The sequence below is a fragment of the Lissotriton vulgaris genome, chromosome 5 (assembly GCF_964263255.1).
Source record: "Lissotriton vulgaris chromosome 5, aLisVul1.2, whole genome shotgun sequence".
Classification (NCBI taxonomy): Eukaryota; Metazoa; Chordata; class Amphibia; order Caudata; family Salamandridae; genus Lissotriton; species Lissotriton vulgaris.
Window position 1 is genome coordinate 1,048,303,337 of NC_141693.1, and position 144,179 is coordinate 1,048,447,515.

A 144,179-nucleotide genomic window follows, 5' to 3' on the forward strand; every position below is an offset into this window, starting at 1 on the left:
TGGCCATAACTCATCGCATTCAAACCCAGACCACGAGCGGGGCAGACACTAATCTTTAAAACAGGTCAAAAATCTTTTGACCACCGTAAGTTCTTCTGTACCACTAACTGTCTGTGCACAGCACCCTAGAAGTAATCAATAGGATGTTTACACCATAACCCACATCGCTGTGCTTTGTAATCGGCATCAGCACCTTTAAAGTCCCACAAGGCTGCTAAGTGGAGAAGACATTCTGTTGGCACCCAAAAATTAAAACTCAATTACCGCTCATGGCCAAATGCAGGAATAATGTCAGATGCTTGTTCTTCTACAGAGCCTCTTGTGACCTGATTTCCACCTTACCTCACTCCAGCTTCCTCCTCCCTTTTCGCCAAATTTTCTCTGGATGCCATTCAGCTGCCAGATTGCCTAGCACTGGCTTTCCTTTTCCGGTGACGGATTGGGAAAGGGTGGAGGGGGCTGGGTAGAGTCTCAGATGGGGAATTGTCACTTGGCCAACTGATTCACTTTGATAATTCTAGAGATTTTAAATGCAGACTAGTGAGGTTTCAGGATCTCTCCATCTCCATCCTACATTCCTCCTAGGCGCATGCTGGGATGTGTCGTCATGCACATGTTAACGGCCCCATTGACACAGCAGGGGTCACCTCCAGGGCTGGACCTGTCTTAGGATTCACCTGATTAACTTGGAATCCCTTCATTGCTCCCTCTGCTAGTGCAGTTGTTGGCTGGCTGTCTTCATCCCACCTCAGGGCCATGCACTGGGCTCCCCATACAGCATATCCGGCATAAAGTTCTGAAATACTGCAGTACTCCATGGAGTGAGATGTGGGTCACGAATTGTTGAGAGCCCCTTCGGCCACATGCAGCAGTCAAGCTTGCCGGGTTTAAATTACTGGGTTCAACTGGCTTTCCTCTGTCCACCCAGCACATGGAGAGTTATATGAAGACATAAAAATAAAAAGTAGTTTATTTACAAAAACTATGGCGGAGGAGCCTCGCCCCACTACTACTACCCAGCAGAGGCAACAATGAAGAAGAAAATAATACATTATTTTTTTTTATTCCACCCTTGCCTCTGCTAGGTAGGCGAGTCATGGGGCCTGGCCGGGCCATCCACCTGAGCTTCAGGAGGAGTAGTGAGCAGTACTAAGTGCGCCTAATGGTTTGGCTGGCCATTTTAGGCCGGCCAAACCGGCATGCACACTTAGCATTTCTCCGCCTAGCTGTGTTGCACAGCCGTGTAGAGAAATGCCACTGGCTCCTAGGTACTGTTAGAGTGGCAAACTAGGCCGCTCAGACCAATCCTAGCACTTCTCTCAGGCTAGGACTAGAATCCGCAGCCTGAGAGACGTGCTGGGATTTGCATATGGGAGCCTGCGCAGTGTGCACCAGTTGAGGATCGGCAGAGGAGGAAGATGGAGTGGTCAGGTAAGTTGTAATTTTGTTTATTTTTTATATATAGATTTTTTCATGTAATAATGTCCTTCCCCCTGCTGCCTTACCTAGTCGCATTGGGAGTAGCCGCCACTGTAGCATTGTCTTTCTGGGGTGACCAGGCAGCCATTGTATGGACTCCTAAACACCCCGAGGAGAGCGGGAGCATGTAAGGACCAACTCCCATGCTGCCTCAGAATTGTGAACACTCTACTGACATTAACACAGCAAAAATATTAACAGTGTTGATCAGCCACTCACAACCTTCCTGCCTTCAGTGCATACTTCACGTCGAACAGACCATTCTGTGTAGTAAGCTGGATATAGGATGCTGAATGGAGGGGACTGAAGCATAAACTGCCTGCAGCATGGCTGTTTCCCCATCTTGTCCAAGGCCCCAAAAGGCTCAATGGTTCCTCTCAATTCCTTCCTGCCTCCGGCCTCAAGTACATGTCCTGGTCTCAGCGTCAGCATCGCAGACAGCAAGCATCTGTGAGGCAGGCAGTGCGTGAGATGCACTGATCCCTTCCCTCTGCATGTGCGTGGACGGCTAATGAAATCTGCTACATGACGTTCAGCCTGAGGGCCCTTTTTAGGTCTCACCTACTACAGACTGATATTTTAGCTGTGTGTTGTCAATGACCTATTGTAGATAATACCCAGAGGCTCCATTAGAGTAGAGGAGCACCTCCCTGCCACCACCAGTAAATAAAACAGGTTTTAAACCCGTTTTATTTTAATCCCCAGGACCTTCCCCAGGATTTGGATGAGTCTTGGGGGCGGGTCCAGGGGAGGACACTGCTGGTGGGGGAGTGGTGGGTATTCCCTTCATTACGCATAAGGTGTTTGGCCAGCAGTCTCAGGCCGTCCAAGCCCTCATGCGCAATGAAGCTCTCTCCAGCCCCAGCTGCGTTGCTGGAGCTGGAGAGAACAGGCACAAGCAACATGCGCTAAGGCCAATCCTGACAGCTGCTTTCATGCAGTGTCATGATTGGCAGCAATGCATTCTGCAAGCCTGTGAGACAGCGGCGGTGTTAAGGTAAATTTATATTTGTTTTTTTCCCCCTGATCACCCCACTACCCCCTCTACCAGCCCGCCCGGCCACTTTGGTAGGGGACGGGCTGCTACTGATAATACCAGTACTTACAGTGGACATTGGTCCAACCCATTGTTTACCATTGGTTAGCTTTCTTGTTAATCTCATTGCATCTTCATATTTTGATGTATTTCCTTCCGCCTCCCATGTTTGTCCCTCTTCTGGACCACAGCTTGTGATTGAATGGCTTGTATGCAGTCACCGTTCATATTCTAAAAAATATTTGTTTACTTTTTATTTCAGCACTCCAAAGAAGTAGATATATGTTCTTGCTCTCTCCCTCGTGTAATGCTTCCCCAGTGATTAGATGACCACACGCATGTTCCATGTTGCTCGCTCCTTCCCATTCACAACTCATTCATTGCTTCCCTCACTCGTCCTTCGCTTTCCTTTCCTTTTTTTTTCTTTCTCCTCACCCTCCACCAAGGATCCCGCGCACCCCCACTCTCCTCTGCTCCCCCACATTGACTTCTTCCAACATCTGGTCCATCTATGATCCTGTGACCTTGCGGTCATGGTCTTTTTTTTAACATAATCATTTTTTGGAGTGCCAGGCAGCTGCCTGAAATTTGCTGCTGCGGTACAAAAGGGGGTGGTGATGGACGGAGCATCTGAGTCAATCAAACAATCACACCCAGTCAAAAGATCTGGGTTTAATCCATCACCGTTCTTTAGCCCACTCTGCCACCCCAGTTCAGACATGGCTATATGCAAATCAGTCTGACCCTGTGCCTCATGGGAACAGTCCAGCCCGAACTACCAAGCAATGTCTTCCCTGGACCGGAAACAAGCTTCCGAGGACCGGTTTCTGGCAATCCAGCCGTCTTCAGCCCGGCCTGCTTGAATCCAGTGGCAAAGTGAGCAAGGGACTCACGTCTGAGCATACCCTGCCACACTTATGGCGGCCAAAAGTGGTACAAAAGGGGGTGGTGATGGACGGAGCATCTGAGTCAATCAAACACTCACACCCAGTCAAAAGATCTGGGATTAATCCATCACCGTTCTTTAGCCCACTCTGCCACCCCAGTTCAGACATGGCTATATGCAAATCAGTCTGACCCTGTGCCTCATGGGAACAGTCCAGCCCGAACTACCAAGCAATGTCTTCCCTGGACCGGAAACAAGCTTCCGAGGACCGGTTTCTGGCATTCCAGCCATCTTCAGCCCGGCTTGCTTGAATCCAGTGGCAAAGTGAGCAAGGGACTCACGTCTGAGCATACCCTGCACACTTATGGCGGCCAAAAGCGGTACAAAAGGGGGTGGTGATGGACGGAGCATCTGAGTCAATCAAACACTCACACCCAGTCAAAAGATCTGGGTTTAATCCATTACCGTTCTTTAGCCCACTCTACCACCCCAGTTCAGACATGGCTATATGCAAATCAGTCTGACCCTGTGCCTAATGGGAACAGTCCAGCCCGAACTACCAAGCAATGTCGTCCCTGGACCGGAAACAAGCTTCAGAGGACCGGTTTCTGGCATTCCAGCCGTCTTCAGCCCGGCTTGCTTGAATCCAGTGGCAAAGTGAGCAAGGGACTCACGTCTGAGCATACCCTGCCACACTTATGGCGGCCAAAAGCGGTACAAAAGGGGGTGGTGATGGACGGAGCATCTGAGTCAATCAAACACTCACACCCAGTCAAAAGATCTGGGTTTAATCCATCACCGTTCTTTAGCCCACTCTGCCACCCCAGTTCAGACATGGCTATATGCAAATCAGTCTGACCCTGTGCCTCATGGGAACAGTCCAGCCCGAACTACCAAGCAATGTCGTCCCTGGACCGGAAACAAGCTTCAGAGGACCGGTTTCTGGCATTCCAGCCGTCTTCAGCCCGGCTTGCTTGAATCCAGTGGCAAAGTGAGCAAGGGACTCACGTCTGAGCATACCCTGCCACACTTATGGCGGCCAAAAGCGGTACAAAAGGGGGTGGTGGTGGACAGAGCATCTGAACCAATCAAACACTCACACCCAGTCAAAAGATCTGGGTTTAATCCATCACCGTTCTTTAGCCCACTCTGCCACCCCAGTTCAGACATGGCTATATGCAAATCAGTCTGACCCTTTGCTGCTGGGCTGCTACATTCTCTAAACATTCTTTTGTGTTTAAATTCAGTTTTTTATTTACTGCTTCATGGCTGGCGTCCCCCATCTTGAAACGGGCAAAAAAAATGGCATCCACGTGAAGCATGAGCATGCTTACATCATCACGCAGGCTGCCGGAGCTTAATAACGCATATTACCACATGTGTGCCTACCTCATCGCATTTATTTCCCCTTTATGCTGATGCTGAACAGAATAATAGGTTCGCATTAACAGCTAACAGACATGACCTCTTGGCTTTGCCAATACTTGTTATAGCAAGACTGTCACACTGGCCAGTCACCAAATGAAGCGTGCGCCTCCATCCTTCTGGAGTCCCTCTACTGTAAAGTTATTCAGCAGGGTCTTCTCTATGAGTTACTCAATTGGACCATCTCTAGGTGTTAGTCACTCAGTAAGTTCCTTTACGTTATCCAGTGGTTACCAAGCACATGCCTCTATCCATGAGGTTTAGCTGCTCTTGCCACAATTCGCCTGTTAGTTACATCGGATTTACGAAATCTGATCAAGAGGTGACATCCGAATTAGAACTCACTCCTCATGGTTTCATAGTCGACAATTTAGAGTTATGATCACATCTTCTCCCTTCTCATTTAATGGTTGCCCAGAAAATCAATAGACAAATGCACTCAATTAGTTTCTTAGTTTATTTTTTTCAGTCAGTGAAGATACGAGTATATATTTTGACATCAATAAATATTTTCCCACAAGGTTAAATACTTCCTTAGAATTAAATAGCAATGGTTATCACATTTTAATTTGTATACAAAGGGATACAAAGTAATCTTTTCTTTCATATACATTTAGATCAAATGCAGATTGAAATTCCTGTAAAGTTTTGCAGGACAGATTGCTCACAACTCTTCACTGGCAGGTTAAAAACATTCAAAATTGCAACCTTCTGGGTACAACTATGTGTCTCGAGAGAAATGGTGGACTATGTATAACGTTGGAAAATAGGTCGACTTACCCTGAGTGTGCTGCACAGTACAGTTCAATACAGAATAACGCTGAAAAATAGGTCGACTTATCCCGAGTGTGCTGAGCGGTACAGATCAATACAGAATAACACTGGAAAATAGGTCGACTTATCCTGAGTGTGCTGAGCGGTACAGATCAATACAGAATAACACTGGAGAATAGGTCGACTTATCCTGAGTGTGCTGAGCGGTACAGATCAATACAGAATAACACTGGAAAATAGGTCGACTTATCCCGAGTGTGCTGAGCGGTACAGATCAATACAGAATAACACTGGAAAATAGGTCGACTTATCCTGAGTGTGCTGAGCGGTACAGATCAATACAGAATAACACTGGAGAATAGGTCGACTTATCCTGAGTGTGCTGAGCGGTACAGATCAATACAGAATAACACTGGAGAATAGGTCGACTTATCCTGAGTGTGCTGAGCGGTACAGATCAATACAGAATAACACTGGAAAATAGGTCGACTTATCCTGAGTGTGCTGAGCGGTACAGATCAATACAGAATAACACTGGAAAATAGGTTGACTTATCCTGAGTGTGCTGCACGATACAGATCAATACAGAATAACACTGGAGAATAGGTCGACTTATCCTGAGTGTGCTGAGCGGTACAGATCAATACAGAATAACACTGGAAAATAGGTCGACTTATCCTGAGTGTGCTGAGCGGTACAGATCAATACAGAATAACACTGGAGAATAGGTCGACTTATCCTGAGTGTGCTGCCCGGTACAGATCAATACAGAATAACACTGGAAAATAGGTCGACTTATCCTGAGTGTGCTGAGCGGTACAGATCAATACAGAATAACACTGGAAAATAGGTCGACTTATCCTGAGTGTGCTGAGCGGTACAGATCAATACAGAATAACACTGGAAAATAGGTTGACTTATCCTGAGTGTGCTGCACGGTACAGATCAATACAGAATAACACTGGAGAATAGGTTGTCGTATCCTGAGTATGTTGCGCGGTGCAGATCAATACAGAATAATCCTGGAAAATAGGTAGTTCTAACATGGTCCTGCTGCGCGGAACAGAATGTTCTATCAATAGGATATACATTTAATTTACTGATCTTTGCTGATGTGACTCTGCTGTCAGTCTGTGAAGCTATATGCTATCAGTAAGTGCACATCTTTTTTTTCAGAAGATTACCCGTGTAAGCAGGATTGTAAACACAATCTGACACCATGCTTTCATTCCTTTATTTTTAATCAATGTAAATAGTTACATATTTTTAAAAAGTCTTTGAACATGCAAACACTTGAAAAGTGAGTGTTGTCTACTATTCCTGGTGGTGCTTTCCAACAAATGCAATAGAACACTGTCTTCTTTTCAGGCAGCATAGTTTTGGGGGGTATATTGCAAACAGCCTGAAGCAGTGCAACATTTTAATCGAATGCCGTCATTAACATCAAAGGCTATGATGTTTGGTACGGATGTATGACGTTACAACGCATACTTTTACCACGCATACCATTACAACGCGGTATTTACAACGCATACCGTTACAACGCATAGCGCTTAGAGGTGCTGGATAGTGGTAAGTATAATTTTATATTCCAACTCCAGTCCCCGTGGACACTAGGGAAGGTGTTGGATATAAAATTATACTTATTCCCTATCCTAGAGCGCCCCCCAGCGCAATGCGTTGTAATGGTATGCGTGGTAATGCCTGCGTTGTAGTGGTAGTGCGTGGTAAAAACTTTGTTGTAAACGTTGTATACCGTTTGGTACTAAAGAAAAGGTTTTCTAGAATCCTTCGGCAACACCATATTTGTAGGTGCAGTTCAGTTAACCACATTTTTGAGTTGGTCACCCCACATAGATATTTGTATATCACACTGTTGGCCACCAATAGAGTATCCAGGCACTAGAAGCTAGAACTTATATTTGGCTTGTTATTTGGGAAATAGGCAAGTTTTTTCAAAAACAACACATAGTTAGATAAGACTTCAAGGTTCTGTAGAACGAGGTCCAGCTGTTACAGCCAAAAAATAAATGATTGACCACCAAATTAGGACTTTTTGAGGTCAGGCGCAGTGCTTGATGGGTGTACACTGCCTAAAAAGAGTGAAGCAGATCTTAATTTTCCACCCTACCTTGGGGAGGGGCAAAGAGAGTTCCTGTTCATGGCGTAGACGGGGATTGGCTGGGTGGTCCACGTGAGGAGAGAAGCAATCTAGCAGGGCTACCAGCTATGCTCCCACCCACTGATGTAAAGACCCTGACGATGGTGGGCCCACCTTCTGACACCTTCTTGATGGGCGTGGGCACTTCCCTCCCCGCCTTCACAAACATGCCGGTGGCACCACTGCTCTGAGACGGTCTACTGGTCACTAATAGAAAATGAGTGCTGGCTTTGAACGTAAGAATAAGACGCAGATACAAGGCTAAGTCTTCCTAAAGACAAAGATACTCAATTATACATTTTAGAAAGATGATGGTCCGGTTTCCCCTGCTGGGAATGAATGAATCCCACAAACCTCGGATTACAGCTAAGCCATTTCAGCGGGTGGATTCACTCACTGATCTTTTTTACTGGTAATTAAGAACAGATAAGCTCTTGTGAAAGGCAGATCAGGTTGGCCCCTGAGCAAATGTTGTAGTTTGGCCCAGCCCGCTTTGCTCTTAAAAGTCCTCAGTGACATCAAATGGTAATACAGTTTTGCTTACTACGTCTACGCAAACACAGTGCTTTGTGAACATGTGCAAAGCCATGCGCAATCAATCAATGACATCTGTCAGAAAACAGCGGGACAAGATATTCGTGAAGAAATGTAAATATCTAATCAGCCTTCGCTGGCGGATGAATCTTCCGCTGTGAAAGAAACCTGTCACACCTGATTAGGTTGAAGGTTTGGGGCCAAGACTGTGGTGAAGTCCTCCCACGCCTTGAGATGGGTCTGTTTATAGTAACGGGGTTAGATGTTTTAAAAGGACCAGCACTCATTATAATAATCTCTATATAAACAGAACACCCCCCCTAATGGAATGCTGTAGGCGCTTTAGTAACTGGTGTTTCTTTATCCAGCTCAATAGTTCTATTTGTAATTGACATCAGGAGGGTGGGGACTTACTTGCCCTCACCCGATTTAAAAAAAAAAACTTTTAACATGTAGGTCTTTGGCCATGCCCCGGTTACCTGTCATAAGGTGCTGCAATCCAATAATACATCGTCTATTATATTCCACCAGGAATCTCCAAGCAGTTTGCACTGAGAGATCACATTGAATCATTATATTTCAAAATGGTTTCTTAAATTAGCTATTAGGAAATTGCAAACACCTAGATACTAATGTGTATTCAACACATTTCGCGATTCCTAATGGGGTCGCAATTGACCTGCTTTATTGATATTCATGAGACAGGTCGCATTTTGCACCAATTGAAAGTCGCTAAAATAAAGGGATGGAGGCCTTCTGGGGACAGCAGACAACCATGGCTGTGTTTGCTTTTAAATGAAACAGTTATTGTTAAAAAATGTAGCTCGTTTCACTTAAAGGAAAACATGATGCGTTTCAATAAAAAAAATTAACATTTCAGTTTCATTTTTTAAGAGTAGGCAGTGGTCCCTGGGACCACTTCCTGCTCTGAAAAACCCATTTTAGCAAGCATTCACAAAAGGAAAGGGGTCCCCTTGGGACCCCTTCTCATTTGCGAAAGGGTTACCACCAACTTGAAGTAGGCGGTAAAATGCAAATGTTTTGCGACTGCATTTCGGTCGCAAAACATTCGTACATAGCACTGCGATTCGCTATTAGGAAAGGACGCCCCTAACTAGCCCCCTTCCTAATACCGAATTGCTAACTCATTTTGTGATTCACTGATAGGTTATTAAAACGCAAAAGGGATTTGGTACATAGGAAAATACATTTTTATGGTCGTAAGCAGCCGATTCGCAGAATCAGGCGGTTTGTAACTGGAACAAGCATTGGCATAGCAATAAGGCTCGCCTTTGGGACCTTATAAGTGTTTAGTTATCCAGCACAATATCCTTGGTGCAACAACATCAAGTGTTGCATGACTAAACACTTATAAGGTCCCAAAGGCGAGACCTATTGGCTATGCCAATGCTTGTTTTTCTTTGAAATGGAAAAGATTTTAGAATATGCAATTAAAAGGTTGGTTCCTGGTTAGGAGGTTATAATGTTTACTTTGTAAAACAAGACTACACAACATTCACAGATGGATCGTCCATAAATTAGGTGGCATGCAGAAGTAAATGCCATATTGCCAAATAACCTCCAGTCCCATATTGCCGTATTTGGGTGTTTCCTTAAAAATACAAAAGTGCTGCTTGCAAACAAAAGAGGGCCAGGGCTAGCCAATCATTTCTCAAGCTGATGTATCACTTCAGCTTTGGTCACGGGTGACCACAACAACACTACTGCAAGGTGGAAACCAAGAGATAAAATGAAAGCCCCCCTCTACTTAAAATACATGGCCTGGTGGCCATGGCTCATCTCATTCACACCCAGACCACAAGCAGTTGCAGACACTAATCTTTAAAACAGGTAAGAAATCTTTTGTCCATCGTAAGTTCTTCCGTACCACTAACTGGCAGTGGTGGCTCCTCTGCTATGATGGAGGAGCATTGCCCCACTGCTTTTAAGCAGTGCGAAGAAGAAACATAAAATGATAATAACTTTTAGTTATTATCATTTTATGCTTCGTGCTGCTTTGTGGCTGGGCCGGGCTGCTCGGCTCCCAGAGCAGAGCAGGGGAGGAGTGGTTTACCCACTCCTAAGCTCGCAATGACTGTTTGGTCTGCCCTCGCGGGCCGCCCAAACCAGTCATGAGCACTCTCCCCGTTCTCCATACAGGCTGCATTATAGCCTATGAGGAGAACAAGCCCAGGCCCCCATTTCCCTGGTTGAGAAACAAACCAGGATGCTCAAAACCAATCACAACACTGAACTGCAACATTGTGATTGGCCAGTGGGGCCTGCTTCCTGGTCCTCGAGTTCCACAAGGAGAGCCGGAGCAGAGATGCGGGACCCGGTGCAAAGGTAAGTTTATTTATTTAAAAAAAGGATTGTATGCACGACCCCTACCCGTGACCAGCACCCACGACACCGACACCGCGCGACCCGCTTGACCCCTGGTAGCAATGCTTCCCGCCACTGCTGTTGGGCACAACACCCCAAAAGTTTTCAATAAGATGTTTACACAATAACCCATTTCACTGTGCTTTGCAATCTGGATCAGCATCCTTGAAGTCAATCAAGGCTGCTAAGTGGAGAAGTCATTCTGTTGATACCTAAAAATGAAAGCTCAACTAACAGACCTCTTCTTCCTCCAACAGCACGCTAAATTAAACACTAACTGAGCAGTTTTATTGAAACTGAAAATAGCCATGAATAATTCACAAATATAAAAAAGCATGAAGTACAATAAGATAGGGTTGGGATGTTAGTGTTAACCTTACAAGGTGAGTGGCGTGGTGCAGTGGCCAGGGCGGCTGACTTCAGACCACGAGGCTCTCACGGTTCAGTCCCTGTGCAGGTGGCAGCACAGCCCAGCACCATGTGACTCTGGGCAATAGCTCGCTTAATCTCCCCGACAGCCCCATCACCTTGAGACCCTTAGAGGTGATTAGTTTGTGCTTTACAAATACTGGGTTACAATGCTATGTTACAAAAGCACCACAGCTGTAGTTTATCTTGTACGAGAAAGTCTTAGGGTCATGTTTTGTCACAGCTTAGGGCAAAAGTTGCAGTGTATCAAAAGGTTCTGTAGCTTTGTTGTTGAATGTAGTACTGAATAAAACATTACTTACCATGTTAGTCAAAAAAACCCAGTCACTTGAAGATGAGCAGTAGAAGAGAGAGATTGAGTGGGCTATTCTTTGCGTCTTATACAATGGGGTTAAGAAGCACCGCAGGGTCAGATCTGTATGCCAGAATGCTGGGCGGGTCCCCTTCGGCCCCTCAACTCAATGGCGCACTTGAAGGTTCTTGTCCATGTGATGGTAACACATGGTAATTTCCCAGCATGCTATTTTCCAGTCTAGTGTTTCCTCAGAGGCTTTTCTCCACCCAGCGACTATCTCCTAGGGTAATCGTGCACAACTGTTATCAAGCAAAGCAGTAACATCTTAATTTAGATTTTTCAGCCACTTGGCCATTGTTTTTATCAGAGACGTAAGAAATTCATGCCGAGTTAAAAATATAAAATAATGCAAGCATTACTGCATTTGGTTACAGTGAGAGAAGGAGCTTGGAGCTCATCTTTCTGGCTGAGGGTTGTGTGCTCATGAGAGCTGCTGGTCACATAATTGGAGAAATAACTTGGGTCATCTGCAGTTCAAGGACTTTTATTAGCGTTTCTGGTGCACAATGGCTCCTCAAATAGAGTTTTGGAAGCTGCCACTCGTGGCCAAATGCACGGATAATGTCAGATGCTTGTTCTATTCTTCTGCAGAGCCTCTTGTAACCTGATTTCCACCATACCTTCCTCCAGCTTACTCGTCCCAGGAGAGTCGCCCCACTGCTTTTTAGCAGTGAAATAAAGGAAAAAATAAAATGATAATAACTGGACGTTATTATCATTTTACTTGTTCCTGCTGCAGCAGCTTGGTGGGGCAGGGCTGCTCTGACGACAGGAGCAGGGGGAGTGGTGAGAACAATTTGCAAGTGCACATTAATGTTTGGACAGCTGTCTAGGGCCGGCAAAACATTCATGCGCACTTTGCATGTTCGCCTGGGTGGAGAACATGCCCAGACTCCCACTGCCTGTCTGAGCCCCGAACCACGGTGCTCAGAGCAATCACAATGCTGCATTGCAGCGTTGTCATTGGCTATGGGGATCCTGGGTGGGCTTTCTGTTCCAGGTCGGACCGAGGGACCACGGAGGAGAGACACGGCGAGGAAGCGACAAGAAGGTACGTTTTTTTTGTTTTTCTGTACACTCGTTTCCCCTGTCTCCCCGTCTACCCCCCACCTCACCACCACCGAACTGTGGCGGTCACCACTGCCTCCTCCCTTTTTGCCTAATTTCCTCTGGATCAAATCAGCTGCTATGTTGCCTAGCACTGGCTTTCCTTTTCCGATGAAGGTTCGCGAAAAGGTGCAGGGGGTTGGGCGGAGTCTCAGATGGGGAATTGTCACTTGGCCATTTGGATCACTTTTACCATTCTGGAGATTTTAAAATCAGACTAGTTAGGTTTCAGGGTCTCTCCACCTCCATCCAACAGTCCCCGGAGGCACATGCCCGGGATGTTTCGTCATGCACCTGTCCTGGGATACATCTGATTAGCCTGGAATCTGTAGTAATCTCAATGTCATTCTCTGACCATAGAATGTTAATGTTTGAATGGTGGCTGTTCTGTTATTGCTGCAGTATCCTGGAAGCTGTGGAGGCTAATGGTCATTAAACTAAGGACCTATTTAACTTACTGTATCTGCCTGATTACTTCAATTTTGGCGACGAGGACTGACCACTGTACACCAAATACACATTTTTGTTTGTTTGCAACAATTCCCCGAGATTTTAATCTTTTATAGAACACAAATGAGATTGTTGTCATGAGATTCTTTGGTTTTACCTGCAACCAAAATGTCATCTTGAAATACAACTGTGTCGGCGACACCGTCTAGCACGTTTTCCATAATGCATTGAAAAACAGATGCTGCCGACGCGAGACCAAATGACATTCTTCTGAATTGAAACATGCCTATGGGAGACACGAAGGCAGTCAAATGTTTGGTTCTCGGATCTAGCTCAACTTGATGATATGCTGATGCCAAGTCGATTTTTGAAAAAAACATGGCACCAGCGAACTTGGACAAAATATCATCAATGCGAGGAAGAGGGTGAGAATCAACCCAAATTTCTCTATTTACACTACGCAAATCAATGCAGACCCTAAGTGTGCCATTTTATTTTCGCACTGCGACCAAGGGCGACAACCAAAGGGAAGATTCAATGGGTTCAATAACCCCAGATTCACACATCTTACGAAGCTCAACAGATAAATTATCCCTGACGCTAAAAGTTTCGCAACTTGTGTTTTATTGGGACCGCACCTTCTTTTATCTTAATGAAATGTTTAAATCCAGATATAAATCCTAAATTTTCACCGAAGACTTTAGGAAATTTTCCAAAAAGAGACGATGAAGTCTCATCAAGACCATGTTCTTCCACCACAGACACTTGTTCTTTAGTACCTGGTCTAAGTGTCATCCCAAATAAACCCTGATGGTACCATCCTAAAATGTTTAGCCCTTTCTTGGCTACGTACACTTTTCCTTGAATGCACCAACGCTTAAATACAAGAAATGATTAAAAAAAACAACAGACAATTCTATTTTCCTGCCTTCATAGGAAACAGGACTCCTGTCTGGTGGATTAAGTGTCTTGTCACTCCAGGTTTTCTCAAATAATTCATCAGTTATCATTGTCGTGCGTGCCCCAGAGTCAACTAGAAGATCAAGGGGTTTGTTATCCACTAATATTTCAACTACAGGATCAATGCAGTCTTCTGAATTGTCCTTGACAACAACTACTAAGTCAGTTAAGGTACTAATACCTTCACCAGCAGCTTCATTAGAATTGTCTTCTTCAATGTAAAGAGCATTTACATTTCCCCTAAAATTGCAAACCTTTGCATAATACACTTGTTTACCACATTTGTGACAGGAAGCCGCTCTAGCCGGGCAGATCCTAGAGTTGGGGAAATGTGCAGGAAAGCCACATTTACAACACAAATTCTTAGAAAAAACAACTTTTCTCTCATTCTTATTAAAAACAAACTTATTATTTTTCGATTCACTTAAGGGTTTTTTTGTAGAAACTTGCCCTTTAATACCTTTTTCCCATTGACTCTTACCGCACAGCGTGGAACAGTAATCAACTTTCACAGGAGGACTAAACTTTGACAACCCTTTAGGTACATTGTGTGGGGAGCTATGCAAAGTATGTTTGGGGCACATCGTACGACTCAAAGTACGATTACTGGTTCTAGCCCTTTGAAACTTCTTAGAGGCAGAGAAGCTTCTTTTCACTTGTGTCCTGCTTGGATGAAAAAATGGGGTACTCTCACCAAGAAGGGAAGGTCAGATGACGTAGCCTGCTCTCCCAAACAGTTGTCACGTTGTAATTTGAAATACTTTAAGTCTAAAATTTCGGTAGGTGATTGGATTACGATCAAGTCCCCTCACAATGTGCCCAAAGGGTTGTCAAAGTTTAGTCCTCCTGTGAAAGTTGATGCTGTTACACGCTGTGCGGTAAGAGTCAATGGGAAAAACTGGTGGAATCTAGCTAGAATCTACAAATTGCCTGAGAAAGTTGTATCCCAATTAGGTCTAATTCCACACACTCTAGGTAATCGTCCTTTTCTTCCTGTTTAAAGGGAAGGAAGAGAGATGTTGTAGTAATCTCATAGTTCTTATGATGTCATTCTCTGGACCATAGAATGTTAATGTTTGAATGCTGGCTGTTCTGTTATTGATGCAGTATCCTGGGAGCTGTGGAGGCTAACGGTCATTAAACTAAGGACCTATTCAACTTACTGTGTCTGCCTGATTACTTCAGAATCCCTTCAGCTAGTGCAGTTGTTGGCTGCCCATCTTCATCCCCCCTCGGTGCTATGCACTGGAATTTCCAAGGCAGCATTTCAGGCATACAGTTCTGAAATACTGCAGCACTCAATGGAGTGAGATGTGGTTCACAGATTTTTAGGCGCACCTTTCAGCCTTATGCAGCCGTCAAGTTTGCCGGGTTTAAATTTCTGTAGCCACCCAGCACTGGGAGAGTGCTATGAAGACATGGAAATAAAAAGGAGTTTATTTACTAAAGCATATGCACTGGTGCATTGTCTTTCTGGGGTGACTAGGCAGCCATTCTATGGGCTCCTAAACACTCTGAGGTGAGCGGAGGCATGTAAGAAGCAACTCCATTGCCGCTTTAGACTTGTGAACACTTTACAGATATTAACAGAGGAACAGTGTTGATCAGCCACTCACAACCTTTCTGGCTTCAGCACATACTTAACATGTAGTAAGCTGGATATAGGACGCTGAATGGAGGGGACTGAAGCATAGACTGCCTGCAACATGGCTGTTTCCCCATCTTGTCCAAGGCCCCAAAAGGCTCAATGGATCCTCTCAGATCCTTCCTGCTTCTGGACTGGTCTCCGGAGCATCAGCATCGCAGACAGCATGCATCTTTTGCATTTGTTACACGTAATGTGCCTGGTGAGCTGATCCCTTCCCTCTGCATTTACCCGAAGATGGCTATTGAAATCTGCTGCATGACATTCAGCCTCCCTTGCAGTGCCTTTTTAGGTCTTGCCTACAGACTGATTTTAGCTGTGCGTTGTCAATGACCTATTGTAGATAATAGCAGTACTTACAGCGGGCATTGGTCCAACCCATTGCTTATCATTGGTTAGTATTCTTGTTAATCTCATTGCTTCTACTTATTTTTATGTCTTTCCTTCCTCCTCTCGTGTTTGTCCTTCTCCTGAACCATATCTTGTGATTGAATAGCTTGAATCCAGTCACCGCTCATATTCTGAAAACTATTTTTTTTCTTTTTATTTCAGCACTTCATAGAAGTGGGTATATTTTCTTGCTGTCTCCCTCGTGTAATGCTTCTCCCTTGATTAGCTGACCACACGCATGTTTCATGTTGCTTGCTCCTTCCCTTTCACAGCTCACTTATTGCGTCCCTCATCCATTCCACACTTTCCTTTTTTATTATATTTTCTCCTCACCCTGCTCCAAAGATCCCTCGCACCCCCACTCTCCTCAGCTTCCCCCCACATTGACTTCTTTCCACGGCTACTCCGTCTATGATCCTGTGACCTTCAAGTCAGGGTCTCTATTTAAACATAATCACTTTTTGGAGTGCCAGGCAGCTGCCTGCAATTTGCTTCTGGGCTACTACATTCTCTAAACATACTTTTATGTTTAAATTCAGTTTTTTATTTACTGCTTCATGGTTGGATTCCCCATCTTGTAACGGTCAATAAAAAACAAATGGCATCCACGTGAAGCATGGGCATGCTTACATCATCGTGCTGGCTGCCGGAGCTTAAAAACTCATATTCCAACATGTGCACATACCTCATCGCATTTTTTTCCCTTTTTGCTGATGTTGAACAGCATTGGCAAAGGAAATAGGAAGGCATTAACAGCCAAAAGCTTTTATTTTTGTATACCTTTTCGCCCCATCGTTACCACTATTGGCAGTGTCACTGAACCAATATCCAAATATTTGGACGCAATTTTGCGTCCACATATTGTGAAAATACCAGGGTATATTCAGGACACAAGACATATTATCAATCAGTTAGAGGGTACACCTTACAATGCGCACAGGCAATGGATTGTCACATTGGATGTAGAAAGCCTTTACTCCAATATCCCCTGCGCAGGCGCCATCGATGCCACTCACTGGTTTATTGAGTCATATGACATCGACTGCAATATAAACTTCGTGCTCGATTGTCTTAAGATTATCCTAGAAGATAATATATTTGAATTCAGAGGTAGCCTCTATAGGCAAATAAAAGGGGTAAGTATGGGCGCTTCGTGTGCCCCAACTATTGCTAACATTTATGTAGCATATTTTGAAGAACGTCACATCTTTAACGAGGTAGCTCCATTTTTTGAATCGATCTTTTATTGGTCGAGATATATCGATGACATTATATTTATTTGGAATGACAATGAAGATATTCTACAAGAATTCATATCTTGGCTTAATGCCTGCAACCCCAATTTAAAATTTTCAGAAAAAATAAGCAATACTGAAATGGAGTTTCTGGATCTATTAATCAAACATGATCAGGGCCTAATTGTCATGGACCTGTTCGTTAAACCTTCCGCCCGCAATACTCTCCTTCATTACAGCAGTTTTCATCCGTCAACACAGAAAAACAGCATACCTTTTACCCAATTTCTCAGTTTACGGAGAAATTGTACTAGACTGATTGATTACGATGAGAGAGCGGCTGTAATGAAGGAGAAATTCAAAGAGCGTGGATACCCTCACAGACTAATACGCGAATCTTGCAAAAGAGCAAGGTACTATGATCGCCAACATCTCTTACAAAATACCAAAAGTAAACAAGATGCTAGTTTGGTATTTGTAACAAGACATTCTCTTCTGAATAATCAAGTACGCCAAATTATATACTCTAATTGGCATATACTTAATGTCAATAAAACCGGTCAGGAATTGATACCGAAGCCACTGTTTGCATTTCGCAAAAATAAAAATCTAAAAGATCTGGTTGTAAGATCACGTATGCCAGCAGTAAAAGATAGCATACAGAGTAATGTCATTACCGGGGATCCGGTAATTGGAACCTATGAATGTGGAATTTGTAAAATCTGTCCACAAGCCATTGAGACAAAGGAGTTCAGTCATAATGGGATTACAATACAACTGCACTATGTGACGAACTGCAAAACTAAAAACATTATCTATTTTTTGCTATGTCCTTGTAAATTAGGATATGCTGGAGAATCTTCTCGTTCTGTATGTACGAGACTAACAGAACATAAATCTGCAATCCGGACTAGAAAAATGAATGCCCCACTAGTACCCCATTACGTAGAATACAATCATAAGCCAGAAGATATTCAGTGGATAATTTTGGAGAAAATTATCCCAAAAGAAGGAATCTGTGTTGACAAAATCCGTAAAAAACGTGAAGTTTTTTGGATTTTCACTTTAGACACTGTAAAATCAGGATTGAATCTTGAGATTCCATGAGAACAAGCTATAATATAATCTGCCCATTCTGTATTTGTGATGTCATCCGAATATGGGATTTCTATACACCACACTGCTGTTGCATCTAGGGACTCTCACTGTTATTCCCTCCAGTTTGTTTTTAATCTTTTTGATCATTAAGGAACATATCTTTAATCACACCATTATAGTATACAGCTATTGAAAGTTAGCCCGTTTATTTTTTTTCAATTTGATAATATAAGGATACAAGATCCTACGATGTTATTGGAAAGGGGCGACCACTCGGTCCCCCCGAACGTATGGCAGAGTACCTCGATCCCCCCGGGAAGCCATTTTGGGGCGGGAGGCGCGTCTCGGCTGGTATGCCCGAAGCGGCGTAGCCGGGGCGCGCTTTTTCCCGCCCTAGAGTGGGCTGGCCTAGACACTGACGCGGCTGGCCACGCCCTTGGGGCAGGCCGGGGCGGGTTTACGCCCGCCCTGAAGACGGATAAAAAGGGACGCAAGACCAGAAGACATCCTCTTGTTCCTGTGCTCTGAAGCTGCACCTCCTCGCTGCACGTGAGCTCGAGACGGAACGAAGAGCCAATTTTGAGCGTTGTAATCTTTCTTTTTGTCTTTCAGATACTCTGTCGGAGAAATGCCTAAGAAAGGCGGGAAGAGAATGACGACTGAACAGATGGTTCGGGTCCTCATGAAGGAGATGTCCGAGCTAAAGAAGCGGGTGGCGGAGCGAGATGGGGAAGGGGAGCCGGGGCGTACACCGGCTGGAGCAGCCCCAGGAGGGAGACCTAAGAGGCCGAGAAGGGGACCAGCCGGGGGAGACGTCCCGGTTCCCTGTACCCCGCTCGAGGCGCCGACCCCAGTGCCGGCAGAGGGGAATCCGATTCCCGTAGTGGTCACCCCGGTGTCCAATGAGGATATGCCGCCCGAGCTGGCAGCACAACTTGCAGCGTGGTTGGGCGACAGTAGCGAGGGCGCCACGGCTGCCGAGGCCCAGGCGCTGATGAAACAATTGCGCGAGAAACGAGATACAGCCAAGGTGTCCGCGCCGGCTGCAGTAGCTGACAAGCCACCAGGGACGATTGCGACCGCAGAGGCAGCGTCCGGTGCAGGTAAGCGGCCATTGCCGATTGCGAGGGATGAGTCAGCACCCTCTCGTAGAGAAAGGTTGGGTCAACATGTTCCTTTGGCGATTAAGGAAAAAATTTGGGCGGGGGAATATGTGAACATCTTCTCGTTGCTTGTTGATCATTACGAGGTGGAGCATGTTAAGGGTCAGAAGGACCTCATGCACCCGAGTGTTTGGCGCGCAAAAATGGCCGCCTTTAAAGTGAATGAGAATATTGGCAATTGGGGCAAGGCGTGGGGAATTTTTACATCGATACTGGGGGAACGTAGGCCTGAGTTGCTTTCCGAGTTGCCAACCTATCAGTCGCGAATCATGGGGTATTCAACATCACACCAGGGTAACCATTGGTTCTGCTACGATAACCTGTTTAGAAAGGCGAAGGAGCATAACAAAAGCTTAACCTGGGATTGTTACGATTCTTTGACATGGGATAAAATGAAGGAGACGGGTATGTTGAAAATGCCATTAGTAGGAAGTAATGTTGGCGAATCCTCCCGCCATTATGGGGGGACGCCCTTTCGTTCAGGTACGAGTACCGAAGATTACTCGAGACCGGCCGGCAATACAGGAAAAAGGGGGTTCTGTTTTAATTACAACAGAGGTAAATGTACTAGGCCACAGGGATCGTGTAAATTTAAACATGAATGTAGTGGATGCGGGTCGTCCCATCCTGAGTCCATGTGCAGAGCCAAAACGGGTGATAATGGGGGGAGAGGAGGCGCCAAACAGGTCTAATATAGTCCGAGGGGCGCCTTTACCTACCCCGATTGATACCTTGGCGATGATTCCCTGGCTTAGTGAATACCCGGATCGTACTTCTGCTGGGGTGCTGCGGAACGGATTTTCGTATGGTTTCCGCATCCCAGTAGGGGACTTTCAGGGGGTCGAAAAGTGTAAAAACCAACTTTCCGTCCTGCAGCATACGACCATAGTACAGGATAAGATCCGGAAAGAGGTGACTCGAGGTCGGGTCGCCGGCCCGTTTAGTGTGCCCCCTGTCCAGAATTTTGTTTGTTCCCCTTTAGGGGTGGTCCCCAAGAGGGATCCAGGCGAGTTCCGACTGATTCATAATTTATCAGCTCCACGTGGTCTTTCTGTAAATGACGCAATAGATCCAGAAGTGTGTTCGGTGCGGTACGCATCCTTCGATGAGGCCGTAGCCATTTTGAATCGCCTGGGGCCCGGGGCGCTGATGGCGAAATCAGATATCGAGTCAGCGTTCCGTTTGCTCCCGGTACACCCAGACGACCAGCGTCTCCTGGGATTCATGTTTCAGGGTTGTTATTACATGGATAGGTGTATGCCGATGGGGTGCTCTATATCTTGTGCCTATTTCGAGAAATTCAGTAGTTTTCTACAATGGGTCTTCACAAAGAAGACGGGTTTCCAACATGTAATGCATTACCTTGATGATTTTTTGTTCCTTGGGGCAGCCGGGGATCCCGAATGTGGCCAGGCCTTGGCCGAATTTTGTGTGTTAATGAAACAATTTGGTGTGCCATTGGCACCAGGTAAGACGGTGGGTCCTACGACTTGCCTTGAGTTTCTGGGGATCGAGTTAGATTCCAGTGAGGGTTGTTTTCGTTTGCCAGCTGACAAAGTGGTGAAGTTCAGGGCAGCCCTGCAAGTATGTATAAATGCATCCAAAGTTACGCTGCATCAATTACAGCAGTTAGTGGGGCAGTTGAATTTTGCCCTGAGGGTGATACCGATGGCCCGCCCCTTTTCCCGCTCAGTTGCCCAAGCTATGGTCGGCCTAAAGGAGGGCCATCATCGCACGAGACTATCGGCCGAGGTCCGCCAGGACATGCGTATTTGGTTAGCATTTCTGGCGGATTTTAATGGTCGAGTGGTCTGGAACAAACCAGCCGTGTCCTCTGACGAACTGGGGCTATGGACAGATTCAGCAGGAAGCATAGGTTTTGGTGCCATATTTGGCACAAAATGGTCAGCACAGAAGTGGCCGACATGGTGGCATGACAGTGGTCTGACAACTAATATTGTTTTCCTGGAACTTTTTCCCATTTTAGTGGCTCTGCGAACCTGGCCCGAAGGGTTCAAGGATCACTCTGTCATATTTTGGTCAGACAATATGACCGTGGTTGAGTGCATCAATAGTCAGGCAGCACGTTGTAAACTGCTTTTAAGACTGCTCAAAGAAATTGTTTTACTGTGTATGCAACTGAATGTGCTATTCAGAGCAAAACATGTCCCGGGGGTAATGAATCAGGCGGCTGATGCCCTGTCTCGTTTTCAAATGCAGGCTTTCTCGGGTTTCCTTCCCTCAGCGGACCCAGAGCCGGCACCATTTCCCGAAGCTCTCTGGTCTCTCGGTGCCCCGAACTTCGTCACCTCGTGGGAGAGAGTCTAGCACCAAGGACGAGGAAGGCATACGAAGGGGCGTTTCAGTCCTATTTAGCCTTTTTGGGGACTGATAGTGAGCGGCTTTGGGGTCACGAGGAATGGGTAGTGAATTTTCTGATGTCCTTACGTAGGGCTGGGAAATCGGTGGCTACGGCCCAGAGGCATCGTGCTGCCATTTCCTTTGTTGCCAGAGCGCACGCTATCCAGGACCCGACAGCGTCTTTCGTCGTACAGAAAGCGCTGCGTGGGTGGCAACGCCTTGAGGGTCGCAGAGTTGATGAAAGGCGCCCGATAGGTTTGGATAGATTGTCCCAGTTGTTGGCCACACTCCCGGCCACATGTTCATCTCAGTTTGAGGCGGTGCTGTTCCGAGCCGCTTTTACGCTAGCATTTCACGGGGCGATGCGAGTAAGCGAACTAGTTGCAAGGAACAAACTGGATGTGGCGGGGGGTTTGTGCCGGGAACACGTTCAGATCAGGGGAGAGACGATGACTGTCTCCTTTGTAAGGTCCAAGACTGATCAAGATGGGATGGGTGACTGCGTAATCATACGCAGGATTCCCGGGTCCTCCATGTGTCCGGTAAAGTGTTTAGAAGATTACCTAGCACAAAGGGTGGCATCATGGGGGGGGACTTTGTTAAGACACGCTGACGCCACCCCACTGACGAAATTTCAGTTTCAGCGGGTGCTTGCGATGTCAATTGCCGCTGCGGGCTTGAACCCGGGCGAATTTGGGACCCATTCCTTTCGGATAGGGGCTGCTACGGAAGCTACAGCCAGGGGTCTTAATGTTGAACAAGTGAAACGAGTGGGGCGTTGGTCCTCCAATTGTTATAAGAGATATGTGCGGTTGCACATGTTGTGAAGCTGTAATAATGTACTCACGCTTCTTGTTTTTGTTTGGTTTTCAGTTACGCAAGCCTACGAGGCGGGGCGGACTATGCAGTCGACCCAACACCGGGCCAGCGGTCAGACATCACCGGCTGTGAAAAAGGAGGTGTGGGTCGTGGGCCACTCATACGTGAGGCGTGCCGCGGACGTATTCAAAGCAGGTGATATGATTCACGTAGCTGGGGAATACGGGTACAGGGTGTCCTTCCACGGAAGAGGCGGTCTCTGTATTGACCAGTTTCAGTCATTTTTCGAGGGTCTGTTAGGGCGGACGAGGTCACCGCCGTCTATAGTCATAGTGCATTTAGGGGGTAATGATTTGGTCACCACCGGTAGACGACTTCTCCTGGAGGCAATACTTTCCACTGTAAGTTGGTTGGCGAGGAGAGTTCCGGGGTGCACAATTGCGTGGTCCCATATGATCCCACGAAAGGTGTGGCGAGGGGCTATTTCTATTCCTGCTTTGAACCATTCTGTTAGAAAGCTTAATAACAAAGTGTGTAGGTTGTTCCGTTCCAGGACATTGCATTCTATCTCGCATGGTTGTATTAATGATGACAGTATGTATTTGGGGGATGGTGTGCATTTGTCTCGGGTGGGTAATGAGTTACTCATAGGAGACTTCTTAGCATGGTTAAAAACGTTGAAACATGACCTTTAGGTAGGAGTTTTGTGGGGGGTCCGGATAGCCGGTCAACTATCCGGCCTGTGGCGGTAAGGTCATGATCGGTGAGCACTAATTGGAAGATCCCTATGAGTGGGCGTCACCCAACACGGATGGGAGCGCTCGGGAGAGGTGGCCTTTGGCCCCTCAACGGGGAGGCGGTCCCTTCTAAGGATGGGTCGCCGAAAGTAAAGGAAAGGCGGTCAAGGCCCCTTCCTGTGTAGGAGGGGTTACAGCCCCCTCCTGGGGAATTTCCCGGGGCCAGTGACGTCTGCGACGGCAGATGTGGTAAGTTGTGTGGGGTTGGGGGGAGGTCTACGATACCTTCTAGATACCTCACACGAGTCTTCGAACGACCTTTAACTGGCGTCGAGTTTATAGGTGCCCCCGTCAAGTCAAGGGAAATTGGTAGTAGTTGCACTTGAGGTACGCCTCCGTGCTGTCGCCCCTCCCAAGTGGGGGGGGTATGTCTGGTTAGGGATCTTGACACCGGTTACGACCTTGCCGTTGGCCCTTAAACGTTAGGATGTACAATTTCAATATTTCAAGAAAATGTTTTGTAGGATGTTAGTTCGGCTAGGAGAACCTCTGTATTAGAGAATCTGTTAAGGTTAGCCAAACATCGCAATGTGGTAATGAAATTGTACATAATATGAACTGTTTAATGTTTTAATTTTGTTTTAATAAATACGGCCGGGAGGGTCACTCCCTCCCACTTCCAAAAACTTCAAGAACTGTTTCCGGTTTCCCTCCTTTGGGGATTGTGTTGAGAGGGGGTGGCGGGTATCTCAGCCATATGGAAAGGGGCGACCACTCGGTCCCCCCGAACGTATGGCAGAGTACCTCGATCCCCCCGGGAAGCCATTTTGGGGCGGGAGGCGCGTCTCGGCTGGTATGCCCGAAGCGGCGTAGCCGGGGCACGCTTTTTCCCGCCCTAGAGTGGGCTGGCCTAGACACTGACGCGGCTGGCCACGCCCTTGGGGCAGGCCGGGGCGGGTTTACGCCCGCCCTGAAGACGGATAAAAAGGGACGCAAGACCAGAAGACATCCTCTTGTTCCTGTGCTCTGAAGCTGCACCTCCTCGCTGCACGTGAGCTCGAGACGGAACGAAGAGCCAATTTTGACCCACCCACCAGCCCCTGAAGACAGCCAGTTGTTTGTAATAAAATTGATCAATAATTCTATTTCATTTACAGGTTGTGGTAGTATCGTGTTGATGTTAAATGTGTAATAAAGAATGGTCTATTTTATGTAAGTTTTGTGATTAAAGAAATTCGGATTTAGTGTCCATCTATAAGCATGCTTTTTGGTCATAGTGGCCAGTGTATTTTCTGGTAGTTAGCATTGTCGTATTTATTTTGGTCGGGCGGTAAGGTCATGATCGGTGAGCACTAATTGGAAGATCCCTATGAGTGGGCGTCACCCAACACGGATGGGAGCGCTCGGGAGAGGTGGCCTTTGGCCCCTCAACGGGGAGGCGGTCCCTTCTAAGGATGGGTCACCGAAAGTAAAGGAAAGGCGGTCAAGGCCCCTTCCTGTGTAGGAGGGGTTACAGCCCCCTCCTGGGGAATTTCCCGGGGCCAGTGACGTCTGCGACGGCAGATGTGGTAAGTTGTGTGGGGTTGGGGGGAGGTCTACGATACCTTCTAGATACCTCACACGAGTCTTCGAACGACCTTTAACTGGCGTCGAGTTTATAGGTGCCCCCGTCAAGTCAAGGGAAATTGGTAGTAGTTGCACTTGAGGTACGCCTCCGTGCTGTCGCCCCTCCCAAGTGGGGGGTGGTATGTCTGGTTAGGGATCTTGACACCGGTTACGACCTTGCCGTTGGCCCTTAAACGTTAGGATGTACAATTTCAATATTTCAAGAAAATGTTTTGTAGGATGTTAGTTCGGCTAGGAGAACCTCTGTATTAGAGAATCTGTTAAGGTTAGCCAAACATCGCAATGTGGTAATGAAATTGTACATAATATGAACTGTTTAATGTTTTAATTTTGTTTTAATAAATACGGCCGGGAGGGTCACTCCCTCCCACTTCCAAAAACTTCAAGAACTGTTTCCGGTTTCCCTCCTTTGGGGATTGTGTTGAGAGGGGGTGGCGGGTATCTCAGCCATAATCAATCTTGTAGTTAGCGATAATTACGATGCCCCTTAGGTCCATTTTCTATCTTTATGATAACCAAGAAATAACATTATTGCTATATTACTATTCATATAGCGATCTTAATTTTGCATTATTTATCCGTTTTTTATTCCCATCACCTTTCAATAACAATAGCGACGCTTTGTTCACGTCATTCTCTGCCGCGCTGTATTTTCCATCCGTTTTCTATTTTGATTACTATCTCCCTAAACATGAGAGTGGCTTTGTTAACGTCAATTGTTGAGGCCGGGCTATCGCCGCTTTCTATTTCTATTACCATCTACCAACATGAGAGACGCTGTATTAACGTCACTTGTTGGCGTCGCGCTAACGCAAAACACCTGAATCTGATACAAGAGAATACGCGGGTCTTCGGTCTATATATATAGACCCGGGAATAGCTAGATGCTTTGCCAGCATCATTGCGGTTTCTCGGTGTGCCGTAGAGGAGATTCGCTCCATAAGAGAAAGCCATCACGGAACAAAGGTACGTAACTGCATAGTGCCTGTCTAGGAATTCTTAGACAGCAATTAGCTGCAAATCGAAACAGCCACATTTACGCTCATAGCGTCTTTTCTTGTCTCCTTTAGATGCACAATTAAATTCATCTAAGGAAATCGGATGGCTCTATACTTCTTTTCATCAGAAATAGAAGGTATTGTTGATACATATAAGTTAAACCTTCTTCAAATATTAATGTAACATATTGGACACCTAAAACAAACCGACTCATTTCCTTTGTAGACGGAATCGGTACAACCAATACCCACATTGTTTAAACCAAACCCGATGACTGTACAGCATAGAGTTATCTTCTTCAAATGATAAATGCTTCGCAGTGCACAAATTCTACAAAGGTAAATTTAGACGATTACATAGTTTAAAAATGGTTATGAATAACTGTGGACAGTTTGAAGTAAAATGTAATCTTTCTGTTTTTCATTAGATAGTCTTGCTTTTTTAATCGTTCCGTTACCGTTCCTGTAAATAACTTGCACGGAGGCCTATATAAATTGACAACCTCAACGGGACACCTTATACTGACAAAGGTAAAATAGGAAAATCTGCATTTCTGTATACCCCCTTCAAAAAAGATTATATATTTGTGAGATGGTTAGCTATTAATAGCTCTATATGCAGTAAAGTTGTTAAATGCTTAAGAAAGCCACGTATTTTCACCCAATTAATCATGGCTCTTAATCAAAAAATAGTATCTACATCTCGAACTATTTTCAAGGAGTCATTCTATATTAACATCTATGACTGCCTGAAAAAACACGTTTCGCTGGCCCTTATGACACGAAATGGGGTAGTATATTTAAAGTGCACAATGAATATCAATTCGTCTTTCTTCTTTTCAAAAGGATCAAACTAGTGCTTCTTTATAGACCACAGTAAGAAAGATGAATATGTGAATAATAGATTCCCCATTTCCTACCAGCTTCTTTCCAGACTATCTACTGCAAAATTAAAAGTCGAGTTACTTGGCTGAAAATTATCTAAAGTTGGGAAAAATAAAAATAGAAGATAGGATTCCGAAATATCCACAGTCTTATTTTGAAAGTAAGTATTAGTCTAATTTTACCATCTGTAATATCTAGATAAAATAAGAATTAACTAGGCTGTTGGGATAACTAGATCTTGAGTTGTTTCGATTTTTCTTTCTGTCCCTCTGTTTCTTTGTATAACTCTTATATATAGCCGGGATATGAAATGTTCTCAGTAATTCGTATAAAGGATTTCTTCCTATACAAGATCAAATGTAGGTTTGCAAATAGGACGTAACTTGGGTACAAAATGTTTTTTCAAATCCAGAGAAAGACATGTTTTCTAGAAAAGATGCACACTATACAAATGCAACAGTGTAAAATACAAAATGATTGTAAAATACTGAATTACATGACCTAAATAAATGGAATGTAAATTGATGCTGCCCAATGTCTAGGTAACTATAATAGATAACATCATTAATAGAAATGTAAATACTGACCCAATGAGTTTTTAAATTCAACTTGTGAATTATTATATTAAGTTCAAAGCAACTGATATAGATATTTGTCATATTTTTTCTTTTTAGATTTACGTTGCACAATGTTATGTCTTGTTAAGTGCGAATGACGGTCACCTGACGAAGGCTACAGGCCGAAACGCGCGTAGTTTTATTCCACCGCATTGCCTACCTCATTGCTACATCGACCGAAAATTTCCTTCTTGTTTCACAGTTTTATTTTTTATGTGTCATATATATGTATTGATGTTTGTAAAATGTTAAATGCTTATAACAAGTATATCAAATGAAATGAAAAATGAACTAAAATATTTATATATATATATAAACAGAATATACAAAAATAAAAACAAAAATAATATTTTGTATCTAAGTGTATGGTTTTGATCTGTTTATTAATTACAAACAGTCGCTACAATATTGATTAACGCAATGGGCAGTTATTGAGTATATGTTTGCTAGAGAGAGTTCTCTCTCTTTTTTTCCTAATTTGTTCATTGTTCCCTACGACTAGCAAACTTAGTAACAGTAGGGGTCCCCCATTTTCCAAACACCATTAACAGCCAAAAGGCAAGGCTTTTTGGCTTTGCCAATACTTGTTATAGCAAGGCTGTCACACTGGCCAGAAACCAAATGAAGCGTGCGCCTACATCCTTCAGTTGTCCCTGTACCGTAAGGTAATTTAGCAGGCTCTCTTCTATGAGTTACCCAATTGGACCTCCTCTACGTGTTAGTTTCTCAGTAAGTTCTTTGATGTTATACAGTGGTTACCAAGCACATGCCTCTATCCATGAGGTTCAGATACTCTTGCCATCATTCGTCAGACTGTTAGTTTCCTCGGAATTACTAAATCTGAGCAAGAGGTGACATCCGCATTAGAACTCATAGCCAACAATTTAGAGGTATGATCACATCTTCTCCCTTCCCACTCAATGGTTGCCCCCGAAAATCAATATGTAAAAGCCCTCAATTCTTTTCTTAGTTTTATTGTTTTCAGTCAGTGAAGATACAAATATAATTTTTTGACATCAATAAATATTTTCCCAAAGATTAAATACTTCTTCTATACAGTAAAATAGCATTGGTTAACGAATTTTGATTTCTATACAAATGGAAACAAACGAATATTTTCTGTTATATACATATAGACCAAAGACAGATTGAAATTCCTATAAAGTTTTGCCAGACAAAGTGATAAAAACTCTTCAATAGCAGGTTAAAACATTAAAAACTGCAACCATCTGGGCACATCTATGTGTCTCGAGAAATAGTGGACAGAATATAACACTGGAAAATAGGTAGACTTATCCTGAGTGTGCTGCGCAGTACAGATCAATACAGATTTACGCTGGAAAATAGGTTGACTTATGTTGAGTGTACTGCCCGGTACATATGAATACAGAATAACACTGGAAAATAGGTTGACTTATCCTGAGTGTGCTGTGTGTTACAGAGAAATACAGAATAACACTGAACAATAGGTAGACTTATCCTGAGTGTGCTGCGCAGTACAGATCAATACAGAATAACGCTGGAAAATAGGTCGACTTATGCTGAGTTTGCTGCCCGGTACATATGAATACAGAATAACACTGGAAAATAGGTCGATTTATCCTGAGTGTGCTGTGTGTTACAGATTAATACAGAATAACACCGGAAAATATGTTGACTTATCCTGAGTGTGCTGCGCGGTACAGATCAATACAGATTTACGCTGGAAAATAGGTTGACTTATGTTGAGTGTACTGCCCGGTACATATGAATACAGAATAACACTGGAAAATAGGTTGACTTATCCTGAGTGTGCTGTGTGTTACAGAGAAATACAGAATAACACTGAACAATAGGTAGACTTATCCTGAGTGTGCTGCGCAGTACAGATCAATACAGAATAACGCTGGAAAATAGGTCGACTTATGCTGAGTTTGCTGCCCGGTACATATGAATACAGAATAACACTGGAAAATAGGTCGATTTATCCTGAGTGTGCTGTGTGTTACAGATTAATACAGAATAACACCGGAAAATATGTTGACTTATCCTGAGTGTGCTGCGCGGTACAGATCAATACAAAATAACGCTGGAAAATAGGCCGCCCTAATGTGGTCCTGCTGCGCGGAACAGAATGTTCTGTCATTGGGATATACATTTTCACATCTCTGCTGTTGTGATTCTGCTGTCAGTCTGTGATGCTAAATGCTATTAGTAAGTACACATCTTTTTTTCAGAAGATTACCCGTGTAAATGTTAATCAATGTAAATAGCTACATATTTTTTTTAAGTCTTTAAACAATCGAAAAGGGAGTGTTGTCTACTATTACTGTTAAGTGCTTTCCACCACGTGCAATAGAATACTGTCTTCTTTTTAGACAGCACAGTTTGGGGGTATATTGCAAACAGCCTGGAGCCACATGGAGCAGTTGCAGCTTTTTAATCATATTCCGCCATTTACAGCAAAGGCTGTGCTGTTTAGTACTAAAGAAAAGGTTTTTTAGAATCCTTCAGCAACACCAAATTCTTAGGTGCAGTTCAGTTTTAGCACATTTTTGAGCTGGATACCCCACATAAATAAGGGGATATTCGTAGGTCAGGAGCATTATCCCATTAAGTGAGTGAATAAATAAATGGCAACCATTTGTATAGCACACTGTTGGCCACCAATAGAGTATCCAGGCACTTGAAGCTAGATAGACATTCGGCTAATTATATGAGACATAGGCAAGTCTTAAGTCTTTTTAGAAACAACACATGGTTATATAAGAGTTGAAGGTTCTGTAGAACATAGCTCCAATGGTTAACAGCCAAAAAACAAATGATTGACCCCCAAGTTAGGAGTTTTTGAGCTTAGGGTTCTCCAGGAAATTGGATGAGGTCGAATGCAGTGCTTGATGGATGTACACTGCCTAAAAAGAGGGAAGCAGATCTTCATTTTACACCCAACCTTGGGAAGGGGCAAAGAGAGTTCATGTTTGAGGCGTAGACGGGGATTGGATGGATGTTCCACGTGAGGAGACAGTCAATGTGGCTGGGGCTTCCACCTCTGCTCCCACCCACTGATGTAGTGACCCTAACGATGGTGGGCCCACCTTCTGGCACCTCCTTGGTGGGGTTGGGCCCTTCCCTTCCCTCCTTCACAAATGAGCTGGTGGCACCACTGCTCAGGGAGGGTCCACTGGGCACTAATGGAAAATGTCTTCAGCAATAGATCCCTTCTGAATGCTTTGCTAGTAATAGCAATGGACATTTGTAGAGTCAAGCTTTGAACGTAAGAATAAGACGCAGATACAAGGCAAAGTCTTACTAAACTCAAAGATGCTCAATGATACATTTTAGAAAGATGATGGTCCAGTTTCCCCTCAAGGGAATGAATGAATCCTGCAAACCTCAGGTTACAGCTAAGCCATTTCAGCGGGTGGATTCACTCACTGATCTCTTTTATTGGCAATTAAGAATAGATAAGCTCTTGTGAAAGGCAGATCAGGTTGGCCCCTGAGCAAATGTTGTAGTTTGGCCCAGCCCGCCTTGCTCTTAAAAAGTCCACAGTGACATCAAATGATAATATAGTTTTGGTTACTTCATCTGTGCACACACAGCACTTTGTGAACGTATGCAAAGCTATGCACAATCAATCAATTAACTCTGACAGGAAACAGCGGGATAAGATATTCGTGAAGAAATGTAAATATCTAATCAGCCTTCGCTGGCGGATGAATCTTCTGTTGTGAAAGAAACCTGTCACGCCTGATTAGGTCGAAGGTTTGGGTCCAAGACTGTGGTGAAGTCCTCCCACAAAAGCGCCTTGAGATGGGTCTGTTTGTAGTAACGGGGTTAGATGTTTTAAAAGGACCAGTACTCATAATATTAATCTCTATATAAACAGAACACACTGCCAAATGAAATCCTGTAGGCGCTTTAGTAACTTGTGCTTTTTATCCAGCTCAATAGTTCTATTTGTAATTGACATTAGGAGGGTGGGGGATTTGCTCGCCCTCACCAGATTAACAAACTTTTAACATGTAGGTCTTTGGCCATGCCTCGGTTACCTGTCATAAGGTGCTGCTATCCAACAGCCAGCAACCATAATACATTATATTCCTCCAGGAATTTCAAAGTAATTTGCACTGGGAGATCACATAGAATAATTATATTTTAAAAATGTACCTTAAATTCTAGAGTGCCACATGTATGTAGGTTTTATTTTGTGATTTCCTAATAGCCAATTTTTACGTTTCGCTATTAGGAACTCTCAAACACCTATGTACTAATGTGTCTTTGACACATTTAGCGATTCCTAATGGGGTCGCAATTGACCTACCTCATTAATATTCATGAGGTAGGTCGCATTTGGTGACCCATTGGGAGTCGCTGAAAATAAAGGGAGAGCAGACCACCATGTCTGTGTTTGCTTTTAAATAAAGCTACGTTTGTTTGTTATTAGAATGCAGCCTGTTTCCCTTAACCCCTTAAGTGCTGCCTCGGTGCATTGGCCGACGGCAGCACTACCTCCCCAGTGCTGCGCACGACCATTGGACGTCCATTCAGCACTAGTTCCAATGGACAGCGCAGCACTGGGGAGGAATGTTTAATAGCATCTATGAGGTTAAAGGAAAACGTGATGTGTTTCAAAAAGAAAAATCAAACATTTCAGTTTCATTTTTTAAGAGTAAGCAGTGGTTCGTGGGACCACTGCCTGCTCGAAAAAACATTTTCGCATGCAACCCCTTCCTATTTGCAAATGGGTTACCACCTATTTGAAGTAGGGGGTAAAATGCACATTTTTTGTGACCACATTTCGGTTGCAAAACATTCGTACATAGCACTACGAGTTATTAGGAAAGGATGCCCTTAACACGCCCCTTCCTAATACAGAATTGCTATCCCATTTTGCGATTTACTAATAAGGTTACCGAATCGCATAATGAGTTTGATACATAGGAAAATGCATTTTTCGGGTCGCAAACAGCCCGATTCGCAGAATTGGGCCATTTGTAACCGGAAAAACCCTACGAACATGTGGTCCTTAGACTTTAACTAGTTGCACTAACATCGGGAAGCGGTCGAGTGCCTGTTTCACAGAAGGGTAAGGCTTCTTTTTACGGCTGTCTTGGGACAGTCTATTGCTTGTTCAGCTGTAGGCGACCGCCTACTGTCAGAACCATGCATTAGGAGGGACTCGGATTACCAAAACCACCCAGCAGGGTGTGCTATAGCTGTCATTTCATCAGGAGGGTTTCTAGTTATCCATGTAAAGGCCAACACCACTCACTCCTCTCTCCGAGGCAGCTTTTAGCGTGGGGCAGCAGCGCTGGAGGTGTGATAGCCAGGACACCTTATTGGCTGTGTTTGGGGAATCACCAGCCCCAGATCAAACGGAACTATGTATGCTAAAATCATCATCTCGCTAGTCAGGAAACTGATTTTAGTGCTTTCACTATTCATCCCTAAATTTGGGGTATTGTATTAAAAACTGCTTACGTTTATTGTCCAATGACATTGATCAGGAAAAGGCTTCAGAATTCTGAAGTCAACAGCTTGGAATATATTTGTTCAATCCATTGTAAAAAGTCTTGGATATAAGCAGGGTAACAACAGGACTGATTAAGCAAGATAAACAAAGTTAGTGATTTGTAATACACACCAAATTTCCATCAAGAGATGACCATTAGCAAAGGCCCTGACACTAAATTTAGACCCAACGATACCAGGCTTCTTCCAATCCCAACTTCAAGAGAACTTACAATGGTTAGTATATGATTTACTATTAACACAATCACATCCTGAAACAATCAGTCTTCTGGATAATCCGAGCCATCTCTAAAGACAAACCCATAAGGATGAAGCTCTACTTAACTTTAGGAATGCTCTTAAGCCCCCTGATCTAACTTTCCAACTTTCCTTAGTTGTTGTAAATAAGGAAAGTCATTTATATATTGCACAATATTCACACCAGTCAGTAGAGGCATGGTTGTGTTGTCAGATTAGATTAATGTTAGAGGTTTTAAACTTATCTTAAATAAGTTTAAACTGATTTATTTCTGCTGAGAAATACTGACAGTGCTTAATTTGAGCCGGCGGTTTCCAGTGCTCGGCACCTAATTATCAACACCAGCACTTATGACAGTATGCCACATTATGCACTTATTCTTTTCACAAAATAAGCACTGGAAGTACAGTGTTGGAAAGCCTGCCACCTAGTCTCGTCTTCCTAAAGAGGTGGAATGCTTTAATTGTACTGGGGTCAAACTCAGGGTCTCAAAAGAATAAATTGTTCTAGTTGGCTGAGTAACAGAAATTGTGGTTTGCAGACAAGCATATTTTACCCATTTTTAAGCATCATAAATAATCTTTTACACTGAATTTTGTCTTCCCCTGGAGATTTGGGTTGTGATAGGGCTTGATGGATGTGCTAAGCACGGATCCATACATTAGATCTTTAGTATTGAACCCACTCACCTGGAGTAAGTCGCAACCATGTGTTAGCACATAGATGCCTGCATATGGTTTTACTGCCAGATAGTAAAAGCGTAAATCACTTAAGGCGCTGGGCAGACTTTTGCTTCACGAACAATTGACGTGTTGATCTTTACAGCTTTTCATGACCAGGCACAATCTTGTGATATACGTGATGGCAGAACTGTTCCAACCCCATGTCAGCAGAAGTTTTAAATACTCCGATTGTTAGGTACGGTTGGTGTGAAGTAAGACAACGATCATGCAACACAGTCCATGAACAGCGCTCCTTTTACAAGGGATTCTGATACAATGAATGTAATGAATAAAATTAGTGTATGGAAATACAATTGCTTTACTCTTGTCAAGTGATCAAATATTTTTCAACCCTTGACTATACTTTCAATTTTGCAGCAAATACCATTGAAATAGGTGTTGATTACTTGCTAAATTGAAGTTATAGCACAATTTTCACAGGTCACAACCCAGTCCACGTAGGTTTGTGCAATCGCTAGTCCCCCACCAAGGGATTCTCACAACAGAGATAACATCTGATCAATCAACAACAAGAGCAACTAAAACTAACAGGAGTCTAAGTTTCTTTAGCTGCTGGTCTTAGACGTTGGCAAATAAATACTTTGCACTGGATGTACACCAATGCCCACCATTTTGATTTGTTATTGGGATTTCTGCAACTCCCGCCCTATTCAAGGTCCTTGGGATCTTTTGCTGGCACTGCTGCTGACAGTCTCTTAAAACTAACTCCTGACAGAGGCTCTTCCCCCTTTCTATCTTTCCCTGTGGCTCTGATGTTACAAATCCTGAAGCACCAACATTCTGAAACCCCCTAGAGTGTGTAGAGATAGTCTGCAGGGTGACTGTGATGCAGTCACTCGTGGCATTACAGAAAGACAACATGCAATTCTTTTCCTCAATCATCTGCTGTACAAATCAGCAAAGCATCCTCTTCATACACAAGAAACAATGTCATCTGATGATGTCTTCAATTTATATAGCTCTCTATCATTCCTTGCTCTCCCAATCTCATATTTTACTCACAAAAATAAGAACAAAAGGGCATATAAAGAATTGTGGAATTTTGCTGTCACTCAAAGAATACCATGACCTGAGGTATGCATAGCGTTAGCATGGTCTTGCTAGCGCTTTGACTTCTTTTTCTTCTTCTTGTCCCGGACTTCCCCATTATTGTCTGCATCTGTGTCACTGGGTGTTGGCGCCCTGCGAATGACTTTCTTTTCAACGGTGTACTCCTGCTCACCCACCATTGGGTCCCCTTTCACTAGATACTCCCCATTCTGGTAAGTAATCATCACGTGTGTCCTGGGGTAGGTGCCGTACACTCTACGGAGATCATCCTTCACAAAGTCTGGCATTTCTCTCCTTTGCCCAAAGATCCGCTCCAGCCTCCCCCAATGAAGTTCTCCCTTCAGGGTGAAGCCTTCAGGCCACGCATCTGGATGCAGTTTCTGGGGCCCTGCATATGTAGGGTTGTTGTAATTCATATACGGATTGTACATAGGTAGAGGATTCGGAGGGGGAGTGTACCAATGTTGGGCAGATGGTAAGCTGGGGTTCATGCCGTAGAAATGATGGTACTCCACATGGGCCCGCTCAGGATCGTGCAGATATGCATTGTTTCCGACAACAAAGGTATAAGGCCTGCTGTTATAGTTATGCATTTGGATAGGAGGTAACATCGTAGACCTTTGTGGGCTCCCAAATGTACCAGGCCTATAAGGTGAATAGCAGAATGGAGGATGAAACATCATTGAATAATACTCGGGGGGTACAAAACCATAATGGTACATTGCAGGCACTCAGGCAGATGCAGTGCCCCGGTGTTGAAGTCAATTCATGTCAACTCATGGTCCATTCCATTCACCTTGACTCTTCTTAATAAACTGCAAAGAAAATAAAACATATGAATTAGATTTAAAACCAGACTCTATGTTCAGTTTATTTTTGTTTGCAATGGAAAAAGCAGGTTACATACATATAGAAAACCAGCCTGTCAATAGCAACAAAGCTAACTTCTTTGGTTTTTAGCGGCAATCATTTGGCTGGAGGCAGTCTGCTATCTGTTGGAGCTGGTGTGTCAAGGAACTGAAGTGCTTCAGAGTATAAGCTCCTGCAACTGCACGTAGCTGACACTAGTGCACCATAGATAACTTGTGGTATTCACCTACTTAAGGGGCTGAACAGTGTTTCAAATGGGCCAATACTCACTGGTACTAAGTACCAGCACTTTTCAATGTACTCCCCTTGGGTACCGGAGCTTTTCCTTCTCCAAGCAGTGGCGATCAGTGACCCTCAAAAGTGGGAGAGTGGTCGAGCCAGTGCCAAATCCATGGCAGGCACAATGATAAATCACAATGCCTTTAGGGTCACATTCCAAATCTCTCAATCATGGCTCGTTAACATATTTTTTAACGGGCTGTCCAAAGCTCTCAATCATGGTTTATTAACAGATTTTTTAACGGGCCGTGACTGAGAACACTGCAATTAACGCGGAATGCAATGTGAGTTTCACACAGTGCCTGTCAGTGTGCGATGAAGACAGAAATAAAATGAAAAACAAACTTACCTTTTTCGTCTTGATTGCAGTCAGTGCGAATCCTCCCCGAGCCTCAGTCAGCTCCCCTCTCCAAATCCCGATGCTGCTTTCATGCTGCAGATGAGCAACATGACAGCAGCACCAGGATTGGCTGGAGCGAGCTGCCTCGACGATCCAGCAGGCACAGGTGCCTGCTCTCCTCCTAACTGTCTAAGTCAGCTAGGTGAAGAAGTTTACACTGAGCATGCCAGGCTGGCCGTAGCAAGACAGCTGGCCAAATAGACATGCGCAGTGTAAATAATAGTGAACACCACTCCCCTGATGCCAGTCAGCAGCAGTCCCGCCCCAAAACTCTTCTGGGCTGGGAGCAGTGAAAAACCTAATGGGGGGGCCGCTTCTGCTGTCAAGGAGTGTACTGGTACTCCGGAACACGATGGCAGGATAAGTGGCATGAGTGCGTGCATCAGTGATGCTCTAAGCTGAGCCACTGATGAATAATTAATCAGCAGATCATGTGTTTTATCAAGCTTTATAAAGCTACTCAGGGATTTGGACAGCTGCACGGGGATTCACAGTACCGGGTCCGTTAACCCTGCGTAGTTAATCACATTGTATGTGTCTGATGTAGGGCCTGTTGCCTATCCCACGCAAAACACGGGACAAAAAAATCCAAATTGCGTAAAGTTAGCACTTGTTGTTTTTTGCAGCACTCAGTTGTTTAGCGTTACAGTTGAGTTTAGAAGGCAAGGGGCAGTGTGAAAAAAAACACTCTAGTTCAGTGTGGATACAATTTTATAAAGACAAATAATTAAGCTGCATTCAATTTTCTTCAATGCTCTGCCAGAAAGGGAGAAAAAATGAAAGGAGAAAAACAGGTGGGAGAGGAGAAACACAAAGAAAGTAGGTAGAAAGAAAGAGGGGAGAGTGAAGAGAGGGAGCAAGAGATTAAGATATAACTGAAAGGGAGTTAGAAACAAATTTCACATTGAAAGGATTTGTGAACACTTAATAAGACTATTCAATCAAACAATACATCTCTGTAAGATATCAATTGAGACCCTCTTCCAGCACAACTTTTTTATTGTCATCTATTATAAACTTTATACACGTGACATACTTGTGCCTAAGGTAAGCCACACTCATGCTTTTAATTGGTTCTGCTACAGCATGGTACATTCAATTCTGTGCCAGTGGTTGTCGTGGCAGCACCAGTGATTTGTTTAAGGATTTTGAGCAATATAGGGTTGGAAACCAATGGCATGAAATGCATGCACCAGGTGTTTGACCCCTTTGACAAGGCTAATATTGTTTGCCACTAGATTCTCTGACAGCATGGCTCTTTCTGGTATATGATCAGTATTACTGTCAGTCTGTGTGAGGGTAACAATTAATGATTGGTTTTCTGGCTGAATTGTCTAATCCTGAGTTTTGAATGTGCACTTTTAGACCATTTGAAAGGAGATGGAGATAGAAAGAAGAGATACAAACTGGAAACAGGGTGAGAAAGGAGAAATAGGAATTAGGAGAAGAGGGGAAGAAAGAGTGAAAGAAAGGAACTAAAATATGTCAGACAGAGAAGGGGACACAGAGGAGAGAGTAATAGATGAAAGAATGAATTGTGAAGACAAGAGCAATATCAAGAGAACAAAGGATGCTTCGGGCAGGAAGTCCTACAGATATAGTTAGAGAAAGGAGGAGGGAAGGGACTGATAAGAAAGGATGAGAGGGCTGAAGGAAGAATGGATGGAAATACGATAGGAAAAGTGCATTTTTTAAAATTAAAAGTTAGTTACAAATGTATCATTTTTTAGGGGTTTTCACTATAATGAACAAGAAGCTTGGCTCTAAAATTCTCATATAAACATACAGGCTGAAACAAAAAAAGGACGAAACAATAATTACTTTTATTCATAGTAAATATTTAGAAGGCGCTATTGGGGTCTTTATATATAAATGAAAAACACTGGAGGAACTATGAATTCAATTTCAACTTTGAAATGAAGTAGGGTGACTTGTGCAACGTATGGTGATTGAATAAATAATCATCCATACTTATTTTTATCCACTACTTGAAGTCCCAAAACCTTTGCTTTTGTTCTTCAAATACTTTACATCAGTGTACTTCATTATTGTGTAACTTTTAAACTGACTAGTTCCTTGTTGTATGCTACTGATGGAGCAAGGATTCGCACGTTAAGCGACTTGCTTGTATTCATGAACCTCGATTAACCCTAACTACGTAATCAACTTGTTTTGTCTTACTAATCTGCCCCTTGTCCGACATTTGGGTGTTCGAAAGATGCTTGCTTATGTGTCTATTAACCTTAATACGCTTGCAATCTAAAATGGCCGCTGCTAAGCGGGAATTTAAACTGCGCATGCGTCGGTCATACCCATGTGACGTGACGTATTCAATGTCTTGGTGGGAAAATAGTTGCACATGCGCAATAGAACTAAGATGGCTGCTCTGTGTTCTCACGTGCTTAAAGCTCACATTGCCGCTTTCGCAAAGCTGTTCGTTGTGCTTAAAACCTTGGGGCATATTTACAAGCCCCTTGCGCCGCTTTTGCGCCGCCGTTGCATCACTTTTGTGACGCAGCAGCGGCGCAAAAGATGCGCCATGGTGCGGGGTATTTACAACGTGACACATCTGGGAGATGCGTCACGTTGTAAAGCTCTGCGCCAGTAGGAAGCATTCCCGCGCAGGGGGGCATTCCGGCGCAGGAACGCCTCCTGAAAGTGGCTGAGTGAAATCTACAAGATTTCACTCAGTCATTTTGGGGCCTATGCTGCGTCAAAACCCTGCGCCTGCTTGAAGCAGGCGTAAGGATTGACGCAGCATTGGAAGAATAGGGCCCCCGAGCATTGCTGGAGCTGCGTCGTGCTTGCGATGCAACTCCAGCAATGCGACACTTTTACGGCACAGATGTGTGACGCATCTGTGCCGTTTTTGCCCCATGGTGCGCCTGATTGTAAATGCAGCGCAACCATGTTAGCGTAGGCCTGGCGCACAATAAGTGGCGCATCCCTGCTGATATGCAGGGATGCGCCACTTATTGTAAATATGCCTCCTAATGCTTTAGTTATTATAAAGTAAGGGAGTAGTATAGTAGTTCATGGTATACAGTGAAATCATTTATTCTATGTTTTAAAACTGTTTCTTTTCCATTTCATGTACACTTCAAAACTTGGCCCATTATATTATGCTTTACTCCATTTTGAATGAAACTGCGTCTGCGCGAGATCTGCAAGTCTCCAGAGCAGATGACCTTTGAATCTCCGCCAAGGAGCTGATTGACTGAAGAGATGCTCCTGGGAACCTGAACTTCAACCCAGCTAGAAGAAGCTGAACTGTACTACAATTGAAACAAATGTAAACAATATCATATTCACCATTGTTAACCGAAAAGCATATGTCATGAGAACCTGGAATTTAAGGGCCGGGTACGGAAACTGAATAAAGAGTCTGAGAAAGTCTAGAAAATAGGTGGTGTGATGACCTGTCCTCCTCCTTTGTCCAATCAAAATTGGTGATCCTTACACTTGCAACATTGGGGGGTGGTACACTGACCTGAAAAACAGTATAACTAGCGTAGGTTTAGCTAGAGAAATTGTCCGACTTGTCCGAATAGCTGACCTGTCACTGACCTAACGCACTCTATAGGTGACTGAGACAGATAGCTGCGGAGCACTCTGTTGGGAGGTTCGAGAAAACCCATTCGGGGTTTTGGGAATTAAAAGTGCTGGCGAAGCACTTTGCTGGGAGGTTCGAGAACCCAATCAGGGTTATTTGCAGATTCCTTGCAGAGAGGGAGTAGCGCAGGCATTGCAACCGAAGCTGCAGGTGTTGGTCGTAACCTTTGGTGAACCCGGTCCTGAAATTTGGGGTTATCCTGTCCTGACTGTCCATGAGCTGCACCTGCTCGCCTACTGGCACCTAAGTCCTTGAGGGTTCTTCCCGTCTTTTCAAAACTGACCCATGGCCAGGGTTGGTCTTCACTCTATCCTAGGTAAATATAAAGTCTGTGTGGGAGATTGCATTTCTAAATTATATTTCTAAATTCTCGAATATTGCAAAGCCTAATTGCATATGCTTTTTTTCCTCCCCATCCCTTGATAAATGAGATTTTCATGCATTTCTGTCTATTAGTGTGTTCCTATTTTTCCCAACCTATAAACAATTGCTAAATCGTTTTCTATTTAGTATTTGTTCCCTTTCTCATCCTCCCTTTAGGAGATAAGCTGAATTTAATAGTATGTTCCAAAATATTACCTACCCTATAGTATTGAGCTAAAATTGAATCTTGAATTGCAATAAGTTCTTCTTTAAACTGCCATCTGAACTGCGAGAGTCTTAGGGTTTAGTATGTTCCTTTTCTTTACCCTCCTTTAATCAAAATTGCGAAAGATTCGTTATCTAAATATAGCATGTTCCTTGTTCTTACCTTCCCTTTCAGTTTAAAATTTTTAAATGCTTAGAAATACTCTATCTCTTGCATAGCTATACGCTGTTTATCATTTTGATTATAGATAGTCTAATTTGTTTTAACCTTATGCTCATGACATATGATGATGAAGATGATTAGATAAAACTTTCAACCTACCTAGAGTCTGTGGTTATTTTCATATTTTACAAATGTTATAAATGTGTTTTGAGTACCTAATTTATAACTCAACTCCCTGATCCTATGGGTTTAAGTTCCTAGTATCTACATTGCTAGGTTATAGATATAGGAATTAGAAGTATAGAATCACAAATTATACTGATAGTAGTGCGTGAGTTACCTAAGTAATATTAAGGTGTGCTGTTTTATGAAATTATGGGCCCAGGTGAGTATTAGTAAAAATGTCCTAGCTGGGTGACCTGCGCGCTCTATCACTACCACCATAGCTGAATAAACAGTACAATGATGCATGTTAAGTAGATGTGACTGGCCCTAATTTCTGCCTGTCAACAATAACACAATCATAGTATGTCTTTGTCAAGGTTCCTTTTCACCCTTCTCAGACAGCACACAGTGTCCATTATTGTGGATAAGTGAAAATCCAAATGTTGTTCATGTGCCATAAGAGCAGAAGCAAACTGTGGACATTTGAAAGATATTGTTAAATATATCCATTGCACATGCAAAAATAAAAATAATACAGATGGCAGAAATGGCTTTGTATCGTCTTGCACTATTGGGCACTGATAAGCCTTAATATTGTTAATAAATGATTTCCTCTTTTTCGACCAATTCTAGGGGACTTCCTTGTGTTAACGGTAGAGCACAAACTGAAACCAGTCTCTGGGAAGACCATAGGTGTGGTATATGGCGTTGCAGGCTTAGTGAATGGTTGAATGAGAGTCATGCTTGAAGGGTTGTATGGACGTTTGTCTAACTATGAAGAAAAACATGGAGGGGGGGCCTAAAACATTCACTATACATTTGTAAGACAGAATGAAGAAACAATTGGTTACTTGGTGGTTATTGCATCTCTTATTTTAATGTTCTTTCTAAACTGGGTAAGTGATATTTATTCAGATCAGTTAATCCAGTAAAGTACATACAAATATAATAAATTTGAATGTACTAAAATACATGGAGCAAATATGAGAATTGAAATATTCCTAAAGCACATGTATATTATTGAAAGTAGCCATAAAAGTGTAGATAAATTACACCGTAACTAATTTGGCAGCATATACTATAAGTGATAATGCAACAATGCGAGTAACTATAAAAAACATTAATGGAAGTAGCTTACTCTACAAAACCTATAACATATATGCAGTGTATTTTACACTCTAAATCTGTGGACTAAATTTATTAAACATCACACCAGTTCAGGGGAACTACCAGATTCTTATAACATAAAGCCATATGTTTATTACATTACAGCTGGCCAAATATATATTCACCGAGCAGGAGACAAAGGACAGCCAGAATCACATTATTTAATTAGTGTAGTACACTACAACCAAGTGGCCCACATCAAACGGGATCATTGGAATACAGAAAGTGATATAAAATTGCTTATATAATCTGTGTAACTACAAAAATGAGAAGTTGATCATTAGGCTTGCATGATTTAATCAAACAAGCACTACCTAATGACTATATGTTGTCTATACTAAAATTATTGGGCATATACTTGTTTGGTTGTTAACCTTCAAGTCTGCACAGACTCCATATTATGGTTAAGCAGAGGGAGGGAATATCTGCCAATATTTTCCCCATTAGACCATACCATTTTAAGGTCCAGTTTACACAAAGAGAAACTAAGTTATACATTAGATGGATAAATAAGAGTGAAGATGAATTTTTTAAAACTTCCAAATCAAGGATCCCCTACCTTAAAAAAAACTGGGCTGATTCCATCTCCTGGAAGACTCATTGTATCAGGGAGTAGTTTCATCCTAGAACCACTTTCAGAATTCTGTGATTATTTGTTTAGTCCAGGTATGAAAGATGCCTGCCTATCTGCAAGAGAATACATATGTCTTCATCTTAGAGATACCAAATGTATGACATTTCAAAGTCATTTCTCATCATCCTTCGTGTGGAAATGCTATACACTAGCATTCTGCAGGGAGCTGCTCTATATGCAATAGACTATATACCTTAAGAGCTTCATATTGACCCTAAATACTGCAGTTTAACTTGAATGCACAGAGCTGGCTTTAACCTAATTTTCTTTTGATATGAAGGACTTTGATAGGCACTACCTTCACCTCAAGTCTAGCAAATTGGCACTACATAGTTTCAAACAGACCACAGTCCTGGAAAACACTAGCCCATTTCAATGGTGTTTTCATCACCTGGGAAAACAATGAACACACAGCCTGTGCCTGTCATGGTTGGTGGAATACACAGAACGGATATTTAAACTTTACAATGAACAGGCGCAGAACTAAGATTACATTCCCTGAACTGATTATGGGCACTGGGAATGGCCAATTAGTCGCCAGGGCTCATACAAAAACCACTGACAAAAGCACATTACTGATGTTTGATAGCTACCATTCTCCAGGCCTTATAGGACAACCTACCATTTGGCTAATATCTTAGAGTTAGATGGAACCACTCTGACATTAACATTTATGACCAACAATTTGTGACTTTAAACAACAAGTCAGAAGACATTTTGTATCCTAAGCAACTTCTCAGGCAGTCTTGAAAAAGAGCACATAACAACAGCCAAGACGCTCTTCTGGAGAATTTTTCCAAATCACAAATTGAAAGTCTGGCAAGTGCCACGACCTTCACCCCGGTCATAAATAGACTCACGAAGGCAATCCTAAAGCATTGGCTGCTTCTTAACATCATCTGAGGAAACTACACTCAACCTCTTCGCACTCTTAACATTGTTCTTTACAATGCTGAAGTAGAGATAACTTTTTGTGAACTAGATTCATAATGGAAAATAGTTTAACAGTCAAAGACATGTATCAGATGAAAACCGAACATCCTCGAGAGAACAGATAGGCAGCTGAACGAATGCTGCGGTCTGCCTTGAGCACTGGGCTTCCTTTACAAATGAAGAGGTTTTTTTTCTTTTGATAATCGTAAAGTATTGATGTTTAGAAAACAAATTGAAATTCTCGGTATGTGAATAAGGCGATGTAACCAAGATGTTTGCTATGCGTTTTTTTCGAATAGTACACTTTTTGTGACAAGAAGGACCTGCTTGAATGAAGGGCCCCTGAAAAGTGAGGGGAAGTAGCTGCCACTGCCTTGCATCTCGCTCTGCATAAAATATTAGAGACACTGGAATGACAAGTTAAATAGACAGCACTCGGTAACTGCCGATAGATTACTTTGTAGATGTTTCAATATATCATCTAACTCTTTAGTATCCTTATGACGTTAGGGTGACAAAATATGTGCTCTTTTCCCAGAGTACAGAAGGAGTTGTGCCCATCCATGTAAACAAATATAATAATAATTTAGGCAACTAAAGCCCTATTCCTGGACTCAGTGGAAAATGACTTTTGGGAAACCTATTCAGACCTTGATCCAAGCTTTGCCAGAAACAGCTGAAAACCCCCCTAGCCAAGAGAGTATGTGGGCAGTTTGTCATTTGTGCCCTTCACTGAAAAGAGTGAGGAAAGAACACAACCTGCAACATGTCATTTATTTAACTTTATAATCTATATTAATGATGTTGCCTCTATAAATGGATGCACCACAATTGAATAAAGTGCCCCAGTCAATATTAGCATTCACAAGGGAGAGGGGTGTTCCATGAGAGCACAAAAACATGTCCTCGACCACATCTGCAAGGTATTGAGGTTCTTCTCCCATGCCAGAGCCCTAAAGAAAAGAGTGTAGTCTTTGGACACAATAAACTACTCAGGCTGGATTTTTCTATTCATTCCATACCTACTTATAAAGCCCATCGATTAAATAGGAATAGATTTGTAATGTCTAGAGAGTGGGGCGCTTAAATGACAAAAGCGGACTGACCGAGCTACAATCCTCTAGAGACTCAGTTCCCCTCTTTGGTGATGTTTCATCTCAGCCTCCATTAAGGTAAGCCGAAGTAAAACAATCATGGATTTCTTTATGATGCAGAATTATGGGGACCTTAGTAATGATTTCATAACATAACGTAATATAACATGTGATTCTGACTACGGCTGGTGCATTCAAACATGAATCAAGGCGCATACCTGTTACCATGTGATGCTACACACACAAAACTACTTGAGGATGTAGGAGTCACAACTGTACAGTTCCAGTTCGGACTGAATCTTCTTCAGGGGGAGAAATTGAAAGCTATGGAATGCAGTCAAACCATGCAGATAATGTGACCATTGCAACCCTACCAGTCGCTCACTCGAGTTGGAGAACCCTAGTCTTATTATACTACAAGCTTCATGGCAAAGTGTGAGGGATATCTCCTTCATAGTCACACTTTCGTCAGAAGGAAGGTGAGCGGGTCTCACCTAGCGGAGCCCCCTTCACTGCCGTACGTTGGGACATGATGCTACCCAAGCCACTTTTGCAGTCTAGTGGAGGTGGAACATGGCCTCTATTATTAAACAGAAATCCATTAAACTGGCCATGTTGTTGGAAAAAAAGGTACCTACAAAAGCTGTATAGTTTCAAACACATGGCAAAATGACTAGCGCATATCAAACAGCTTAAAATTCATTCTGATAAAGATTTCCAATGGTCTAGAGCTGGGGCTGTGGCAAGAAAAAGGAGCATAAATCAGGTGTAGATGTCTAGCCTTTGGACACGCGTCAGTAAGTCGGGGGTAAATGCACACTTGCTACCTCTTACCATGATGGGAAGTGCTCCAGTGTATACCACTGCATCCATCCATTAAGGTAAAGGAACAACAATGCAGTTTATCTAAGGAAGTGCAACGTAATGACACAAGGCGCAACACCCTGACTCAGGCGCGCACCGGAGAGAGTGAAGTGATGTGGGATGTTGGCACCTTCACGCAGGTGTACATAATTTCCTATGTCAACAGGACTCATTTCTATCACCTAGCAACCTTACAAACGTTCCGTGCGTTACTTATAGGTATTTTATATTTGGTGAGTAATAGATTCTGTGTCAAAACGTCACCACGGGCTGCCAACATGTTGAATATAAGCAAGACAGCAGTTAAAGGAGAACGGACAGAGCATCACAAGCTCAGCTATAGCTAATTGCAAGTACAAAAATAAATGGTATCAAAAATGCATAGCATGTAGCAAAAGAACTACATTTTAATGCCTCGTCAGGGGTAGTAAGTACTATATAAATGCAATTTCAATTACTATTTGCAAGGTGCAAATTAAATTAGATATAACACATCAAAAGAGGATCTATAATGTCAATTTACATTGCTTAAGCTGGCCCTGAGGACCTGCTATTGGGTTCACACATGCTGCGTTTTATCCACTCATGAGTAACATCCAGGCATAATGGGGCGGGGGGTGCTGCCCATTTATATGTGCAATGCAGAAACACTCTTATGTGCAATCTCCAAGCACAAAGCAGGTAACATTCTCTGCCTTGACCAGTAACTAGATTTTGTTTCTGTGAAACAAATTGAATCCTACTACTGATATCACACCCTGTTCTTCTTTGGATTATTTCCAGTTGAAGCTTTATTCAACATTAATCTTTAAAGGCATCAACATGTTGCAATGTCAATTACTATATTTAAGACAGTCATTATTATCATCATCATAAATCTTTACTCTGTCATACAATGACCATAAAAGAACACAATCAAAACTCACATACTGCAAAATAACTTTTATATACTGTACAATGCACTTTGAAAAAAACACAAGAAAGAATCGTAAAACAAATATGAATAATCGTAAAACAAACATGAACAAAAGGAGTTAATAATTATAATACGTCAACTGCCCTTGTGCGTATCGCGCAGTGTATGAAAATTGCAGTAAATAAACATAACCTCTCCACTAACAATAACTGAAACTCTGCATAATGTACAGTATACTTTTAAAAACATAAAGAGGAATCGTAAGGCGGGAATATTAATAAAAAAAGATAAAAGAATTCATTATACATTTGTTGTCCTTGTACGCATAGCACACTATATAAAAATTACAGTTTAAAAACATATCATCGTTGTTAACAAGAACTGTAACTGTCTAAGGTTTTTCTGTTTTCAAAAACGTAAAATAAACAGCTTTCTTAATGAAGAATACAACTTACAAAAGAGCATAGAGTGCAAAGTACTTTGTGAAGAATGTTCATCGCATGGCAAACAGGTAAGTTGGCAACATAAATACCCTGTGTGGGGTAAGCCACAAGAAAATGTACTGAGCCCAACCTTAGTCTGGTTAACAAGAATCTATGGTGTGTCTTGCTGACACAGGTTAGATAGGGTTCAATGTCAGGACTAATACAAATTTGAGCATAGGCCAAAATAGTGGTCTTGCCAGCATTATTACTCATTCTGTCATCAATACATTCAGCTAACTTCATTTCTGTCAATGATTTGGAGAATCTGGCCAAGTAATTGCCCGGGTTCTCATATAGATCGGTGAATTCCAAGCTGGTACAGATCTTCTCTATATACAAAATCAAAGGTATTTTTAAACCTTGTTCCAACTTCAGACAATCAGCTATTACTGTCCGATTAAATGAGGTTTCATCCTAGGACCATATCTTCAAAGGATCACTGACATAATATCGACTACAAAAATATAGGCATTTAAAATATCGACTCCAAAATATCGACTACCAAAATATCGAAGTCCTATCTACAAACAGGTAAGTAAAAAAATATCGAATCAAAAATATCGTTTAAAAATATGTACTTTGTAAAAATATCGAACTTATTAAAATTAATGTAAAATTAAAAAATATTAAAAATAAATAACTAAAATATACTTATAAATACTTAAATAACCTTAAAATTATTAAATAATTAATGTAAGTTATAAAAAAATAATAACACAATTTTATGTGTTCAAACATATATATATATATATTAACATAATATTATTATTAAATATACAACATTATTACCGTAGCATAGCAAGAGTGTTAAAATTACGATTCCCACTCCAATGAGTGTAACAGTAGGGAAAGCATTGAATAGCGTAGCGGTAAAAATTACTACTCCGACTCCAAAGCGTTCAACAGTAGGGAAAGCGTTGGATAGCGTAGGGGTAAAAATTACTATTCCCACTCCAAAGATTGCAACAGTAGGGAAAGCGTTGGATAGCGTAGGGGTAAAAATTACTATTCCCACTCCAGTGAGTGCAACAGTAGGGAAAGTGTTGGATAGCGTAGGGGTAAAAATTACTATTCCCACTCCAGTGAGTGCAACAGTAGGGAAAGTGTTGGGTAGCATATGGGTTAAAATTACTATTCCCACTCCAGTGAGTGCAACAGTAGGGAAAGCGTTGGATAGCATAGGGGTAAAAATTACTATTCCCACTCCAAAGAGTGCAACAGTAGGGAAAGTGTTGGATAGCGTAGGGGTAAAAATTACTATTCACACTCCAGTGAGTGCAAAAGTAGGGAAAGCGTTGGATAGCATAGGGGTAAAAATTACTATTCCCACTCCAGTGGGTGCAACAGTAGGGAAAGCGTTGGATAGCGTAGGGGTAAAAATTACTATTTCAACTCCAAAGAGTGCAACAGTAGAGAAAGCGTTGGATAGCGTAGGGGTAAAAATTACTATTCCCACTCCAAAGAGTGTAACAGTAGGGAAAGCGTTGGATAGAGCAGGGGTTAAAATTACTATTCCCACTCCAAAGAATGCAACAGTAGGGAAAGGATTGGATAGCGTAGGGGTAAAAATTACTATTCCCACTCCAGAGGGGGCAACAGTAGGGAAAGCTTGGGATAGCGTAGGGGTAAAAATTACTATTCCCACTCCAGTGAGTGCAACAGTAGGGAAAGCGTTGGATAGCGTAGAGGTAAAAATTACTATTCCCACTCCAGTGGGTGCAACAGTAGGGAAAGCGTTGGATAGCGTAGGGGTAAAAATTACTATTCCCACTCCAGTGAGTGCAACAGTAGGGAAAGCGTTGGATAGAGTAGGGGTAAAAATTACTATTCCCACTCCAAAGAGTGCAACAGTAGGGAAAGCATTGGATAGCATAGGTGTTAAAATTACTATTCCCACTCCAAAGAGTGCAACAGTAGGGAAAGCGTTGGATAGCGTAGGGGTAAAAATTACTATTCCCACTCCAGAGAGTGACCCAGTAGGGAAAGTAAATTCTTCATATATTATTTAAAAATATATAAATTAATATCTATAAAAAATTAATTAAAAGTAATTACCAATATAATATAATAATTAATCAATTAAAATTACAAATTAAAATTGATTATTACAATTAGTTCCCTATTAATACAAATTAATTACAAATTACCAATTAATTAATTAACAAATAAAAATTAATTAACAAATAATTCAAATTAAATACAATTAAATAAATTGATTTATGTAATTAATTATAAATAAATTACTTCCCACCCTATTCCCCTATAAACCCACAACCCGCGAACAAAATTAAGTTAGTAAAATTAACATAATTAGCAATTAATCAATTAAATAAAATTAATTGGCAATTAATATTTTATTTATTACCCATAAAAAATTATTTAACAATTAATTCAAAATAAATACCAATAAATAATTTTACATATTTAATTAATTATAAATAAATTACTTCCCACCCAATTCGCCTATAAACCCACAACCCTCTACAGATAATAAATTAGTAAAATTTACATAATTAGCAATTAATCAATTAATTAAAATGAATTGCCAATTCAAATTTAATTAATTACCAAAATAAATTAATTAACTATTAATTAAAAATGAATACCAATAACTAAATCTACATATTTAATTATTTATAATTAAATTACTTCCCAGCCTATTCCCCTATAAACCCACAACCCGCTACAGAATTAAATTACGCAAAAATTTAAAAAACTAAATTCATTAATTAAAATGAATTATAACATAAATACACACTTTTTAACACAAAAAACACTATAAAAAAGTCGATATTAATAAAAATTCGATAATTTTAATAACCTATAATATATACTTCGATATTTTAACTTTCTATATTTTTAACATTCGATATTACATTACTTACCTTAAAAACGACATTTTTGATGTCTATATTCTGTCCATTCGATATTTTGTCCATTCTATATTTTAAACTCGATATTATGTCCATTCGATATTTTTTACTCAATATTTTGACTGTTTACCATCTTCAAACATAGCAGGAGCGGTGGTAGATTCACCAGATCATTTATGTGCTCTAGTCCAACTTCTGGAAGTCACATATAGGTCCCCAAAGGAGGTGATTGGCCAGCACTTTGCATTATAGAGTGTCATTAATTCTTGAATAGGATTGCTGCCCAACCTAGTCGCAAAGCTATGGCCCACCTCTGTGCTTGTTGTCAAAGCTACTGCTCTTGTGGCTTTCAAGGGGTCCTAGGTGAGTCTGTCATCAAACAGTAACCCCAGATAAAGATACAGAGGAACTTTTCTAATTTTTGTGCTATTCACAGTAAAAGCTTTAGCTTTCTTGTTCCAAGATCCAAACATCAATATACCAATTTTTGCCTGATTAAACCTCAAATCCAAACTGGTCATAAAAGCACAAAACTGATAGAGCACGGGGGAGGAGCCTAGCGACGAACGAAGATGGGCGCATAAGCTCTCGGCTCCGTCGACCTCCGCCTGTCGCTTGAAGATCCTGACATATATCCTGCTTTCGCGCCTCACCCCCGTGCGGGGTAATATTTGCTGATACTGGCGGTGTGGTCCCGAGAACTTTCCCACCCGGATTGGCGGAGTTGTGCCGTGTGAAGATCTTGGCCTAAAGTCGCCTGTAAGCCGGGACCTCGATTACTGACCCAGCCGGGTTACAGTGCAACAGTGGCGGCTGGGTGCCCCAGACGCGGTCCGGACGATTAACCTGGAGTGTTTCCCAACCCTATACTGGTGAGGTGCCTGCGGTCCTGTACACACTGCGCAGGTGTACGTATCCTGAAGGTGGCTGAGAGGTCGGGGGTCCCGTCGCGGCGGCTGGCCCCCTCGCCGGGTTGGTGCCCCCACCCGAGAGGCCCCGTCACTGCTCGGAAGTGCGCCTCCAATCCCCGCCTGCCCGACTCGCACTTCGGTCCCCGGGAGAGTCGGGTGCTCCGAAGGGCATTCATATGTCTGGAGCTGACCGTGTGGAGGCGGTGCGGGGCAATAAAGAGCCGTCTTTGAGGACCGTGATGGCCGCCATTAGGGAGCTACGATCCTTCATGGCCTCTACCCTCCAGAAGACGATCGCGGATGTCACCAAAACTGCCCGATCGTGCAAGGACCCTGACCTGCCTGGTGCCCCTAAGCTGGCTGTTTTGTCCACGCTAATACCGGTACCTACGAATCGAGACTCCCTTCATGTCGAAGCCTCGCAATTATCGCCTGGAACACAATGTGCTAATGGACCTGTTGTCCCGGAGAGACACCCGCCATTATCGGCGCCTCCGTCCACGGACGTGTTTGTGGTCTTCTCTTCTCCTGAGCCTACGGCTAATACGACCTGGCGGATGCTGCGAACATTACTCGATTGTTTTGACTTTGCCCTGAGTTTGAGATCGACATGGTCGTATTTTGGCTGGAAGACGGCAAGTGTCATGGCGGCTGTGGATCGTGACGGACTGAGGTGCTTGATCGGACTCCTTATGCAGGTTCACAGACTGGCTGGGACTTTGATTTTTCCGGGATACGTGCTGGTGCAGTTGGCTGAACTCATTGTGAACATTCGAAGGGGTCAAGGGTGAGACTGTTGTAGATCTCGACTTTAGGGGTGCATGAAGTTCGGGGGATTCGCCATTTTGTTGCTTACGGGTGGTGGGGCGGTGTCGGACGCCTTCCCTGGGTCTTATTTTCAATAACTTGCTTATACAATCGCTAGACTTAGAACTGGGGCTGTGCGTCGCAAGGGGGGGGTAAGGAGACCGAGGGCAAATGTGATTTTTCTCCTCCTCCGTCTTTTTTCCTTTTCTTATTTTTTCCTTTTTCTATCTTTATATACTTCCCTTTTCTTGCTATATTTCGGGTTTTTGGAAGCTGGGCGATAGGCACGCTGCTAGGGGGGTAGGCCGTAGCCATCTGCAGGGGTGCAGGGTGGGGGGGGGGATGGGGTATTATTGTTTCTCCGTTTCTTGTTTCTATGGCCTCCTTTTTCTTCATTAGTTTAACTGGATTGTCTGTTCTTTTTCCTTCTTTCTGGGTTCTGGGATCGGTACAGTAAATTACCTGATTTTGAATTCTCGACGTTGGGCCGAGGGGTTCGCTTATAAGTGTTCCTCGTTATGCCTCTCCATGTACAGGCAATAGCCGGGTGTGCTTAGTGTTTGATTGCATGCGTATACTGATTGCCCGCCTTAAAGATGCCAATAGATATGTTGGATTTGCTTGCTCGCGCGCCTGATTGTTTCATATGATCTAGATTCTGTGACTGATCCCTCCTTTCTTTCTCGTTTTATGCTCTTTTTTGTTATTATATTGAAATTCATTCCTTTTAACGGTAAATATCCTGTTTTAAAAATTTTAAATTAACCTCATTCATCCTGTGCAAGATTTGTGTGTGCTGAAACAGTTCTGGTCTCTAATCCTGCTGCCGTGCCTCCGGGATGTTCGGCTGAATAGCTGTGTGCACCCTGTTTATAAATAAAGGTTTTCAAAAATTTAAAAAAAAAAAAAACTGATAGAGCAATCGCTATAAATCAATCTAGGTTCTAGCCAATAAAACCGTATCTTCAGCATAAATCAGTGCTGACACACTGCAATTGCCTACCCGCAAACAGTCAACATTAAGATCTAGCAAATATTTCTCCTGAACGTTGATATGTATTGAAAAGAGAAAAGGGGCCAGAACGCAGCCCGTCGCACATCTCTATCAAGCTTAAAGGCTTCAGTTGTCCCCTCAGCTGAACCGAATCCCATTCTAGCGGTCACCTAAGACAGTCTTACAGAAATCGTATATCAAAGAATGCCACAGCAATATATTTAATAATAATAAGTATATAAAATTACACTGTCATTAAGATAGATATTAAATACATACATAAAATGTAGCGTGCTAAATATGCACAAAGCATGTTCCTTAAATGAAACAGGGAGGGTTCCAGTCTTCAAATCATATATGTGAATGCAGATTACATTAAACAGACAGTGGTAATAAATAAGATTAAAAACTGTGGCCTGATTCAGAATATTTATTTATATTATTTATTCTGTCCATCAAAGTGGCGGAGGACATTACATCCACCACCCCGACGGACAGAGGACCTCCATATTTAGATACCACCGCTGGCCCTGTGGTGACCTCTGTGCGTCCACAGGTGGCTGTGCCCCAGCAACTCCTGTGATGGCATTGAAAGTTCGGTGAACAGCTATGTTTCATTCAGCCAATCACCAAATCTTTTTGATTCTTAAAAACAAACTTCCGAAGCAGGAGTTTGTTTTTTGAAAAAACTTTTTACTAATGACTCTGGGACCCTAGAAGTTGTCCCCCAGTGTGTGGAGGTCATTAGTATTTTTTTTGTTCAGGACCACCAGATTTCCCATGGTGGTCCAAAATATAAAAATAATAGACAGACCGCCCTAAACAGGGTGGTTGGTCTTTTGGGCAATCTAAAACCGACAGCCCCTACTACACCAGTTTTAACAGTTTGCCTGACTCCTAACAGAGCAGAGGTTTGAGGCTTTGACGTCCCGGGTACCTCGGCACGTTAGTACCCTATTCACCAAACTCTAGATTGGGCCCTCTATCTCAAAAATATGATATATCCCAAAAAAACTAAGGGGCAGATTTATGTTGTGTATGCCCACGTTTGCGTCACGCAACTGTGGCGTAAACGTGGTGCATCCCTACGACCGATTTACAACGTGACGCATCTAGGCAGATGCGTCACGTTGTAAAGCCCTGCTCCGCTTGTGGGCGTTCCGGCGCAGGGTGGGCGTTCCGGGGCAGGTGCGCCTCGCAAAAGTGGCTGAGTGAAATCTATAAGATTTCGTCCAGTCATTTTTTGGCCAATGCTGCGTCAAAACCCTGCGCCTGCTTGAAGCAGGCGTAAGGCTTGACGCAGCCTTGGTCAGATAGGGCACCCCCGAGCCTTGCTGGAGCTGCGTCGCACTTGCGACGCAACTCCAGCAATGCGTCACTTTTACGGCACAGATGCGTGACGCATCTGTGCCGTTTTTGCCCCATGGTGCGCCGCATCATAAATGCGGCGCACCATGGGTGTCGGAGCTGTGTCGCACTGTGGCGCATGTTAACTGGCGCATCCCTCGGGATGCGCCAGTTAACATAAATCTACCCCTAAATGTCAATAATTATTAATGTGCAGGTATGTTTCTTAAGGAGACTTCGGGACATCATCATTGCTAGACATGCACCCTAAGCCCTTGGGTACCCATTAGCGGAGGCTGATTACCCTGATTCCGTCAACATTTTAATCCCATTTGTAAGTGGTATGATTCCAGCAAGATGACTGCTTAGGCATGCAATAGGACTTTAATCTTAAACACTAGTGTTCACCTACTGCTGGTGCGAACAAGTGCATCCTTTGTTTAACTTTGGTCCCACAGGTGTCTGTCACAGAGAAATTAAAAACCCAATCATTCATTTACAATATAGGCGTCTGACATGTTGTCTCTTGCGTGTGAAGTTTATGTCAAGACCAGTAACTCGCCCATCAGAACATCGAAGGCCAGTTTCAGCTACAGCTGTTAGCTGTGGCTGTTGTTCTCCTTCTTTACAAATCACCAGATCCTCAGTGACTCAGGTAACTGGACTCTGGATATTTGACCTGGACTAGTTTCCTCTTTTCTTACTGGAACCCCCTTCTTTGCATGTGCCAATCCAAATGTACTGGAGTTTGATTTTTTGAGATGCAGCTTCGACTCAAAAATACTTCGTTCTCTCTTCAAAACAAGAACTAAGGATGAAACTAGGATAAGGGTCAGATACTAGTGCTCCCAGTATCTTTGTATGAAACAATACAGCTTTAGATGTTTTAAACTAACTAGTCTGTCTGGAACAGTTTCAGGGTTTCCTGGAGACAAGAATGTTTACTGATAGCAGAGTCACAGTGATTTCTCATCATGAAAGTGCACGAGGTACAATATGCTGGATGCAACACTTCCACGGTGGATGTGGCTGAAAGCAGCCACCATACCGTGGTTTACATAACGTCCATAGTACACTTTATTTATGCATACCAGATACAGGCTGGGAGCAAATTCACACTTATAAAGGTGCATAAACAGACTTCTGGGTTTATATTTCTGACTCCGAATCGTGGTCATGTTGTCAGAAAGTAGGACACAGATGGCCAAAGTATTTACTTTCAAAGTGAGTGCTAGTAGCAAGAGGATCTGACCTTTATAGACCACAGAGTCTACCATAATGGAATCCAATATTGAGCATACCAAATTCACCATATGATGTGGACAACTGAGATTCTCAACAGTTACTCAAACTTTTCTACCTTTTGGGTTGTTGAGGATTTGCACTACTTCCAGACTGCATTCATTAGATGTCAGGTTTTCAATTGTCTTTCAGATTCTAGACCTCCTAAATAAAGAACATTTCTGTCACTGGTACACAAATATTATTTTCTGTGATAGGAGACAACCAAAGTGTCATAACTCACTAACCAAGCCTATTGGCCACCACTTTTGGAAAGTTATGACCCTTTTTCTCCACAAGTACTTTTGCATACCTATTCTCAGTCTAGCTCTGTTTGATTTTAGCAAAGACAAGTCCCCGGGACAGGGGAAGCTTCATTTTGTATTGTAATGTATTGCATTGATATTTGTAGCGATTTCTTATTGCTTGTGAAGCCCAACACTCTTTCCTGGTGGATGAATACGTTTCTACTCCATTTGTGTCTTTTAAATAGAACTTCAAACCTCTGAGGTCATGTAGCAATTTTGATTTGCACTGTGATCTTGAAAGCCCTTCAAAATGCATATTTAAAAGGATGTTGGGTGTATTTAAGTCTATAAAGTGCTTTCTAGGTGAAGTGTGTGAGGTTAGAGGTGTGTTATATGCATGAAGTTTCAGGCATTACTTTACTCTGCAGTATTATCATAACAGAGTAGCGGAAAAGAGTGATTGAAGTAGAATCACAGCTTGCATGTATGACATGTTTTTGTTGTGTTTAGCGAAGTTGGTATAATGTTTCAGGAAACAGCTGTGCCTTTAGGGCCCTTCTAAACTCAAGGTGGTTGCAGATAATCCTTCCTTCCTTTAAGAGTGTAATCAAAAGTTTTTTTAATAAGATGGGTCCAGTTCTGGCTTTTGAAGAAGGGCCACGGGGTGAGGCAAAGGTCTTCAAACCAGATACATCTAACCAGGTGAAGCTAGTTCAAGACCTTGAGAGCAGGAGAGATGTGGGTGCACCCACTCAAAGTTTAGAACTTGCCTTCTTGGCGAATTCTGGACCTGTTCAAGTTGGTTGATTTTGTGTATCGTGAATCCAACGTAAAGCCTGTTGACACAGTTGTTTCGTGGCTACAGTAACTCTAGAGGCCAAGTCCAAGAAGACCTTGCATAACATTCTCATGGTGAAGAATGCATTTTGGTCACTTGGGTAGCCTGTGGTTGGAGCTCTAAAATTCCTCATTGTGTAACGGTATTTGGAGCCAGTCGAACTTAGGCCATATTGTTTCAGGTTTTTATTTCTGTCCACCACTTTAGATGACAATTTCTGGTTTTGGGGAGTTCAGCTTAAGGTAACTCTGTGACATCCCAGTGTCTATTGTCCTCACGCATTGGCTGCGTAGTGACTTGTCACCCTATGATGTTTTTTCCAGCTTAAGATGATCTGGGTTTCGTCAGCATAGTTGTAGCACTGCTTGTATCTATAACTTGCAGCAGTGAGCAATGTTATGTATTAAAAGAAGAGGCAATTGTTAAGCCTTGGTGAACACCTAACACTTCATGGAGAAGCACCGAACTATAATCTCAAGCAATAAAAATAAACACAGATAATTATCCAGGGCTCAAAAAAATCCATGTGCCCACTCACATTGTGCATTGCAAAACTATTTTTAGGGACTATTCACCCTTTCTGGCAAGTTCCAAATTGAAAGTTTGGCAAGTGTCACTGCCTTCACCCCGGTCATAAATAGACTCACGAAGGTAATCCTAAAGCATTGGCTGCTTCTTAACATCATCTGAGGAAACTACACTCAACCTCTTCGCACTCTTAAAATTGGTCTTTGCAATGCTGAAGCAGAGATAATTTTTTGTGAACTAGATTCACTATGGAAAATAGTTTAACAGTCAAAGACCTGTATTAGATGAAAACCGGACATCCTCGAGATAACAGATAGGCAGCTGAACGAATACTGTGGTCCGCCTTGAGCACTGGGCTTCCTTGACAAATGAAGAGGTTTTTTTTTTCTTTTGATAATCGTAAAGTATTGCTGTTTAGAAAACAAATTGAAATTCTCGGCATGTGAATAAGGCGATGTATCCAAGATGTTTGCTCTGTGTTTTTTCGAATAGTACACTTTTTGTGACAAGAAGGACCTGCTTGAATGAAGGGCTCCTGAAAGGTGAGGAGAAGTAGCCGCCACTGCCATGCATCTCGCTATGCATGAAATATTAGAGACACTGGAATGACAAGCTAAATAGAAAGCACTCGGTAACTGCCGACTAGATTACTTTGTAGATGTTTCAAGATATCATCTAACTCTGTAGTATCCTTATGACGTTAGGGTGACAAAATATGTGCTCTTTTCCCAGAGCACAGAAGGAGTTGTGCCCATCCATGTAAACAAATATAATAATAATTCGGGCAACTAAAGCCCTATTCCTGGACTCAGTGTAAAATAACTTTTGGGAAACCTATTCAGACCTTGATCCAAGCTTTGCCAGAAACAGCTGAAACCCCCCCTAGCCAAGAGAGAATTTGCAAAGATTCAGAAGTGTGCAATCTGGCCAGAAATCATGAAGTATGTTTTAGAAGGGTAGTGTTTTATTCTTGTCCTTTTTCAGATGGAACTCTGTATTTGAGAATGCAAGTTAATCTCTACTCATGCAGAGAGTATGTGGGCAGTTTGTCATTCGTGCCCTTCACTAAAAAGAGTGAGGAAAGAACACAACCTGCAACATGTTATTTATTTAACTTTATAATCTATATTAATGATATTGCCTCTATACATGGATGCACCACAATTGAATAAAGCGCCCCAGCCAATATTAGCATTTACAAGGGAGAGGGGTGTTCCATGAGAGCACCAGAACATGTCCTTGACCACATCTGCAAGGTATTGAGGTTCTTCTCCCATGCCAGAGCCCTAAAGAAAAGAGTTTGGTCTTTGGACACAATAAACAACTCAGGCTGGATTTTTCTATTCATTCCATACCTACTTATAAAGCCCACGGATTAAATAGGAATAGATTTGTAATGTCTAGAGAGTGGGGCGCTTAAATGACAAAAGCAGACTGACCGAGCTACATCCCTCTATAGACTCAGTTCCCCCCTTTGGTGATGTTTCATCTCAGCCTCCATTAAGGTAAGCCGAAGTAAAGCAATCATGGATTTCTTTATGATGCAGAATTATGGGGACCTTAGTAATGATTACATAACATAACGTAATATAACATGTGATTCTGACTACGGCTGGTGCATTCAAACATGAATCAAGGTGCATACCTGTTACCACGTGATGCTACACACACAAAACTACTTGAGGATGTAGGAGTAACAACTGTACAGTTCCAGTTCGGACAGAGTCTTCTTCAAGGTGAGAAATTGAAAGCTATGGAATGCAGTCAAACCATGCAGATAATGTGGCCATTGCAACCCTACCATTCGCTCACTCGAGTTGGAGAACCCTAGTCATGTTATACTACAAGCTTCATGGCAAAGTGTGAGGGATATCTCCTTCATAGTCACACTTTCGTCAGAAGGAAGGTGAGCGTGTCTCACCAAGCGGAGCCCCCTTCACTGCTGTATGTTGGGACATGATGCTACCCAAGCCATTTTTGCAGTCTAGTGGAGGTGGAACATAGCCTCTATTATTAAACAGAAATCCATTAAACTGGCCATGTTGTTGGAAAAGAAGGTACCTACAAAAGCTGTATAGTTTCAAACACATAGCAAAATGACCAGCGCATATCAAACAGCTTAAAATTCATTCTGATAAAGATTTGCAATGATCTAGACCTGGGGCTGTGGCGAGGAAAAGGGGTATAAATCAGGTGTAGATGTCTAGCCTTTGGACACCTGTCAGTCAGTCTGGGGTAAATGCACACTTCCTACCTCTTACTATGAAGAGAGCTGCTCCTGTGTATACCACTGCATCCATCCATTAAGGTAAAGGAACAACAATGGAGGTTATCTAAGGAAGTGCAACGTAATGACACACGGCGCAACACCCTGACTCAGGCGCGCACCGGAGAGAGTGAAGTGATGTGGGATGTTGGCACCTTCACGCAGGTGTACATAATTTCCAATGTCAACAGGACTAATTTCTATCACCTAGCAACCTTCCAAACGCTCCGTGCGTTACTTATAGGTATTTTATATTTGATGAGTTATAGATTCTGTGTCAAAACGTCACCACGGGCTGCCAACATGATGAATATAAGCAAGACAGCAGTTAAAGGAGAACGTACAGAGCATCACAAGGTCAGCTATAGCTAATTGCAAGTACAAAAAAAATGGTATCAAAAATGCATAGCATGTAGCAAAAGAACTACATTTTAATGCCTCGTCAGTGGTAGTAAGTACTATATAAATGCAATTTCCATTACTATTTGCAAGGTGCATATTAAATTAGATATAACACATCAAAAGAGGATCTATAATGTTAATTTACTTTGCTCAAGCTGGCTACCAAGGACCTGCTATTGGGTTCACACATGCTGCGTTTTATCCACTCATGGGTAACATCCAGGCATAATGGGGAGAGGGTGCTGCCCATTTTTATGTGCAATGCAGAAACACTCTTATGTGCAATCTCCAAGCACAAAGCAGGTAACATTCTCTGCCTTGACCAGTAACTAGATTTTGTTTCTGTGAAACAAATTGAATCCTACTACTGATATCACACCCTGTTCTTCTTTGGATTATTTCCAGTTGAAGCTTTATTCAACATTAATCTTTAAAGGCCTCAACATGTTGCAATGTCAATTACTATATTTAAGACAGTCATTATTATCATCATCATAAATCTTTACTCTGTCATACAATGACCATAAGAGAACACAATAAAAAGTTACATAATGCACAGTAACTTTTATATACTGTACAATGCACTTTGAAAAAAACACAAGAAAAAATCGTAAAACAAACATGAATAATCGTAAAACAAACATGAATAGAAGGAGTTAATAATTATAATACATCATCTGCCCTTGTGCGTATCGCGCAGTGTATGAAAATTGCAGTAAATAAACATAACCTCTCTACTAACAATAACTGAAACTCTGCATAATGTACAGTATACTTTTAAAAACATAAAGAGGAATCGTAAGACGGGCATATTAATAAAAAAAGATAAAATAATTAATTATACATTTGTTGTCCTTGTACGCATAGCACACTATATAAAAATGACAGTTTAAAAACATATCGTTGTTAACAAGAACTGTAATTGTCTAACGTTTTTCTGTTTTAAAAAACGTAAAATAAACAGCTTTCTTAATGAAGAATACAACTTACAAAAGAGCATAGAGTGCAAAGTACTTTGTGAAGAATGTTCATCGCATGGCAAACAAGTAAGTTGGCAGCATAAATAGCCTGTGTGGGGTAAGCCACAAGAAAATGTACTGAGCCCAACCTTAGTCTGGTTAACAAGAATCTATGGTGTGTATTGCTGACACAGGTTAGATAGGGTTTAATGTCAGGACTAATACAAATTTGAGCATAGGCCAAAATAGTGGTCTTGCCAGCATTATTACTCCTTCTGTCATCAATACATTCAGCTAATTTCATTTCTGTCAATGATTTGGAGAATCTCGCCAAGTAATTGCCGGGTTCTCATATAGATCGGTGAATTCCAAGCTGGTACAGATCTTATCTATAAACGAAATCCAAGGTATTTTTAAACCTTGTTCCAACTTCAGACATTCAGCTATTACTGTCCGATTAAATGAGGTTTCATCCTAGGACCATATCTTCAAACATAGCAGGAGCGGTGGTAGATTCACCAGATCATTTATGTGCTCTAGTCCAACTTCAGGAAGTCACATATAGGTCCCCAAAGGAGGTGATTGGCCAGCACTTTGCATTATAGATTGTCATTAATTCTTGAATAGGATTGCTGCTCAACCTAGTCGCAAAGCTAAGGCCCACCTCTGTGCTTGTTGTCAAAGCTACTGCTCTTGTGGCTTTCAAAGGGTCCCAGGTGAGTCTGTCATCAAACAGTAACCCCAGATAAAGATACAGAGGAACTTTCCTAATTTTTGTGCCATTCACAGTAAAAGCTTTAGCTTTCTTGTTCCAAGATCCAAACATCATTATACCAATTTTTGCCTGATTAAACCTCAAATCCAAACTGGTCATAAAAGCACAAAACTGATAGAGCAATCACTATAAATCAATCTAGGTTCTAGCCCATAAAACCGTATCATCAGCATAGATCAGTGCTGACACACTGCGATTGCCTACCCGCAAACAGTCAACATTAAGATCTAGCAAATATTTCTCCTGACCGTTGATATATATTGAAAAGAGAAAAGGGGCCAGAACGCAGCCCGTCGCACATCTCTATCGAGCTTAAAGGCTTCAGTTGTCTCCTCAGCTGAACCGAATCCCATTCTAGCGGTCACTTAAGACAGTCTTACAGAAATCGTATATCAAAGAATGCCACAGCAATATATTTATTAATAATAATAAGTTTTTAAAATTTCACTTTCATTAAGATATTAAATACATACATTCAATGTAGCGTGCTAAATATGCACAAAGCATGTTCCTTAAATGAAACAGGGAGGGTTCCAGTCTTCTAATCATATATGTGAATGCAGATTACATTAAACAGGCAGTGGTAATAAATAAGATAAAAAACTTTGGCCTGACTCAGAATATTTAATTATATTATTTATTCTGTCCATCAAAGTGGCGGAGGACATTACATCCACCACCCCGACGGACAGAGGACCTCCATATTTAGATACCACCGCTGGCCCTGCGGTGACCTCTGTGCGTCCACAGGTGCCTGTGCCACAGTAACTCCTGTGATGGCACTAAAAGTTCGGTGAACAGCTATGTTTCATTCAGCCACTCACCAAATCTTTTTGATTCTTAAAAACAAACTTCCGAAGCAGGAGTTTGTTTTTTGAAAAAACTTTTTACTAATGACTCTGGGACCCTAGAAGTTGTCCCCCAGTGTGTGGAGGTCATTAGTATTTTTTTTTGTTCAGGACCACCAGATTTCCCATGGCGGTCCAAAATATAAAAATAAGAGACAGACCGCCCTAAACAGGGTGGTTGGTCTTTTGGGCGATCTAAAACCGTCGGCCCCTACTACACCAGTTCTGACAGTCTGCCTGACTCCTAACAGAGCGGAGGTTTGAGGCTTTGACGCCCCGGGTACTTCGGCACGTTAGTACCCTATTCACCAAACTCTAGATTGGGCCCTATATCTCAAAAGTATGATATATCCCCAAAAAACTAAATGTCAATAAGTATTAATGAGCAGGTATGTTTCTTAAGGAGACTTCGGGACATCATCATTGCTAGACATGCACCCTATGCCCTTGGGTACCCATTAGCGGAGGCTGATTACCCTGATTCCGTCAACATTTTAATCCTATTTGTAAGTGGTATGATTCCAGCAAGATGACTGCTTCGGCATGCAATAGGACTATAATCTTAAACACTAGTGTTCACCAACTGCTGGTGCGAACAAGTGCATCCTTTGTTTAACTTTGGTCCCACAGGTGTCTGTCACGGAGAAATTAAAAACCCAATCATTCATTTACAATATAGTCAGTCAGAATATCTTTATTCGACTTAATCAAAGTCATACAAAGAAACAAAAACAATAAAACATGACACACAAAATATACTTTGAATTCCTAACTAATAAAAGGCTACAAGCCCAATATACATTATAAATACTATTTACACAAGTTAAAAAAGGTACATTTGGGTATGCATGTAAAATTCATTTAGTTAATAATCTCTTCAGGCGGGCGTTGGCCAACAGCTTTCGTCCTTACTGCAGCGACTAAAAAATTGGCAAGACTAAATGCTGTACTTGGATTAGTCATGAGCTGTAGAAAGAGCAGCGCGGGGCGCACCTGTGTGAACCCTGCGTCTTTAAGTACGGGGAACAGATGTTTTTTCCTCTGCTCATGATATAAGCTACAGAACATGACGAAGTGCATTGTGTCCTGCACTGAGAAATGATCACAGCTGCAGGGAGCGGCTAGCTCTGGCTTCTGCCAACCCTTAAAAGAACCTAGGTGAAAGTGAATTAAGTTAAACCTAAGTTTGGTTAATAAAACCCTATGGTAAGGGATAGTTACGAAACGAAGGTAGGGCGCCAAATAAGGATCGCTGACAAGTAGATAGTGAGCCCTTACTGCGGGTTTATGTAACTCGACTGACTCGCGGCATGCTTCCTTCCTTTCTTTGAAGGCTTTTTTTGTGTTGGCAATGTCCTGGGCCGTAATTTTCTCTGGGGAACAGAAGAGTTCTGGACGACCTAGTTCCATAAAGGATTTCCTTAAATAGGCCAACCAAGGAATTTTACAGTGGTGGTCCAAGGATAAAACATCCCTCAGGATTTTGTGATTTAATGGTAGATCGGCATTTAGCCACATTTTCAACCACAAAATCAGTGGTGCGGCACTTAGAAGATCTGACAAATAAGGCAATCCCACCTCCTTGTGGATGGAGTAGGTTGGGGTTGATTGAGGGACAGAGAGGAGAGATCTTATAAATCTATTTTCTGCTCTCTGGATGGGGTCAAGGTTAACATAACCCCACAGAGGCGATCCATAGGAAGCGATGGCGACAGGTTTGCTCTTATAAATCTTCAACATCGCTTCCATGGGCCTGGCGCCTAGCTTACCCGCGAAGCCCAGAAGTGCAGAGGCGGATCTGGTGACGGCCAACCTCTTCGCGCTTAACTGTGGACCCCAGGTGCCTTTCTGATCAAACAACACTCCCAAGTAGGGAAAAGTGGTTACCTCAGTAACAGGGATCCCACTACAAAAAAAAGATTTATGTCTTCTCTTCCCGCACTCTTTACCCATTATCATTGTGTGAGATTTAGACGCATTGACCTTTAGGTCCAAATTTTCCATAAAGGAACCGAAAGAATTAAGAAGGACCTGCAGGCCAACTCCCGTACGGGCCATCAACACGGCATCGTCCGCGTACAGGAGTGCCGGAATATGTGTATCCCCTGCACGCGGAACATCCGCGCCCATGCCCCGCAGGTGCGCACCCAGACCATTGATGTAAATGGTAAATAGCGTAGGGGCCAATATGCAGCCTTGCCTGACCCCTTTCAAGGATCTAAAAAAAGGGGTGCACCTACCATTATTGGACACACGTACAGCTGCGAAAAGCTCCTGGTGCAGTGAAGCCATGAACGCGACCAGGGCTTTGTCAATTCCCAGATCCAACAGAGTTAACCATAATTTGGACCTATTAACGAGGTCGAATGCGGACGAAAGGTCCATAAAAGCCAAAAACACCGAGCCCTCCTTAGCCACTGTGTATTTAGAGATGAGTAGGTACAGGTTGATACATTGCTCAATCGTACCTTTCCTCTCTCTAAATCCATATTGAAGTTCGCACAGCCCACCACAACCCTCAACATTCTCCCTCAACCTAAATAAAAGGACTCTCCCCAAGATTTTTACAGTGGAGTCCAAGAGGGATATAGGCCTGTAGAATGCTGGGTCGTCCCGCTGACCTTTATTTTTATATATGGGAACGATGGTGGATTTGGCCCATGAGGCTGGTGCTGAATTATGGTTAACTGCATTGAACACGTTGGACAGCACCCTCGACCACATTTTAGGAGAAAACATAAAAAAGTCGGCCGGAACTCCGTCCGGGCCAGGTGCCTTGTGTTTAGTAGTTTCCAAGAGCGCCCTTTCTACCTCCTGGGGGTTGAAAACAATAGGGCTTACTGGCCCGCTGAGCAGAGGGCACCTGCTAATGTCCTCATCGGCTACATCCTCACCATATACGTTTTTAAAATGAGACAGCCATTTGTCCTCGGTGATCACACAGTCCATTGGGGAGTTATTGTCCTCCGAAAAAAGGGGCTGCTTAATGATTGACCAAAATCTTCTACTGTCCTTCAATACCGCTGCTGATAGAAGGTCGTCCCAGGTTTCGCGTTTAATGCAGTCTTTGCGGCTTTTTACTGCAGACTTGTAGATTTTCCTTAGTCTCGCAATTTCCTCTTTATCTCTGGGAACCATTTTTAAAGCCACCAGCAAGTCTCTGTGTGCCTTTGAGCATGCAGAGTTGAACCAACGCTTATGGCCTTGGGACCCCTGCAGAGGTTTAGCTAAAAGCTCTTTGGAGACTTGTGCGCATAAATCCTCATAAGCTGGCACCATGAGGCTCCCTTGAGTATCCGGATTTTGGCACAACTCGACTTGAATTTTTATTTTAGGGAGGCATTTTTTATAAAAAGTTTCTGGGATCACCTTCGCCCATTTTAATCTTCTGTCTTGATCTTTGGTCCTTAGGGGGTGTGCTCGTTTTACAGAAGATGGCGCCACCCCCATCGAGCTGCCCCACTCCACTTCAAGTTGTACAGGGTTGTGATCGCTGAAGTGGGTTACGACCGTACTGTAGGCAGTGGTAGAGGTTAAAATGCCAAGAGAAACAAAAATATAATCTATCACTGACCCTTGGTGACCGCCTGTAAAAGTCGGCATTCTCGGCCCTAAGTTTGGTTCGTAAAGATTATAGTTTGCAAGTAGATCTTCGAGCTCCTGGCCCTCTGCTGAATGTTCAAAATGAGGCGCAACTGGGGCAACGTCGTCGTCATCGCATGCTCCTCTTCCCTTACAGGCTAAATTACATGGATGTAAATTAAAATCACCTAATAAAATTGACTCGGATGCGAGTGAGATATTCTGTAAGACTGAATTTAAAATACAATCTAAATTGGCAACATTGCGACCATCATAGACGGAATTGCCAGAGTTGTAGAAATTAACGAATAAGGTCCTACTAGTTTTATTAAAGGTTCTTTCGACAATCAATATGTTGTCAGATTCAGACCTAATCTGCCTGAGACTTCCTTTTAGGTCCAAGGCGAATAAGAGCACCAGGCCACCTTTAGCCCTACCCATTCTGCTAGGCACTGCAGGCATTATAAAGCTGGTGTACCCGTCCCACCAGAAATTGTTCGATGTGTCCCAAGTTTCTTGAAACGCAATAATGTGGAACTTTGAAATAAAACTGCACCATTCTGGATCCTGACGCTTGGTGTTAAGACCTGCCACGTTCCAGCTTAAAATCCGACATACCTCGCTACTGGGCATATGGTTGGTGCTGCTCGCAGAATATCCTTCCATTGTTGCATGAGCTACAAGAGCACCGCTTGTGTTCGCGTGACAACAACGCTGTACCGCCTCTTTGGATGTACCCAAGTTAGAGCCGGCCTCGGGCCCAGGATTAAGAGTTTGCTGACTTAAATTAGTGGGCAGCTGGGGCTCAGTGACGACATTAATCATTTGAAAATTATGGGAGTCGTCAGTACTAAGGTCCCTCCTACTCGCGAATGGATTCATCAAACCAGTGTTATAGTAATCAGTTCTTGGTTCGAGTCAATCGCAGGAGTTAAGGTCAGCTAAGGGACCGAACCTATTTCCTGTAGCAAGGCCCCATGCGGGCGGTGTCGCTAGATGAGCCTGACCGGCATGAGCTATATTCCACAGGGGGTGTGGAGTGATTGGGTGGGCCAAGGCCGGGTCCAAACTCTGCCACCGTGTGGGCCTAAGGCCACGTGCCCTATGATCGTATCCTGGAGCCCCATTCCCCCACCAGTTTGTTCCCAACCCCTGTGGGTGGGCCGGCTGAATGACTCGGTCGAACTGGTGAGTTGGTCTTCCTGGCGCTTGCTGAGCTACCAACATACACCAATCGTTTACATAACGTGGACCTGTGACTCCTCCCCAGCTACTATTATTCCTGTACGTGTTGAACCTGTTGGTATTAGACAAGGTAAAGGATTGAGACTCATTGTTAAAGAATCTAAGAGTCAGTGGGACTATAGTGCCATTGCGCTTCTGGGGTGGGAAAACATTATTCAGGATCTCAGGAAGGACCTCGGCATTAGCGAAATTAGTGATGACGCAATCGCCTTGGAACTTTTTCCGCTTGCTGCCAATCCAGGGAACTCTCCTAGTCGAGATTATGTCTCCTGCCAGTTTGTCAAACCCATCCTGCGCCATGTACATATTATTAGAAAGCCAGTGTAGAACTTTATCTTTAAGATCCTGATTGGATTCAGACTTGTCTTGTGACAGGACTGGAACATTGGCTAATACCAAAACTACCGGTAAGGCCTCCGCTAAGAATTGGACTGGGCTCTCCTCTCGATGATTTGCCACAGTTGCGTCAATTGAAATAGTGTTAGTATGGAGGGCCCCAGTAGCGGCGTTCTGGTCCGGGGCGGATAGTAGTAAGGACGAAGGTGGGTGAGACAGCCCTGATTCAATGGACTGCATGTTACTGTCAGTGGGAGGTACCACCTCATCCGTGGATATTAAATCAGCGACAAGGGAAGATAAATTCTCTAACTCCTTGGTCAGGTTACTGTGAACTCCGCCCAACTTCCTAACTTCAGCAGTTAGTTTGTCCACCTTCCCGATAAGGGGCTTAATGATGGACTTAATTTTAATATCCAACATGTCTTGGATCCTGTTGAAGAGATCTTCATCAATAATGCGCTTTGACTCGAGGTCAACCTCATGGGCTGTAAGTCTGCCTTGCCGCCTTGGGGGAGGGGTGGCAGGCTTCTTTCTCCCCATTTGTTTCCCCCCACGTTTTGCAGCTGTTTTCCTGCATGCTCTAACAGCGCGATTTGGAGGAGACTGATACTGCGGGCCATCATCCATGGCTTCAGTCTGGATACTTGTCTCAGTAGAGGCGTCCTCATCGGCTAGGTCGATGAGATCTTCTCTCTCCCTAACGGGATCAGAGTCTTCAGTGTCTTCAGTAGAGATGGCTAAAGAGGTAGGGTCAGGGTTTGCTAGAGTAGGTTGTGTGCTACCTGTCAGGAAATCGGACATGGCAGTGCTTGCAATGCTTATAGAAGGACTGTCCGTAGGCAGCACAGGTGATTGACTTAGTCCCAGAGATTGCCTACGTTTACTATTAATACTGGATACAACTTGCACTAGATAAGAGTCAAGAGTGTTAGCGGCCTCAGTAGGGGGAGGGACCTGTTTTTTCCCCATGCTTTAAAATCGAATTGGGCTAGGTCACAAATGCACACTCCCCACTGGGCTTGAGCCAGGTAACCAGTTAGTTTCGACACGTGTAAACTATGTGGATAGTGACTGGTAGCTATAATAATGGCTGGTGAATAATGGGATGAGCTACAGCGCAAAAACAAATTAACAGGAAACAGTACCTCAGATCCAGGGAGGTGGCCTGCCTTGCCTCTCCGTGCCTCGGAGGGCCTCAGAGGGCCCGCCCTTTGCCCGGGCTTAGCCCCGGGCGTCCCGCTCGCGTCCCGCGTAGCTGAGGGCTTCCTGCTTTTACAAGCCCCTCCTGGCGCCTTGATGACGCGACAGGGAACGCGCCTCCGCCGCAAAGGCTGCCGGGATCTGTAGTCCCGGAGCGGCGGTGGCGAGCCTGGTGTGCGCGTTGGTCCGCTCCTGCTGCGAGCCTGTCCCGCTGCTGTTCTCCGCTCAAAGGTGGGTGACTACGCTCTCTCTTGCTCTGCTTGCCGCCAAAAAGTATAGGTGTCTGACATGTTGTCGCTGGCGTGTGAAGTTTATGTCAAGACCAGTAACTCGCCTATTAGAACATCGAAGGCCAGTTTCAGCTACAGCTGTTAGCTGTGGCTGTTGTTCTCCTTCTTTACAAATCACCAGATCCTCAGTGACTCAGGTAACTGGACTCTGGATATTTGACCTGGACTAGTTTCCTCTTTTCTTACTGGAACCCCCTTCTTTGCATGTGCCAATCCAAATGTACTGGAGTTTGATTTTTTGAGATGCAGCTTCGACTCAAAAATACTTCGTTCTCTCTTCAAAACAAGAACTAAGGATGAAACTAGGATAAGGGTCAGATACTAGTGCTCCCAGTATCTTTGTATGAAACAATACAGCTTTAGATGTTTTAAACTAACTAGTCTGTCTGGAACAGTTTCAGGGTTTCCTGGAGACAAGTATGTTTACTGATAGCAGAGTCACAGTGATTTTTCATCATGAAAGTGCACGGAGTACAATATGCTGGATGCAACACTTCCACGGTGGATGTGGCTGAAAGCAGCCACCATACCGTGGTTTACATAACGTCCATAGTACACTTTATTTATGCATACCAGATACAGGCTGGGAGCAAATTCACACTTATAAAGGTGCATAAACAGACTTCCGGGTTTATATTTCTGACTCCGAATCGTGGTCATGTTGTCAGAAAGTAGGACACAGATGGCCAAAGTATTTACTTTCAAAGTGAGTGCTAGTAGCAAGAGGATCTGACCTTTATAGACCAGAGAGTCTACCATAATGGAATCCAATATTGAGCATACCAAATTCACCATATGATGTGGACAACTGAGATTCTCAACAGTTACTCAAACTTTTCTACCTTTTGGGTTGTTGAGGATTTGCACTACTTCCAGACTCCCTTCATTAGATGTCAGGTTTTCAATTGTCTTGCAGATTCTAGACCTCCTAAATAAAGAATATTTCCGTCACTGGTACACAAATATTATTTTCTGTGATAGGAGACAACCAAAGTTTCAGCACTCACTAACCAAGCCTATTGGCCACCACTTTTGGAAAGTTACGACCCTTTTTCTCCACAAGAACTTTTGCATACCTATTCTCAGTCTAGCTCTGTTTGATTTTAGCAAAGACAAGTCCCCGGGGCAGGGGAAGCTTATTTTTGTATTGTAATGTATTGCATTGATATTTGTAGCAATTTCTTATTGTTTGTGAAGCTCAACACTCTTTCCTGGTGGATTAATACGTTTCTACTCTATGTGTGTCCTTTAAATAGAACTTCAAACCTCTGGTGAGGTCATGTAGCAATTTTGATTTGCACTGTGATCTTGAAAGCCCTTCAAAGTGCATATTTAAAAGGATGTTGGGTGTATTTAAGTCTATAAAGTGCTTTCTAGGTGAAGTGTGTGAGGTTAGAGGTGTGTTATATGCATGAAGTTTCAGGCATTACTTTACTCTGCAGTATTATCATAACAGAGTAGCGGAAAAGAGTGAGAGAAGTAGAATCACAGCTTGCATGTATGACATGTTTTTGTTGTGTTTAGCGAAGTTGGTATAATGTTTCAGGAAACAGCTGTGCCTTTAGGGCCCTTCTAAACTCAAGGTGGTTGCAGATAATCCTTACTTCCTTTAAGAGTGTAATCAAATTTTTTTTTTTAATAAGATGGGTCCAGTTCTGGCTTTTGAAGAAGGGCCACAGGGTGAGGCAAAGGTCTTTGAACCAGATACATCTAACCAGGTGAAGCTAGTTCAAGACCTTGAGAGCGGCAGGGATGTGGTTGCACCCACTCAAATTTTAGAACTTGCCTTCTTGGCGAATTCTGGACCTGTTCAAGTTGGTTGATTTGGCTTATTGTGAATCCAATGTAAAGCCTGTTGCCACAGTTGTTGCTTGGATACACTAACTCTAAAGGCCAAGTCCAAGAAGACCTTGCATAACATTCTCATGGTGAATAAGCATGAGCGGATTTTGCGGATTGGCAATCCGCGAATTTGCGGATTGCCAAAATCCGCAAAATCCGCGCGGATTTTTTTTTTTTATGTTCGCACGGGTTTCTGCAAGTTCGCGAGGGTTTTGTACAATTTCGCAAATTGCGAAATTGTACAAAACGCGTGCGAACTTGCAGCAACCTGTGCGAACACAATTATATGAAGAGAAAGAAGCTCCTGGTCAAAGGAACAGCACGGGGATTGCGCTCATGAAAGTCAAGGATGCAAAGGCCTCTACCCAGCATCACAGCTGAATTTCCACAGTAGATTTGGGAAGAGGCACACCTGTCCAGCCTCGAAGACGCTCATGATTGTTTTTGGGCTAATGAATGAGTCACTGATTTTGAGCATCAACTAGTTCGAGCGACCATGCAAAGGCCGCCCTCTACCCAGCATCACAGCTGATTTTCCACGGTAGATTTGGGAAGAGGCACACCTGTCCAGCCTCGAAGACGCTCATGATTGTTTTTGGGCTAATGAATGAGTCACTGAATTTGAGCATCAACTAGTTCGAGTGACCATGTGTGTGTTACTATGCAATCGCCCTGAAGGGCGCAGGGGTCCCTTGAGTGACCTGTGTAAGGCTGTAACTATTTTACAATGGCGCCAGCAAGCTGCCAGCACCGTTGTAAAATAGTTACAAAGTTAGCTTGCACAGGAAGCACCTGCTTCGTTTTATCTAGTGGTTCCTGTGCAAGCTAACTTTGTAACTATTTTACAACGGCGCTGGCAGCTTGCTGGCGCCATTGTAAAATAGTTGCATGAGCGGGGGTACAACTTTTGAACCCGTTACGCTCGCGGATTTTTTTGGCGGATTTTGCGGGAAATCCGCAAAATCCGCGAGCGTAACGGATTTCCCGCTCATGCTTAATGGTGAAGAATGCATTTTGGTCACTTGGGTAGCCTGTGGTTGGAGCCCTAAAATTCCTCATTGTGAAACGGTATTTGGGGCCAGTCGAACTTAGGCCATATTGTTTCAGGTCTTTATTTCTGTCCACCACTTTAGATGACACTTTCTGTTTTTGGGGAGTTCAGCTTAAGGTAATTCTGTGACATCCCAGTGTCTATCGTCCTCACGCATTGGCTGCGTAGTGACTTGTCACCCTCTGATGTTTTTTCCAGCTTAAGATGATCTGGGTTTCGTCAGCATAGTTGTAGCATTGCTTGTATCTATAACTTGGGGGAGTTAGCAAAGTTATATATTAAAAGAAGAGGCAATTGTTAAGCCTTGGTGAACACCTAACAATTCATGGAGAAGCACCAAACTACAATCTCAAGCAATAAAAATAAACACAGATAATTACTCAGGGCTCGAAAAATCCATGTGCCCACTCACATTGTGCATTGCAAAGCTATTTTTAGGGACTATTCACCCTTTCTGGCAAGTTCCAAATCCCCTAACTTCAGGGAAGACAAACTGACTTTTGTCTCTGAATGCAGGGCAAATGTGACAAGAAAACAAGATTTAAAGGCATCTTTATTGCTCACAATGTGAAAAAGCAATACAAAAGCCATTCAATCTTGTTAGCTTGTCACATCTCCTGGCTTTTCAGAGACAGAGGACAAAAGTCAGGTTATCTTATTACATTTATTTTTCTTTCTGTGACTTAAGTTAAAGGATTTTGTAAAGTAAACTGTGTGACAATTGAACTGTGCAAAGCATGTTAAATGAAAAGCTGTAAGATGGCTTTTTTCTAACACAACACTTAAATAGCTAAGTGAACTGTTCGAACATTTCAAATATATTTCACTAGTTATGAAGACCCATTTTTGTAATTCTGTGGTAAAAAATATATTTTTATAGGATCAAAAAAAATTAGAACACTTTACTTGGTGATGTGCAAATTTGAAATATTTTTGCTGAAACCCAATTCCCAAAAATGTTTATGCTCTATTAACAGTAAAACTACATGTTAGTGGGAAAGTTTTGTGGCCATTTCAATGGAAAATATGCTATCTGGAAATGACAATGCACTACCACATCATGCTTTGGTAATATATTTATGAAAAGTACGTTTTTAAACATGAATTGGGAATTATTACTGCTTCTGTCCAGATGACAATGCTATTAGTGATCGAAGAGGCAAGTCAGGAATCACGTGTACCCTATATATGGGCTTGATTCTTGTTATAGATTGGAGCAAACCTTTAGTCTAGTAAATAAAAAGGTTTTTTGTACAGCAGAAATAGTGAACTTGCGTATTTGAAAGTGCTCTCTTATTTGATAATAAAGAAAAAGGTGGATTCATAAGACAAAATATTTGCCTAGGATCACACAATTTGAGACCAGTTCAGGGTCAAGCACATTACAGTTAGGTCGAGTAGTCAAGTCAAGTCAAGTCAAAGATTTATATAGCGCGCTACATACCCATAGGGTCTCAAGGCGCTTGAGGAGGGGTGGGGAATTACTTGTCGAATATCCAAGTTTTAAGTTGCTTTCTGAATGATAGGTGGTTCTGAGTAAGGCGAAGGTGAGTAGGAAGAGAGTTCCAAGTTTTAGCTGCCAGGTAGGAGAAGGATCTGCCTCCCATGGTGGTTTTGTTGATGCGAGGTACAGTGGCAAGGGCATGGTTGGAGGATCGTAGCTGACGGGAGGGGGTGTAGAAGGACAGTCGTGTGTTGAGGCATTCGGGTCCAAGTTCGTAAAGTGCTTTGTGTGCGTGGGTTAGGAGGCGGAAAGTAATCCTCTTATTTACGGGGAGCCAGTGGAGGTTTTTCAGGTGACCAGAGATGTGTTCTTTACGCGGGATGTCTAGTATGAGCCTGGCTGAAGCGTTCTGGATGCGTTGGAGTTTTTTCTGGAGTTTTGTGGTGGTACCGGCGTAGAGGGTGTTTCCGTAGTCCAGGCGGCTAGTGACCAGTGCGTGGGTGACCGTTTTACGAGTTTCGGTGGGGATCCAGCGAAATGTTTTTTTGAGCATGCGAAGAATGTTGAAGCAAGATGATGAAACGGCGTTGACTTGTCTGGTCATCGAGAGTGAGGAGTCCAGGATGACGCCCAGGTTCCGTGCGTGGTCTGTCGGGATGGGTGCTTTTCCAAGGGCCTCTGGCCACCAAGAGTCGTCCCAGGCGGAGGGGGAGGTGCCTAAGATGAGGACTTCTGTTTAGTCGGAGTTCAGTTTCAGACGGCTGTGCTTCATCCACTCGGCTACTTCTTTCATTCCTTCGTGTAAGTTGGTTTTGGCGGTGTTAGGGTCTTTGGTGAGTGAGAGGATCAGTTGAGTGTCGTCAGCGTAGGAGATGATGTTGAGGTTGTGTTGGCGAGCGATGGTCGCAAGGGGGCTCATGTATACGTTGAAGAGGGTGGGGCTGAGAGAAGATCCTTGTGGCACGCCACAAATGACTTCAGTGGCCTCTGACTTGAATGGTGGGAGGCGGACTCTCTGGGTTCTTCCGGTGAGGAACGAGGTGATCCATTCCAGTGCTTTTCCTTGGATTCCGACGTTTCTGAGGCGATGTAGAAGGGTGCTATGGCAGACTGTGTCGAAGGCAGCGGAGAGGTCGAGGAGGATGAGGGCGACTGTGTCTCCGTTGTCCAGTAGAGTTCGAATGTCGTCAGTTGCAGCGATGAGTGCGGTCTCAGTGCTGTGTTTGGCTCGGAATCCGGACTGTGAGGAGTCAAGGGATTTGTTGGTTTCGAGGAAGGCGGCGAGTTGGTTGTTGACAGCTTTCTCAATGACTTTGGCCGGGAATGGAAGAAGCGAGATGGGGCGGTAGTTTTTGAGTTCGGTGGGGTCAGCTGTGGGTTTTTTCAGAAGGGCGCTGAGTTCTGCGTGTTTCCAGCTTTCCGGGAAGGTGGCAGAGTAGATTATTGAAGTTACTAAACCTGCAGGTCTAATAAACATTTTTATGATTTATCAAGTCCAGCAGATTTATACCCATGATATGTGCTAATTTGTTTACAATTACTATTTTATGAATTGCATTGCAACAAAATACTTCTACGTTCAGTTTTTTAAAATGGCTGGACATAGTATCTATGTAAGATACGGGTTATTAAAGAAAAAGAATGGTGGAAAGACGAGTAAAGGCAAGGTGATTTAAAGTTAATGATGTGATGATCTCTCTAGGTTGCATGGGCATTTCCAATCACTGGGATCAATCATTTAGGTACTGTAATTGTAGTAAGGGTATTCCCTGCCAAACAAGTTGGACCTGTAATTAGTTGGAGGTGACACGAAGGCCCTGATCACAAGTAGGTTGGTATATTTGACCCGTGCGTTAGATGCGTTACATGCCTTAAACTTCATTACATTTCAGCAGGTCCACCTGACAAAATTTAACGGGGGAATAGTATGCAGTATATACTTTATCATCAGATTTTAGTGTGTTAAGCACCAAAATTCGAATGTTATTCTCGACCAACTCGTAATAGGTGTTATTTATCGCGCCCAATAAATAACCTGCCTGGTGGTATCGTTATTTATCAGGCGTGATAAATAGCACTTCAACTCGTAATCAGGGCCCTAGACTTTGTTCAACAAAAATGTTCATGAGGGAGTTTTGAAAGGTCTGATCTGTAGATGAGTAAGAATAAGGTGGAGGAAGATCAATCAGGTAAACAACGACCCAATAAAAGATGGAGGTCACAGAGTTTAGGCGTCTGGACATAGGTGAGTAAGAGGGACCAAAGAGTCTGTAAACATGTGCCCACTTATCAAGCTAATCGGAGTAATGCTACACCTCCATCACAGTGTGAAGGGATTGGGCTTTCATGGGTACGAAGGATCAGTTAGTGCAACATCTGTTTCGAAGGAAAGGCAAAAAACAAGAGGAAACCACACAACACAGTACGGGTCACTTCAATTAGAAGATGTGCGTTTTTGCACTTTTACCGTGGGTTTTATCTTACTATTCATGTTAGTGCTCTGGGTATTTCACCTTAACATACTTTTTGAACCTATCCTGGAGAGAGACCCTCACACACCACGAGACACACAGTTGCAGATGCAGGCCGCGAACATGGATGCCAGATCCCCTCCCATAGTGCACACTCAAAGTCGCTAGGTATTAGTGCCAGGCAATGCGCCTCAAGTGTGGGCCGGGCCCCCGGAGCTAGACTGACCACAGTCCCCCCCCCCTCGCCCTTGGCAATTCGCGGAACCATCATTCACCAGGGCACATGCCGCCCTAAGACCTCATTTGACACCTGTACCCAGAATTCCATGAGAACACCCCCCCCCCCCCGGTTTTCCCCCAGTTATATTCAGCAATTCTCTGTAGAAAGACCTTAATAGTGACAAGAAACTCGACTAATAACTGCGCCAATTCTCTGTTGAAAGACCTTAATAGTGACAAGAAACTCGACTATTAACTGCGCGAATAACAATGCATTATGACATAAATACAAGTAAATGTGCTCTGATGAATCGCTACATGATGCAAAATGTCACTGTAAATGCAAATCTGGTTTGTCTTCAAGAGACACATATAGAAGGTAATAATGCATCGCTCATGGAGCAGCTGGGATTTGCGGTTTTTGCAAAAACTAATCGAGGGACAAAAACTAGAGGGGTGGTAGTGATGGATAGAAAGAAAGATACGGAGGTAAAGAGGAAAAAAGAAGATCAATGGGGAAGATGGGTAATTTTGGAATTAGTATTTAAAGGGGAGACAATTACGTTGGTCTCAGTTTATGGGTCCACGGATGATGATCCGGACATTTTTCAATATCTGGATGTAGAACTGGCACAATGGAAGGAACCAATTATATGTTATGGCGACTTTAACCTACATGATCCGGATAGTTCATTTATGCAACCAGGGTTCCAGTACCAAGGTAGAAAGAAAAAAACATATAAAGCTCTGACAGAAATGGTGATAAATAATGCTTTGATAGACCCATTGATAAAATGGCATCCGAATCTGGATGGAAGCACCTTTTTTTCAGCCCCACATCAGGTTTTAGTTAGGTTAGATTACTTCCTAATTTCAAATAGTTTGGTAACGGGCTCAGAAATAGAAAAACATCCACGTATTATATCATCCCATTCGCCGGCCCGCCACCCAGCTGACCCGCCCTCCCAGGCTCCTCACTTAAGGGGCCAGCAGGGGAAGAGCCAGGAGTGACCACTGTGCCTTTGTCAAGGCCGGGTCACCCCTCCTGCCAGCCGCCACTCCTGCTGCCTGCCTGCTCCTGCTTCAGCGACCCAGCCGCCGCTGGGCCGCCCGGATCACCCCTCCCGCCTCCCGCGACCTCCTTCAGCTACAGAGCGACCCAGCCGCCGCTGGGCCGCCCGGATCACCCCGCCTGCCGCCTCGCCTGCACCCGGGCCGAGGCCGCCGCCCAGGAGCTCCCGCCGCTGACTCCCTGCGGCCCCGCCCACTCCATCCCATTCGCCGGCCCCGCCACCCAGCTGACCCGCCCTCCCAGGCTCCTCACTTATGACGCCCCCAGAGCGACCGCGCAGCGGACGCGCGCAGCGGGAGCACCGAATGGGCGCCGAAGGTGCGCCAAAGGTAAGCCCGTCTGCGCCCGTCCGCGCCTGGACCGCGCCCAGGGCCAGGACCCCTGGTCCCCGCAGACCCCAGCCCGCCCGCCGGACGTACGACGCCACCACCCTCAACGCACTCAACACCGGCCGAATCCCGGGATGCTACCGAGCCACCCTGAGACGCACCCAAGGACCCTTCAGCTGCCACGCCTGCAAGTTCTCCTGCATCCGGACCTGCCTCGCACCAGCACCTGCCAAGCCGAACACCAGCAGCAACCACCATAGCCCGCTAGTATTAACAGTTAAACTAGGGCAAACCCAAAAAAAAGAGACACAATGGACCTTCGAAAGAGCTTTGCTGCAAGATCCAGAATATAGAATAACCATGACAAATTGGATGACGAGTTTCTGGGATATAAACAGAAACACGGCACCCCCAGGCGTAGTTTGGGACACATTTAAGGCTGGAGTTAGATGGGAGACAATGAGCTATGTCTTTTCAAGACAAAAAAGGGAAAGATTGAAAATAGAAGAAATGAATAGAAATATTTTGAGAGTTGAGGATGAACTAGAATTGGCTATTAGACAACAATCCCCGTTAGATCAGATATTACTAAAAGGTATAGTGCTTAGGGCAGAGGCAGCAGAAGGGATTGCCAAGAGAACAGTAGAAAAATATCTGGTTAGAAAGGAGAGTGTTTACGAGCTTAGCGAGCGGGTGGGACATATCTTAGCTGTTCGGACTAGACAGAGAGGAGCAGTATCAGACATTAGGGAGATTAAAAATGCACAAGGGAATATGGTACAAGAACCAGACCAGATAAGGGAGGTATTCAGGCAATATTATCTAGGTCTTTATGATGCAGATGATGTAGTAGGAGTGGAGGATGCAGAAAGTTATTTGAGTGACATACCCCCTTCAAAGTTATCAATGGAGGATAAGGCTCACCTTGAAGCAGTAGTCCAGTTAGTGGAGTTTGGAGCAGCAATAGGAGACCTACCTGCAGGGAAGGCCGCAGGCCCAGACCAGATTCCGTTGGAGTTTTATAAAACATTTCAAAAAACTCTACTGGGGGATATGTTTAGTATAATGTTGCTAGCGCAGAAGGGAGAGTCAATACCGGAATCATGGGGAGGGGCAGACATTATTGTAATTGCAAAGAAAGGGAAACCTACGACCAGCACAGGTTCATACCGATCAATTACACTGATGAACTCAGATGTTAAGATTTATTCAAAAATGCTGGCCAAAAGGTTATCAATGGTGATATAAAGTATTGTCTGTCCCTCCCAACATGGTTTTATCCCGGGGAAAGGATCAACACAGCACATAAGACAGGTAATAACAATGTTTGATGCAGCAAATACCCTAGGAGACCCTATGGCAGCACTATTTCTGGATGCTGAAAAGGCGTTTGATAGGGTCTCCTGGGGTTTTTTATGGTCAGTCATGAGGTGGAGCGGAATAGGAGAAAGCTTCATAAAAGCTATACAAACTATTTACACAAGTCCATCAGCTAAGATAAAAGTTAACAGAGGATACTCGGAAGAGGTTGTAATAAAGAGAGGAACAAGGCAGGGTTGCCCCTCATCTCCCCTGCTATTTGCGCTATATCTGGATCCCTATCTGCGCAGATTAGAGCGAAATCCAGATATACCGGCAATGAATATAAATGGATGTAGAGTTAAAACACTGGCGTACGCGGACGACGTAGCCATATTAACACCTGATCCCGGAGATGCTATGAGGGAGGTGGAGGAGGAGGCTCTACATTTTGGACAGGTCTCCGGGTATAGTCTGAATAGAAGTAAAACTCAGATCGTCGAGAATAGTTGTGTTACTTGTAACGATAATTGAGTAGTTAACTCCGCAATATACCTGGGGGTTGTAATAGCGGCAAATCTTGATCTGGTGGTGGGTAACAATATGACTCCATTAATTACACAAGTAAAAGGGGATTTGGAAAGAATGAATAATTTACATCTGTCACTGGTGGGGTGCACTAATGTTATAAAGATGTTAATTTTACCTAAGTTTCTTTATTTTTTTAGATCAATCCCTTTATATTTTGAGATCAGCTGGTTTAACACATTGGAGGCAATTTGTAATAGGTTCATTTGGGCACACGGTAAAACACGTAGAGCCTACAGATTTATGGCTTTACCCAGAGAGGGGAGGATGGGGCGTTCCGGACTTCAGATTGTATTATATGGCTGCGGCGTTGCAATATATGCAGGGATTAATAGGTGGTAATGATGGTGATCCGAGGGTTGATTGTTTTTCTACAAAAATATATACAGCGGTAGCAGGGGCGGAAGTGGGAAACTGTTTATTAAATTGTATAAATTATGGATATTTCAAAAGAACGAGATTTAAGACACTACTGGCCGCTGTAAAAATATGGAATGCATTTCTGAAAAAGTGTAAATTGGGAAGATATAATCGATATGTAAGGCTGTACAAAAATAAGTAATTCCCCTTGGAAATATTTGGAGATCAAACTATGTTGAACTGGGCGGAAAGAGGGATTGTACAAATTGGTGATATATTGAAGCCGGAGGGAGTGGTACAGCTTGTGGACCTAAGAAAGAAATACGATTTGAGCAACAGAGACTTTTTTAAGTACCTCCAGATCAGGAGCTACTTATGTAGCAAGCAAGGAGGACCAGGAGGATTCAATAAGAATGACATTTTAGAGAAAATAAGATTAGCAGGAGACCGTTCGATCCGTTCAATATATGCGAGTTTGGCAAAAGAGAAAACCGATGATCTAGAAAAATATAGCAATAAATGGGAGATGAAAATACAGGGAGAAACAGGGTGGTTTCAGGAGTCATAAGATCTAGGCCGATCGATATTGTGTGCATCCTCTCTTCAATCCCAACATTATAAAACAATATATTCGTTATATATTACTCCTGCCAGGATAGCACAATGGGGAGGCACTGAGGGAACTTCCTGCTCGAGATGTAATGCCGCTGAGGCTGATAATATACATATATTTGCCACATGTCCGCAACTCCATACGCTCCTTAGAGATATTGAAAGGTTTATGGATAGCACTCTAGGGATTTGAATAAAGCTCACCCCGTCTTGGATTCTATTAGGAGTTGGTAGGGCCAATGATGGGTTACAGCAGGAATTTATATTTGTGGCGATGGCGGTATATAGGTTAATGATAGCTAGGGCCTGGCTAGACAAGAACCCACCGACAGTACAGTGTTGGCTGGCTAACCTACTAGCATCTTATAATATAGAGAAGAATATATATGCTCGCAAAGGGAAGAGAGTGAGATTGATGGGGCTGAGGATATGGGATCCTATCACAAGATGGAAGGAGGGATTAGGTTGACCGAATATTTTGCTTTGTCTTGTTTTGATTAACTTTGTGTTAAAATGATGAAACAAAATGTAATGATTTGTATATCTATGTATATTGGTATATCTTTGGTTTACATTTAGTAATGTAAATTCATTAAATGATGAATAATGTATTAAGTGTGACTAATTTTTGAAAATAAAAAAATATATTTTAAAAAAAAAGTAAAAGCAAAATGTCAATAAAAATAAGTAAAACAAAAAGCGTACTTTTTGAACCTGGTGAAAATTCAAGCTGACCAAATATAAATTGTTTCCAAAGGGTCTAATTTATTTTATTTATTTATTCTTTGCATTTGTACGGCGCGCAGCTACCCACAAAGGGTTTCCCGGCGCCGAGACATTATTGCTGAGCAAAAGGTATGGAAAGCGGAAGAGTGGACAAATCATTTCTCAAAAAGCCAGGTCTTAATGTTTCTCCTGAAACTTGCATAGTTGTCCTCTTTACGGATGTGAGAAGGGAGTGAGTTCCATAGGGTGGACTCTAGATGGGAGAAGAACCTCCCTCCCATTCTTGCCAGTTTAAATCTGGGCACCCCAAAGTTGGCTGCTGATAGGGAGCGCAGATTTCGTGTAGGAAGGTAGGGACTGGCTAGCTCTTGCAAATATTTAGGTGCCGTACCGGCTTTGATCCTAAACATGTAGCTCAGGGCTTTGAACCTGACCCGGTTCTCGACCCTGAGCCAGTGTAGTTCCCTAAGGTATTTCGATACCCTGGCGGTTTTCGGGATTTTACACAGCAATCTTGCAGCGCAATTTTGGACAAGTTGAAGCCGTCTTAGGACCGCCTGATTTGAGCCAAGGTAAAGGATGTTGCCGTAGTCAAGCCGAGATGTAATGAGTGCATTGACTACGGTCTTCTGGGTAGCAGGGGGCAGCATCCACAAGATTTTACGCAGCCATTTCATGATGGTAAAGCATAGGCCAACAACTTTGTTTGCTTGTTGCTTCATAGAAAGTGCATTGTCGATGGTAACCCCCAAATTTCTAACTTGAGTGGCTGGTGTGGGGAGGTTGCCTAAAATAGGCGGCCAGTGGGAAGAACTCCATAAATCTTTGTTTTTCCCTAGAAGGAGAATCTCAGTTTTTTCCCCATTTAGCTTCAGCTGGTTGTTAGACATCCAGCTGAAGACCTCTTGGAGACCTTGTTTAAGTAGAGAAGGGGCAAGGGGATCGGATTTTGACAGTGAAAAAACGATTTGCGAATCATCCGCATAAGTCATAAGGGTGAGTCCAGACGTTTCTGCTAAATCAGCTAATGGGCGAAGGTAAAGGTTAAAAAACAAAGGGCTCAAGATCGAGCCCTGGGGCACTCCATGTGGGGCACTAAACGTATCAGAACAGGCGAGGGAAGAAGCGATCTGAAACGTGCGTTGTGAAAGGAAGGACCTGATCCATTCCAGTGCCGCACCACCGATACCATTTCTCCTGAGCGTGGCTAGTAGTTTATTGTGAGAAATGGTTTCAAAGGCCGCACTCAGATCTAACAGAATGAGTGCGACCGTTTGGCCATCATCTAGGAGTTTCCTAATCCTCTCAGTTACTCCAAGAAGAGCAGTTCCGGTAGAGTAACCTGCCCTAAAACCCGATTGAGAAGGGTGTAGGAGGGAATTGTCTTCAGTAAATGTGGTGAGGGCAGAATGGATGTGTCTTTCAAGGATTTTCGAGAAAACTGGGAGAAGGGATGTGGGCCGATAGTTAAGTAAAATCTCGGGATTGGCAGTTGGTTTTTTTAATAATGGGCTGACCATGGCGTGTTTCCACAGCGAGGGGACCGTAGAGAGTTGGAGGGAAGAATTAAGCGTGTCGGCAATGATGTTAAAGGAAGGATTGTCCAGTTGATTTATGACACTAATGGGAATCAGATCACGAGGGGAGCCTGACTTGATGGATTTGAGGAGGGACCTTAGAGTCTCGAGGGTGATAGAAGGCCAGTGTTCTAACATGCACCCTTCTGTTATCACAGGAGTGGTATCTTCTTCTTGTGGGTCATTGACTGGGATATTCTTATTAACGTCAGTAATGATTTTCTCAATTTTTTCTGTGAAAAAGAAGGCCAGATCTTGGCATTGTTGGGTGCTTAGTGGGCAGGCCGCAGCAATAGATTTTTCACCCGCCAATTCCTTAACGGTATTGCAAAGCGTTCGGGCCATATTGGGAGCTGAGTTGATAGTATTTGCTACGTAGAGGGCTTTGGCCTTGATGCAGGTAGTGTGGTAAATATTCCTAGCCTTTCGATATAACTCTTTCTTTATGGGGTCATAGTTTTTCCGCCATTGCCTTTCAAGCGCTTTACACTTAGATTTTTCCATTGTCAGAGACTCGTTAAACCACGGAGCTGGGGGGCGATGAATATTGCCTTTAAAGTGGGAAGGAGGCAGACAAACATCTGCTGCGTTCCCAAGCCACGTGTGAGTTGCGTAGGCAACACTTTCCATGTCATGGCCATGGACAGGGTTTTTTTTGGCCAGAGTAATATTTATTTCTTCAATGTTCAGCATTTTCCAGTTTCTCATGAAGGTGGCTGGACGGACGGGGTATGGTTGGGAGGATGCTGCTGATGTGAGGTTGAAAAGAATTAGATGGTGATCAGACCAACAAATAGGGGTCGTGTTTAGCCATTTTAGTTCTTGCATGTTCGAAAAAATTGGGTCTAGAAGGTGGCCTGCTTTGTGTGTGGGGCCTGTATTAAGCAATGTCATATTCAGTGCTGTGAGGTCGTCTAAAAGGTTCACACAGGAGACATTGGCTAGATCGTCGAGGTGTAAATTAAGATCTCCTATCAATGAGAAGTTTTTGGAGGTGAGATGAAAAGGTGTAATATGGCTTGCTAAATTCGCGGTCTAACTGTGGCACATGGCTTTTTGGACACTGATCTTTTTGCTCTTATAGACACATAGCTGCTAACTGTTCATTTTTTGCCGGGACAGTCCCAGCAAGTTGGAGACTGTCCCGGGTAATTCACTATCCCAGGAGAGTCCCGGCATGCCCATGTTGGTGCATGATTGGCAAATCACTTAGCTTTGCACGATCTGCAGATTGCTCACTTTAATACGTTAAAGGAAAAAGTGATATCAGTCCTGTGGGTATCCAAAATCTCTGGTTGAATATTTTTGTCAGGAATCCAGCAGATGGCACCCCTGTATTTGCTTTGAAATGTAAGCAACATCTTACTGTTTTTTCTTAATCCTATTCTCACAAGAGCCAAAGGTGAATGTTAAATGATGCTAATTGTGTGGGTTGGGCAGAGTGGGTGGAGCTTTGGGGTTGTGGGTGTGGTAAAGTTTAAGTAAGAAATTGATAGCTGTGCTGCAAAGTGTCCCTGGAATTTCTTTTCAAATGTTGGCAACTATGTAGACGTGCTATGAAAGCGCATCTAAGACGTTCCATTAATTGAGAGGATGAACTTCGCAAAACAGAAACTCAATTCCAAAAGCTGACATGCAATAATCAAGCAAAAAGAAGAAAATAAAGACCATGCAAAGTACACATACAAATCGAAAATATAATAAATACAAATAAAATACAAAGCAGTGCACGAACCAGAGGCATTCATATGTAGACAGTAGCACATTAAAATAGCACCACCTAGTAAGAAAGAAACTACAACAAAGAAGACATTACAAATGCAAAGCTAAGGTTGAAGGCACACTTTCACAAAAAGAATACACTGAAACAAATGATTCCGAAACAATGCTGGCCAGCACAGCCACACTAGCACAAAGTGAACTCACACCCAATGTTGATTCCTCCCCAAAATGGCAATGAGCAAGAAACAAGCAGCAAGTAACATTCCTCACACATCTCAGCAGACAAGGCCAATACCACGTATTTCCCAATATGTCAAACAATCAACAATCTTCCAGTAATTACAATAGCAAATTACAGGAGTAAAACTCCACAACACATTGCCCCCAGATCCAAGGCAGAGCACAGTACAGAAACTAACACGAGCAACACAAGACATCCAGAAAAGCAGAAGGCACGGACAAAGTAACATAAAAGGAACAAGCCAGCTACTACTATTCACACACAATATTGTGCTTATCACACTAACATTGGGGTTGATTAGGATGGCGGTGAATCCGCATCCTCCGGGCCGACGGAAGCCACCGCCGGCCCGGAGGATGCGGATTCACCGCTGCGGCCCTCCAAAACACCACCAGCCACATTAGGATGGCGGTGGGATCAGCGGCGGACGGCAAGTCTGTCCGCCGCTGATCCGCGGGATGTTGTCCGCAATTTGGTGGCGGTGTCTGCAAGACACCGCCAGTGAAATTACGAAGGGTGAGGAAACATGCTTTTCCGCGGCAGATTTTTTGCCGTGGAAGAGCATGTGGAACTTTGCTTCTGGGGACCCGTTGAGGGCCCCCAGGGTGTTGGGGGGTGCACATGGGGGGTACCTATGGTACCCCCCTGCATATGCATGCACAAAGCGGCAGGCACCACGCGGTGCCAGCCGCTTTGTGCATGCATATGCAAAGCATGCAATTTTAACCTTGCGGCGGGCGCTGCTTTAAGCAGCACCCGCCGCAAGGTTACAGATACGGGATGTGACCGCCAGGGTGGCAGTCACATCCTAATTTGTACAGAGGGACCGCAACTGCCCCTGCGGACGGTCCCTCCACCTCGGGGGTGGCGGACGGACACAGGTCCGTCCGCCATCCTAATGAGGCCCATTGTTAGTACCAGTCCTACAGATTATAGGACTATGTGTATAAATACCAGTGATCACATATCCATCAATCTACAGACTGAGACTTGGATTGTAACCCTGCAAATAAATGTAACCCCTTATCATGAATGTAGCAGGCGTCATAACAATGGAATGGGCTAACTACCATGGTGAGTGATTCTGCACCATTCAGGCACTGGAGTTTGTTCACTTGGACCAAGGTCTCTTTCCACCCACAACAGCAAGCTACAAACCCAGGGAACAAGTCCTAAAAAAAGAAGTGGGGGAACTAGTCTAGTAAGGCAGAAAGCAAGTGGAAATATGGCGCGTGGCATCACATGTGGCATCATAAGAAGTGACATCACAGGAAGTGGCAACACAAACTCACAAGAAGAGACCTTTCAAGAAGTGACATCAGATCTTAAGACTTCAAATATATGTTTAGCAGGTCTACCATGAGGAGTACCTTTGAGAGCATTAAAAGATTTAACAAAGGAAAACTGATCACATACTCCTCTTTCCTGAGTTCCTTGTCTGAAGAAATTAACAGTGCAGATGGGATGACGTTTGGGCACTGACTAAGTGCCGTTGGAAAACCCATAAGGTTCTACAAGCTAGGCACAGAAAACTTGGCACCACGCATAAAGCACAGTTCTTGCATGGCATTAAAAATTATAGAAACTGCAATTGTATAAAAACTATAACATTTATTAACCTACCAAACATACCACCCTTACATCCACTCACAATTTTAGTACTTTGACCAGTCTAAAAATAAATAAATGTTGATATTCCGAGCAGGGCAAATTATGTTTTCTATTAAAGATACTGTTATAAGTGGATACTCTGCACATATATTAATTCAAATCATAGATCATGGTGTAATACCACATGCTGTTTAACCATAAGAAATAAGTAATTGGTGAGACCTTTTATAAATCTGAATCTCTAACATGTGGCTTAACAAAATCACTATAAAAATCCTGTACGGGGGAGGAGCTACGTTACCAACTAAGATGGCCGCTTAGGCACCCGACTCCGCAGACCTCCGTTTCCAGCCGGACGATCCTGCAACTTATCCTGATGTTATGCCCGACCTCCAGGGAGATGAAGCCTTGCTGAATCGTTTGGTTCAATCCCCAGACCTTTTTTTCGTCAGAATTGACTGAGTTATGTCGTCTTCTGGATCCTGGCCTATCGCAGCTTGTAAGCAGGGGCCTCGAGTTTGAGCCCAGCCGGGACGTAGTTGAACAACATCGGCTGTGTGACTACGACAGGGTTCGGTCTCAACAGTGGAAGCCTCCATGTCTGATTTAGATGGCGATCGATGTAGTTTTCTTGATGTCGTCGGACAATTGACCTGAGACGTCTGTGGAGGTTTGGGGACTCCTGGCCTGGGGACCCGGTTAGACATCGCCGGGGTTCGCCGGGGTGGGGCCCTCGCTCGCTGTCCAGGGCCATTTTGTCTACAGGACGCCCTCAGTTGCGATCCACTCCGCTCTGTCATTGCCCCCCCGGGAGGACCGGGCTCTTCGGGGACTGCCACTATGTTTGTGATCGGAAGAGCGGAGGCGGATCTGACGAATAAAGAGCCAACATTGCGGACCGTGTTGGCCGCCATCATGGAGCTACAAGCGTATATTGAATCTCGACTTGATAATATGCTTGCCGATGGGCCTGACGTGGACTGTATGGGACCGGGCTCTGATCTTCTACTACGACTACCAATATCGACGGTTTGATGCAAATGCAAATGTTTGGAAATATTTCACAGACCTTTTGATTCCCTTCCACTTACTGCCTTGGTGGATGGCCAGATTTTCTGTTTGCATGGAGGATTGTCACCATCTATAGACACACTGGATCATATTCAAGCACTTGATTGCCTTCAAGAAGTTCAATGATGACCGCCCAGGGCAAAACGATCTGGTGCAGCCCTTGTGTTGTGTACCGACAGAGAGTAGCAAACTTGGTCCCCCGGAGAGTTGGTCGCACCCGCCATTGCTGTTAACTGGGGTAGTTCCGCTTGGCCTCTTTATCCTGGAGTTATCCGTCGGAGCCGACTGGATTGCCACAACATCTCTGCCTCCCCCGTCTGCTTTGCCGCTTCCGCGGATGGAACATCACTTGGACAGGGTGCAGATGATAGAGGGCCTATTGACGATCGTGGCTGGTAATGACTTTGTTTTTCGGGCTCTCTGTGGACTATCCTCTGTGGTACTCCTCTCGTATCCTGGATCTACAATGACTGCGGTGCTGCTACCCTATGGTGTTTGCATGCAAGATCGGAAGGGCCAAGGATGAGACTGCTTCGATGGGTTTGACTTTGGGGCCTTGGCGGACATGGGACTTGGATCTGGGTATTAGAGTCAGGTCGGGCAGGGTTTAGTGATTCCCCTGTATTTTTACTGTCATATCTCCTGGTATTATCTGAGCTATCGCAGGGGTGGTTGTTGTCCGGCTGGGGAGAAGGAGACCGGGTGCTCATACGTTTCCTCCTCCTCCACTTCTTCCTTCTTTTAGGGTTTTAGTTATTCGGAGCGACAGGCACGCTGCTAGGGGGGTTAGGCTGTAGCCAACTGCAGGGGTGCAGGGTGGGGGGTGTTGTTTAGCCTTTATTTTGTTTCTATGGCCTTTTTCTTCCTTTCCTTTTCTTTCCTTTGATTAGTATAAGTTGGCGAAAAGTCCAGATTAGTATCGTATATCCGTATCGGGTGCTCTTGCTTCTTTCATTAGCCTGATCTTTGGGTGGGCGGGCTCTGAGGACTGGCGCTTAACGTAGACTGTGTACGGCATGGTTTGTATCCTGAATAGTATGCTTTAACGCCAGCGTCTCAATTATAGCTGTTCCTAATCTGCATATCCTGTTTCTCTGCCTAGTCACCGTATTAGTATCTTCGATTGTGTGGCACCCGATACGTTTATTTAGTTACTTTAAAAATAAAACCTCCATACCATTCTGTGACTTCATTATGCGTTCAATACGAATGTTATCCTGAATCGCCGCCGGACCTTAGGGATGTCGGCTGAAGAGCTGTGGCATACTACAATATATTTGCTCCTATGTTGATTAGCGGCCGGCCCTTGTGGTTGTAGGCCAATGCCTGTAATGTTATTGAAATGAACAATAAAGGTTTTCCACAAATTAATTTTTTTTTTTAAATCCTGTGCTTCTGGTATCTTTTGTTGTGAATAGCAGTAAAATCTACCTTCCTACACTGAGTATCATCCATATGGCAATGAGCAGTCAGACATATTTTAACATATAACAATTAGATACTAAAGAGGCAGAGGAGGGTCCATGAGATCTATGAACATTAATGAAGAAATACGTTGGATATCAAGACAGGTTTGTATGGCTGACATTATTGCATTCATGGTGCTGAAACCCCTTTCACAGTCACTTGAAGTCAATGGTAGTGAGCATATTGCCCTCAAAACAGTTGCAGTTGTTCTGCAAACTCATTCCCACCATTGTCAATATAGTCTCTTAGACAGGTCTGTATACACTAATACAAACTACAGACCCTCAAAGTTGCTCTCTTGTGCATTTTTTTGAGGGGCCTGCTTGGAGGGTGTTTCTGCAGCTATTAGTGTAGCCTGTGATGATAAGCACCTGGACAGACAGCATTTGCCAAGCATAAATAGGTTGCCCGAGCATGTTCTGTTGGTAAGACTCCTTCAGCTTTAACCCCACACCTTAAAGTGTTTTAAGATAAAAGTGTAAAAGAATACCGAAAGAACATTTCTGCATCCTAGAATCAAGTGGTCAACATCAGTAAAGAAAAAAATATAAACCGTAAGGGGGATTTTTAAATCTCTACAAGCCTTTAAGACATAAAATAAAATATTTAACAAAGTGGTGAAATGATTGATCATTTATCTGTTTGAGTTAAGAGTTTACTACTGCAGAGACCTATGTGTAGCATTCAGATGCACTTGAATCATAGCCACACCACCTAAAACTTTCACCATGGTAGATAACTGATGTAATTAAAACCACAGAGTTGAATTAGAAACATTTTAAGTTATTACGTAGGTACATTGACTGAGGGAGACCCTAGTAACAGAAGAAAACAGTGCTGAAACTTGTCAGACAGATCATTGGCCAATACAGGGGACACTAAGGGAGGGCCATTCCTGCCACGTTTGGAAACCATCCAGCATACTTGCAGAGATTGTGAAGTGGATTATGAAGCCAAGGGACGAATAGTATATATGCCAACATTCCTGATTTAGGCAAAAACTCATGCTTTAGTAAGCAACACGTAAAACAGGGTTGGCTTTTGTCAGCATAAAACTTCCTTTATCCAAGTATTGAACAAACTAACTCAGTCGCCAGCCCAATCCACCAGGAGTAATAGTCCATGTGCAGGACATTTCTATGTAGATGAGATTTATTTAGTTGCCTGAGCATCTGTACGCATTTTAGGAGATTGGGACTCGTTTTTTACCACAGTCCATGACCCAAAGCAAGAGAGAAAGACAGAATGGGAAGAAAGAAGATGAAAGAGAAATAGAAACACAATGATGAAGAGAGATAAGTGGATGGAAAAAGCTTGCAAGGATCAGATCAAGTCAAAGCAAGTACAGGCAGGTGAAATAAAAATGTAATGCAACCCTGGCATTCAGCAATGTAGGGGTGTGGAATTCCTATAGCCCGAAGCCCAGGACATATTGTTTGGGATCAAGGACCACAGATTTTCATGTGCATTTTACCCATGGGACAAGTAGGCCCAACCCTTGCAGCACAAACCATTAGGCTTCCAGTTTACAGTACCACATTATGGATCAGGGAAGGGCATTGTCTGCAGTTAAGGTAATATTTGTGTTCATATGTTAATGCTGTTCAAATTTGTATTCATGGTTCATTAATGCAAAGCCTTTATTATTAGGATGAGAGAGGAGATGTAAGCTCGGACTGCACTATTGACAGTGGTTCCCGTATAAACATGTGTACACACTTTTTCAAAGTTTAGCAGTATGAGGCAATGCTGCCAGAATGCTCTCTGATTAGATGCAAATATTTGCAGATGCTTGAAAGCAAGTTGGTTGATTCTTTGCTTTCAAAATAAAATAGTCACAAAAAATTGCAACTGGGAAAAGAAACCTTTTGCTGAAGTACTGTTAAAGTTTTAGGTAGCATTTCTTTGCAATATCATATATAAAACGTGTTGATGCATGATAGTATTTCCAACAAATTTTTCTAATGGAAAATCGGTGTAGCCAGTTTTAAAAAGATTATGAGAAACATCAAAATAAACAAGCATTGACAAAGTCAGTACGTCTGAAATTGGTGGTAAGCCTTTTGGTTTTGTCAATGCATGTCTTGTTTTTGCATGGTTTTTGTAAAACCTTTTAGGCGTGGGAGCTGCCGTGCCCCCAACATTATGACAAGCATTGGCAAATAGCATAAAAAAATGTGGTCTCAAGAAGCACACATTACCCTATACGGTATCCAGGTGCTTGCAGGTCCCATAGGCTTATTCGAACAGCCAGACCTTGAAGGCCATTTGGAATTCCGAAAAAAAGGTGATGGTCCGGAGGTGCAAGGGGAGGCTGTTCCAGATCTTTTCTGTGATGTGGGAGAAGGAATGTCCTCCATTTCTGCTGCAGTAGATGCAGAGAGTATGGGCAAGTGAAAAGGGAGGCGGAATGTAGTCTTCTCGACGGTTGGTGGCAGTTTAGGCGGTGGTTAATGTATGTGGGTCCTTGGTTGTCTAGAGCCTTGTGTGCGTGTGTCAGCAGCTTGAATTGGCAGATCTTCTGTACGGGGAACCAGTTGAGTTGCCTGAGGTGGGGTGTAATGTGGGTTCATCGGGAAAGGCTGAGGATGAATCTGGCTGCAGCGTTCTGTATGGCCTAAAGTCTCTGTAGGAGGTGTCGAGTGATTCCTAGATAGAGATCGTTGCCATAGTCCAGTCAGCTGGTGATGAGGGCCTTTGTCACTGTGAATCTCGTGAGTAGGGGTAACCACTTGAAAATCTTACATAGCGTGTGTAGAGTAAGGAAGCTGACGGAAGAGCTGGTGTTGATCTGTGATTTCATTGTGAGCTTGCTGTCAATGATGATTCCAAGATTTCTGGCATGGTCTGAGGGAGTGGATCTGGGTCCTAGGTCTGATGGTCACCAGGAGGCGTTCCATGTGTTGCTGCTGTTGCCAAAGTTCGGTACTTCCCTCTTGTCTGTGTTCAGCCCATGGTATATGTCCGTGCATTAGTACAGATTTACAGCTTTCATGGATTTACAAGAATTTACAGAAGTAGGTAAAAAAATGTACTCCTAGAAAATATTTGTGAACTGCATTTAGCACGAGCAAATGTGCATGTGTAGTTTTGCTCATGTGAAAATCTGTTGAGCATTTGCAAGTTCACTATTCCACCAAAGACTTTAAACATAACTTAGTTAACCCCGCCACATAATTTGGTCAATGTAAAATGTGTGCAAGTGATTTAAATCGCTCTCACACCCTACATTAGCAGGAGTTGCACTATAAAAGTATTCAATACTTACTGCTGCTAAACTTTGTGTTTTAAAAGACTGTGGCAATGACCTAGCCCTCCCTCCAAAGAGGACTGGATGGTTGCGATGATACAGACAGCATCCTATGAAAAGGTAATTTATAGGATACAAGACCAAGAACAAATATTCCAGCAGGTGTGGACCCCCTTTCTTTGCGATTCCTGAAATTCGAATTCTCTTTTCTTTCCCTCCCTATATATAGCTTTTTCCCTTCTCCTTTTTCCCTTTCCCTCCTTTTTTCCTCTTCCTTAATATATTACAGGTGTATATTATTTGTCACATACTGATTTGTATTTATTATATTGTTTTGTTACCTATGAAATTGCCTATCTTTGAACTCCAATAAAAAATTATGACACAAAAAAAAGTATTCAATAAAAATGAATGTGGCATTTAAATAGTTATTCATGTAATACTTGTACAGACTGGTACATCTGACATTCCAGTGCATTTGTATCTATTTCATATAGTTTTAGTTTTATTTTATTTTATTTTATTTTTAGTGTTTTATAGAGCACGAACTTGACCTGTGAGGGTGTCAAAGCTCTTTACAGCGTTTATAAAAATAACATTTACAGAAGTGAACAAAAGCATAGACATACAGAAGTATACAAAACTATTGGAAGGGGCAGGGGTACTGGGCACATAGGGGAAAGAGGGACAGGTGTGTGGCTACAGACGCAGTTAAACAGTAAAAAATCCCACAGCTTCTTGGTGGGGGGAGTAGGTGATCTGAGGAGCAGGGGATGGTCTTAGCTTAGTCAGGCTCTCTGTGGTAGTTGAAGGCAGAGATTAGGAAATTAATTTTCGAACTGAACAAAGTCAAAAACTTGCTTACAAATAGTAGTTTCTCTTGAGTACTTGTGAAGAGATAAGAATCGGTGTGCCTTTGTTTCCCATACAGTGCTCTGGAACCTAGGTATGAGACTTTAGGTACTTTCCAGCCAGAATGCTACTCGAACAAAAAGAGGGCTGATGGCCCTTTACATCAGGCATTTGTCTGTGGCCCAGCGGGAGGTGAAGCTAAGAAAGCCCCTTCACTGCCTCTACGTTGTTGCTTAGAACAGAAAGCTGACAACCTGCAGGTGTTGCTAAATGTGTTCTGGATTACACCGGGACAAGTTCAACATTTTTCACTGTGGCCCAAGTTCTTGGCTAGGGGTACAGCGTCCACTATGTGAAAATAGCGCATACCCCCAACTCGAACGAACCATTCAAAAAAGAGACACTACAAAACAGCCATTCCACAGTGCTCTTAAAAACACATCTCAATAAAACACTGTTGGGTTGTCAGACACACATCCAGCTGTGATCAGGGCCGGTCTGAGAACCAAAAGCAGTTCTGGCACATTTTGTCAAATAAACCCTCACATTTCAAATAGAGAGTGAATGTAGTGAGTGCACCTAACCAATGCAAGGTAGGGTTTGGGAGCTTCTTCCTCTGGGATTTAAGAAAAACGAAATATATGATGCGCTTACAACACACTTTTCATTATAGAACCTTGTTCAATCATTGAATGGATGGATGGAGATTGGAGGCATGACTACATGACGGAATGAAGAAAATAAATAGAAGGAAGGGTGAAGAGTGGGTAGATGGATTAATGTGAAACTGGGTGACAATGAATAAAGACCTTTAGCTACATGGAGCAAATGGTGGATGATCTGGTTTTTATTTTAGGTTCTGCATTAAAATATCACCCTCCCCAAACACTAACACCAACAACCCTTAAGAAACATTCATAGCCCGGATGTATTTAAGTCAGTGCACCGATTAATCACTTAAATAAATTAAACACAAAACATTAAGCTTTGAACTAAAAGGGGAGAGAGAAAGAGATATACATGTTGTTGGCCGAATCGCACAATGTGACACTAGGAATCCTTGCATCAATCCTGGTTTCTACTTGTCCACATTGTGTGATCCCAAGAATTACTTTTTTTCACAGTGCTTTCTTTTTCTTCATCAACACATGAGGGCACCTTGAAATCTCACCACATTGCCCAGTTCAGAAAGGACCTCAAGACCTGGCTCTTTGAATGACCCCAGCACACTGTGGAGACGCCCCTCTCAACCCCCCAGTGCCAAAGACCCTCACGAGTGAGTATTTGCGCTTTACCAACCCTGAATGCTTGATTGATTGAAATACACAGAGCCGGCCTTAGGCATGTGCAAGCTGTGCACCTGCACAGGGCCACCAAACCTCAGGGGCCACCACGCCAATATATATCCTTAATATAATAATCCTCTGAGGATGGATACATATTTGCGTGGCGGCCCCTGGGAGGGATTTGGCGGCCTCCGGCTCTGTTCCATTTCCAAACACCCTGACCCCCCCTCTTCACTGGCCTCCGCGCTCCGCCCCGCCCAGACCCGCTCTTCCAGGGCCCCCTACCAACGCTCCCTGCCCAGGGCCCCCATGAGCCTAGAGCCGCCCCTGAAATACATCAGTTCAGGATATCTGCTGCACACAAACAAAAAACTACTCCATCTATAGTAACACCCTAGGCCACATATAGAGGGCAAGAGACAACTAACTTCCTTTTTAGTTTGCTAATAACATTGTCATCAGGGCAGTGGTGAAGATCTATAAATGTTTCTAAGTACAAGATTAGAAACATTTCGAACAATTGTCACTCAATGCAATGATATAATTTGATATACTAAACTAAACGGTGTCGTAACAGTCACGTTACAACGAAATACACTTTTTTTTAATTTTGAAGAGCCTTCATCATATCTGGACTGGATTCTCTGACCAAAGTAACAGCAGAACCTCATCTTCTACCCCCTAAAGCCCTGATGGTCAATGCTGCTACTGGCGACCCTGTAGGAGACAGGAATCAAGCAAATGCAAAAACAAATGATTCTGAAGCGAGCAATGTCTGACGGACGCACGTTAAAATTATTGTTTTTGCATCGTTTGTTTGGAAAGCACCAAAGCACTGCAGGCAAGAAATGCGGCTGCCTGGCCCCTAGGACAGAAACAGGCCACCACCAGCGGTAAAACTGACCCTCACCCTGCCAGCCCACTGGGGAAATGCTAGTCTGGGCATGACCGTGATTTCGTCAACCTATAGCATCCATAGACATCACCGGCCCCTGCAGCTAAATCATTGTCTCATAGAATATGAAAAAACAGAGGAATCCCAACACTACCTCCACACAGCACACTCTTTTGGCATACTTCAACCATTAGATATTTACCTTTGAATGCCACGAAAACAAAAACAGCAAAATGCCTAACTCCATCAAAAACAAAATATTCACCTTTGTATTGGAAAGACGGTCTAATATCAACAAAGCTGCTTCGTCATTATGACAAGAATCAGACTGCCATCTAAAAAGCACCATGGTACCCATCACTAGGTGATTCTGAACTCAGGCACAACTAAGTGGCACAAATACCACCAAATGAGACTCCTTGTCAAGATGTACACAGTGGAGAGACAGTCTTAGACTAATGCCACGGTACAAAAAAACACCAGACACATGGTACAAATTGAATAGTGGTGGCTTCTGGACCCACAAACAGGAGGACTCACAAGGGCTGACAGGGACCAATACGGGAAGTGCAGGCATGGCAAAAGAAAATGGCGAAATGTAGAAGTCTAGGGGAAAAAGTAAGAGGTCAAAGGAGCAGCGGGTGGGGTATTAATTCCACCAAGAGCCCTATGCAGGACACTCCATAGTAGCATGACACACACGATCGATATCCCTGCAGTGAAACAGTTATGCAATGTTTTTTGCCTGTCCCTGCTGAAACTGTTTTTTGTTGGCTTTTAGGACTGTGCACAGTTTACTCCTGCTAACCAGTGGTAACGTGCTTCTTGTGTTATATCTTTTAAACATGGTAAAATTGATATGTACCTGATTGGTACATTTAATAAGCCCCTAGTATATAGTACTAAAGGTACCTAGGGCATGGTAATTAAATGTGAATAGTAGGCTACAGCACTCGTTGTGCCACCCATTAAAGTAACACAGTAAAACAGGTCTACTGACTGTAGTGCAATTTTAAACTTCCATTTCAACTGGCAAAACGTACCTTTTGCCATGCTTAAACTTTTTTTTTAAATACTTAAAAGTTACCCTTAAGGTAGGCCCTAAAGGATTATAGGGCAGAATGCAGGATGTTTTAGGTTTAAAGCATTTTTATTAAAGCATAACATAGGAAAAAAGGAACAAGGAGGGGAGGGGTATGCGGATTACAAAAGAATACAAGGCATAAGTGGTTAAAGCGTGGTGATAGACAGTGGCAGTAGCATATAAAGTTCCGTTGAAAAAATGCTTGGCATGTCCACCACTGTCGGCAAAGCTGAAAGTTAAAAGAAAGGAAAAGCAATAAATTGAACCTCCCTCCCTCTCTGAACCCCTCCCCCCAACACCCTCAACTCCTCCCCAAAGTCCCCGCCCAACTTTCCCCCGTCCAGTGCTCGAGTTATCCATACGCCCTGCCCCCCCACCCCACCCCCCCTCATGAGCCCCCATTTGTTGTCTGTTTAAGCAATCGGGTCTGTGGGAGGCGTTAGTCGCAGGAGTCTAAGGTATCTCGGACAGGTAAGTTCTCTAAATTCTGTGGTCAATAGCGCATGAAAGAGTCGCCACAACTCATCAAATTGTTCCACGTCCCCCGCCACCATAAGCGATAGTTTTTCCATGCCCAGGACATGCCAGAGTCTGTGGAGCCAACCCGTGATGGAGGGGACTGTGGTGGTGCGCCAGTGTATCAATATATTTTGGACCGCCAAACCCAGCGATATCGCTATTTACCGACCCCTGCGGGATTTCAGCGGGTACATTAGCTGATTCGGGAGGCCCAACAAAACGTACGCCGGGAAGCGTGGCAATTCTACCTCAAAGTGAGCGTCCACCTCATCAATAACCTCCGTCCAGTAGTCCTTCAACAACGGGCAATCCCAAAGCACATGTGTGAGAGTCCCTGTCTGCCCACAGTCCCTCCAACACGCCTTCCCAATGTTCCTATTCATTTCATGCAATCTCTCTGGGGTATAATACCAATATGTAGACACCTTTGTGAATGTTTCGGTGAGCCCCGTGTGGTATGCGGAGTGTCTCGCGCGGTATGCAATCTGATCCCATTCCTTGCGGCTGAGCGTCCTCCCCAGCTCTCGATTCCAGCACTCCCTACCAGGATTATAAAAGTAATATGGGGGAGGTTGCAGGAACTTATATAGGTCCGAAATCAGCTTAGCGTCAGAGGTGCGAGTCACTAACCATCTCTCATACGGCTTCAACTGGCGATCTGCTGTGTCGCGCACCTGCGGCTGAAGCGCCCAGTGTCGAACCTGCATGTACCTCATCCTCTCTGTTTCAGCCAATTGGTATTCCTGCCTGAGGTGCTGAAAGGGGACCACCCCATCCGTGTCATACATCTGGAAGAGCGCACGGCAGCCCGCTGCTCTCCAGTGCGTGAATGCGCCTGATTCTAGACCTGGGGTGAAATCAGGGTTCTCTGCTATCGGCGTGAATGGCGAGGGGAACGTGGTGAGATCGTGAACTTCATTAACAGCGTCCCACACTCTCATAGGGACTCGCGTGACAAAGGAAGCGTACAGATTGGGGGGGCGGTGAATCCGTCGCAAGAATGGTATCTCCTGTAAGGGACGCCCCGCTGCCGCTTGGTCTTGGAAGAGCCAATGCTTGTCAGATTCCCATTTGCTCCATTCCACCAGGCAGCGCAACTGCGCTGCCTGAAAGTATTTCCAGAGATCTGGGATGCCAAGATCTCCCGCCTCCGGGGCCAGTGTGGAGAGAACCTTCTTCATTCTCGGCTTGCGACCCTGCCAGATGAAACGCGCAATATCTGCTTGCGTCTGTCTAATCCATCCCATAGGCGGCTGGAGCGGCAAGGCCCGAAAGAGATACAAAATCTGGGGCAAGACCGTCATCTTGACCGCAGCTATTCTGCCAAGCCAGGACAGCATCCCTTTACCCCAGCGGCCCAGCTCCTCCTTGATTTTCTTGCCCAGGGCTGCGTAATTGGCCGTCACCATTGCTGGTAACGTCGGTGCTAACAGAATCCCTAGGTAAGGTACAAGGGACGATGACCACTGCATAGGAAAAAGCCTCGGCAGGACTCTTCTCGTATCCGCTGCCAAGACACATCTAGGGCCGCTGACTTGCCCATGTTCATCTTGAAGCCCGCCACTTTCGAGAAGTCATCCAGCTCCTTAATGCATGCAGGGAGGGCCCTCATCGGGTCATCCAGGGTCAATAGGACATCGTCCGCATAGAGACTAACCGTGTGGACATATTGTCTCATCTTCACCCCTATCGCATCCGGGTTTTGGCGAATCCTCTGGGCAAACGGCTCCCTGTATAGGGCAAAGAGAAGTGGGGAAAGCGGGCACCCTTGTCTAGTGCCCCTTTCTATCCCGAAGCTGCAGGAGCTACAGCCATTAACTCTAACTGCAGCCGATGGGGACTTGTAGCAATTAAAAATCATCGAGCAGAACTTCTCTCCGATACCCATCTTCCTTAGCACCTGTTCAAGGTAGGGCCAATGAACGCGGTCAAATGCTTTCTCCGTGTCCACCGCTAGCAACATTCTCTCTCCTGGGATCCGTGAGGCATTCTCCAAGACGTGCACCACCCTCTTGGTATTATCAACCGTTTGTCGTCCTGGGACAAAACCAGCCTGATCAGCCTCTACCAGGCCTGGCAGATGTAGAGCCAGTCTGGACGCCAAAATCCCCGTGTATAGCTTTAGGTCAACATTCAAGAGGGAGATTGGCCTGTACGAGCCACAGAGGGTCCGGTCCTTCCCTGGTTTCGGAATGACCGATACCGTTGCTCTCAGTAGGTCCGGCGGGATAGCCCCCGGTGCAGAGAAAGAGTTGAAAAGGCGGGCAAGGATAGGTGCCACAACCGGGCAAAAGGTCTTATAAAACAGGGACGTATAACCGTCCGGGCCCGGGGCCTTCCCATGCTTGAGCCTAGAAATGGCGGTGATCACCTCCTCCACGTGAATACTACGTTCCAGGTGCTCCGCTTGTGCCGGGGTCAGGGCCGGGAGGGCCACTGACTCCAGGTAGTCCGCTGTGTCTTGTGGCAAAGGGGGCTCCCCCGTGTAGAGGTCTTCATAGAACCTACGGAACACCTCCGCTACCGCTGCATCCTCAGAGACAGCCACCCCATCAGAGTCCAACAGTTCCTTGACCGAGTTCCGCTGATGCGCCACACGAAGGGTATTCACCTGTTACAACGCATTTTTTACTCCGCACTACCACTACAACGCAGGCATTACAACGCATACCGTTACAACGCATTGCGCTGGGGGGCGCTCTAGGATAAGAGGTAAGTTTAATTTACTATCCAACACCTTCCCTAGGGTCCACGGGGACTGGAGTTAGAATAGTAAATTATACTTACCACTATCCAGCACCCCAAAGCGCTATGCGTTGTAGCGGTATGCGTTGTAAATACCGCGTTGTAATGGTACGCAGAGTAAAAGTATGCGTTGTAACGACATACATCCCACACGAAGCCTATTCGCCAGGAGTTTGCCGCATCTGTCCCCCCGTGTAAAACGCATGTTTAAGGCGCAGCGCCGCATATTCTGCCCTGTCCATATCTAACGCTGACAAAAGTTTCCTAGCTGCCTTCAGCTGTTTCCATATCCTAGGGGCTCCTGTACGGCGATGTACATGCTCCAGTTCTCTAACTTTGGAAGTCAACTCCTCCCTCTTGCGCTGTCTCTCCCTATTCTATGCCGAGGAGATAGAAATAAACTCCCCTCTCAGGACCGCTTTCAGCGCCGCCCACTGTGTCGCCAGCAATGTATCCGAATTGTTGTTATGTGTTTGATACTCCCGGATCGACTCCTCAATGTGTTTCACTACAGACTTCTTATGTAACAGGGTGTCCCTAAGACGCCAGACACCACGGGAAGGGGAGACCGGCGGCAACACAAATGTACCCGCAACCGGCGCGTGGTCTGATAATGAGAGGACCCCTATGTCCGCCGTCTTAGCAGAGGCACACATTGGTCCGCTGACCAGCAAGTGGTCTAGCCTCGCATATGTCCGGTGCGCATGTGAATAATAAGAATAGTCCCTATCCATGGGGTGCAGCGTGCGCCAAAGGTCATGCAGATCCAGATCAGCGAGCCGAGCCTTCCCTGCCTGTGAAAGTTCCCCAGTTTGCGGGTTTCTCTGCGCGGATCTATCAATTGTGGAATATGCAGGATGTTTTAAAAGTAAGATGTGTGCTTATATTTTACATATCCTGGCCTAAAGTTGTTTTTCACTGTAATAAGTCTATCTCGCCCATAAACAAACCTTATTACCTTTATTAAAATAAATGATAACTCCAGTTTGGGAGCAGATGGAGAAATATGTCTTTCACTCATTTGAATTGTAATTTAAAATCCCTTTAATGGTAAAGTCAGATTTTAAGCTTCTGTTCTGAAAATAACACCTTTAAAAAGTTGACATTTTCTGCCTACACCTAATGTGCCATTCTGCCAGTGTCCAAAAATCCCAGGACTGTAATAGCTCTCCTGTGGGGTGATATGCATTCCTTACAGACATGAAGATAAAAAGAGTCTGGGTGTAGAGGGAGTAGGTCTTCCTGACAAGATGGCTGGGTAGGAGATGTGCTCTGCCCTGATTACACTTCACTTCAAATGGTCCTGTCTGCAGCCCACACAAAGGCATCTGAAACCTAGGCTGGCCTTGCCTTTATCACCCTAGCTAGTTCAAAGCCAAATCGAGGGAACAGAGAACTGTCGAGAACTAGTTGTCGAGTAGGCTAGGGATTGCCCCTAAGCAAAAGCAGGCAGTAGATAGTAAAGTGGCACCCGCAGAACTTCTGATCAGAACACACCTGGACCTATAGAAGATTTGGAGGAAGGACTGCCATGCTGTCTGAAGAAGAAAGTCTACTAGACCTGTTTGCCTTGAACCCAGAATCCTCAGAAATGTCTCCAAGGGTCAGCTTACTGACCTCCTCTTTGAGCTAAAGGGACACAACAAGCTTCCAGAGGCCTTCTCTGTGACTGTCCAGCTGACCAGCACCAACTGGACCTGCCTGAGCCCTGCTGCTGGCATCTGCCTTGAGCAAGTCCTAATCTCCCAGAGATGCCTACAGGTCCTGGGCTCTTGGTTAGCATTAGAGTGAACTCCTCCTGCCTTAAAAGCAAGTTCAGATGAAAATCCACAAGTGTGGAGGCTCCTTGTGTCAGCAGCATTCACTGAATCTCCCATCAATATGAAGTTCCAACTGCAGCCAGCTCTTTGCCCCAAACATCGCTCACTTGTTTCTCCTGCCGACGCAAAGTCCAGTGATGAGTTATCTGCAGCCTACCCTGATAACATCCCGCCAGTTATGTAATCACATCAAAAAGCTACTTATAACCTAAAAAGGCATGAGAATAGAAGCTTGTACATTTTTTCTCAATTTTTCATCTGGATATTGTTAAAACGTGTTTCTTTGGCCAGTAATAAACCCACATGGGATTCTGAAATCCCTATATAAAAGCTCATCTCTAATTTCCTTATTAAAGGCGATTTGTGATGTACCTCACTGCCAGTACTAAATGACGCAGCGGCTCCACTGTAGTAACTTATTGCAGTTGAATTCTGATGTCAAAATGCCTGCTGCCAGAGCCAGCAGCAGAGGACAGGGCCACAGAACATAATTAAAGCTGTGGTTTGAAAAACGAAAACGAAACATGGCTTTTCCTACATGTGCTCTGTTTTTCTAGATAAACAGTGATAAACAGAAAGGAGATATTTATGGCAACATGATGATTTTTTTACGTTTAGGTAACTGTAGGAAAGATAGAATATTTCTGCATGTTTCTACACATTATGAGCTACAGCGTTTTTTCATCTGACATATTAAATTGATTCTAATATCTCTTTACAATGAATATCCATCTGTTTTTTGGAGTGTTTAATTTTGTGCTATAGATTCTACTTTTATCCTTTGTATTTACAAACATCCTATCACTTTCATATGAAAAAGCATGCCAAGTATTTAGGAGCTTTATGGGAAGGGTGACTGTGTGACCATTTATTATAAATGTCGTACATTATAAGGCCTTCCCTCATTCCTCTATATGTTCACAGAGCTTCGCAGTGTTCTGGATTGACAGTCATTAGCAGAAAGGAGCCGTTCGATTCCGAAGCATATTTATGGTTAGCACAGCAAGCAGAATCTCTCTGTCTGTTCCCCCACATTATGAGCTACAGCTGTTTCTGAAAGTATCTAACATTTAACTTTAGAAAATATGATTTTGCAACAAATTACTATTTGTATATTTTCACTATATTTATTTAACATATTTGCAAATATGGCCATAGGCATACTGTAGTAAGACTAACAAGCATTTGCAATGCAATGGTCTCGGCATCATTAAAGGTAGAGCTATTGGCATTGCTCATGACATTTCTTTTGTTTTCTTTAAATCATAAATAAATGGCATTGTCATTTACATTGCCAATACACACCACTCTGCACCTGCACTCACTGCTCTGCACTCACTACTCTGCACTCACTACTCTGCACTCACTACTCTGCACTCACTACTCTGCACTCACTACTATGCAATCTGCACACTCACTCTGCACTCACTACTCTGCACTCTGCACTCACTACTCACTACTCTGCACTCACTACTCTGCACTCTCTACTCACTACTCTGCACTCTCTACTCTGCACTCACTACTCTGCACTCACTACTCTGCACTCACTACTCTGCACTCACTACTCTGCATTCTGCACACTCACTCTGCACTCACTACTCTGCACTCTGCACTCACTACTCTGCACTCACTACTCACTACTCTGCACTCACTACTCACTACCCTGCACTCACTACTCTGCACTCACTACTCACTACTCTGCACTCAATACTCACTACTCTGCACTCACTACTCACTACTCTGCACTCACTACTCTGCACTCACTACTCTGCACTCACTACTCTGCACTCACTACTCTGAATTCTGCACACTCACTCTGCACTCACTACTCTGAATTCTGCACACTCACTCTGCACTCACTACTCTGCACTCTGCAATCACTACTCTGCACTCACTACTCACTACTCACTACTCTGCACTCACTACTCACTACTCTGCACTCACTACTCTGCGCTCACTACTCTGCACTCACTACTCTGCACTCACTACTCACTACTCACTACTCTGCACTCACTACTCACTACTCTGCACTCACTACTCACTACTCTGCACTCACTACTCACTATTCTGCACTCACTACTCACTACTCTGCACTCACTACTCTGCACTCACTACTCACTACTCTGCACTCACTACTCACTACTCTGCACTCACTACTCACTACTCTGTACTCACTACTCACTACTCTGCACTCACTACTCTGCACTCACTACTCTGCACTCACTACTCTGCACTCACTACTCTGCACTCACTACTCACTACTCTGCACTCACTACTCACTACTCTGCAATCGCTACTCACTACTCTGCACTCACTACTCTGCACTCACTACTCTGCATTCTGCACACTCACTCTGCACTCACTACTCTGCATTCACTACTCACTACTCTGCACTCACTACTCACTACCCTGCACTCACTACTCTGCACTCACTACTCTGCACTCACTACTCACTACTCTGCACTCAATACTCACTACTCTGCACTCACTACTCACTACTCTGCACTCACTACTCTGCACTCACTACTCTGCACTCACTACTCTGCACTCACTACTCTGCATTCTGCACACTCACTCTGCACTCACTACTCTGCACTCTGCAATCACTACTCTGCACTCACTACTCACTACTCACTACTCTGCACTCACTACTCACTACTCTGCACTCACTACTCTGCGCTCACTACTCTGCACTCACTACTCTGCACTCACTACTCACTACTCACTACTCTGCACTCACTACTCACTACTCTGCACTCACTACTCACTACTCTGCACTCACTACTCACTATTCTGCACTCACTACTCACTACTCTGCACTCACTACTCTGCACTCACTACTCACTACTCTGCACTCACTACTCACTACTCTGCACTCACTACTCTGTACTCACTACTCACTACTCTGCACTCACTACTCTGCACTCACTACTCTGCACTCACTACTCTGCACTCACTACTCACTACTCTGCACTCACTACTCACTACTCTGCAATCGCTACTCACTACTCTGCACTCACTACTCTGCACTCACTACTCTGCACTCACTACTCACTACTCTGCACTCACTACTCACTACTCTGCACTCACTACTCTGCACTCACTACTCTGCACTCACTACTCACTACTCTGCACTCACTACTCTGCACTCACTACTCTGCACTCACTACTCATTACTCTGCACTCACTACTCTGCATGTGTGTATGCGCATGCGTGTGTGGTGCTTGCGCTTCCCAGGAGACAGCGCCTGGCCACAGTGCGCGTTCCAGTTACAAATCGCCTGGAAGGATGCGCGTGGCCGGGACTGTCTCCTGGGAAGCATAGTCGCTGACAAAAGATCTCCGGCGGAGACGCGCTTCCGCGCGTTGACGCCGAGACCTAAAAAGACTGGTCATACAGGAAAGCACATGGTTATCATACACTTTCGAGTGTTCTTTTAACATCTAGGTTTCCCAGTTGGGAATCTGTTCCAGAAATATCTTGAAGGCCTTTCCCTAAATTTCGAGATTGTGGATGCCTACTGTGAACCATGTTCACGTCATCTACTGCATCCCTGGCTTAAAGAAATTAGGGTTTCAACCCTCCAAATGTTATACCATTAACTTGGTCTAGTGTCCTTGCTGTTATATTTCACATCAGAATCCTGGTCTCACATGAGCACTTCCTTACCCAGCGCCCTTTCAGGAAAGGCATGCAATAATCAGAAGCCCCTGACACTGACCTGTCCGCTGGGATGCGTGTGGCCAGCAGCAGCGGCATAGCTGAAAATGATGCCCCCTGCACAATGTGATGAGGGGTTCACGAGCCTCTCATATCTTACAGATATTGTTTGGCCCTAAGCTGAATGGGGGCGCCCTTGAGGGGGTCGTGGCCCTGTGGAGTGCTGGGGCCCTTCTGAGCCACAGGGACTGCAGCAGCCTTTGTTACCCCTGGCCAGCAGAACTTTTCCAGACACCTCATGTCTCACTCATCGAGCGTGACTCTCACTCCATCCATCTAGCAGTCTTACTGTTGGCGAGTCTCATTGCACCATGGAATAGAGTCTGGCACCTAACAGTAAACTTTTTTCTGTTAAAACATTAATTTTCCATCCTAACTCTCACATCTCACTTTGGTGCACTCTTGGACATTCTGTGCGCACATATACCAGAGAAGAGCGTGTCACGCTGCAGCTGGTGTGAGATTTGTGATTATAACTCAAGCAGTGGTCTTTTTTCACATTTGTGGTGACCGCACGCAACCCTAACCACTCAGTTTAAGTGTGCAAAGTTTGCAATACTAGAAGCACTGAGAAAATCCTGAGAACTCTCACAGGTGCACGAGTATGAGGTAATCTCTTTCTTTGCTCCTCTCAGGGACTGAAACCTGTCAGAAAGGTCTTCTAATTGAATGTCGAAAACCCGTAATGCAATTAAACGCCACCGAGGTAGGTTACCACTTAATGCGTTTATGAGAGATTTGTATCTGCTTAATTGTGCACGTCCACTGGAATAGATTACAAAGTAGCTCCATCAATTCACTTTACATTTCAGATGAACTGTGAACAATCTCGCGGATACTGCGATTAAGGAATGGGGTCGTAAACGCTGCAATGTATTGAAAGAAAACTTTCTTTTGCGCGCTAAATATTGTTTATAATCATTAGCCGACGTTCAAGCTTTATTGTTGTTTAGACTGGAGCAGGATAGCTACAGAAGGGGCCCACAAAGGGGAAACTCGCCTGTCATTGTTCCACATCTTTGAGAGATGTTTGCCTTTGCCTGACAACGTCACTTTTATAGAAACCCTTCATTTAGGTTGTCACATTATTCTGAGTTATTGTTTGATTGGGGAAAGCTAGCAAGTGTGGGCCCCTCGGGGGATTCGGGTGCACACATATTAATCATAGGGGTCAAATCCGTCGCTAGGGGGCTGAGGAGTGGTGCCTGTTACACACATGCCCTGTTGGTGTTCCAGTTCTGCGTGTGGCTGGGGCGCAGCTGCGGCAATATTTCCCTATTATGCATGCATGTCATTCCCGAACTCAGTGAGCGCAGGTAGGACGGGAAGTCAGGCAAAGTCGCCTGTGACGGGGGCGTGGCTGCGTACGTAACCGGAAGAGAAGGCGGAGTGAAAGCGTCTCGCGAGTCGCGACGCCAGAAGGAGAGCGGAGTCCCTCAGAATTACAAAGGGCTGGGGGGGGGCTCGGTTCCCTCGTTGTGTATGCATGTGTGCGACGGCGGGGGAGAGGGGGGGGGGTGCACTCGTGTGTGTGTGTGTGTGTGCGCGCGCGTGTGTGTGTATGTCTGCGGAGGGGGGGTGGGTGCGTGGGCGCTTGTGTGTGTGTGTATGCGCATGCGTGTGTGGTGCTTGCGCTTCCCAGGAGACAGCGCCTGGCCACAGCGCGCGTTCCAGTTACAAATCGCCTGGAAGGATGCGCGTGGCCGGGACTGTCTCCTGGGAAGCATAGTCGCTGACAAAAGATCTCCGGCGGAGACGCGCTTCCGCGCGTTGACGCCGAGTCCTAAAAATGTAGGAATTGGTCTGATTACAAACAGACAAAGATGTACTTGTCTTTATTTTGCAGCTTGCATGAACATACACCCCGGGCTGGACTGGAGACCCAAAGTAGCCCTGGCAATTTTCAGGCACGACCGGCACAGGTAACAGCGGTGGGGCGGGACGTGCAGGGGACAGGGAAGTGGACAGACGACGGGATAGGGAAAATAAAATTAAAAAAAGAATTAAAACCACTTACCTTGCACACGCTGCATCGCCGAGTCAGTGATGCGGCGAGCGCAAGGTAAGTGGTTTTATTTATTTTTTTATTTTACTTTCCCTATCTTGTCGTCTGTCCACTCCCCCCCCCCCTCGGCACTTGACCCCTGCCCCGCCAAATTTTTGGCTGGGATGGCGGCGGTGGTGAACCCGCTGGTTAATCCCATCCTCAACGCCTCTTTGAGGGAGGGGAGGGTCCCTAGCTCTTGGAAAAGAGCGATGGTGATTCCCCCTCCTAAAGAAACCGGGTCTCGACGCCGAGGTTCTGGCCAATTATAGGCCAATTTCACTTCTTCCGGCCCTCGCAAAGATCACGGAAAAACGCGTCCACGGTGTCCTGTCGAGCTTTCTGGAAGCTAACAATCTGCTCCACCCATCCCAATCCGGTTTCCGTCCTAATTTTAGTACGGAAACGGCATTGCTAGAGGTCACTGAGATCATCAGGGAGACTCTGGATGTCGGCGGGAGGGCCATGTTGGTCATGTTAGACCTATCGGCGGCCTTCGACACCGTCCCCCATATCTTAGCGAGGCTTTTTGACATCGGCCTTAGGGGGACGGCGCTCAGGTGGTTCACATCTTTCCTTGAAGGCCGCCGCCAGACGGTCTGGGTTTCCCAGAGCTCTGCCGAGATGCCGCCACTGGGAGTTGGGGTTCCACAGGGTTCTGTGTTGAGCCCCACGTTGTTTAACATCTTTATGTCCCCTTTGGCGGCCTTGGTGGAAGCATATGGGGCCCAGATCGTCTCCTACGCCGACGACACGCAACTCCTTTTCACATGCGGGAAAGACCAGGAGTTTGATGGAGGGTGAATTCGGGACTGTCTTACATTGGTCTTTGACTGGTTCCAACAGTCTAAGGGCCAACTCAGGCAAGTCCGAGGTTCTATTCTTCGGTTGCGTTGCCGATCCGGAGTGGCAGCACTGGTGGCCGTCCGACATGAGCCCTCCTGCACAGTCTTCCTTGGTGGCTAAAAATCTGGGTGTCAAGCTGGACAACCAGCTGTCGCTGCGAACACATATTCTGGGTCTGGCTGGCACCTGTTATGGAATTTTGAAAATGCTCCGTAAATTCCTGCCCCTGCTGTCTGAGGAGCACAGGCGTATTACTGTGCAGGCTCTCGTTGGCTCTAGGCTAGACTATGCTAATTCCCTCTTTCTAGGCCTCCCTGATTACCTAGTTCAGCGCCTACAGGTGGTACAGAACTCTGCCGCCCGGGCTATCTTTGGCCTGCGTAGACGAGCCTGAGCCTCCGGGCTGCTACAGGCGCTACACTGGCTACCTATCCGGAAGCGGATCCAGTTTAAATCCCTGACTTTGATGCACAAAGCTCTGTTTGGATCAGTGGCTGGATACCTGCAGCGGAGACTGGCCTTCTATCGACCAGTCTGCTCCTTGCGTTCGGAATCCCTTTATAAAGCGGTGGTCCCTCGGGTGAGGAAGGCCCGCACGGGAGGGTGCTCTTTCAGCTGCAAAGCTCCCCAGCTGTGGAACTCGCTTCCTCTCTCGCTGCGCAGCACTGCCAATTTGCTCCAGTTCAGGAAGAGCCTGAAGACCTGGCTTTTTAATCTTTAGGCTGTTCTTACTGTTTCTGTTTCAGTTCTTTTCTTATTCTTTTTTGCTGTGTTGTGTTATTTTTAGGTCTCGGCTCAACGCGCTGAAGCGCGTCTCCGCCGAGATCTTTTGTCAGCGACTATGCTTCCCAGGAGACAGTGTCGGCCACGCGCATCCTTCGAGGCGATTTGTAACTGGAACGCGCGCTGTGGCCAGGCGCTGTCTCCTGGGAAGCGCAAGCACCACACACGCATGCGCATACACACACACAAGCGCCCATGCACGCACGCACATACATACATACAGAGACACCCCCCCTGACACATACACACACACGCGCACACACACACAAGTGCAACAAGGCCCCCCATCCCTCCCTCCCTCCCCCGCCGTCACCGTCGCACACATACATACACACACGAGCATACACGCACACACACACACAAGTGCACCAAGCCCCCCCAGCCTTTTGGAACTTACCTGGCCAATGTCGGGGACTCTGCTCAGCACGCGGCACCCAACCTCCTGCTGGCGCGGCCCCGGGGCTCTACACCGCTCACAGGAGCCCCGGGCGCGAGACGCATTTCACTCCGCCTGCCTCCTCTTCCGGTCTGGACGTGGCCCCGCCCCCGTCACAGGCGACCGTGCCTGACTTCCGGGGCGGCCGCGGCGGCATTCCGGGGGCATACTCAATTCTATATTTAAAGTGCCTCCTACTGTGTAATGTGACAGGCGGCCTGAAATTATGTTTTGCGAGACGTTTTTATGATGTAAACTTTTAAAAGATCTCTTTGAAAGAAGAATTTGCAGACTAAACAAAACAACAGCATTGGAGACAAACAGGAAATGTACCAGAATTTTACAAACAAAAGACGAAGTATGGAACGAAATAGTGACAAGGAAATAGAACAGTCTCTCACAAAAGTATGCAGAAAACGGTGAGACCTATTAAATGTAGCTCTCAGGCTCACTGCAGTAGTAATCAGTTGCAGGAAGGTATTTGCAACTTGTGAATGAGCATAGCAGCATGAATCATACTTAGTAATAACCATAAAATATGGCGGAAGGCGCGATACTAAAGAATGATTGTAAAGTGAGTGCAGAGTTAAAGTGAGTGCAGAGTAGTAATGCAGAGTAGTGAGTGCAGAGTAGTGAGTGCAGAGTAGTGAGTGCAGAGTGCTGAGTGCAGAGTGCTGAGTGCAGAGTGCAGAGTGCAGAGTGCTGAGTGCAGAGTGCAGAGTGCAGAGTAGTGAGTGCAGAGTAGTGAGTGCAGAGTAGTGAGTGCAGAGTAGTGAGTGCAGAGTGAGTGCAGAGTGGTAATGCAGAGTAGTGAGTAGTGAGTGCAGAGTGGTAATGCAGAGTAGTGAGTGCAGAGTAGTGAGTGCTGAGTAGTGAGTGCTGAGTAGTGAGTGCTGAGTGCAGAGTAGTGAGTGCAGAGTAGTGAGTGCAGAGTAGTGAGTGCAGAGTGCTGAGTGCAGAGTAGTGAGTGCAGAGTAGTGAGTGCAGAGTAGTGAGTGCAGAGTAGTGAGTGCAGAGTAGTGAGTGCAGAGTAGTGAGTGCAGAGTAGTAAGTGCTGAGTGCAGAGTAGTGAGTGCAGAGTAGTAAGTGCTGAGTGCAGAGTAGTGAGTGCAGAGTAGTGAGTGCAGAGTAGTGAGTGCAGAGTAGTGAGTGCAGAGTAGTGAGTGCAGAGTGCAGAGTAGTGAGTGCTGAGTGCAGAGTAGTGAGTGCAGAGTGCAGAGTGCTGAGTGCAGAGTAGTGAGTAGTGAGTGCTGAGTGCAGAGTAGTGAGTGCTGAGTGCAGAGTAGTGAGTAGTGAGTGCAGAGTAGTGAGTGCAGAGTAGTGAGTAGTGAGTAGTGAGTGCAGAGTAGTGAGTAGTGAGTAGTGAGTAGTGAGTGCAGAGTAGTGAGTAGTGAGTGCAGAGTAGTGAGTAGTGAGTGCAGAGTAGTGAGTGCAGAGTAGTGAGTAGTGAGTGTGCAGAGTAGTGAATGCAGAGAGAGTGTGCAGAGTAGTGAGTGCAGAGTAGTGAGTGCATAGTGAGTGCAGAGAGGTAATGCAGAGTAGTGAGTAGTGAGTGCAGAGTGGTAATGCAGAGTAGTGAGTAGTGAGTGCAGAGTAGTGAGTAGTGAGTGCAGAGAGAGTGTGCAGAGTAGTGAGTGCAGAGAGAGTGTGCAGAGTAGTGAGTGCAGAGTGAGTGTGCAGAGTAGTGAGTGTGCAGAGTAGTGAGTGCAGAGAGAGTGTGCAGAGTAGTGAGTGCAGAGTAGTGAGTGCAGAGTAGTGAGTAGTGAGTAGTGAGTGCAGAGTAGTGAGTAGTGAGTGCAGAGTAGTGAGTAGTGAGTGCAGAGTAGTGAGTAGTGAGTGTGCAGAGTAGTGAGTGCAGAGAGAGTGTGCAGAGTAGTGAGTGCAGGGTAGTGAGTAGTGAGTAGTGAGTGCAGAGTAGTGAGTAGTGAGTGCAGTGTAGTGAGTAGTGAGTGCAGAGTAGTGAGTAGTGAGTGCAGAGTAGTGAGTGCAGAGTAGTGAGTAGTGAGTGTGCAGAGTAGTGAGCGCAGAGAGAGTGTGCAGAGTAGTGAGTGCAGAGTAGTGAGTGCATAGTGAGTGCAGAGTGGTAATGCAGAGTAGTGAGTGCAGAGTGGTAATGCAGAGTAGTGAGTAGTGAGTGCAGAGTAGTGAGTAGTGAGTGTGCAGAGTAGTGAGTACAGAGAGAGTGTGCAGAGTGAGTGTGCAGAGTAGTGAGTAGTGAGTGTGCAGAGTAGTGAGTGCAGAGAGAGTGTGCAGAGTAGTGAGTGCAGAGTAGTGAGTAGTGAGTAGTGAGTGCAGAGTAGTGAGTGCAGAGTAGTGAGTAGTGAGTGCAGAGTAGTGAGTAGTGAGTGCAGAGTAGTGAGTGCAGAGTAGTGAGTAGTGAGTGCAGAGTAGTGAGTAGTGAGTGCAGAGTAGTGAGTAGTGAGTGTGCAGAGTAGTGAGTGCAGAGTGAGTGTGCAGAGCAGTGAGTGCAGAGTGAGTGTGCAGAGCAGTGAGTGCAGAGTAAGTGTGCAGAGCAGTGAGTGCAGAGTGCTGTGTATTGGCAATGTTATTGACAATGCCATTTATTTTTGATTTAAAGAAAAAAAAATGTCATGAGCAATGCCAATAGCTCTACCTTTAATGATGCCGAGACCATTGCATTGCAAATGCTTGTTATTCTGAGTTGCAGGTGGAAAGCGCCGGGACACTCTTTTCGAGTAGCCGTGCGCTATACAAGAGCGTTATAACATAACATACCATAACATAACACCTCCCAACCCCGTCCCTCTGCTGTTTCCTGTGCCGGCCGTGCTTGGCAATTTTGTCAGCCCAGTCCCCCAGGGGTGTGAAGCTGCTTTTGTTACTTGGGGACGATATTACAACACTGCTGCAAAACCAACCCCCAGTAATCAAACCGGCCCACACCGCTACAAAACTGGCACCTATCCTTCCAGCCTCCAGGGAAATGCATGATTCCTGCTACGGCCAGTCCAGCCTTGCATACACTGCTTACATACAGAGTTTGAGAACGTCAAGTTGTCAGTTTATCTCTTAGTAAAGTTGTGCAAAGTGCTTGTTTGCTTAGATGGGCTTCTGTCTGAGACTCCAAAAAGGTGTTTTGTTTGAACTTTTAAAAATTCGCCTTCATCTGTTCCCAGCCAGAATAGAACACACACTAAAAGAGTTGCTGATTGAATTTGCACTGGATCAAGCTGAAACGTACTAGCGCTCTCACCCAGTGCATGTAGATAACTCTGCCAATAAAGCCTACTGCAAGTGTGGGTGCCGCTCAAAGACACAGTCAGTATGATTCCCCGGGTCCTGCCCCACAGTCAGTATGATTCCCCGGGTCCTGCCCCACAGTCAGTAAGATTCCCCGGGTCCTGCCCCACAGTCAGTATGATTCCCCGGGTCCTGCCCCACAGTCAGTAAGATTCCCCGGGTCCTGCCCCACAGTCAGTATGATTCCCCGGGTCCTGCCCCACAGTCAGTATGATTCCCCGGGTCCTGCCCCACAGTCAGTATGATTCTCCGGGTCCTGCCCTGATCTGGTTCAATAATAGCTCCTGCGCCCTGATCCCGGTTTTATCACCCTCTATTCTGGCATTTGGAGGGCGCTCACTTGAAGTTGAAGGCAAAGCAGCACATGGCTTTGAACCAGACACTGAAGGCCGAACCCAACAATCTGTGCTTCAGGTCCTTCAGATGCTTAGGCTGCTGCTAACCCACAATCATGGCTTCTCACTTCCGTGCTGTACATGCTCTGAAGTAAACACAAGCTGACATACAGCACTATTTAAAACTTCGAAAGAAACAACAAAAGGAAAGCCCAGGGTGAGAAAAGTGCCCTTTTAAGACACCAACACTTAGGGCCTCATTATGTTTCCTCTCTGCCACAGTTTTCATGGCAGTTCCAACTCCATGAAAACCGTGGCAGAGAGGAAATAAAGGGGGCCCGAAAAAAAGGCCCCCCTATTTCCTCAGTGCCATGGGGTGCATGCAAGAGGGCAGATGTTGTGCCACCCTGTGTGCATGAACCCCAGTACCTGCATGGCATTGACTGCACCCGTCCATACTTTGCAGGTACTTGCCTTTGACATTCCCATTGCGATGCCTATTTCATATGCACCGCTGTGGGACCGCCTGCCAGTGACTGTAAAAGTCGTAATCTGGGAGGTGGTGCGCACACGGGTTTAGCGGCGCTCCCGCTCCAACACCGCAAAAATCGTAATTGGGCCCTTAGTAATCCTACGCAGTAGCCTACTGTGTTTGTAGAAACAAAAGCTGAAAATCAAAACATCACAGTATGATAGGAATTATTAAGATTGCGTTTTAGGGTTTTTATCAATAGGTGGAGGCGGACTGTACAGACACCTCAGCTGTGCTTTACAGTTTATCGCTCCTACCAGCCATTCAAAGCAGAATGAACCACTCAAACCACAGATGACCCTCTTACGAACGGGGTCCCTGTGGTTTGGATTCAGTAAGGCTATACATTACACAATTCGTTTTTTGGGTCTATGGAGATTAAAAAAAACGTAACCCACAACATGAATCTAAACAAGTACAATACCATTTGAAGCCCCACAATGCGTTATAAAGTGTTATATACATGGTACAATACAATAATGCACTTTACAACCCCAGAATGAAGTAGGAAGAGGTACAGTAACTGTATTGTAATAGCATTTATGAAGCGTTTCCTATCCCTGATGAGGCACAGAAGCACTTTATGATGAGTAGCACACTACTCCGGAACCCATGATTAGTGGTTTATTGAGCGGAAAATACTTATTGTTGGTCACTGGGATTAGCCTTGTGCTCTCAAGGAACCCATTCCATGCATTATGCAAATAGGAGTTTGGTGTAAGTATAAGTGATGGCTATGTGGTCCGTGCAAATGGCTGGTGAGATGAATAGACAGGCTGGAAGTGATTACATATTGTTAGGCTGCAGGGGCATGGCTGCAAAGTAGGAGAAGCGGTGATCTACGAAATTAGGTGCTGGCAATTTGCACAAATTTACTGATAGAGAATAAGACAAACACTCACACTGCTCAGAGTGGGCCATACTCTGCAAGAGGAGGAGTTAAAAGGATGGAAGGTAAGGAAAAGGTTATGCGAAAGAAAGAGAGGAACGAGAAAGAACAGAAAGTTTTAAGTCATGGACAAATTTCAAGCAGGGCTTTTGGTATGTAGTGGGGGAATGGTTTTGGAGGTTGCTTCCATCTGAGGATGTAAATGGTTAGAGTGAGTATACATTATTTGTGGATTGTAGCATTTGTATAGCACGTACTGCCCCTATGTGGGACATTTAAGTGCTTATCAACATGGAGAGCATACTGCGCCAAGTAGGTGTGTGGTTGGAAGAGTGAAGTCTTTGATTTGAGCCTATGAGGCAAGTGTTTCCATGTCGTGTGCGATGACCACCATTCAATTTATGAGTGTTTGAATAAACACGCCGTTTCTTTTTTTAGCGCCACTATTACAACTATTATTACAACTAACTTATTTCCTTTATATTGCTCGTGTAAACATTTGCTGCTCACGTGTAATACAACCCAGCAGACAGGTGGAAAAACATACACCAAACACAACTGAGTGGAGTGTCTGAACTCAGCAGATCACGCGCTGTTACTCCGGGGCCATGGAACCGAAGTAGGCCGACGAAGTCAACTAGAAAGAGCGACGAAAAGCAAACCATAGAGATGAAATTGCCGGCTGTTACCTTTTACTCCGGAAGTCGGGTCGTTTTGCTTTTAAAGATCAAATTTCAGCCCTTTAATTTCGGCGCAGAGCGAAAAAATACTTCATACTTCATATCCGTGTTAAACAAATTTCCCAGGAAAGAAAAGAAGTAGTAAAAAACATAAGAAAGCTCCGGAGAGGAGAGCGAGTGTCGCTGCTTGTGGCGGCTCGCGCTGCCAACGGGAGCCCTTTGATGCCAGTGTCCTGGATTAAGTCTGCCCACACGCGGGCACTGCACCCCTTACCCGCCCTGTGCCGCGCCTGGCTCCTCCCTGCTTATCTGTGGGACTTCCTTCACCTGCCAATCCTCGACAAGTCTAGGGAGAAACGGTTACCAGGCAGAGGGAAACAGTCAAGAAAGCTAACTGCTGCGGGGCGGTGTAAAGAGGCAAACGTGAAAGGCGTGCCAACTATGCCACCGAGTAATGGGGGCTGTGGCTCCGAGTCAGAGAGCGATCCTTATGTTCGAGGCTAGTCTGCTTAAGTGCTCCAGTGCTGGAAATTAAAAGAAAAATATTCTGGGAACCCACACATTTGGGCTCAAGCTGTTGCAGTAGAAAGGGGGGTACCGTCACGTGGACGGTGCTATGGCGAGTAGATTCTGACACTCAAATTTATTTTAAAAAAAAACAAAAAACTTTACAACTATGCTGCAAAGAAATTGCCAGCAAAGAGAAATGTGACCGTAAACCTGTTCTGACCTACATACTTTAATCACACTGAAGCTCCGTTTTAGAATATCATAGTGTGGTCAAGGCACATGTTGCAGATATCTTTGTGTCCAGCAATTTTCAGGGGATAAGCAAGATGATTCTGGTGGTTACCACACTAACTGCAGATATCTATTTTTGTCTAGTCGCAGTTTTGATGTAGCATATAGTGTTAATGTACCTGCTGTAAAGCACATTATGTAACATGCAGATCTCAGATTTGTATTTTATGTAGATATGTGAGTGGGTCACTGCTTTTGACACAGATCATTTTGTTACTTGTAGTTCGTAAATGCGTTGCTTCCATATGGCACTGTGAGCTATGACCCTGCTTCAAGGACCTGCATGCAGACTGCAAGGTATGGGTTTATAATGTTTTTTCTCAAACTGTCGTTATTTGAAGGTTGCTTAAAAGGGTTCCTTTGGGTATTAAAGACCTATTAGTACAGACAATCCCAAACACTGCATTACATTTTAAATCATGACTTTATGTTTCTTCGCACATGCACTCTTAATATATAATGCTTACCAGAATGGGAGAAATGTGACACCTACACTTTGTAACCCTCTTGTTTTATGTAACGTTTAATGCACATTCATTTACACCCTTGTATGATTTATTGCTTCTGTATAATGTGTGTGTGATGTAAAATATTCTGACACTCTATAATGTGATGAGTAGCGCTATAAAACATTTTGAAAAATCAGTACGGAATATTTAAATAATTACTTGTGTAATTACTCATACAGACAGATAGATCTGCTTACGGTGATAAATATCTCTTACATGCAGTGGTTGAACAACGTGGACGGTGCTATGGCGAGTAGATTCTGACACTCAAATTTATTTTAAAAAAAAACAAAAAACTTTACAACTATGCTGCAAAGAAATTGCCAGCAAAGAGAAATGTGACCGTAAACCTGTTCTGACCTACATACTTTAATCACACTGAAGCTCCGTTTTAGAATATCATAGTGTGGTCAAGGCACATGTTGCAGATATCTTTGTGTCCAGCAATTTTCAGGGGATAAGCAAGATGATTCTGGTGGTTACCACACTAACTGCAGATATCTATTTTTGTCTAGTCGCAGTTTTGATGTAGCATATAGTGTTAATGTACCTGCTGTAAAGCACATTAGGTAACAAGCAGATCTCGGATTTGTATTTTATGTAGATATGTGAGTGGGTCACTGCTTTTGACACAGATCATTTTGTTACTTGTAGTTCGTAAATGCGTTGCTTCCATATGGCACTGTGAGCTATGACCCTGCTTCAAGGACCTGCATGCAGACTGCAAGGTATGGGTTTATAATGTTTTTTCTCAAACTGTCGTTATTTGAAGGTTGCTTAAAAGGGTTCCTTTGGGTATTAAAGACCTATTAGTACAGACAATCCCAAACACTGCATTACATTTTAAATCATGACTTTATGTTTCTTCGCACATGCACTCTTAATATATAATGCTTACCAGAATGGGAGAAATGTGACACCTACACTTTGTAACCCTCTTGTTTTATGTAACGTTTAATGCACATTCATTTACACCCTTGTATGATTTATTGCTTCTGTATAATGTGTGTGTGATGTAAAATATTCTGACACTCTATAATGTGATGAGTAGCGCTATAAAACATTTTGAAAAATCAGTACGGAATATTTAAATAATTACTTGTGTAATTACTCATACAGACAGATAGATCTGCTTACGGTGATAAATATCTCTTACATGCAGTGGTTGAACAACGTCAAAACACCTGCCTCCAAATCATAGTTTCTCTTAAATATTTTTTACATGAAAATAAGCTGTGTGCCTTGGATTCCGTCCATTCCATCTAGGTGTTAGATTACAGATATCTCCCAGCCCGTAGCAGCCCGTGGAGGGAGTTCTGCGGGGCGTTGGGGCGGGGTGGGTTAGGGTGGGGGGTACTAAACTACAGAATAGGGCCAAACGGAGGTTAGGCAATGCAGCACGCGCAATAAAATTTGTTTTATTTATTTATTTTTTTACTTACCTCTGTTCGCCAGTATTCCGTAGTTTACTAACCTCCCCCCCCCCCCCCCCCCCACGGAACTCCCTCCAGGGGTCGCTACTGCTCCCAGTCAACATGATAATGGAACAAAAGAAGGGCCCTTTATGTCAGGCCTTTGTTTTGAGCCCCGCTGGAAGCGAAAATAAGAAACCCCTTTCAGAAAGTCTACTGGTTGCTGCTCTGAATGGAGAGTAGACAACATGCGGGTGCTATTGAATGTATTGGTTTCGGCAATTTAAACCTGGACTAATTCAGCATATTTCACTGGGTGCAGCCTTGATAGCATCCAGATCGACCTGGATCCCCCTAATTTTCTGCACTGGGCGACTCGCATAGTAAAAAGCAGTCTCCTACGCAGGTACCCATCAGAGATCGGACAGTAGAGGCTGGGTATTAAAAACGTTTAAATGTACTAAAATTGTCTAGGACTTTATTTCATTTGACCACGTGAAGAATAGACAATTTGTGTTACGAGATCGAGCTACGGATCAAGATTGCTCTTACTTTATTACCTACGTGTTATATATACTGTTCAGCATGTGCAAGGGATTGTGTTGTTGTAATGTTTTTTAGCAATATCAGATACATGAAAAGAACAAGTGTTTGGTTGTGAATAATTAGGACAGAAATTATTTCAATTCTGAAAATGTGAGACTGTGAATTAAACATGATTAATATCTTTGGAAGGGGAGGTGGTCTTCGTGGTGTCTCAATCACTCCCATCCTCCTCATCACACAATTGTCCTCTGCAATAACTCTCTTATTGACAAATACACATTTTTTCCCCTGATATCTTTCTGAAATCCTTCAGCTACATAATCCTCTCCTTCCTGTGCTTCACTGTCTTTTCTGTCTATACCTCTGCAAGTACTACCTTGCATCCCCATCCTGCACCGTGCCCCTGCTCCCTCTCATAAATGTACCCAAAACATTAACCTACATGGATTTATAGGTCTGGCTTGACAGAGCAAATTTCACCTGACCTTTTAACTTACACCAATATTATGAGGCAGTTCTTTGCTTCCACACAAATACATATCTATCCCATGCTATGTAACTGTAATGCTTTACATTGCCATACAACATCACTTTAAAGTCAGACCATTGGCATTGCAAATGCTTGTTTAATCAGCTGCCACTGTCTTCTCACTTTCTTTCTCATCATTAGGGTCATTTGATTGGCCTGAGAATGTAGCTCTAAACGGTTTAGTTGTTACCCTTTGCAAACTGATTACTTATGTATGAGAAGCTGTTCCCTATGTACCATTCTTTCGCATAGACTGCAGATCAGACAGAGCTACAACCTGAGGGGCCAGGAGCCAGCACACAGGCCAGCGTTAATCCATCGTTAATTCTGTTTGCAGATCGCCTCTCAGCACCCGTATTTGCTCAGAGCTCAACTTCTCCCACCGAACCTTTCTGTAGCCCCCTTAAACGCAGAAAAGTGGGCATTGTTTGCCTTCAAAGACTTACAAGCTGTATACACTGAAGGGGAACAATTACCTTAGCCCTAACTATTTCCTCTTTTGCTGTCCAAAGTACACACAACCCAGACGAGTATGGCTGAGGCCCGTATGTCACTCGCTGGGCACCAGATCCACACAGGCTGCAAGTAGAATTTTGAAATCTGACAATTCAAGATTTATTGTAATATGTGTATCTAAATTTGTCAGTTGGACCTGGATAATTCAGATCCGGTACTTGAGCTCTTAATACATTGTGTACACTAAGCAGATGGCGGGTTAACATGATTGTCTACTCCATATGAATTAATTTTTAATCTTTGTATGTTTCATTGAGTTCTTCAGTCGTGAGTCTTTGTATACATATTTAATAATTTTTTATTCCTGTTTTTAATACGCTCTGTATTTATTGATCTTATTGGGAAATATTTATTAGGGTTTGTGTTGTATCTCTATTGTATGTCTTTTATGATGCAAATCGAAATAAAGACCTCTTTGATTGACTGACTGCCTAACTATCCCCTACCCCTGGGCCAGCAGAGTTACCGACTCCGCCCATACAGCAAATCTCTATACAGCTACCCTTACGGATGGCTCACATAACGGAAGTATTAAAAGAGCTATCCAATGTACAAAACAAACAGCTCTCTTTAACTAGTCCTGTATCTCCAATCATCACCAACAATAAGCATCTAGAATATTACGTTGTCTGTTAATGTCAGCTACGGTTTGGTGATGTATTGCGACAACATGCCCTGGATGACCCCTTTAATATTAATACAGGAGAGCCTGCAATTCCCTGTTATAAAAGCCTTTCTTTAATTTCCTTATTACAGTCGAGTTGCCAATAGTCACCTGTAATAACAAAAAGACGTAGATGTTCAACTGTTAATACCTTATCACAGTTGAATTATGGCATCATAACGCCTATTGTCTGCAACGAAGGTGAAAGGTAGACCACAGAGCATCATTACAGCTGCATTTTAAACAATGAAAATGCAAAATGGCTTTTTGTTCTTATGATCTGTTTTCCTAAAACGAACAGTGATCACCAGGTAGGAGATATTTATGACAAACCGCTTATTTTCTACATGCCATAGGTCTTCTCTAATAGACCTATTTTACAACTATTGCTTCTCTGAGTGTTTTTAACACTCTTTTTTTGGCGATGAGGATGGAATATGTACCCATGCGTTCAAAGCGCAATGGACTCCCAGTCCATTGTCAACTTATAGTAAAGCGCTCTGATATCCTTTGGGATCTTGTTCACACTATATAAAACTTTATAAATAAATAAACACAATGGATTCCTAGTAGCACAATGGACTCCTAGTCCATTGTAAGCACAATGGAGTCTTAGTCCATTGTAAGCACAATGGACTCCTAGTCCATTGTAAGCACAATGGACTCCTAGCCCATTGTAAGCACAATTGAGTCCAAGCCCATTGTAAGCACAATGGACTCCTTGCCCATTGTAAGCACAATTGACTCCTAGCCCATTGTAAGCCCAGTGGACCCCTAGCCCATTGTAAGCACAATGGACTCCCAGTCCATTGTAAGCACATTGGACTCATAGTCCATTGTAAGCACAATGGACTCCTAGCCCATTGTAAGCACAATGGACTCCTAGTCCATTGTAAGCACAATGGACTCCTAGCCCATTGTAAGCACAATGGAGTCCAAACCCATTGTAAGCACAATGGACTCCTAGTCCATTGTAAGCACAATGGACTCCTAGCCCATTGTAAGCACAATTGAGTCCAAGCCCATTGTAAGCACAATGGACTCCTAGCCCATTGTAAGCACAATGGACTCCTAGCCCATTGTAAGCACAATTGAGTCCAAGCCCATTGTAAGCACAATGGACTCCTAGCCCATTGTAAGCACAATTGAGTCCAAGCCCATTGTAAGCACAATGGACTCCTAGCCCATTGTAAGCACAATGGACTCCTAGCCCATTGTAAGCCCAATGGACTCCTAGCCCATTGTAAGCACAATTGAGTCCAAGCCCATTGTAAGCACAATGGACTCCTAGCCCAGTGTAAGCACAATGGACTCCTAGCCCATTGTAAGCACAATTGAGTCCAAGCCCTTTGTAAGCACAATGGACTCCTAGCCCATTGTAAGCACAATGGACTCCTAGCCCATTGTAAGCCCAATGGACTCCTAGCCCATTGTAAGCACAATGGACTCCTAGTCCACTGTAAGCACATTGGACTCCTAGTCCATTGTAAGCACAATCGACTCCTAGTCCATTGTAAGCACAATCGACTCCTAGCCCATTGTAAGCACAATGGAGTCTTAGTCCATTGTAAGCACAATAGACTCCTAGTCCTAGTCCATTGTAAGCACAATGGACTCCTAGGCTATTGTACGCACAGTAGACTCCTAGCCCATTGTTAGCACAATGGACTTCTAGCCCATTGTAAGCACAATGGAGTCCAAACCCATTGTAAGCACAATGGACTCCTAGTCCATTGTAAGCACAATGGAGTCTTAGTCCATTGTAAGCACAATGGAGGCTTTGCACATGTGGGTTCATATGTCATCCTCGTTGACAAAGTGGGGAGCATTATAAACATGGTCACTGTAGAAAAACATAACATCTTACCATATGTTTCTACTCACTCTGAGCTGCAACATTTATTTAATCTTATTTACTTTAAACTGGTTCTGCTATCTTTTTGCAGCAAACTTTTAGATGTGTTTAATTTTGCACTACAGATTCCTCTTTAATTCTTCATCTCTGCAGCCATACTATTGTAACGACCGGATTCTCGGACCAGATAGAATCAGCTCATCAGAGCACCACCAACCCAGCCGGAACGTAATCACCTTCCTCCTTAGGACCTATTTACAACAGGTATCTATGTCTCCTACCCAAGGATGGGGAATTAGCAATGTACATGTCTAAGTTTTCTACAATATCACACTCATACCAATTAGTCTCGCGGCAACTCAGGCCCAGACCATTCTACTCTGGGGCAGTCCTGATTATATACCATTGCACACTGGCCACAACCAGTGCTCTCTCAAGCCACAATCCGGTGGGTATAAGTACCAGTATCCTCCCTGGTACTCGCTTAACAAGCCACAATCCGGTGGGTATATACACCAGTATCCTCCCTGGTGCTCGCCAAACAAGCCACAATCCGGTGGGTATATACACCAGTATCCTCCCTGGTGCTCGCCAAACAAGCCACAATCCTGTGGGTATAACGTTGCATCCCAACGACGATCACTTTCCTATGAATACCATTAGCTCTCCTTAGGGAATCTCTTGCTATGTACTAAGGGTAGAATACTACAATATTATGAGTCACAACGATAACCAAATTAGATGATATGCGACTTATCCTCTACTTCAAGGGCTCCTCTCTCCCTCATTATTCGGTCACTGCTTACCTGATCGGGAGTTGCGTCCGTTCGAGTAATAGTAACTGACTAGAAGAACAGGTTTCCTTTTTATATAAGAATAAGAGGCACATGCCGGTTCACTAAGAACTGGGGTACTTTATTACAATATAACAATAATATCAATATGACACTATACTATAACGCATAGCATGCAAAGGAAAATGAAAGGTTAGAATGTGCACATTACAAAGAAAAGGGTCGATATCACCTTAGTCATATGAAGTCTGGACTCAGCAGTCATCTGGGTTCCCTTCTCGTCTGTGTCTTGGCTCGTCTTTAGGGTCACACCTCTGCAGTCACGGATACACGTCTGCACCGCTATGCTCTGTCTCCTTCGCCTCCCTCCAAGTCACTGGAACCTTCCTCTCATCAGCTGCTTTCTCTCTGGCTGTTTTGCACTACTCCTCTCTCCTCTCAATCACGGACCATCTTCACCTCTCATCTTCGATCTTATAATTCAGTTTCAACCGCTCTGGTATTCGTTCTCTTAACTAACTGCTTCACTCGGAATGCTCTGATCTTAAAGGTCATAGCTCGCCAGCTGCTCCAGCTAAAATAACTTCAATCTTTCTAAGAGAGTATCAGCTTCTCGATCTGTCTCAGACTTTTAAAATGGCGACTGTCTGCCCTGAAATAATTAATGGCATTGATGCTAACGGCTAGCTGCCGCCTACAGACTAATTCACTGCCTCATGCTTTCACTAATATGGAAGCTTGTCCCTTCATGGAAAGTTACGGCCAGTAACCTGCCGCCCACCAAATTCTTGTACCTCCCCGTACCAAGGACACGTTCCCAGCCGGCCGGCCTGATGTTGTGTCTTCGGAATGGAGAAAAATACAGTCTTTCGATAAGGGCCAGCCTGAGCCGGTTCTCTCCAAGCGAACAACACTTCATAACTAAAACATTACATTTGACCTAGAAGCATCTCAAGCTGCTGGGGCAGAAAGAAAGATGGAGTCTCTCCCGTTTGAGGCCTACAAGGCCCGAAATAAGCATAACTCCATGGAAGGTATACTAACACTCTTACAGAAGGACGGATTATCACTAGTATTAATGAATCTATCCCCTAATATAAGTTTATAAGCCCTGATCTAAGGAAAAGGGTACAGAACTAATCGGCACGCCTTGTGAATAGGCTCTATTTACGGTTCTAATCCTTTCACTAGAATGATAGTAGACTAAAGTCACCTCCAATCACCTTCCCTCATGAAAGGGCCCAAAAAAGTCGGTCAGAACAACTATCTGTTTCATATGAATGAGCAAGACACCAAGGATTGACCATATATTTTAGGGGTTAAAATACCCACCCACTCTCATGCTTTAAAATTATATTAAAAGTCACCTCAGAATTCCTTGACCTTATAAAGGTACTCGGTCTTCAGGCTCTATGTTGTCACAGAATGAATCAGTGACTTGCAATATCCTTAGAATGTATAGGAAGTGTGCACTGAGTATGCTCATTAAATGTAATAGTAAACTTACGTGCAGCCAGGATCTCTTTCATAGACATGAGAGGCGCAGACTCTCCCTCACTGGGTGCCCTATGCCTCTTAACAAGGGAATGCTTAGTGTCACATTGAGGTAAAACTTGAAACCCATTACAGTCCGAAATTTGCTGCTGTTGCCACAACGTTGCCAATTGGGAGTGTGAACACAGACAGTGAATAAATGAACTGAAATTGGTATAGTGCTACAGTTACTCAAAGGAGTGTCCCGGCGCTGACAGGAAACGGGTGAAGGAGCTAGAATACGCTACTAAGTTCTAAAAAGTCATGTTTTCAGGTGTTTCTTAAAGAATGAAATGTCTGAGATGGCCCGAAGAGTGGCAGGGAGTCTGTTCCAAGCCTGTGCCCCCAGGAAACCAAATGATCTGCCACCCATTCGGGCCAAGCATACTTTGGGCGTACGGGCCAGGTCAGAGGAGGAGGATCTTAGGAACCATTTTGGAATGTAGCGGTTAGCTCATTTGCTAAGGTATTCTGCTCTTTTCCCATGAAGGGCCTTGAAAAAGACAACAAGGGCTTTGAATTTGATCCTTTCTTATAATCGTAGCCAATGGAGGGATTTAACACCATCGCTGCTTATGGTTTTCCCCTCCTGTGCTGCAGATCCTTTACTCCCATTGTTCATGACGAGCTCAGCTCGTCATGAGCACAGCTCAACCGTGCCTCATGACGAGCTGAGCTCGTCATGATTATCGAAGGGGTTGGAAGGGAGACATATGAGAACTAGGTTAAGGTTTGAGAATTGCCCTGGCTGCAGCATTTTGTACTACCTGCAGGCACTGTACAAGGCAGCTGGGAAGGCCCAAATACAGGACATTTGCGTAGTCCAGTCTTGAGATCACCAAGGCCTGGACCACAGTTTTTCTTGACGCTATTGTGAAAAGTGGAAGAAATTTTCTTAGCAAGCGCAAAAAGCCTAAGCAGGTGCCAACCAGACTTTGGACCTGGGACCTCAGGGAAAGTGCATTATACAGGCAAACACCAAGGTTTCTCACAGATGATTTCTCCGTGCAGTGGAGAATATTCTTCAGGCCACCATGCGTACCAATTACTGACTGCAGGCTGGCCAAAGAAGACAATCTCAGATTTATCCTTGTTGCACTCAAGTTGACTCGCCTTGAACCACTGAAATACCTCTGAGATTAGCACCGTCGAAGTCAATTGTGTGTCATCTGCATAGTATATAATCTTCGCACCATTTGCCTCTGCCATTGCTGCCAAGGGGGACTAGAAGAGGTTAACTGCGCAGCGTGCCTGGGTCTCGCCTCAGTCACTTGCAGGGCCATCAATATAGTAGCGTGCAAATGCGCTGCTACCAATGAAGAACCTGCCAATATTTATTGACCAGCCCCAGACATGTCTCTCTCTTGGAGTCAATCTCCTGTGACGATTCGTGTCCCAGACCCCTGTGAGTGACCTACAGAGACCAAGTTACGGCCGGGTATGTAACCGCTGCAACTCTCTAATTACATAGAGCCTCCATGTTTTCCAGTTATATGATATGCTAAATGATCGGTTAAAAAGCAATTTTTGAATTGGTAAGTGTCATATCGGGGAAATTCCAGCTTTAATTTCCGAAATTTGAAGAGGCATTTCACACTTGAAGCTTTCTGGGCCTCAAAACAAATGCAATGCAATGGATATGAAAAAGTATGCTCACACCATTCTTTGATGCAGGCAATAGAATGTACAGATGCATTATTCACGTAATGCTTTTTTGCTAACCGAGAATAAATTATGTCAGTAGCATGCTCCGGCAGACGTTCGCGCTTTTCCAAAACCGTGGAGAGTAACAATAAAACGCTAGGACCCACCTGAAAGTGGTTGTTTGCTGCCGTTTTGGACCCGTTTGGACCCACACTACTCCCACTGCTGCTGGGGTTGAACTCACCGCTGCACCTCGCCGCACCCGCTCCGCGGGTGCCGCTTCGCGGTCAAGGAAGGGAGAGGTGATCTGCGTGCTGCACCTGGGAGGCGCCTGGAAGCTCAATCTCGCCGGCGCTAAGCAGGGACTCAGTAGACCAGGAGTCCCTGCTTCCCCAGACCGGAGAGCGGACGCGCCCACCTTCTGACACGCCCCCGCCTGTCCAGGAGTAAAAGGCGGGTGTGTGCAGTAGCCGCTGGGACCCACCTGAAAGTGGTTGTTTGCTGCCGTTTTGGACCCGTTTGGACCCACACTACTCCCACTGCTGCTGGGGTTGAACTCACCGCTGCACCTCGCCGCACCCGCTCCGCGGGTGCCGCTTCGCGGGTGCCGCTTCGCGGTCAAGGAAGGGAGAGGTGATCTGCGTGCTGCACCTGGGAGGCGCCTGGAAGCTCAATCTCGCCGGCGCTAAGCAGGGACTCAGTAGACCAGGAGTCCCTGCTTCCCCAGACCGGAGAGCGGACGCGCCCACCTTCTGACACGCCCCCACCTGCAACGCCCTCTACATAACAAACTGCCTGACGCTTAGCGGGACGCTAGCGGGACGCCGAGCGAAGCCCGGGCAAAGGGCGGGCCGTCTGTGGCCGTCCGGGGCCGGAAGAGGCCGGGCTGGGCCATATCCCTTGGCTCCGTAAAGTGTGCACCCAGCGCACTGGACAATGGCTTCAGGTACTCGATCCTGTAAGACAAAGAAATCTGCTGGAGACGTTGTTCTAGGCACTATGGACCAGTTTATAACTCGAGCAGTTTCCATAGTCGAAAAGGAGATAATCCTTGCAGAACGAAGGTTATCCCGGGATTCTACGAGTATGTCTAACAAGCGCTCATCTCTGGGTGCCATTGCCCTAGCTGCTAGCCCTGGACATATTCCCCTAACTCCATTGCTGATTACTGATTCCCCAACAATTGACGAGAGAGTAAGTCGGATTAGGGCTAGTTTAGAAAGGGTTACTACCACTGCACCAAGCATTGTACTTGACCCGACACACTCCAATTCCTCTGTCCAAAGCATCTCACCACCTGGGGGACAAATTCTGGATTGCAATCCTGAAACCCATGAAGTTTCTAGCCCCCCTGTGCCTTCTAGGCAAGCTGTGAATTCCCCACTCACTGTAGGACACACCGAAGTCAGTACTCCTAGAGCTGTAGTTCCCCAAACCACACTTGCAGAGAACCTAGTTTTGGGCCCAGTCTTACAAAAGAAGAGAAAGCGTCCCGCTAGCCCCCGCAGGGGAGGCTCTCTAAAGCCCCAGAGTAAAGTAAGTAGGAACATTGTACCTAAAGGGGGCACTAGTTCAAATCAGGTCTCTCACCCAAAATCACACGTGACCCACACCGGAGATCTCTTATTGGAGGGCACCCCTGGCCAAATGGCTCCTATAGATATTAGCATTTTCCCTCAAGTTGAGAGCATAATTAAGTCTGTGGTGATGCCTCTCGTAGACAAGATTGATGGCCTCACTCGCAAACTAGCCTCACTTGAACAGTCAATGCTGGACAACTTTTACGCGGTGAAATCATTAGTCAAATTTCACGCGAAGGCCCAGGTTGAAGAAAATGGAGGGCTAAGGAGCGGTGCTGTCCCCTTAGTCCCCTCTATTTCTATAGCCCACCCTGAGCCTACATCTTGCAAAAAGACGCCTGCCTCGGGAAAGGCTCCCCAATTGCAGCAACCCAACTCCGGAACCACACCCCTGCCACCAATTCCCACCCCTGAGTCTAGTCTGGCCCGACCAAGGAACAAAGATAGTACCCAGGCTCCCAAGGCACTAAAGGTTAACTTTGCTGTAAATCCCAAGCCTATAGTGCCTAACACCAAGGTTCCTGGAAGCACAGTGATCGCAACGAAGGGTGATACAACCCCATCCCCTCCAACTCCTGCTAAGCAGGCCGTGCCCAAACCTTCAACAAAAACCACTGTAAAATCTCCGGCTAAAGACAGGGCAAGAAGGCACACGCCAAATGCTAGCCTTCCCCCTGGCTGTAAGCCTTATGTGGTAATTTTAACGGGGGTCCCTGAGCTTGAAGAGGGTTCTTGTGAGTCATATTCTGACCTTAAACACAAGACGCTCTCCTGGCTCAAGGCTAATAGACCCCTCCCAGGGCATATCGATGGTAGAATAGCCTTCGTCCGACGCGTGGGTTGGATTGGTAACAGACGTAAGGATATTACTGGGGATTGTGTGTTGATCAATTTCAACGACCCCAGAGCAGCAGGCATGATTTGTAGTCAGCAGTCGTATTACAACTTCTGCGACATACAAACTAGGGATCTGGGGTACTTCTATCACCCCCCTCCTCTAATGGGGCCTAAAAAATCCCTTCAAGGTGGGGGCAGAGGAGCATGGTTCCCGCATTATCCAACTTTGGACCCCAGAGCAAGGGCATGGACACCTACTCAAGCAGCCCCTCCACAGGGTTGGGGTTGGTGACTTGATAATTTAGCGGTAACCAATGCCTCCCCTCCTAGGGTCAATACAATATGCTTAGTTGGGGAGGTACCCTTGTCCAGCACTGTTGTGCCCCAATCCCCGCCTAACTTAATTATGTCCTCTCTCCCAGGCGACGGGTCAGTGAACATTGAGTTAGTGGATGGAGCTCAAACTCCCGGTCCACAGGGTGGGAATGCCGGATGCGATGAGTCCCTGCATCATGCATCCCTGAAAGCCATTAGTTGGAATGTGGCAGGTTTAAACAGCAAGCTAGATGTCCCGGACTGGGTGGCACTTATTGAACCCCACTCAGTCTGTGCATTCCAAGAGACGTGGTGCGTAGAACCAAGGCACCGAGTGGGCCATACCTCCTTTTTTGTCCCGGCAAATATTCCAACATCGGGAAGAGGTCGCCCTTATGGTGGTCTCTTAGTTTGGGTAGACATTTCCTTGGGTTGGAGGGTACACCATCATCCCCAAAAATCTTCAGACTTGATGCGCCTCACCGTAACATGCCCGAGGAGAGCTGAAAAACTGGAGATTATTAACATCTACACTCGAGGGGCTTCTGGGAGAGCCTTGTCACCAACGCTCACGGACCTGGAGGTAGTTTTGGGTGAGTGTAGCAGCGACTCATTAATTATGGTCATGGGGGACTTTAATTGTACATTCGAGCCCTTGTTGCCCGATGAATCCCTGGATTTATATGACGAAGATTCAAGGAGAGGTGTCCCGTCACTTGATCTTCCAATTATAAACAGTTGGACCCCCAGAATCATCCAGCTAAATTCTCTCACACTGGAGCATGGTCTGAGAGCAGCCAACGGGAGGACACCTTCAGACTTAGCGGGGGCACACACATATAATAGGGTTGGTCACTCTTCCCGGATTGATTATATCCTTCTAAACTTTTCCTTGTGGGCTCACATGAAGGATATGATAGTCCTACCTTCCCTGGATAGCGACCACAACGCTCTCTCCCTGACCCTATCATATTGGTGGAGGAAGTTTCACCCAGCTTGTGGAAACCATGATACATTAGCGACAGGGCCATTGGGAGGGGTGGTTCCCTCAAACTGCTTAAGACGCCTGAAATGGGACAAAGTGGCAATAGATGAAGAGAAACTGTTATGTATCGGAGCGGTTACTTCTACAGCCTGCGCCATTTTAGAAAATGAGCCTGTCAGCCCAAATCGGATTACAGCGTTGTTCTGCGAGGTCTCGCTGTCAGTTGGGGACCTATTCAAGGCTAAAGTAAAAAAGGGAAACACTAACCGCGACAAGCGGCAGGGCAAACCCGGATGGTACTCGAAGGAGTGTCGTGCTAGAAAGAGAGCACTGATATCGGCTGTAAAAAGTGGAGATGCATCCTTAATAGCTACCAAACGAAAGAGCTATAAAGCGGAGCTTAAAACAGCAAGGAGAGACTGGGAAGACGAATTTTGGCAGGAACTTCGAATCGCCAGTGTTGGAAAAAACGCAAAAGGTTTCTGGGACTTATTACGTAAGAAAAACAGACCCCTTGACACAGTCATCACCTGCAACATAACTGAGGATCTATGGTACTCACATTTCTCGAAATTGTACACGGCAACTGCAGCTGAAGCAATGGATTTCGTATTACCTCAGTTCCCTCGAGTTAAGGAGAGACTTGAGGAAAGTCTGTTCACCAAGGTAGAAGCGGAAGGTGCAATAAAATCTCTTGTCCCGCGTAAAGCGGCTGGTCCCGATGGTCTCCCGGGCGACCTGCTCCGTGCAGACCTAGGCGATTGGAGTATGTTAATTTCATCTGTTTTGAACGCTGCCATGGCGGGTGCTCCTCTCCCCGCCTCCTGGATGGCCGCCGAAGTGGTCCCTCTGCACAAAAAAGGCTCAAGAGAAGACCCAGCGAACTACAGGCCGATTAGCCTGATAGACTGTTCGCAAAAAGTAGCAGGCAAGGTCCTCCTAACCAGAATACAGCAGTGGGCAGATGAAAACAGGATACTCTCGGATCTCCAGGCAGGGTTCCGAACTGGTACAGGAACAATTGAACAATCGTTAAGGCTACTTATGATCCACTGGAAGGTCGTCACGATTGGGAAGGGCACTTTATATCTTGCCTTTATCGACCTCCGGACGGCCTTCGATTTGGTCCCCAGAAACAACTTGTGGAAAGTTCTCAGTGATCTTGGCCTGCCACCTTATCTGCTTCACTTGATCATGAAGTTCCACGAAAACAATTATGCCCAAATTCGCTGGGGTCCGAATGGCCAAAAGACCCGAAGAATAGATGTGAATAGAGGAGTGCGGCAAGGGTGCGTTCTTGCCCCAACACTCTTTTCGCTCTATGTAAATGGGGTGGTGGAACACTTGTCAAGGATACCAGCAGATGCCCCTCGCCTGGCAGGTCGTTTAATTCCCACCCTGCTTTTTGCGGATGATACTTTGCTCCTGTCAAAATCCCCAATGGGCCTACAACAGCTTCTCTCTGGATTTGACGAATTTTGCAGACAAAGAGGTCTCTGTATAAATACAGACAAAACAAAGTATCTTATCTTGAATCCTCCGCAAAAACATGGCCCTCCACCAACATTGGGCTCTGTCGCACTGGACAGGACCAAGACCTTTGACTATCTGGGTATCCGGCTGGTGGATTCCATGAAATGGGACCAGCATCTGTCCAAAATGTTGCTAAATTTGAAAAGAGTAACCGGGACCCTGCTGAAAGAGCAGAGAGCAGCCTCAACCAAACCAATAGCTGCAGTTTTGGATATTTACTCAGCCAGAGGAGTAAGCGCCGCTTTGTACGGGGCGGAATTGTGGGGAATGTCGAACTTGAAAGATCTTACTCGAGCTGAGAACACCTTCTTGAGAAGCTTGATGTACCTTGGCCCTTCTGTCCCCATCTTGCCTCTGCAAATGGACATGGGTTGTAGGGCGATTGAAGATCTAGCAAAGCTACGCCCTTTGCTTCTGTGGGCCCGCATCTGGAGAGTCCCTGAACTCTCAAGCTATGCGGATGGTCTGCGGGAGATATTAAGATCGACAGGTTGGGCGAAAATAAAGTGGCTAACGGATATCAAAGCATTACTCACCAATCTGGGGCTGGAAGAAGCATGGTACCAACAGACAGCCCCGCCCAAATCAACGATAAAACAGCTTTATTGGAACTGGGTGGCGAATAGAAGGAATTCTTCTACCTCGATTTGTAAGTCGACCAGAATCTTCTTGGAGTCCAAAGATGTCCCCATTAGAGAACTGTATTTGGACATTATTTCAGCCCCTTGGGAAAGATCTCGGGGGGCGCTAGAGGGCGCACTGCGGAATGGCCGCACTGTCGTGAGGCTCCCGCTGCCCGGAGCTATTATCCGCCTAGGTATCCTGATTACCATCGCTGCGCCTTGAACTGACCCCACGGCTTGGTTGGGATATCGGCTGTCCACCCACGGTCCAACTCCTAAGCCGTTCGGAGGTTGCTGGCCGAAGATACGAGGGCCCAAAGGTTTCTCCGACTCGCGCTCTGGAGATCTGATGCCCTCTTGCCCGGCGTCACTGTTCATGCCAGTCCGGGGCTCTGCACGTGGGGTGTAGGCCTAGCTCCGCCCTTCTCCGCCAGGTCCGTACGCTGGCCGGGCGAGACGCTTGGCTCTCCCCTGCTGTCGGACTTATCTCTCGGCTCTTCCGCCTGCCAGCCCAGATACCATCACCCGCGGAGGTACAACGGATTTAACACTTGGCTTTTGAAGGTTTTCCCTCCTTGGGCTGGGAACGGCGACGGCCTTTACTCATCGTTGGGAGTGGCGGGGCGCGCTGGCCTGCTCGTGCCCCCACGATTCGAGCCGCTTATTGCTTGGCCGGGTCCCTTGGCCGAACTGTATCCTGATTCCCATTTGCCTCGTTTCCCTTCTGTACCACCGTTATGGGGAAGCCGGACACTAAACAGTCCAAACTGTCCTTTGACTCTGGTGGGGCCAAACGTGGGACGCGTTCGCTCCAGGAAGCTGGGGCCTCGCGGTCCCCCCCCCCGAATGTCGCTGAGAGTGTCCCGCACCCACCTCCGCCGGACTTTGCCCAAATGATGCAAGAGATGAGGCAGGGGTTCGCCACTATAGTGGACAAAGTGGACAAGATATCGTCGCGCATGGATGCGGTCGTCCAGAAATTGGACGTGCATGAGGAGCGCTTGACGGCGGCAGAACAGCGCATTTCGGACCAGGATGACACGACGGCCACCCATACCACCCAGCTGGCGAGAATGGACAATATTTTGCGTGTTATTGCCGCCAAGAACGAGGAGTTGGAGGCGAGGAGTAGGCGCAACAACGTGCGCATAGTAGGTGTGCCGGAGTCCACGAATGTGGGCAAAATGGAGACTTATGTGGAGAGGCTACTGTTGGGCGCCATTGGGACGGAAGTTTTCTCGTCCCAGTTCATCGTCGAGAGAGCGCATCGGACGTTGGGACCTCGTCCGGCCTCTGGGGCTGCACCGCGTCCCATCATTGCGCGCCTCTTGAATTATCGTGATCGAGACGCTGCTCTCCAGGCCGCCCGCACTAACAGGGCTCTCTCCTTCGAAGGGGTGTCTTTTACCATGTACCCCGACTTCACACCGATGGTGCAGGACCAGCGTCGGAAGTTTTTGGGGGTGAAAAGGAAGCTTCGGGACCTTCAAGTGGACTACGCCTTGCTTTATCCGGCTAAACTTAGAGTGACGCATCAGGCTAAACAAAATTTTTTCACCAACCCACAGCACGCTGAGGACTTTGCGAAGCGCCTCCAGCGCGAGCGCGCTGCTGCGGATCGTGGTGACGATCGTGATCCGGAGGGGGAACAATCGGCTGCTGAGGAGGAGGTCGCCTGATTCTGGTGACTTTGGACTTTGTGTATCTTTCTTCCGGTTCTTGAAGTATTGTGGACGTGTGACTTTTGTATTGAGACCTGTTGGCTGCCTGCTCAGTATTTGCGGCCTAGCTATTGTCCGGTTTCTGCTGATGCGTGGGTTGTGCTTGTATTACGATGAGTGGGTGCGTTGATTTGCAGTCTACGTGGGGTTGGGATGGCACCGCGGGATGGTGTTCTGGGATGTCGCGCTCTGGGCACCCACCCCCCCGCGCTGCGCCTGGGGCCGCCTGATACTCGTTGGCGCGGACACTGGCGTGGCGTGAGGGAGTGGCGTCGTGCACCTCTGGAAGGTTCCCCGGAGGGTGTGCCCCATGGTTACCTTTTGTTTGGATTCTAGTCCTATGTTGGTTGACTGGATGTGTGCTGAGGGAGGGGGGGGGGGTATATGCGGCCTGATAGTTGGGGTGGTGTCAGGTGGGTGGATGGGGGGGGGCTGTCGCTATCCATGACTGTTTGCTTGGACCTTTTTGGTAGCTGCTACTGTTGTTTGAGTGCACGGAAATCTCGCTGCGCCCGCTATCCGGGCTGTTCCACTTTCCTATCTTATGGGATGGGTTCTGGGATCCGAGCTCTCGTCCATTCTGGGCCCGAGTGCGCTGGCCGCCATTTTAGGCTGCCACGTGCCGGGACGCATTCTGCGTGCGTAGCACATGTGCGAGTTGTGGGTCACGTGGTATGGCTGGGCGGCGAGTGGCGCGTAGACTGTCCTGAGTGCTTGCTTCATGGATGGGTCGATTGGGGGGGAGTTGTTGTGTTCTTGTTTGGTTGTTTTGGAGATGATTGGGAAGTGTATGGAGTGTATGTGGAGGTCGTCCCGTGCCTTGGGGCGTGGACCTATCGTTGGCTGTTGCTGGGAGATGGATGCCCTGTATTTGGTTATTGGGTCCTGTGGGGCCCTTACGTTATGTGATGTCAACTGCTGTTGTAGATCAGATCTCGATTTTGTCCTGGAATGTACGGGGCCTTAACGATGCCAGGAAGTGTCGTAATGTAATGCAGTATTTGGACAGGCATGCTATTCATGTTGCTTTTCTCCAGGAGACGCATCTGCGCCCCGCTCCCTCCCCCACTTTCGGCGGAAGGTGGGCTGCGGCCAGGGGGTTTGCTTCATACTCTTCATATGCTCGTGGGGTTGTCACCCTTGTTAAGAGGTCGCTTGCATTTCAGGAACTTGGATCATTGGGGGACCCTGAGGGGCGCTATGTGCTGCTGTGGGGACGGCTCGGGCAGAACACTATACTGTTTGTTAATTGCTATGCTCCCAATGTTGATACGCCAATCTTTTTCGTCACTGTGTGGGGTCATGTTCTTGCTGTGGATGCTACTCACATTGTGTGGGGGGGTGACTTCAATTTTGCATTTCAGGCCCAGTTGGACAGATCTGAGGGCAGCCCTCAGTACAATGTACAGGCTAGGGATGTGCTGCGGGGGATAGTGGAGGAGGCTGGGATGGTTGACAGTTGGAGGCACGCCCACCCTACCACTAGGGAGGGCACCCATTACACCACACATGCTCGTTCATGGGCAAGACTGGACTATGTATTTCTCTCTAGAGGGTTGGTGGCTGGCCTGAAGGGGGCCGCACATTTAGCTAGGACGTATTCAGACCACTGTCCGGTGCAGGTCGATTTGTCCGTCCCCGGGTTGCATAGGCCGCGCCCGCCTTGGCGTTTGTTTCCGGGTGCTTTGCTTGACCCGGTGTTCAAGGAGGAACTCGGTGTGGAGGTGGAGGCGTTCTTCCCTAGGAACAAGGGCTCTGTGGAGAGCATTGAGGTCATTTGGGAGGCATTCAAGGTCACGATCCGGGGTGTCACTATTTCCAAAAGCTGTGGCGTACTCCGTCTGATCGTTCGGACCCTCGAGAGGCTGGAGGCTGACTTGCGTGACTTGGAGCGCAGGATGCAGGTGACTTCGGACCCCGTTCTTTTGGCACAATTCCGCACTAAGCTCTCCGAGTATGAGGAGGAGGCTGCTCGTGAGGCTAAGCACAGGGGGAAATACTGGACGGCGAGGCGATACTGCGAAGGGGAGCGGCCCGGTAAGGTCCTCGCTGCTCTTACTAGACATCCTAGGCATGGGTCGGACGTGTTGGAATTGGTGTCTCCGGATGGCACTCGCTGTCGGGACACCTCGGAGATTCAGCGCACTTTTATTGAACACTATGCACACCTCTACACGACACAGCAGACGGGTGAGACTCGATACGGTGGATTCCTCGATGAGTTGGCGCTTTGTTGGCTATCGGATGGTCATCGGGAGTTCTTAGGTAGGCCCCTGGAGGTGGAGGAGGTTAGGAATGCCATCATGTCTCTTTCTAATGGGAAGGCCGCCGGGCTGGATGGCCTTCCGGCTGAATTTTATAAGTGTTATATTGACGTCATGGCCCCTGTGCTCCGTGAGGTGTTCGAGGAGTCTCTGGAGGAGGGACGTCTACCGGGCTCCATGCGGGAGGTCGCCATCACGTCGCTGCTCAAGCCGGGTAAGGATCCACTGGATGTGGGCTCCTACAGACCCCTCTCATTGCTCAACTGCGATGTAAAAATTCTCGCGAAGGTCTTGGCGGTGAGATTAGCCGAACTCATGCCCGTTATCGTGTTGCCGGATCAGTCGGGTTTTGTGCCCGGTCGCGCCACCTCTCACAATCTTCGCACTTTGTTTTCGCTTGTGTCGACCATCGATCCCACTGTCCCGGTTGCCGCTATCTTTCTTGATGCCACTAAGGCGTTTGACTCTGTCGAGTGGGGCTACCTTATTGATGTTCTTTGTCGGATGGGGTTCCCCAGGATTTTCATCTCTTGGGTTAAGCTTTTATATACTGATCCGATGGCGAGGGTGGTAGTGAATGGGGTGCTGTCCCCCTCGTTCCCTCTCTCGAGAGGGACCCGACAGGGCTGCCCCCTCTCACCCCTCTTGTTTGCTATCGCCATTGAGCCGTTAGCCTGCAGGATACGTCAGTTTCATCAGCAGAGCGCCTTTAATTGTCTTCAGCGGCAGGTCGGCATTTCTTTATACGCCGATGACGTCACACTCTATGTCAAGGACCCTGAGAACAACCTTAATTCGCTCCTGCGTGAGCTGGTCGCTTTTGGAGGTGTATCCGGGGTTCATATCAACTGGCGGAAATCTCAATTTTTCCCCCTTACGGCTGCGGTGGCTAGGTTTCCCCTGGACTACCCTTTGGAATGGTGTGACTCGGAGTTGCGGTATCTCGGTATTGTTGTGTCCTTGGATAGGGGAGACGCGGTTCGGCTCAACTATGGTGTGGCCATTACGAAACTGGCGGATGATGTCACTAGATGGATGTCTTTACCTCTCTCCATGGCCGGCAGGGCGTCTCTTATCAAGATGGTGGTTCTGCCCCGCTTTCTTTATCTTTTTCAGAACCTCCCATATCATCCTGGTGCTTATTTCTTTCGTAGGCTTCGCTCTGAGCTTCTGCGATTGTTCTGGGGGGGCAAGCAGCCGCGTGTGGCCTGGGCTACCCTTACGTTGCCTTACGCTGATGGCGGTTTCGACGTCCCTGACTTTGAACTCTATTATCTCAGCGCTCAGGCGCATTATGCCTATCATTGGATGCGCCCCACGCCATTCATGCCCCAGATTGCTGCTGAGCATTGGGTCGCCCACCCGCTCCCACTGGAGGGGATGGTCTTGGGCAAGGTGTCAGATGTGGAAACGCCCCGCACGACGGTGACATGCACGGTGGATGCTTGGAAGCGGATGGCTCAATTGCTAGACGTTTCCTTCCTCTACTCGCCGGCCTTGCCTCTGGCTTATCATCCGGATCTGTCGCTGTTGTTGGAGACGGGGTTTCAGCGAATGTGCAAGCGGCTAGGTGTCCTCACGTGGGGCGACTTGTTTCATGAAGGTGCCTTCCGAACGCAGGCTCATTTCTTCGGTTCGGCTGCTTGCTCCCCTCTGGACCTGTTCTACTTTGTCCGTCTGCGGCAGGGCATGCGTGCTCTGCTACCGGACTACCCTTCGGAGCCGGGGGTGACCCTCCCCCTCCATGTGCTGTTGGTTTCAGATGGGCGACACCTGGTGTCGAAGTTATACGGGGCTATTCGCCGACAGCGATTGGTCCCGACCAATCGGGTGCGCGAGCAGTGGGTTGCCGAATTGGGTGCTCCTATCACGGACGAGCAGTGGAAATACTGTTGCGGACTCACGGCCAATGTCTCTTCTAGTTGTCGCCTTAAAATTATCCACTATAAGTTTGTTCAGAGGTACTACTATACCCCGGCGAGGAAACTGCGGTTTCATTTGGCGGAGGATGATAGGTGTGCTAGATGTCGAGCGGAAGGCGCTGTTTTTTTGCATGTGGCTTGGAGCTGTGCGGGGGTTGCGGAATATTGGACCCAGGTTCATGAAGCCCTGCAGGTTATGGCGGAGGATGGGGTGGCGTTTGACCCCCTGGTGATGTTACTTGGCTTTTCTAAAGACGTACCTGCCCCTCACCGTAGATTTGTTGACGTGGCCTTGTTGTTAGCTAAGCGTAGGGTTGCTTGTTGCTGGGGTCGTGGTAGAGTGCCGCGCTTTCAAGACTGGGTGACTGACCTCATTTACTGTCAGGATCAGTATAACATCTATTCTGACTTGATGCCTGTTCGATGCAGACCAAAGGATTTTTGGAGTCCGCTTCAGGTGTACCTCCTGACCAGAGCGGCGCGGGACTCTGATTCTGACCTTGAGGACCGTGAGGGGATAGGCTGATGACAACGTGGTGGGCTGGGATTTCACGCGACACCTGCTGTTCTTTTGATATCGGGGGGGGAGCTGATTGTCTCCTTTTCCTGCGAGCTATGGAAGGGTGGGAGTCTGCCTTCGGACAGGTAGTTTAACGGGAATCCAGATTGTATCCCTATGCGGCACCCTTCTATCCAGTGCTCCTCATACTTGTGTCCCCTCTGGCTAATGTGTTCTCCGCTGATGTACTGTATTCATATTGCATTGTTTTACTGGCTCGCCTGCCCATGCTGGATCACTGTATTTTAATATCTCTTGCGCACCTCGTTGGTGCTCCTGGTATTGACTGATGCCCTGCCCTGTACTTCCTTGTGTCTCCTTATTCATGTATATTTTGTATGCTTTCTAGGCACTGACGTACCACTGTAATGGCTGATTGTGACTGTATGTTTTGAATGTACACTCCCCTTGTACCTTCTTGTCTCCAAATAAAGGTTTAAAAAAAAAAAAAAAAAAAAAAAAAAAAGATCTCTGTATTTTAAATTTAGAATTGGCCTTCTCCCCGTCATGGAATTTACTAGTCATTGGAAAATTCCCTACCAGACTGCTCCTTGGTGTCCTTTTTGCCCACAGCGCCACGAATCGGTCCCTCACTTTTTATTCGAGTGTCCTGCCTATAAAGTCCCACGGTCAAAATGGCTAAAACCCATGTGTCGCACACTGGGAACTAGACACTGTAATGTGGCACTAAGGATTCTTCTTTCAGACACTCGTACTTTTTATGTATGCGCCACCTCGAAGTATCTTGGGTGGGCATGGCGGATTCGGTCAAAAAGACTCAAACAAATTGTTTAATTAAGTTTTTATTTTTATGGTCTGCTTTAAAACCATGCCTATTTTAGGTAATTTAATTATTTTTCCCCCAAATAATAATAGTATAAATTGCAGTCTTAAATCATGCAAGGGTTTTTTTTAACAAAAACTTGAATTTAGTTTTTAATGCTCTGAAATGAATTTTACTTGTATGTACGCTTTTTAAGATATTTTATATGTCGAAATAAAGCCTTTTTGACTTGACTTGCTATTCTTATTTTTAAAGATCAATCTGGAGAAAACAACTAATTGAGTTGGAAAGCCTCAGGGTAAAGCATGTTTTAAACTTGCTTTAAAAGTCTGCCTGTTGGCACCAATGCAAGGTGTTGTGGCTCCCTGTTACTTGAATTTTGTCCAACACAGGTTGGTAGTTCTGTAAACTGTGCTAAGTGCCCCCAAATCTGGTTAATGAAGATTTTGCAAACAACTAAATACTTCTATGCTCAGGTGGATGGACGAGGCCTCTGGTCAATTGACTTCATATGGTGGTGGTAATTGGTGAGGTTTTCCATCGTTCATAGAGTATATGTTTGGGCTACGTATTTAATCATAATACTGTTTTTTGTGTTTTAGGAGTTTTGTACAGCACAAACTCAACCTGAAGGCATCAGAGGACTTGACATGAGCATCAGTTGCATTACAGACATATTAATGTTTTAGACATGTGGAAATTAAGTGATTTTCCCAGAATCACAAGATGTTGAGCCTCCTGCCGAGACACGAACCCGGTATCCCAGCTTCAATGTCGGATAATAATAGATCATCTTAAAAATGGATATCCAATTCCCGATGGATCAACTCCGTCGGGGCGGAGGAAGGTATGCATAAAAGTTTTTTTTTAAAAGAGTTCTCCTCCAATTGCAGGTTATGGGAGCACGTGTGACCCCATACCCCTGTACCGTACATTGCGATGGTAACACATCTGGCTGGTAAACATCCTTTACAACGCAACTTTTACCAAGCAGTGCCTTTATGACGCAACTTTTACAACGCAAACCATTACAACGCATTGCGCTGGGGGGTGCTCTAGGATAGGGAATACGTTTAATTTACTATCCAACACCTTCCCTAGTGTCCACGGGGACTGGAGTTGGAATAGTAAATGAAACAATTCACTATCCAGCACCCCAAAGCGCTATGCATTGTAAAGGTTTTCGATGTAAAAACCGCGTTGTAAAGGCATGCGTGGTAAAAGCATGCATTGTAATATCATACATCCCATCTGGCTTGGTAAATATGGAGCATCCCTTGTGCGTCTGTCACCAACTTTTGCCGCAAATCTAAAAACACCATGTGCATTTTTCGCCATTTTGTTACTAATATTATTGAATTCATTAGTCCACTTTCTGTTTTTCGAGAAGGTTATACCGAGATAGCAGAATTTATCTACTTCTAGCACCTTTTCACCCTCAATAAAAAAGGCATTAGAGGTTTTTCTTCTTGCCCCACATGTCATTGTATGCGTTTTCCCCTTACTGATAGACAGTTTTCTATCCTTGATAAAGTTAGAAAATCTATAGATCAGACGTTGTAATCCGCGGGGTGTTCTTGAGAGCAGGACAGCGTCATCAGTGTATAATAACACTGGTACAGAAACGCCTTTAATTTTAGGGGCATCAGCATTTACATCTTTTAAAATGGAGTCAATTTCATTAATAAACAATATAAAAAGTAGGGGGCTAGTAGGCAGCCCTGCCTAATCCCTCGTTTAACCCTGAATTTCGGGGTGCATTCACCTTTAGTGCCATAGAGCACGTAGGCTTCTAACTTTTCGTATAATCTAGCAAGAAAGAAAATTATTCCCTCTGGTGCTCCTAGCTGTAACAGGGTCGGCCACAGTATAGTGTGGTCGACCATATTGAAGGCACTACTGAGGTCTGCAAAGCAGAGGTATAATGAGCCCTGTTTAGCTTCAGTGTATTTGCCTATCAATAAATCATGGTTAATACACTGGTCGAGTGTCCCCCGACCCTTTCTAAACCCAAACTGACTGTCGGCCAGGACGCCCTCTTGCTCAACCCACTCTTCTAGTCTAATCAACATAACTCTACTCATGATCTTAACTGAGGAGTCTAGAAGAGAGATGGGGCGATAATTTCTTACATCAGATCTGTTACCCTTTTTGTGAATCGGTATTATGATGGATTCCCCCCAGGTTTTAGGTGCCACAGTACATACAGCAGCACTCAAAACAATGGTCAAAAGAGGGCTCCACAACTCTGGGGCTGCTTTATAAACATCTATAGGGACCCCATCAGGTCTCTGAGCTTTGCCCCCTTGGCAAAGTTAGACGAACCAAATATTTGTGAGAAGTGCGAGACCCAGTCATCGCTAGATACGGTGGAAGTAAGCTCAGGTGTGTTTTCCTCCTTAAGAAAAGTGGAGTTAACTGTTGCCCAAAACAATGTGTTATTAGATAACTCAGCAGCTTCATTAAGTGAATCCCAAGCCTGCTGCTGCATCTCACCCTTCCTCCTCTTTAGTGCTTGCTTGTACTCTAGTCTTAAATTGACGATTTTGCCGGGGACCCTAGGCTTTTTTGCCAGAGCTTGTTTTAGCTTAGTTAATAAACTGGTACACATATGGTCAAACCAACCCGGTCCATTTCTGCATTGTGTTTTTTTAGGTCTAGTGAACCTGGCATCGATGGATTTATTGATGCTGTTAAAAGCAGTTAAAACCCGTTCGTGATCTGTATCAGTATCAAGAATAAGGGTGATGTTGATCAAACTGTCTTTGACAATAGAATTTAACAATTCTTTAGCCTTCTCCCAAACCCATCTTATTCTTACACCATTAGGTCTGTGTGGCTCCACATTAGAAATTGTAGTACCCGCTTCCACAGTGCTTCTTCCCCACAGGGTACATTCCAAAACTATACAGTTGTGGTCACTTAAAGATGAGGCCTCGATCTGGGGGGGGCACAGTATGGGGTAATATTCGATGAGACAATCACAAGGTCAATTACTGAACTGCTCTTCTTGTTCTTAAAGGTAGGAATAGTCTGACCCAGATCATCTTTAGCAAAATCTAAGATTTCCAGGTCATGGCAGCCCATAAGCTTGTGTAATGATTCGCCGTAGCTGTTATGTCTAAAATGCAAGTCATCTGAACCAACATTATTAATAACCCCACAGACCTTTTGGGTTGACAGTTCACACAGCGGTAAGTTAAAATCGCCCACCCAAATAAAATAAAATAAAACATTTAATTATGTGCTAAAATTATCAATTACACTCGCTAAATCATTGACTATTGTCATCCTAGAGTTATCAAACACATTATTGTAGTAATTAACAAGTAATATATTGCGCCCTTGGTCCGCGATAAGCCACAAAATCTGTACGTGTGTACCCACGGTCAAGTACCTTTTTACTACAGTTTGTCGCTTAATAGAAACCAAAGTCAGAAGGCCACCTTTAGCTCTCCCTGAGGTTGAACCTTGTACCACTAAACTATAAGAAACAAACCCCTCATAATTTACATCTTCCCTACACCAAGTTTCCTGGAAGCGAAGAATATCATGACTATTAATAAAATCTTTTCAGCCCAGAACATTCCCCTTAGATTTTAGTCCAGCGATATTCCAACTAACAATTGAAATACCATTAGCATGCGTAGTACTTATAGCATCAGATGCAACAATAGTATGTTTACCATCCCCCGCCTTTGAGTTAACATTTGATGCATCCCTACAGTCATTGTTCGCTATTAGAGCACCCGTCAAGATTTGCTCTGGGACTGTATGCAGGACATTTGGTTCAATTGCCTGACTATTTACGATCACCCTTACAGGTGACCCACAGCCCTGTAGATGTCAGTCGTTTGTGTCCAAGGAACTTAGAGCTTGGAACTTGTTCTGCATAGTTAATTCAAAGACAGGGCGGAGATTAGGTAAAAAGGGTCTGCTTCTGCTGGTATCGGGAGATGCTGCAGTAAGGTGACTATAGAAATAGCCAAGTGGGCGTACATATACACTATTCGCATCATATACTAGGGAAGCTGCTCTTAACAAGGCTGTAGCAACGTGTTGGGGGTGTTTGAAATTAATAATAACACAGTCACCCCTACAGGTCTTTCTAGACGGGCCAATCCAATTTACCCTTCTGGTGGATAATATTTGATCAGAGTAGGCAATTGGAAAGCCACATTGCTTGTTCAGCCATGAAACTGTTTTATTTTTGAGTGATTCGTGAGATTCCTGGTGGGACTGGGTGGTATGAGGATCGTTAGGCGGAACATTGGTCAGGACGACCTCATAGGGTGCACAGTCAGGGGGGAGATTAATAAAACGGCTTTTCTTTACTTCTCTAAAACCCAGTTTGCTGCTTTTTGTTCTGACAATTAATTGGTATTGGATCAGGCATAGCAGTTTGAGTTGCGCTTATTCTCTGTCTAGGTGGGTTAGATATGCTTTTACTGATTCCATGACCCTCTTCAGCAGAACCCATGGCAGCAACCTTAGATCTTTCGGCCACAGCCAAATGTGTTTCCAGAAGACCCTCTAGTCTTTTGACTTCTAGGGAAATAATATCCAATTTAAGCACTAGGGGTTTAATGATCTCTTCCATCTTGGCTTCAATGACACTAACTAGATGATCAAGTTGCTCAGAATTAATTTTAACTGCGCCTTTTCTTTACAATAGTTCAGGATCACCCAGGGGGCTTTTGGGGGGTGTTTCTACTCTTTTTTTGCTACGATTTCCCCCACGCTTCATTTGTAGGTTCCTACATGCTCTCACTGCCCTAGGGGCCAGTGGGCATTGCTCCATTGCCTCATTCAATACATCCAGGGTGTCCTGATAAGAATCAGAGTAGACCTGGGCTTCGGTTGTGACAAATAACCTATTATCCAGTTCTGTACTGTCATAATTTACTAATGCAGCCGGTGGAGTAGGAGAGGCTGGGTGTATAGCAGGAGGATTCCCCCGTCCTAGCGAAGCTCTCCGGTCATTATTGATTTTATTAACCCCTTCCAGGCTCATGACGAGCTGGGCTCGTCATGAAGTAGCCTCCTACCAGGCTGATGACGAGCCCAGCTCGTCATACACAATGGACTTTTGAAAATTACAGCACAGGAGCAAAATATCGCTAGCAGCGATGGTGTTAATGACTTTCACTAGGTAGTTATCTAAAGTAGCTAACACAGGTGTAGTTTTATGAGGTTTCTGTTTAGACATGGTCGAATCTGGCGACAAACCCTTAAATGTTTGAATAAGTTTAAAAGAACAAAGACTATCATGAATGTCAAAATATACTAGTACCAAAAATCTTCTCAGAAACCTGAAGCCAAATATGGTAATTAAAACTGGACAATGTCCACAGTCAATAAAACAAAAGTCTCACTTGAAGGGAATGAATGGGCTCAGCAGCAAGACCAAAATCTGTGGCCCAGCCCAGCCTCGGCCTGCCCCGGACTGCCACAGACTGTCCCGCCCTTGTCCCGGGCTTCTCCCGGCGCCACCCGAGCGCATCCCGTGACGCGCAGGAAGCTGCAGAACTTTATGCGCCTCCGGGCGCTCTGCGTAGCGGAAGTGGGC

At 44.9% G+C, this 144,179-nt stretch overlaps 1 long non-coding RNA gene across 1 annotated transcript; it reads right to left on the reverse strand.

The window, feature by feature from the left end:
- Positions 1-34,328: 34,328 nt before the first annotated feature.
- Positions 34,329-114,935, reverse strand: LOC147711975 (uncharacterized). The gene is made up of 2 exons (XR_015295970.1): positions 114,694-114,935; positions 34,329-35,915 (listed from the first exon to the last, which is right to left on the reverse strand). It is a non-coding gene; the product is annotated as an uncharacterized LOC147711975 (long non-coding RNA).
- Positions 114,936-144,179: the final 29,244 nt, after the last annotated feature.